General features: G+C 41.9%; 2 protein-coding genes, 1 long non-coding RNA gene and 1 other non-coding gene across 9 annotated transcripts; 1 reads left to right on the top strand and 3 right to left on the bottom strand.

The window, feature by feature from the left end:
• Positions 1 to 1,048: 1,048 nt before the first annotated feature.
• On the bottom strand, positions 1,049 to 4,062 carry LOC115171167 (uncharacterized). The gene is made up of 2 exons (XR_003871145.1): positions 3,755 to 4,062; positions 1,049 to 1,374 (listed from the first exon to the last, which is right to left on the bottom strand). It is a non-coding gene; the product is annotated as an uncharacterized LOC115171167 (long non-coding RNA).
• A 19,200-nt stretch (positions 4,063 to 23,262) lies between these two features.
• On the bottom strand, positions 23,263 to 23,334 carry trnat-cgu (transfer RNA threonine (anticodon CGU)). Its single transcript has one exon. It is a non-coding gene; the product is annotated as a tRNA-Thr (tRNA).
• Positions 23,335 to 27,456: 4,122 nt separating this feature from the next.
• LOC115171165 (axin-1) lies at positions 27,457 to 68,589 on the top strand. Of its 6 annotated transcripts, XM_029727723.1 has the most exons (13): positions 27,457 to 27,573; positions 27,750 to 27,978; positions 38,002 to 38,199; positions 49,186 to 50,160; positions 55,875 to 56,021; positions 57,473 to 57,569; positions 61,412 to 61,549; positions 63,890 to 64,446; positions 64,579 to 64,737; positions 64,895 to 65,146; positions 65,569 to 65,676; positions 67,256 to 67,405; positions 67,662 to 68,589. In XM_029727723.1, exons 4-13 carry the CDS (start codon positions 49,265 to 49,267, stop codon positions 67,780 to 67,782), a joined length of 2,625 nt encoding a protein of 874 aa, XP_029583583.1. In that variant the 5' UTR covers positions 27,457 to 27,573; positions 27,750 to 27,978; positions 38,002 to 38,199; positions 49,186 to 49,264; the 3' UTR covers positions 67,783 to 68,589. The 6 variants fall into 6 exon arrangements, with proteins under 6 accessions (XP_029583583.1, XP_029583584.1, XP_029583585.1 ...); XM_029727724.1 differs by lacking the exons at positions 27,457 to 27,573; positions 27,750 to 27,978 and adding an exon at positions 29,565 to 29,584; XM_029727725.1 differs by lacking the exons at positions 27,457 to 27,573; positions 27,750 to 27,978; positions 38,002 to 38,199 and adding an exon at positions 45,838 to 46,038 and having other exon boundaries at positions 64,582 to 64,737.
• A 22,177-nt stretch (positions 68,590 to 90,766) lies between these two features.
• LOC115170612 (galanin receptor type 2-like) lies at positions 90,767 to 103,360 on the bottom strand. Its single transcript, XM_029726869.1, has 3 exons — positions 103,235 to 103,360; positions 93,366 to 93,760; positions 90,767 to 91,611 (listed from the first exon to the last, which is right to left on the bottom strand). Exons 2-3 carry the CDS (start codon positions 93,737 to 93,739, stop codon positions 90,858 to 90,860), a joined length of 1,128 nt encoding a protein of 375 aa, XP_029582729.1. The 5' UTR covers positions 93,740 to 93,760; positions 103,235 to 103,360; the 3' UTR covers positions 90,767 to 90,857.
• Between the last annotated feature and the right edge of the window lie 11,229 nt (positions 103,361 to 114,589).

The following is a 114,589-nucleotide window of genomic DNA, read 5'->3' as shown; positions in this document are numbered from 1 at the left end:
TGAGATTTCAGCTGATGTACGAAGGGCTATATAAATAAATTTGATTTGATTTTGATTTTAAAGCATCCTGAGGTTTTCACCTGTTTTATGTTTTCAACTTAATGTTTACTTTGCTGGAGCTCAGTATCCGTAAAGTATAATGTACAGCACGTGACCAACAGATGGCAATGTTGAATGTTTACTGCAAAGCTAAGATGCATGTTCATTTTACAGTTTACAGCAAAGATGCAAACACGTTCATACACTATTAGTAGCATACTGTATACTTACATCTAGCCTAATGAATTTCTATCTAAGGCAGACCTGGGTGCAAATACTATTTAGGGTATTTCAATTACTTAAAAAAACACTTTATATATTTTTTTGAAAATACAAGTAGTTGAATATTGCAATGTACTTGGAAATACACTTTATTTAATGTATTTGAAAATGCTTAAATACACAGACAAGTATATTTTCAAATACAAATATTAAAATACTCCTTGCATTTGTCCCCAGGTCCTTTTGGTCCTAGGGGTATTTGAAATAACTGAGGAGGGCTATTTATATAATTATTCAAAAATACTTTCAAATACTTAAAATTAAAGTAGGTGATTTGGCAAAATCATTTGAAAATACTCAAATACACAGAAATATGCATGTATTGAACCCAGGTCTGCTCCGAGGTAGATCAATGTGTTGTCTACGTTTGTGGCAGGTGACATATGACCAGCATAGGGTATGTCAAATTTGAGGCAACTGAAGTCTGTTTTATACTTTATTTGGGCATGTTTTGTCCTGCGACGCTGCATCAGAAATGAATTCCTAACTTCAAATGATTGAGCTGTTTGGAATGTTTTGGTATTTCTGTTTTTGGGCATGGCTCTTTGAAATTATTAACGACAACAATAGCCTTAAAGAGGTACAATTCATTAGAAACCCAAACTCCTGTAATAAGCTGGATATTTTACATCATTACATTTTACATTTTTGTCATTTAGCAGACGCTCTTATCCAGAGCGACTTACAGTAGTGAATGCATACATTTCATACATTTTCATTTCAAGCATTTTTTTTTTTTGTTTGTTTTTTTGGTACTTTTTTTTGGATATATCATACAGATGCTATGACTAGTAGTCTGTATAGAAGTCCTGCTTTAGTCTAATCTACAGCGGTATGTGTTCGTATTCTGGGAATGTTGGGCATTCTCCTTCGGCAGTGCAGAAGTAGCTCCACAGATGCTCATGAAAGGAATCTGGCTCCCCCTCTGGGCACAGGAAACACAGGCTGCTTGAAGAAGACCCTCCTCCTTCAATACAGTCATTGGTATGATGCTTTTTCCCATGTCACTCCCACATGGCTCAACAGTGAGTTCCTTGGCCTCAGTTTCCAGACCTGAGTTTGAGGACATAAGGTTAGGAAGTAAATATGTTTGTGTGTTAATGGTATGGTGGTGGAGGATGTTCCCCCAGCTGAATGGTTTCCTTGTTTCGTAATCTGCTGTAGGTAGTGTCAGCGAGTACTCAGCACCAGTAGGTGGTGTCATACACATAGTTAACTAGACCTGAGACTAGTTGGAGAAGGGACATGACAACACAGATGTTTATTGTGTCTGAATCATATTTCAATTCAATTGATAAGAAATAAATAGTTGTACTTTAGTTTGGCTGAACATTGTGTCTACTGTTGTACCTCATGTATGCACAAGGACCCAAAATGAATTCAAATAGTTTTCCAATAAGTGTGAGCAGTAGGGTCAAGAGATAATTATTATGTCTGACTCCTATTTTGAACCCAAACTATATTGCACATAAATTCCTTCCCACTTATATGACCCGATGATGATCGCTGTTGCTATTTACTGTATGACACTACTGACCAGTAAGCTCAGAAGTACAACAGTCTTCGTCATGTGAACTAATGTAAACAACCATATTAGTGTAATCTGATTACTTCAGTAAGTGCATCCACTTTTCACAGAGCACAGTGAAGTAGCTAAGCCTGCGTGTCCCATTTTCTAGCTCACACTGGATACTCCCAATACGGAAAAAAAAGAACATCTAAAATATATTTTTCAGCTACATTTTGTGTATGAAATATTTGAAATTGGCCCCCCAAAATATTTCATAACTTTTAAATACATTCCAACATATAATACGGAATGTATAAATATAATGTATATATAAACATTTGCATCACAATATATGTTAAATGCATCAGAAAATTATTTAATGTATTTCAAAATACATTCTGAAATACATTAAAGAGTGTATTTATTGATTAACTTTTTTTAATGTATTTGAAAATGTTTTGTAAAATATATTCCAACATGCATTTAAATGTATTTGTAAGAAATACATTCTTAAATTAAAATGTATAGCAAATATTTAAAAAATTGCCAAATCATATTGTAACGAAATGGTGAGTGTCTTAACAATGAAACTTTAATAGGCTCTTTAGTATCACATGCACTTTTGTCAGTGTCACTAAGACTGTAGAAGTTGCACTGTACAAGCGTAACTTTTCTTCTTCGGTGTTATGGCGGTCAGCAAACAAATTTTATAGGTGCATGCCGCCACCAACTGTATCAGCTCTAAATAAGCCTACTATTCTGTAGTATAAAATCATTACACATTGTGAAAAAATTGCCCTGTCAACTAACCCTACACCCATTAAAACCTCATCACTATTCCACTACTTTGGCTCTATCTGATCCTACACCAAGCCAACAGCCTAGAAGGACAGGACACTATCATTCAAAACACCTTGTAACTCTTTTGCAGTAAAATCTTGTACACCTAAGTACTTCTCTGCAGCCACAACATCTATCTTCTGTGATTTCCATTTCATTCCTACGGTACAGGTGACAACCATGGCCACGAACGCCAAGAAAACAACCTTACTAAAGCACGTTATTCCTATCACTCTCTATTGACCTCTGCCTACTCACAGGGATCCTCTTAGGATCCCTCTTCCTGGACCCATCTTCATCTACTACCCTCTTCATTTCTTCAGCATATGACACCTTCTGCACTACTCTGATCCTGGCAACCTAAACCTGCCTTTCTCTCACCTGACATATCTGAGACAAAGCAATGTGTACCCCAACCATGGGTACCCCTACAGTTTACACACAACTTTTTACCACGACACTAAACATTCCTCCTGCACACTTCTCACATCTAGGAATCTCCCTCATACTCACAGCTGCCACATGACCATAACTTGACTTTATCTGGTAAAAATTCTGCATCAAAACTCAGTAGTACAGAAAGTGTCTCTCTGTTTCACCACACTCTCCACCAGGTCTGCATCGCACGAAACGGAGGGTGTCACAGACACCGGGAATCTTCAACTTCAGTTGGCCCTCCTCAACACTTAACGCCACTCCAGTTATCACTCCTTTAAACAGCGCCCTGCACCGGAGAGGAAAGCAAGTCACAGTTCTTGTCCTTCTGGATGGCAGAAATGCAAAAAAATCAACATAATTCCACTTCGAGTCACTTTCACCGACCCAACATTCTCCAACCTCTTCTCCACTCAACCTGACAACACATATGGATCAGCCAGAAGGCAAGGACACATTCTCTCCAAAACTCTCACTTCCACTAAGCAAAACAATGATTTATCCTCATTGGACGAGGCTCGATCTCGGCGGTCTTCTCGACACCTGCCACCGCAGTTAATTCATCCTCAGTCTCGTCATGTTCAATTTCCTTCTCCAGCACTCTATATTTACTCTTAATATGTTTCACTTTATTCCTTTTTTTCCTACCTGCCTCAATGTGTTCCCCTGACTCCATCCGCAAGTCAACCATTCAGGTGTACCCACCATCTTGCGACTCCCCAGCAGCTTAACCTTTACAGAACAACTTAACACATTAACTGGCATTACAAACCGTCTCATGGGAGACTACACTTCCAAAAAGCCAAGCCTCCAAGTCTTTTAATAGGCTGCTGCCAATTATTGTACTTGACACATACCAAAAGCATACCAAAAGCACTAAGAAACATTTAAATGACTACATAAATGACTACACACGATACATTATCGGTCATGTAGTGACCGTGTGTGACAAATAAACAAACAAACTTAACGAGAGCATTGCAACCAACATCCAACTTAACGTGTACTGGGTAGCTTTTGCATTCAATTGGACCTCCCTGTTGCACACAACAAGCTTCCATTCCCCCTGTCATGGCGGATTTAACTAGTAATTACCAATGATTTATAGATACACTAGATGACTAAATGGGGCCACCGTGTCTCCATCTTGGCAATCCCTCACCGTTGTAAAAAATATTGCAGAGTGCATTGCAACCAACTTTAACTTTAAAACAGTTACAGAGTTTAATGGCTGTGATAGGAGAAAATGGAGGATGGATCAACATTATTGTAGTTACTCCACAATAATAACCTATTTGAAAGAGTGAAAAGAAGGAAGCCTGTACAAAAACAAAAAATATCCCAAAACATGCATCCTGTCTGCAACAAGGCACTAAGGTAATACTGGAAAACTAACTTTTTGTCCCAAATACAGTGTTCTCGTTTGGGCAAATCCAATACAACACATTGCTGAGGACCACTCTCCATATTTTCAAGCATAGTGGTGACTGCATCATGTTATGGGTATGCTTGTAATTGTTAAGGGCTGAGTAATTTTTCAGGATAAAAAAATTAACTGAATGGAGCTAAGCACTGGCAAAATCCTAGAGGAAAACCTGCTTCAGTCTGCTTTCCACCAGACACTGGGAGATGAATTTAGCAATGCTCAACAACCAATTTGACAGAGTGTGAAGTATTTAGAAAACAATAATGGGCAAATGTTGCACAATCCTGGTGTGGAAAGCTCTTAGAGACTTACCCAGTAAGACTCACAGCTGTATTCACTACCAACGGTGATTCTAAAATGTGTTGTCTCAGGAGGTTGAATACTTATCTAATCAAGATATATTAATATTTTATTTTTCATTTAAAAAAATTATGTTAGAGTATTTTGTGTAGATCAGACACAAAATGCCAATTAAAGACATTTTTATCCCACTTTGTTACACAACAAAATGTGGAAAAAGTCAAGGGGTGTGAATACTTTTTTAAGGCACTGTATACACTAGGTGACTGATAGAGGGAGCTGTGTTGAAGCCAACGTGTCTCGATTTTGCAACTCCCCCACCACTGTAGAAAATATTTTAGAAACTATAGAAATGCATGTGTTAATGTCTACATTCAGGTTTGCCGCATTTATTATATTACAGACAGCTTGATGCATAGTTTTACAGTGTACTATGTGAGCTAAACATACAAATAAAAAATAAAAATATATAAAAACATTTTCCTTAAAGTATAATTTACAGATGACTAATGTTACTGTCCCCATGACAACATAGAAAATACTTAAATACATGTTATTTTGTCCAAAATACTGTAGAATTACATTAATTAATATGGAGGACTGCTCCGACAAGCCAATATGGCCGACTGGTGGCTTCAAAGCCTCTCAATGGCCAATACATAGCATCAACAATCCAGGGTTTATATACATCATTGGTAACTACCAGTTGAAGGGCTGTTCAAGTGGATTTTTCCCAGATGTGGTAAATTCCCACTTCCCACTTGGCTACGAACGCACCATAACACTGCTAACCATCCACTGCAGAGCTGTATAATATAACTCATTGGAAGCACAAGACATAGATCTACATTTTGACATATTGTGGAGCATTGTAAAATGTATTTTTTTTTGTTTAAATCATTAAAAACTAAAACAAAAACTATACAAAAACAACTCTATTTTTTAAATTATTTAATTAAGCTGAAGAGAGGCACTTACTATGTATTTTTTGGTGGGAGATAGGAAAATATGTTTTTTTATGAAGTTGAACATGTGCTCTTTATGAAAGAATGTTAAGAATGTTTTTTTTACTCACCATCACAATTTAAATGATATCACTGCCAACGTTTGATTGGTGGCCCCAAAAAATTATCTCCATTGATCATTATGTAAAGAGTAATTTAAGAAGCCGAATTAGGAACCACTTTGGCATATTGTCAGGCATTACATGCATTTGAGCAAATATGCAAATCAAAATGTATCTATATGCATTAGAAATACGTACATTTCACATGACATTAAATATATTAAAATGTATTTGTTTCCCGGTATGGGTCATCATGTAAAGCCCCTTGCAGCCTGCAGACAGTGTGGCCAGTGGTGAGTTGGCCTGAAATGGGAGTGGATGCTTCTGCACAGTGGCCAGATAGAGCTGAGGACTGGGAGAAACAAGTATCTAGGGCATGACCCAAACAACACTCACTCAATTGTGTCCAGCCCTTCACTGGGTAATGAGCGATGAAGTTATGGAAGTCATATGCTGTGGTAGTCACATGGCAAGGCAGGAGGAGAGAGGGTGCTTTTAATTCCTCATTTTCATGTTGGCCTGATAACTTCCTTTTAGAAGCTCCTCACTTTCATTTGACTAAGAGGACATAATGTGGTGCGTCCTTTACATAATTAACTACTCTATCCTTTTTCTTTGCAACCCAAATGTTGAGTTTACTCTACTCCTACAATTTCTCCATTACATTACACAATATGTATTTTCATATTACATACAATATGTCAAATAACATTATTAGCTATAAGATCTCTCTTACCTATAATTCAAGGTGGCACTGGTTCGTAAGACATTTTAACAAGACAGGAGCAAGTATGAGGAACCACAGTAGTTAAAAATCTACTTGATTTTCTGAGAGAGGGCTGCTGCTGTGTGGGCCTCCTGTTTTTCCATTTCCCACCTCACAGGCCATGCCAAGAAAAGAGCCTCTGACTGCCAAGGAGTTCATTTCTTGGAGCGAAGCAGCCCTTTGTGGGATATGTGGTGTTGCATCACAACACCTATTGTCACATGACCGAAGACAGGCTGAACTGGAAAACATTTCTCATGTGCTTCAATGTTTTGAATATTACTGCTAAAGCAGAGTTTGGCAGGCTCTGCTGTTTCTCAGTATAGTGAACACAAGGTTACACCATCTTGAAAAGCTGTTTACATATGACATTTTTCAAATTGGCTAATATATATGATACTCTAATGTTCCCTATACCCATCATGAGGTTGCTAAAATCTAGCCTGTGGATGAAAGTTTACAACATATGTGCACAGGTCAAGAGAAAAAGGTTAGTAATCAAGGTGACAGACAGTGACACATTGCACTCTCTTGCCTGCATCTAGGTGATCTAGGGTGTAATCATTAGTCCAACAGTTGCGAACAAGAGTTTCTATTGGACACATTCAGGTATGTTTATCCCTGTTTGGTTCCGTTTGCTTCAGTTTAAGAAACATTTTTCGACATAATGAATACACCCCTGATCACACGCAAACACAGTTCACTTTCATAGCAGCCACATACAAACAGCATGATCACAAAAAGTCATTCTCTCATCTATGCGCTCTCCTCTCACCCTTTCCCTTCGCTGGACTTCAGTGCACAACAAATCAGCTGTCTGTGACCAGGCAAAAAAAACTTTCCAAGCCAAACTTTCATATCATAACCGCTGACCATTACACACACCCTACATCTTTAGCTGGTAAAAGAAAATTATAAAAACGAAGCTTACCTTGATTTGGAAGAGTTCCAGTGTTGGATAGCCAGCTAGCTCACATAGCATTTATCTCTGTCAATGTACCCAGTGGAAGATGGGAACTCGATATCCTCAGGCTACACCATGGTGCTGCCCTACAGAGTGCTGTTGAGGCTACTGTAGACCTTCATTGCAAAACAGTGTGTTTTAATCAATTATTTGGTTACATGAATATATTTAGTATAGTTTTATCTAAAAACAACAACTTTTTTAGTGTTTCACTACTTTTATTTTTAAGGATGGTCCTCCCCTTCCTCCTTTGAGGAGACTCCACTGATGTAGACATGATGAGGAGCAGCTGTGATCATTAATGCTACCATCACCCAACAAACCTACCACTCAGGTCCACTCAGCCTGCTGAGTCACCATGTTGACCATCATTCACCTGCCAACTTACAGGCCTATAATCAACCGATGACTGGAGTGTGTATAATCTGATAATGAAGTTAGAGGGATCTGTCTCCTCTCTTTCATGACTTGGAGAGGAAGGACTTTTATCTTCACTTTGGTGAGAAAAGACAAAGGGGAATGTGTGATAATTCACAAGGAAAGTGTCCCGACTTGCAGCAGAAGAAGGTGAAAATGCTTTGCAGCAACTGAGGGTTTTGCTATGTGCAGTGAAACATGTCTCAACCTGTCTTGTGGGATATAACTTTAGCTAAATAGGAGAGAAATGTAAGTTCTTTTGATTAATTGAGGTTGGGTTAGAAGAGTATTTCTCATTAAAATACAGAGGGATGGAGCCATGCAATTCTGCTCAGTATAACCTGTATATGGATACAGGGGCGTCATGCACCCATTATTTTAGAGGGTTCACAAAGTATGTGATGATGGGGGGGTTGGGGAATTGGGACCCTATCTAGCTGGCTAGCTAAAGCAGAGCTATAGCTAGTATTACAGAAAAACAACAAAACATTTTTGTTTTATGTATTCATCAAGAAGGAATCAATAGGCTACATAGCTTGATCAAATTAATTTACAAACATACCTCCTGCAAGTCCTGCTCATCACCAGCAGCTAAAATCGAATCAAACGCTGTGTGTCAATCAACACTCTCTCTCCTCCTTCACTGGCGATACTGTCTGCACGCACTAGAGTATCGAGCATCCTGCCTAGCATATCTTTGCTCATGCTGCACCTTGGAAGGAACCACTTACTAGGTACTCTTTGCCTGGTCCAGTCCAGTCAGTTTGCAAAATACAGCTGACAGGTCTTTTTAGAAATAATTAATGAATAATAATAAAATGTTTAGTAATTATTTGAACAAAAACAGGACAAATATGAGGTGCCCTTGTGGCCCCTATGGCCATGACACCTCTATGTGGAAATAGCATCCTTTTATTATGTGTTCACCATGAGAATGCATTTTGGCTCTATTTTATTGCACTTTTAACAAGAGACATTATAGACGCAAACATAGATGGCCCAAACAGATTCTGCCAAACAAGAGGCCATACAACAAAGTTGTGTGTCTCAACATTTTCTCTGTTCTGTCCCCGTCCTCTACTCGTCTCATAATAGATATTCATTCATTTGGTTTGGCTGCAAAAGGCCTGCATGTGCTTCTGGTTAGAGGCTGTGCTGCACTGCATTAATCAGCAGAGGAGGCGTGGTTCAGCTCAGCCTGACCTATCTCCCCATCCCTCTTCCTTGACCCCATGACTTATGAAAATTAGGAGTATGGTTCTGTGTGGACTAGCAATGATCTTCTCTCAGTTAGGCAATACTAAAACAAAGAATGCAGACTACTAGGTCACCACGCAATTATCCCATAACAGAAAAAGAGGGAGCGAGAGAAAAAAAAACATTTGGCCATGGATCATGAAATGTCCCACTGGGCACAGATGTCAATTCAAATCAAATCCAATCAAATTGTATTGGTCACATACACATATTCAGCAGATGTTATTGTGGGTGTAGTAAAATGCTTGTGTTTCTAGCTCCAACAGTGCAGTAATATCCAACAATTCACAATAATACACACAAATCTAAATTAAAAGAATGGAGTTAAGAAATGTATAAATATTAGGACAAGCAATGTCGGAGTGGCATTGACTAAAATACAGTGGAATAGAATACAGTATATACATATGAGATGAGTAAAGCAGTATGTAAACATTATTAAAGTGACTAGTGTTCCATTATTAAAGTGGCCAGTTATTCCATGTCTATGTATATAGGGTAAAAGCCTCTAAGGTGCAGGGTTCAGTAACCGGGTGGTAGCCAGCTAGTGATGGCTATTTAACAGTCTGATGGCCTTGAGATAGAAGCTTTTTTAGTCTCTCGGTCCCAGCTTTGATGCACCTGTACTGACCTTGCCTTCTGGATGGTAGCGGGGTGAACAGGCCATGGCTCGGGTGTCCTTGATGATCGGGTGTCCATGCTCAGCCCCCTCCTGTACTCCTTGTTCACCCACGACTGCGTGGCGATGCACGCCTCCAACTCAATCATCAAGTTTGCAGATGACACAACAGTAGTGGGCTTGATTACCAACAACGACGAGAAAGCCTACAGGGAGGAGGTGAGGGCACTCGGAGTGTGGTGTCAGGAAAACAATCTCTCATTCAACATCAACAAAACAAAGGAGATGATCGCGGACTTCAGGAAACAGCAGAGGGAGCACCCTCCTATCCACATCAAAGGGACAGCAGTGGAGAAGGTAGAAAGTTCCTTGGCGTACACGTCACAGACAAACTGAAATGGTCCACCCACACAGACATCTCAAGGCCATCAGACTGCTAAACAGCAATCACTAACTCAAAGAGGCTGCTGCCTACATTAAGACCCAATCACTGGCCACTTTAATAAATGGGTCACTAGTCACTTTAAACAACGCACCTTTAAATAATGTCACTTCATTTTTTTTTTACATATCTTACATTACTCATATATTATGTATATACTGTATTTTATACCATCTATTGCACTTTGCCTATGCCGCTCATCCATATATTTTTATGTACATATTCTCATTCACCCCTTTAGATTTGTGTGTATTATGTAGTTGTTGGGGAATTGTTAGATTACTTGTTAGATATTACTGCACTGTCGGAACTAGAAGCACAAGCATTTCGCTACACTCGCATTAACATCTGCTAACCATGTGTATGTGACCAATAAAACTTGATTTGATTTGATTTGATACTTTTGGCCTTCCTGTGACATCGGGTGCTGTAGGTGTCCTGGAGGGCAGGCAGTGTGCCCCCGGTGATGCGTTGGGCAGACCACACCCCCCTCTAGAGAGCCCTGCGGTTGCGGGCAGTGCAGTTGCCGTACCAGGCGGAGATACAGCCTGACAGGATGCTCTCAACTGTGCATCTGTAAAGGTTTGTGAGGGTCTTAGGGGCCATGCCAAATTTCTTCCGCCTCCTGAGGTTGAAGAGACGCTGTTGCGCCTTCTTCACCACACTGTCTGTGTGGGTGGACCATTTCAGATCGTCGGTGATGTGTACACAGAGGAATTTGAAGCTTTCAATTCAACGTCTATTCCACGTTGATTCAAAGTAATTTCATTGAAATGATGTGGAAACAACGTTGATTCAACCAGTGTGTGCAAAGTGGAGTAGGTCTTGCATGATATTCTATGTAAGTTGTGCCAGTCAACATTTTAAATCCTATTTGAGCTTTTCAACTGGGAGGATAAAACGCACTCCATTTGGTTTTATATTCAACTGACAGTAACATTTCCCTTAGACAAATGGCCTCTCAAAGGTAAGAAACATGATCAGTTGCAATGATGGACTGAACAAAGGGAGTCTTTCATACTATTTGTCATCATTTGATGTAAGAAAAAAGTAAAATAAAGCATGTCTGTCATGTGAAAATGGAGCATGTCTGTCATGTAAATAGTCCTCATTTTTTCAGAACCCTGTCAATACAGCATCCTTGAAACACTGTCAAGGGGTTTGTTGACATTCTGCCAGAGGGCCGAAGCATAGAGACATATTACCTGCCTCTTTTCCACAATGTTCCGACTACGGTGGACTCATAATAGCTGGCAGCGCAGCTTGTCATTGACCCACAACAACATGGCTACATCCCAAAGTCATAACCCAACCAGCCAAAATATCTCTGAGTGATTTCTTAACCACTGAATCAACAGGAGGATCTTATTTTGCCTCTGTGTTTTTACCTGCCTATTTAAAGACAATAACAACACTACCTGCATTTATTTTCTGGCATCTTTGCCTAATGTAGATATATCTTTAGGTACCGTACATGTCCATTGTGGTTGTTAATTAAGCTGTTACTCCTGGGTCTGCATGCTAGAGACCTCTGGGCCAGAATGCAGTAACCAGGGCCTGCTACTGATTCATTTGGGGGCTTCTCTCCAAGGCCTGGCAGTCATATGAGGAAGCTGAGCTCTACTGCACAGAGCTGGTCTCCAGAGATGCCTGTCAAGGATTCTGGATTTAACAAGAATCATAGATTCAGTTGATGTAAATCCTACTTATTGTTCAGTGAGGAAAATGTGCTATGCTGTGAATTGGAACTTTTAAAACGCCCCCCCCCACAGTTTTGTTTGGGAATTGTACATGCACCTAGATTTTCAGTAACCGTGTCCAATTGTGTGGTTTGTCCATGCACTTGAGTGTGGTTAAAAACCGTGCTTAGCAGCATGACAGTGAAATAAAGCAGTGCACATCCCCATATGTCTAGCAATTGGTCCGCTTTTGATGACCCTCCTGAGTGTTCACATAGGTCACAGGACAACGTTCAAGTACGGTTTATAGATGTGATTACTACAATGAACGTTGTCCAAATATGCTCAATGCTAAACACATTTTGCCTTCACAAAGAAGTCTCAGAAAACGAGACATGTGCGATGAGTCATATGATCCGCACCCCCTAAAGGCATATTCAGTGGTGTAAAGTACTTAAGTAAAGTTGTTTTTTGGGGTATCTGTACTTTACTTTACTATTTATATTTTTGAACACTTTAACTTTTACTTCACTACATTTCAGAAGAAAATTATGTACTTCTTACTCCATACATTTTCCCTGACACCCAGAAGTACTCGTTACATTTTGAACGCTTAGCAGGACAGAAAATGGCCCAATTCACACACTTATCAAGAGAACATCCCTGGTCATCTCTACTGCCTCTGATCTGGCGGACTCACTAAACACAAATATAAATGTAAATGATGTCTGAGAGTTGGAGTGTGACCCTGGCTATACATAAGTAAATAAAAATAACCATGAAAATTGTGCTGTCTAGTTTGCTTAATCTAAGTAATTTTCTATTTTTCATACTTTTACTTTTGATACTTAAGTGTATTTGAAAACCAAATACTTTTAGACTTTTACTCAAGTAGTATTTTACTGGGTGACTTTCACTTTTACTTGACTCATGTTATATTAACATATCTTTACTTTTACTCAAGTATAAGAATTGAGTACTTTTTCCAACACTGGGCATATAATAATTTCTCGTGATTCAAATGGGACCTCGGCACGGTAGTTACACAAATGTATATTGTTACGAACCCAATAACTAGCCTATTAATATTGTTTCACTTGCTTTGTCTAGGGGTTCTAGGCCTAGTTACATGGTCTGTTACCTGAATCAATGTGTGCATTTATGTGAGAAATCAGCGTTTGATGACAGTGTTGGATGCACATATGCACAGAAGACAGCTACTTACCGAGTTAAGGGCCAGCTCCATCTTGACATATTGGATGGCCTTATATGAATTTTGAGAGTGACAACTTGGTAATATTTGGCTGGACAACTTTCTATTTTCATTATTACATTGTCATACCAAGAGAGCACAGCCTACAATCATTAGTCTTACTGTGTTAATCATGTTTGGTGTCTGATTCGAGCATAAGAATCAAGAGAATAATCTAAATTCCTTCCCATTTAGCTTCAAATGCATCATGATGTCCTCTGTTCGCCGGTTCTACTGAAGCTCTAAATATAACTGCTGAGGCAGAAAGGGTAAAAGTATCCCCCTCGCTGTGTGAGGGTGGCTTGTCATGTGGGATTTTTCAATATACTTTACCCAGCAGAGTTCTCCTGCAAGGTCTCTGTGTGTGTCCCTCTCTGTCTAAGTAGTCCTGCTTCAAAATGGAACTTCAACAGTATGTGCAGCTCATCGTGAATGACAAAGGAATCTGACATCAGCAACAGTAGAGCAATCAATATGGCCATATCTACAATAGGATTAGATGTGGGTGGGAGTCTTGGCTGTAAGGGTTTCATACCGTGCCTATTGCTTCACACGTCTTGATGTTTTGGACAAGGAAATATATTTTTTTCCTGACTAACATTGTTATAAAGCATTCCCGAATGGAACAATTCCAAACTTTTTTATCATCAGAATGTGTAACACTTACATTGTAACAAGTGTTGTTATGACATTGTTCTTACGCTGTATTTAGGGTCAGGATTACTATAATTACAGTAATTACAATACTTGTTGTATTACTTACAAGTAAGATCAGCATCTGATATATGCTGAAGGACTGAAACTAAATGTGTCATCCCATCTTGTGGTCCTGTTCAAGTATTATGTGCATTGACAAGAAAAGGCACATTTCATCTTGCTATGCCACCTGGTATTTTGTTTAAAAGCTGTGTGTGTGTGTGTTTGTGTGTGTGCGTGTGTGTGCGTGCTCTTGGCCTGCTAACTCTCACACCCTCAGATTGTTGTATCTGGCAGGCTGTCAGTGTGGAGAAATGCGAGCAGAGATTATTAAACAGTAAACTGGGGCTGTGTGCCCTTCTCTCTCTGCTCTGCCTTGTCTGAAGACCACTAAATAACACTAGGAGGACTTATGTGCATGAGCATAGTGAAAGAATACATGCCACCATCTTCTATTCACTCATACATACAAATCCATTCATCCTATAATGAATAGAGGGAAGGTTCTTGAAGACACGCATACACTGAGTGTACAAAACATTAAGAACACCCTTTGAATGGCACACATATAGTCATGGCCAAAAGTTTTGAGAATGACACAAATATTAATTTTCACAAAGTCTGCTGCCTCAATGTCTTTAGATATTTTTGTCAGATGTTACTATGGAATACTGAAGTATAATTACAAGCATTTCATAAGTGTCAAAGGCTTTTATTGACAATTACATGAAGTTGATGCAAAGAGTCAATATTTGAGCCCACTCCCTTGGCTGAGAAGCAACCCCACACATGAATGGTCTCAGGATGCTTTACTGTTGGCATGACACAGGACTGATGGTAGCGCTCACCTTGTCTTCTCTGGACAAGCTTTTTTCCAAATGCCCCAAACAATTGGAAAGGGGATTCATCAGAGAAAATGACTTTACCCCAGTCCTCAGCAGTCCAATCCCTGTACCTTTGCCAGAATATCAGTCTGTCCCTGATGTTTTTCCTGGAGAGAAGTGGCTTCTTTGCTGCCCTTCTTGACACCAGGCCACCCTCCAAAGGTCTTCGCCTCACTGTGCGTGCAGATGCACTCACACCTGCCTGCTGCCATTCCTGAGCAAGCTCTGTACTGGTGGTGCCTCGATCCCGCAGAGGAATCAACTTTAGGAGACATTCCTGGCGCTTGCTGGACTTTCTTGGGTGGCCTGAAGCCTTCTCCACAACAATTGAACAGCTCTCCTTGAAGTTCTTGATGATCTGATAAATGGTTGATTTAGGTGCAATCTTACTGGCAGCAATATCCTTGCCTGTGAAGCCCTTTTTGTGCAAAGCAATGATGACGGCACGTGTTTCCTTGCAGGTAACCATGGTTGACAGAGGAAGAACAATGATTCCAAGCACCACCCTCCTTTTGAAGCTTCCAGTCTGTTATTCGAACTCAATCAGCATGACAGAGTGATCTCCAGCCTTGTCCTCGTCAACACTCACACCTGTGTTAACGAGAGAATCACTGACATGATGTCAGCTGGTCCTTTTGTGGCAGGGCTGAAATGCAGTGGAAAAGTTTTTGGGTGGGATTCAGTTCATTTGCATGGCAAAGAGGGACTTTGCAATTAATTACAATTCATCTGATCACTCTTCATAACATTCTGGAGTATATGCAAATTGCCATCATACAAACTGAGGCAGCAGACTTTGTGAAAATTTATATTTGTGTCGTTCTCAAAACTTTTGGCCACGACTGTACACAACCACGTCTCAATTGTCTCAAGGCTTAAAAATCTTCAGTCTTTAACCTGTCTTCTCCCCTTCATCTACACTGATTGACGTGGATTTAACAAGTGACATTAATAAGGGATCATAGCTTTCACTTGGATTCACCTGGTCAGTCTATGTCATGGAAAGAGCCAGTGTTCCTAATGTTTTATATACTCAGTGTAGAGTACTCTACGTTGATGTAGAAGAAGCCTCTAGAGAGGAAGGTTGTACAATTAGAAACACAACAGTCTAAGGACTGGCAAGGACCAGGATATATTGGTCACATCTGGAATCTTAACGGTGGTTGTGACAATCCAAACCATTTTGTAGGTCATTGTGAATGTACATTGCTAATTCAGAAGAAAATTAGGTTCTCCAGTGCATTCCTCTCCTCTGACGTCAGTTTGTCATAGCAAGAGGCTTTTGGGGATTCATTTTTACAAAGTTTAATAGTTTATCACAGAATATAATCAACATAGTTTTGGTTTATGCACAGCAATGCATCAGAAAACATTCTACATCGTTAGGATTTGAGGGATCATTTGATAGAGATTACTCAAAGTATTACATCCATTGGAAAAAAGTCAAACAAGCTTATGCTATTATCTCATTATATTGAACATCAAATGTCTCAGATGAATATCTTGCAGTCCCTTTTAAAGATATCTCAACTATGACAGTCATTCACTTCATCATCTACTTCCTGAGGCACCAGGCACCACATGATGCAGAAATTATACCAACAATCAGAGTTTCTATTATCATTATTAATCAGCCTATTAATAGTTTATCTGTTGTTTTCTCGTCTTGTCAATCACAGTTGAATATTTTAAATACTCATATTGCAATATTCACATTTCAATATTATTACCATAGGCATTCGCTGTGATGTTTTATTTTAAATGAATAAAGGCACAGATCCTTTCTGTCATGTCATTTATAATGGAACGTTCCGTTGAAGGTATAGGGTGTCAATAATGACTTCCCCAGCTGTAACCTCACGATAAGCAAAGACAAACCTGTCTGTAAAGCCAGCAAATGCTGTGATTCAACACAGTCTGACCATATTCTTCACACACTGCGCCTTCACAGCAAGGGAAGGTGTTTACGACTTCACAGTCACATCTCACAATGCAAATTATTACAGTTTTGATTCCATATGTCCATGGCTAGGATATGTTTACAATGATATAGATGTGTTTATTTACTGATATTTTTAGAGTTTATTTAGATGGGCTTAGTTATAGAAGGTTCTCCACTGATATTCTACTATGAATGCAAATACAACAATGAAATCCCAAATACTTTTGTTTCATGACCCATTCTGTCAAAATCATTCTGATTCCGTCATCAGTTACAAGGTAAAGGTGAAGAGAGCTAAATATCCATTCTGCTCACTCACAGTATATCCCACATAGAAGGAAGTGCTCTCATGATAGCAGTAGCTACAGGCTTGTGGACATACAGAGAGCATGATGGGTATGAATGACCATTGACCACCTGTTTTATGTCTTCGCCCGCTTGCTGTGCAGCATATTTCATGAAGATGAGCAGAATTGCAAATGGCCTACTGAAAGTGTTCCTTTTAATCAAAATTCCATTGGTCTTTAAAAAAAATATATATTTCACCTTTATTTAACCAGGTAGGCCAGTTGAGAACAAGTTCTCATTTACAACTGCAACCTGGCCAAGATAAAGCAAAGCAGTGTGACAAAAACAACAACACAGAGTTACACATAAACAAACGTACAGTCAATAACACAATAGAAAAATCTATGTACAGTGTGTGCAAATGTGGAAGAGTAGGGAGGTAAGGCAATAAATAGGCCATAGAGGCGAAATAATTACAATTTAGCATTAACACTGGAGTGATAGATGTGCAGATGATGATGTGCAAGTAAAGATACTGGGGTGCAAAAGAGCAAGAGGATAAATAACAATATGGGGACGAGGTAGTTGGGTGTGCTATTTACAGATTGCCTGTGTACAGGTACAGTGATCGATAAGCTGCTCTGACAGCTGATGCTTAAAGTTAGAGAGGGAGATATAAGACTCCAGCTTCAGTGATTTTTTCTATTTTTTTTCAGTCATTGGCAGCAGAGAACTGGAAGGAAAGGCGGCCAAAGTAAGTGTTGGCTTTGGGGATGACGAGTGAAATATACCTACTGGAGCACGTGCTACGGGTGGGTGTTGCTATGGTGACCAGTGAGCTGAGATAAGGCGGGGCTTTACTTAGCAATTCATCTGTTCTCCCTCATCTAATTTACAAAACATTTTGGTAATAGAACTAAACCATCGGTTTGGTATTTCAATTAGTTGATCATGAATCCACAGCTGCTGTGTCTGCACTACACTGGACAAAATTATTCAGGGGCTTAGTAAATATTATCCCCAAAAATATATGATTTTCACATACAAATTTCAGGTTTTACTTCAATATTTGTAATACCTTACTTCATTTGTATGTGTTCAAAAAGCATGACATGTCAAAAGCATGACATGTCAATTTAATATAAAGTGTATAATTTACTACATTTTCATAATATTTACTTTCAGCTTAATAATAATATTTTTTCGCAACAACTTGCCATGTGGCCTCGTTTTTAGAGGATTGTGGGTAATTCTAAATTGTTTGACTTTATGATACTTTTACACAACTTTATATGCATGTTTCTGTATCAGTATTAAGCAGCTTGTTGTGCTATGAGGTATAATGGATCATGATGAACTGATATGAAAACCATCAGGCAAATTGACGTCCAATGATGAGACCACCCATTCCCACCATTCAACAAGGTTACACAACCCTTAATGCTAGAGACACATGCAGCATCTTACAATCCCTGCAGTTCTACCTCCACTGACTGCTAGTGGAATGCGCACTGTGTTCAGCAATGGGTTAAAATGGCAAATAATCAAAGACATAAAAAAAATATTTGACATGATCACTGAAAGTAACTGATCAAAAAGATGAAGTAGATCTAACTGTTTTGGAATTGTATATTATACATAGTAATATCTCATGTTGGAAATACTCAAAAAGCTGATGCAAGTAGTTCATTTTTAAAAAGTAGAATTAGCACAATATTTAGTAATTCAGTGATCCCAGTCATCTGGAATTTAACAGGAAAGTGATACACACACAGGGTCTGTGAGCAGACCTTTGTGCCAAACAACTTAATTGTGCACTCAAGGCCATCTGTGAGAAGCACAAATTGTAGGCATGACATTATGTGAACTCCCTACCAAAGGGATTGTTCAAGCCAAGGAGATACATTGGTAATGTTAACACAAACAAATATTGAGCAGTGGCTTGTGTTTGTGTCACATGCTCTGAGCACTGAACGAGTGTGTTCTGCCTTTGCCTCAGGACTAGGATGGAACAATCTGGGCTTTGAAAGAAGACATGGCTCCTTTCTTTAAAGGGAAATGCTAAGAAGTCAAAACTCCCCTGCGTTAATATTTTGAGGAATTTGAACGCCTCCTTACATGTTGTAATTGATGCAAACCTCTCACAATTGATATAAAGCCAATAACCATACTGAATTATGATTTATGCAATGCAATCCTTATTTATTCATCATTAGAAGTGAGATAACAATCTACAAAATTATAATTTTTCTCCTACCTACAGTACATGTAATACTATTTATAAACATTACACTGTGGACCTAATTGCATATATGACAAATAAACAAAATACAGGTATAACCTTTTCTTTATCCTTAGGCATGAAATTAACAATTTGACAGAGATGTACACTCCCGTTCAAAAGTTTGGGGCCACTCAGAAATGTCCTTGTTTTTGAAAGAAAAGCACATTTTTTGTCCATTAAAATAACATCAAATTGATCAGAAATACAGTGTAGACATTGTCAATGTTGTAAATGACTATTGTAGCTGGAAACGGCTGCTTTTTAATAGAATATCTACATAGACGAACAGAGGCCCATTATCAGCAACGATCACTCCTGTGTTCCAATGGCACGTTGTGTTAGCTAATCTAAGTTGATCATTTTAAAAGGCTAATTGATCATTAGAAAACCTTTTTGCAATTATGTTAGCACAGCTGAAAACTGTTGTTCTGATTAAAGAAGCAATAAAACTGGCTTTATTTAGACTAGTTGAGCATCTGGAGCATCAGCGTTTGTGGGTTCGATTACAGGCTGAAAATGGCCAGAAACAAAGAACTTTCTTCTGAAACTCGTCAGTCTATTCTTGTTCTGAGAAATGAAGTCTATTCCATGCGAAAAATTGCCAAGAAACTGAAGATCTTGTACAACGCGATGTACTACTTCCTTCACAGAACAGCACAAACAGGCTCTAAGCAGAATAGAAAGAGGAGTAGGAGGCCCCGGTGCACAACTGAGCAAGGGGACAAGTACATTAGAGTGTCTAGTTTGAGAAACAGACGCCTCACAAGTCCTCAACTGGCAGCTTCATTAAATAGTACCCGCAAAACACCAGTCTCAATGTCAACAGTGAAGAGGCGACTCCGGGATGCTGGCCTTCTAGGCAGAGTTTCTCTGTCCAGTGTCTGTGTTCTTTTACCCATCTTAATATTTAATTTTTATTGGCCAGTCTGAGATATGGCTTTTTCTTTGCAACTCTGTGGTCTACGTTAGTTCATGTTTCAACAATAATTTGTTACATAGGGCAATTGGTTTTGCAGCAAGGAGCACATACAACGTAGAAACATAAAAAACACATATGAATCACAAAGATACTGAATGTAAAGGAAGTACATACAATGCTAGTGCATTAGTCATGGGTTGGCAGCCATCAATATAAATATATCAATATTAATGTTCAACATTAGCACCAGCAATAGTACAAAGTAAGGCCTACATAGAAGGTAAGTACATTATCAAAAACATCAATTCAACATCATCATCATCAAAAATATGGTGACCTAAAACTAAACATAAAAAATGATGATTACATTATCATCATCATCAACATAATCATCAGCACCATCATCATCAGCCCATGTAATGGGTTCCAAGACAATAAAGCTAGTTAGGACATTAATCCAAGGGTACTGTGGAATGTATAGAGGGAAAAGAGTTGGGTTAGTTTAATCTGATATATATTTTAGTTTAATCTGATATGTAGTTTAGTTTAATCTGATATATATTTTAGTTTAATCTGATATGTAGTTTAGTTTAATCTGATATATATTTTAGTTTAATCTGATATGTAGTTTAGTTTAATCTGATATATATTTTAGTTTAATCGCATATGAATTTTTGTTTAATCTGATATGTATTTTCTACACCCCCATAAACACAATGATAGGAGATCAGTGCAAGAGCAATAAGGATTTTTAGGGGCATTATGATGGTGAAACTGAAACACAAGTGCCCCCAAAAGCCCCTCATTCTCCCTGCGGCGTTACATTTCAACTTCACTGGGCACCACCGCCTGCCACTATTTTTACTATTTATTCTGTCCCAACATAATCACAATATCATACAAACAAACATAAAGTTGGGCTAATTGGTTTTAAGATGAGAGGGTGAGTCCCAGAAGCGGGACTTTGCGGGCCAGTTGGATTCTGATCAAACTCATCTCGCCCCCAAGATCCCGTGACTGAGATCACACTAAGGCCACCTGACATTCTCATACACATTACAATTACTTATGGATACAATATTACATCATCCTCAGCTTTTGTCCTCAACTCATTTTCAAAGAGTGCAGTTTGTGTGTAGGCTATTTCATAACTGGCATTGGGTTATGGTCTAGGTAGGGGTTTTGTCTGGCTATAAAACAGATGACACACTTCCACTCACTGTTATTGAGAATGTGTCCATGTCAGCCTGCTATAATAATTAGTTAATCTAGCTACATCCTACATGATCTACAATAAGGCTGATTTCATATGAACAATGGCTTTACAGTAGCCTGCTTATTTTATACAAATGATGTGATTACTGATTATGCAATCCTCATGATTTGAATCACTGTGCAATCCTTGAACATGTCCTTTCATAAACTACACACTTGATTAGCATCAAGCTGACATTTCCTGTACAATAAATGGATTATGACGTGCACGTTAATATCATATTGCTGCAATATACCCCTCTGTATAGAATGTAAAACAACATGTTTTGATATACAGCTCTTGTGTGCATTTCGTGAATTCACTGGGCGTTAGTTGAGTCCCAGACAGTGTCTGGTGGTCCATAGAGAGTTCAGGTACTCCCAGACACAATCTGTCTGCTACTCTGAGACCACCCCTTGAAAAGAACAGCCCATTTAATACGACAACTAATCATGCAAACCTAATATCAAAACAAATAGCATTATCTAAACATTCACAGACAAGTTTAGCGTTCATTGTGCTATTCAAAAGGATCAATAACAAAGTCCTATAATTATTAGATAATCGGAGTGACAGCAATAAGAATTCCCCTCACACCTGCTGGCCCTCCCAGCCCTGGTAGACAGACGACATGACAGCCGCTCCGACCTCTCAAGCAAAACATCTTCCGTGTGTCATGGATATAACATCGCTTTAAACTTACCATGATAATATCAGACCAGTCAGCAGGATAGGAAGGAACGACTGTCTGATTTTATCTGTTGTTGTTTCTTTAAGTATCCGTGCTCCTAGTGGTGAGCTCAGCAGTGTCTGGCGGACTTGACTCAAAGCATTAAATAAAATCTCGATACCAGCGCCTCAAACATTGCTTCATGGTCACGCCACGAGGTAAGAGAGGCCGTGAAGGGGGTGATGCAGTCTCAAAAACAGACAACGGCAATATGGCATTTATCCAAATATATTTGTTCTTGTTGTTAATTATAGGCTGTTGGAATTCAGAAAAACATTCTAGGGGGGGGGGGGGTCGTATCAGAGTCAGAGATGGCGTTGTCCTGCGTTGTTTTCTGCAGCAATTGTGGGGGAAAGTTTGGCATATGCTAGGCCTAGTGTAAATGGAATTATGAGTTTTATTTTCCTAAAAGTATTATACAAATATTGAAATTGGGAAATGCATTCCTCGAAATCTATGGAGAGTCACACTGTTTTGTGCGTTTATGGTGCCCAGAACGGGGCTCCGCGCGCGCCAAAAGATTTTCACAATAAGGCTAATGATGAAAGGGTTTGAATATGCAGATGAAATGGGATGTAACAAAAACAAAACATTGGGTTGTTTTAATGTAAAATTCTTACAAAAGTCCCCATGTCTCTTTTAAAATTTGAATTTATTGCGCAATTTAGCACACTAATTTAGGCAGTTGCTGCCTATATGTCACGTTTCACTCTAGCTAAAATGTTATGTAAACATTGTAAAGGAAAGATTGTATGGACGCATTAAAAACATTAGTGTTTGCTGCCCCCTATTGATGGTAAAGTAGTCCCACACAATGTTTCAAACGTCATGTTTGCAGTCGAAGTGAAAATCAACACAAATTTGACTGTTGTTGTGGCTAATCACGCTGTCCATTATAAATTCTTTTTCGAGTATGGTAATGGTACATAGATTTTTGATTTAGCAGAAATGCTATTGATAATCTCCTAAAAGGCACGGACGGGGTTCGAACCCGCGATCTTCGGTTTACGAGACCGACGCCTTACCACTTGGCCACCGCGCCTGCGCTGGTTAGCGCATGAAAGGGTTTTCCATATCTCATGTAGACGAAGTAGTATATGTTACACAGCGATCTCGTGGCCGTCCTATGCAGTTCAATTCCCCTGAAAATGTTTCATTTAGAAATCATTTTTTCATGGTTTATGCCGTGTGCATGTATTTTTTTGTATGTTCTACACTCAAACTATTTAAATTGGAAATAGGTAATGTTTTGTTTAAGACAAGTAACACAATTTCAGTTGAAAGGGAGTAGCTAGTAGGGCCCCTACCAATGCATGTCAAATATAATGTATTTTAGCATAGGCCTATTTAAATTAACTGTAACTTTGGAAGTGACATTTGGTGTGAGTAAAAATAAAGAACGAGGAAAATAAAATGATTTACATGAACCACAAGGGGAGGCTATTACACTGCAATGTCTTTCAATACTTCACAAGGCTAGCTAGTACACACACGCTCATACACACACAAGCACGCACGCACGCACACAATTTATGCAATAAACAGTTCAATTAAAAATTATTATTCAAACAGCTTTTTACATTTAAATTACCCTTCAAAAATGTGATATTCAATCAGGTTTTCATTGTTGCAGACATGGGACACATTTGTCACAACATTTTAAGAATGACCCAGCAAGTAATGTAAAATTAATGTAATTGCGATTGGCCAAACATTTATATATTTTTTAGGTGCAGTGAAATATGTTGTTTTACAAGTTCAGCCATAGTATTACGGCACCCTTGAATGCCTTGTTCAAGGGCACATTGACAGATGTTTCACCTCGTCGGCTGAGGTATTCAAACCAGCGACTTTCCGGGTTGCTGGCCCAACGTTAACACGTCTGTAATTTTCATCCATCCAAACCGTGTTCAAAATACTTATTGAGGCCTAAACAGGAATGCAGAAACGACAAGACGCCTAAGCATAAATGCAATATAATCTGTAAAAAAAATGTTTTGTTAAACGGCAGTGTGTGTTCTGTGCTGTTGCTGATGTGTTCTTAGAAGCACAGATGGTTTGGTCAGCTGAGTTCCACCAGTTGTTTTACTGGGTCCTTTAATCTTCTCTGTCGGTGGGTTCTTTGACAGTGGGAGTGGGCTTCAGTCCTACAGCCTGGAGGGAGGAATAAACAAACACCTTTGGGAGAGAGAGAGAGAGAGAGAGAGAGAGAGAGAGCAAAGAGAGAGAGAGCGAAAGGAGACAGACTGCTAGTGATGGGGAGAGGAGAGAGGAGAAGGAGAGTCATGAGACAGGAAATGTAAGCTTGAGATGTATCCTTATTTTCAGACTGTTAATTGCAGAACACTGGGAACAGACAGACTAACATTCAAATTGAATTGCCTTTTCTAGGGGGGAAATGTTACATTGTTGCTGAGGGTATATCGTTATAGAAATACAAATCTGTATTTTAGAATACTGCAGATATATTTATGTGTTATTTCTGAGTCTCCTGGGAAAATGCACCCCAGAAAAGGAAATGAGTTCAACTGCTCTACGGTATTGATATGGATAGTCAGTACATTTGTGTTGCCTCTACATTTAGTGATATAATATGCATGAGGCTGGTGGAGCTCTCACTATCTTCTTCTTCCCCAAAACCTCAGAGAGAAATGCTTGCCTTAGGGCTTTCATTTGATCAGATATCCTAGGGGTTGTTTCAAAGGCTTTCCAAAATGAATAAGACTCATTACCATTGGGAATGAGTCAGTGTTGAAAACCAACAGATGTTGTGGATGAAACCTTGACCTGCTTATCCCTAATCATCAGTACCTAGAGAGGAACAAAAGCTTGCTCTGTTTTATGTTCAACTATTCTTGAGGTTTTCTGGTGCTAACAATGTCTTTATTACACTAGTGTTACCTTTTATGCTTAGTAAGTATAGCAAGCAACTATACTGTGCCATATTTAAAACAAAAAATGAAATCTAAAAGCACACAATGAAAAAGACGAGTTGTGTTTAGTTTGTCTTTGCTTGCTACATCACGGCACAGGCATGGCCAATATAAATATAACTTCCACCACAGCTAATGAAGTCCCAAATAGTTGTAATTGTTTCGGAAGCAACATAAGCAGAGTGATTTGAGAAGGACAATGGAAATGCAATATGTCATGATGCAGTGTTCAGGACACAAATGGTTTGAATGAGCTCTGCTCCTACCATAGTGTCTATGATATGCAGAATGTGTCAGTCAAGATTAGTTGTGGAGGGTGTCTATTGTTTGTTTCCGTGCTCATTGTTTTGTTTGTGACTGAATTGTAGGTTGAGATTAAAAGTGACTGCAGCTGCTGGCTGCTACTTTGTCCCCTGCTGATCATCGGTGGAATTTCATTGTGCGCGGTTTATCTCAGGGTTCCATGTTCTGTAGTCTGGGGATGCTGATAGGTGCAGGGCTGCCCAGTTAGTGAAATGAGGTGAAAACAACACCAATAGTAGGAGATTATTTCTTGGTTCACAGGAATTGTGAAATCCATAAATACATGGTATACAGTGAAGCGGGAAAGTTATGGAATTTGTGGATTACAATAATCATCAACCACAACCCAAAGCATTTCTATGAGGCCTAAATGATGATCCTTGAGCGACCACACACATTTTTGTACTGGTCCCCTATGGGAATCAAACCCACGACCCTGGCGTTACAAGTGCCATGCACTACCAACTGAGCCACACAGGACCCTCAGTCAACGTCTATTCCACGTTGGTTCAACGTAATTTCATTGAAATGACACAGAAACAACATTGATTCAACCAGTGTGTGCCCAGTGGCTAGAATCAACAAACACAGCAACACACAAGTTAGGTTATTCTTACTTTTCTGCTCTGCCAGGCCCGTATTATAAATGCCAAGCACATACACCTGCCTATAACATCCAGAATATATCACACTCTCCAGTAGCCAGATTTCAAGGTTCTGTCCAGAGCTCAGTTGGTACAGAAAATGAGGCTCTGGCCTTGGACATCCTGATCCACACAGGAGGACATTCATCCTTCTAGCAGTCATTACCAGCCATATCCATTGTCCATTGCACTTCTGTTGATAGGATTTTGTTCAGTGACTTTAACTAGGCTTTACTGCCCATTATGGATGAAGAACAAAGGCCGCAGAACATCTAGGCTTTATAGTAAAGAACAGGTATCTGAGGCATGGAAAATGTAGGGGAACATTTGAAATGAGACTGAAACAATGATGCCTGCTCCCGTGTTTGAATATTTATGACAAGAAATTGTATCCCTGAAACTAAAATAGTATGGAGTTTGTAATGTCATACAGCATTGATTTTGTGCTCAGAACAGGTCCATAAATCTGTAAACAGAATCGTAAATCAATTCAGTTGTAAACCCTGAGAGATATTTCTTAGCCTGAAATTACATCATTATGAGGCATTTTTATTCATGTGATGAAACACCAAGCAACTCATTTTCTCCCTCTGAGAATAAGACAACTATTTAATGTAGCTATCTTTTTAATAATGCATTGCTCCTTGTTATAGACACACTGGCCAAACTGCTCTTTGATAAGCAGGGCTTGTTTTTCCATTCATGAGGGGAAATATGGGAGTGAGTGTGTCCATGAAAACACAGTTGGTTTCAAATGAGAAATCCACCACTATGGAATATTACCTGATAGACGCACAGAGTACAATTAAAACACTTGTGTGGCCAGAAGTCTTAGCACTTATAGTTTATTTTGTCCAAACTGAGGTCTTTGAGTGTTTGTCTCTGTGGTCATACAATGTAGATGTCTTCATTTGTGTACATGGCGTGGTAATGTTTGCTTTGTATTTTTGTAGTAGTGGATCTGTTTGACGAGTCTCTCTGATGTAGTGAGGACGTCATAGTCAGAGAATGTGCAGAGAATGCTGGGAGGTGGCAATACGAACAAAATTAAACACAATATAGAGAGGACAATATGTTCTTAACACACCCATGCACACACAGATTATTTTGTAAAATGTACATCTACAGTACTATAATAGTCACTTCCACCAAATGAAAGATTTGTAGATTGTACTTCAGCTCTAGATTTTGTTTCTTCTCTAATCCATCTGTTCAGGTAAAAATACAAAAAATGTCAGGCAAAACTTTCAATCAAATCTCCTCTCCGTGAATATTTCCTCTCTGTAGGTCTACGTTCCGCTGGGGGAGTGTTAGAGAGAATCTGCAGGATAAGAAACAAATAAGACAAAATAAATCCTTGTGTCCATGACAACTTACAACTCATCTTCGATGAAGAGCGAGGTAAATAAAATCTTTCTCCCCAAGCCAGGATTTGACTGCTCCAACATCTCACCCCTCCCGAACATTAATCCTGGCTCTCCTTGATACCACTGGCCAGCTGTTTGTCCTGTGGTGCTCTCTTCTTTTTAAGAGTTACATGTCTTTGAGTTTTGTAGCTTCTCTTGTTTCTATTACAGATGCTGGCCAATGTGCCCAAAGGAGCGAAAAGAGAACCACTGAAATCAAGCGAAAATCTGAAAGTAAAATTTGTTTTAGTGTGGCGCAATCAAGGCAAATGCAAGTGGCAGGCGACACCATGGATGTTCGTTGGGGTAGTGTGAATGGAAAATCGGTCATTGTGGGAAGGGTTTGTTGAATCTGACCCTGGCTGCTACAAGACAAGCAAGTGTGAAATTCATATGAAAGGTAAGCAGCTGATAACGCTATACAACAAAGGCAATATCATCTCTCGCCCTTTTCCCCAATGTTCTTTTCACTACTCTCATCTGCTTATACCTCTTCTCAGTGGCTGTTGTGGGTTTTGTGGCATTTCGTAATCTTCACTATCCATTAAACACATGCTAGCTTTGATCTAAAAATAACCAAACTTCAGGTTTTATAACAAAGCACAGCTATTTCCACCACTCTCCATGGCTAGAGAGTTTATTTTTTAATCAGACTGGATTAAACCAGACTGGATTGCGGAAGAGGACTCCGTTCAGCTTTGTTTGTTCAAAGCCACTTTCATTTTTGTAATTGTCACCCCTAAGTCTCATCACAAACTGTGATCATATCTGCTAATAGTAAGTGGGCTATTTCTAATGTTTACCCAGCAATTAGGAGAAAAATCACTCATGCCTGCGGGGTCTGTTGCTATAGTTACAATAGGATTCTGCAGACTATCATCTGGTCCTCGCATCCTCCAATGGGGTTGCAGTGAAGAAGCTGCAACATAAAGTAAAGATGCACATCTTTCAGCAATCCACTAGTAAGAAACAGAAACAGGTTCATGAGTATAAGAAAGTAGTCTAGAGTGGCAAGCAGGCGACTGCGCCCAGTCATGGCGGACCAGAGAAATCAGAACCGACGACACACTCATCAGGAGAGCCAGGTGAGAGCATCGACCATTTTGAGACTTCACTGGTTATTGTACGAAAAAAGTACTTTACGGAACAAAAAAAACTGTGACAGTAAACAAGATTATCCTTAAAATCGAGTCTCCGACCATAAAAAGGGAAAAGAGTCATGTGAGTGGGGTGTCAGAATGGATGAAGAGCATTGTCGGGATGAAAGCAAAAAGAATGTAGTCAAAGGCCTCTCAGAATTGTTTTGGTTTCAAATGGCGCGATCATAGAACTCCAGCTGAGCCCTTGTTTACTTACGATGTGTTTTTTGCGATTTTCGTACATCGGAAGAACGGAAGAACAACAAAGTCGGATTGGTTGGATTAAGCGTTTGTGTCTCTAATACCTTAGTTATCCGTAGAATTTGTGACTGAGACTGTACGGGTGACAACAAATTGGCCTAGATCAATCAAAGTCCTCTAAATCTCATTACTCGGAACATCTGACAGAAAGATGCATTCAATAGACCCTATTGAGGAGCTTTGAATTCGGCCTTCCACACATCAAAGGCCTCAGTGCTGAGATTAATTTTTGTTTGGAATTGCTGTTTTTGGGAGAAAAACTAGAAATGTGGTCAGTGAATGTGCGGCGAGGTAAAGGAGAGCGGCCAAAGCTGCTTGTTTTGAGCTGCCCCCCTACCGGGCGGCACATGAGCCTGTCGATATGGCGGTTTGATGTCAGTCAGAAAAGAAGAACCCCCACAACAATCGCAGAGGGGGCCGGGACGGAGAGACAAGAACAGAGTAAGAGAGGGGAGAAAGGAAAGAACCATCGACAGATGAACTCAGTTGTGATTAAAGATGGCGGCTCTGCATACCGCAGACTGCGTAGCGCAGGACGTGATCCATAGCAAGACAATCGGAGCAGTCTGCATTTCAGCAGAACAAAAACAAGCATCGCGTAACAAGGTAAATTCAAATGGAGGTGGTAGTTATGCTGTCTGCACAGCTTTGAACCTTTGAGAGCGATGGCTGAATTTGCATTGTTTATCGCTCCATTTCTTTGTTATTTCGAAACAGTTTCCGTTTTTTCTTTCCAGATGATCTTGTTACTGTCACGGGCCTCCTTGTTTGCCAAGGCAGAGCACATCAATTGTTTTGACTGCTTGAAGTGCATCCCAAGCCCAAAATACTGGGCATAATGACAAGCTTTCATGCCTAATTTCATGTGCATTTGTCCAACCCAACAGATCTTCTATGATCAGAGGACTTTCGCCATTGGTTGCATGGCCACCGCTGCATGTCACTTCAGGGTTCCATTCCATAACAAACAAAAAGCAGCCTGAATATGTAGTTATATTATATGCATGTTTCGAAGAGTAGAAACTATAAGTAGTAATATAAACTCAAGACGGCAAATCGTTTAATCCTCTGTGCCTAATCCACTCTTGGGTTTGTTAGTCACGATATATTCAGCAATGACAAAGAACATCAGCAGGACTCCAGAATACATTTTCTGACCGTCTTTCGGGTATTGCTCTTTTAAGACGTTCAAGCACTAAAAAGAGCAGCATATCAATACACCAAAGAGACACTCTTTCTTTTAAGTCCCTTCTATTCAAGTAACTTAATTATTCTTGACCAAAGCTTGACCAAAGCTTGCACTGTGGTTCAAAGTATCCGCAGCTGAAAAATACCCTCAGCCGCTGAAAACATTTGTCCCGTGTTTAATTTCATTGAGTCTTGTTCATAGTTTTTTAATGAGAACCTTGAGACAAATACATCTTTTTTATTGCTTTTGTTCTTATGCAAACGTAATTTTTTGTGAGTGACTTGAAAACTACTGGTTTTGAAACATGATACCGCCTTGTGTGTACAAAGAAATAGAGTATTCGTTTTAATGTATAGATGGGCTGTTGTCAAGTGAAGAGGCCTCACCAGAGATAAGCCTATTTCAAGCAAGGCCTACAAGAGAGTGAAAATCCACATTGGCAGCTGGAACAAAAGGCAAATGAAAAGAAGAACTGGGGATGTATTAAGTTGTTAAGATTATTCTATGAAAGAAGCTTGTATCATTCAATTAGATGATTGCAGATTTTTTGTTGTTGATTGCAATAATTTTTTATCCTGTCACGAAGGAGAGGAAACACAAAACATTCTGACGAATGTGCTTTTTAATTCTTCGTCATTGGTTTTCATTGTCTGTATTTTAACCTCAAAACTCCATTATTTATCTTGGTTTATCCTAATTCAGTCCAATGATAATGCAAACAAATTAATAACATCAAGTAACAAATGTGAAATTAAGGATTTATTCATGTTTATTAAGAAAAATTACGGTGTATGCATTGTATGTATGCTTCGTCCATCCATCTCTGCATCTTAAAACTGTTCGTAGTGAAGCTAGAAGGGTGGCAATTACTATATTTACAGTAGTATTGAGTCAATGCCTATTTCGAAAGATCTCTCTATAGCCAACAGTGGTTCTCCAGAGCAGTGTGAAAGGAAGTCAAAGGAACATCTGCAGGTCTCATTCGGTTCCCTCTCAATCTCAGTCGGCCGTTATGGCTGTCATTGCCTGTTTATTGAAAGCTTGAGCTGCATATTATTCAGTCACAGCCACTGAAATAGTTGGAACAGATCTTGAGCATTTTGAATGGGTACATGAATTAGTGACATACAGCTGAGAGATCGGAATGTCTTTTGTCTTCGTTCCTGCTGATGAGGATGTAGGAGTGATTGTCCAGCATGTCCTCAAAGGAAGTTAGAAACTCTGAAATAAAAAGCAATGAATCAAGTAAGTAGGCGTAAGTGTAAAGTACATATGCACAGTATCCTAAACTGGGTCGTAAATGCCATACACAAATAGGACTTTATGTGTCTGGACTTTTGGCAAAGTGGTATATAGCATGTTGGGTTGGCAAGCATCATGTAACTACAGTTCCCATTCTCAATACTATCCACATTTCTACAGCAATGAATAATGTGTCACATACTGAAGTCGTTTAGAGAAATAACTCTGCAGTCAGTAAATTATCCCAAAAAGGAGTGAAATTGCAAAAGAAAGGCATGCCCGTTGTTGCTTCATTACATTTCATGAGCTGTTATTCTGGGATGTGACCTTTAACATAGTCACTTTCAAACTTGTACATTGGTCGTTTTTTCCCTCTCACCAATGAGACTTTACTGTCTTTAAGCAAACACAGCTCTCAGATGTGCAAATGAGATAAAATGGGCAGGCCTGTGGGAGAGCCCTGAGATTTATTTTGGATTTACAGGAAATGTGTCTGGAAAATGAGAAGCTAAGCAATCTTAAGGAGAGGAGGAGGAGGAGGAGATGAAATTGAAATACCACTTGCTATGCAGAAAGCTCATTTCATGTCATCACAGTCTAAGACAGTGCATGAATCCCCTGCGTGGCATGGCCCAGGCTCCATTCTTGTGTGATATAACTCACTAGAGGGATCCCTGTAGAAGCATCTTCATCTGCTGTAGGTGAGCAGATGGCTGGGTCACAGACAATGGAGAACATGAAAGACACCTAGAGGCCTGGTTTAGGTTACCTTATCATCTTCGGCAGCTGTGAATTGCAGCACAGGAAATCAAGTGCGCAATAGCCTATAGGTGGCAAATGTTTAAGCTGCTGTTAATTCAGATATGAACATTTTGACTTCTGGTCTATGAGACACAAATAAAGATGGAGTATTCCGTTGCGTGTACCTGTTCATTCTATCCACTTGTAACACAATGGATCTCAGTTCAGTGAATATCTGACTATGGGCTCAATTCAATCAAGCTCACATTGCAGTAGCATAAACATGCTTTTCCACACTTGGTAGTCCCCCCCCCCACACACACGCAGGTAAATGTTTACCATTTTCAAAACAAGACTTGTAGTCTTTGGTGGAGAAAAAAACAACAATACAATCCTATGTCAGGTCTGATTGAATCCCAAGTTTTACTTGGATTTTACCACTTTACCGCTAAAAGGCCTCATGTTAAATTATAACTCAATTCATAACACGTACTTTGTTGACGGTAAAGCAGTAGGATGATTAATTGTCCATGAATATTCTCTTGCAATAAAGCAGTATGATATTTTGCATGCACAGCAACTTTGTAAACCTTGCACTTTGCACACCGCATGCATACAATATGTGGATAGTGTACCAACAGATAATACATATTACTTGAACCGTTACAATGAATTGAAGGAATCATCCATGGGTATAATATAAACATTGCATTATTGTACCCAAGGGTTTGTCTCCTGATAATTCAGAGAGGAAGACAAATTAAAGCATAGCTGAAACCAAGATATATTCCTCTGTATTGCATCACTTTGTATGGTTTCACGTGTACAGAAAAATCATCAACATTTGAGACATAGTTTAACAAAGGCATTCAAAAGGAAATCCTTCTTATGTACAGTACAGTGGGGGAAAAAAGTATTTGATCCCCTGCTGATTTTGTATGTTTTCCCACTGATAAAGAAAGGATCAGTCTATAATTTTAATGGTAGGTTTATTTGAACAGTGAGAGACAGAATAACAACAAAAATATCCAGAAAAACGCATGTCAAAAATGTTATAAATTGATTTGCATTTTAATGAGGGAAATAAGTATTTGACCCCCTCTCAATCAGAAAGATTTCTGGCTCCCAGGTGTCTTTTATACAGTTAAGGAGCTGAGAATAGGAGCACACTCTTAAAGGGAGTGCTCCTAACCGCAGCTTGTTACCTGTAAAAAAGACACATATCCACAGAAGCAATCAATCAATCAGATTCCAAACTCTCCACCATGGCCAAGACCAAAGAACTCTCCAAGGATGTCAGGGACAAGATTGTAGACCTACACAAGGCTGAAATGGGCTACAAGACCATCGCCAAGCAGCTTAGTGCGAAGGTGACAACATTTGGTGCGATTATTTGCAAATGGAAGAAACAAAAGAACTGTCAATATCTCTCGGCCTGGGGCTCCATGCAAGATCTCACCTCGTGGGGTTGCAATGATCATGAGAACGGTGAGGAATCAGCCTAGAACTACACGGGGGATCTTGTCAATGATCTCAAGGCAGCTGGGACCATTGTCACCAAGAAAACAATTGGTAACACACTACGCCGTAAGGGACTGAAATCCTGCAGCGCCTGCAAGGTCCCCCTGCTCAAGAATACATATACATGCCCGTCTGAAGTTTGCCAGTGAACATCTGAATGATTCAGAGGACAACTGGTGAAAGTGTTGTGGTCAGATGAGACCAAAATGGAGCTCTTTGGCATCAACTCAACTCGCCGTGTTTGGAGGAGGAGGAATGCTGCCTATGACCCCAAGAACACCATCTCCACCGTCAAACATGGAGGTGGAAACATTATGCTTTGGGGGTGTTTTTCTGCTAAGGGGACAGGACAACTTCACCGCATCATTTGACGGGCCATGTACTGTCAAATCTTGGGTGAGAACCTCCTTCCCTCAGCCAGGGCATTGAAAATGAGTCGTGGATGGGTATTCCAGCATGACAATGACCCAAAACACACGGCCAAGGCAACAAAGGAGTAGCTCAAGAAGAAGCACATTAAGGTCCTGGAGTGGACTAGCCAGTCTCCAGACCTTAATCCCATAGAAAATCTGTGGAGGGAGCTGAAGGTTCGAGTTGCCAAATGTCAGCCTCGAAACCTTAATGACTTAGAGAAGATCTGCAAAGAGGAGTGGGACAAAATCCCTCCTGAGATGTGTGCAATCCTGGTGGCCAACTACAAGAAACGTCTTACCTCTGTGATTGCCAACAAGGGTTTTGCCACCAAGTACTAAGTCATGTTTTGCAGAGGGGTCAAATACTTATTTCCCTCATTAAAATGGAAATCATTTTATAACATTTTTGACATGCGTTTTTCTGGATTTTTTTGTTGTTATTCTGTCTATCACTGTTCATATAAATCTACCATTAAAATTATAGACTGATCATTTCTTTGTAAGTGGGCAAACGTACAAAATCAGCAGGGGATCAAATACTTTTTTCCCCCCACTGTATATGTCCCTGTTTTAGCAACTAACTACCACCATGATGTAATGATGTCAGGTTAATGTGTAACGTAGAGGGTATGATAGGGTTGGGATTACCACCCTGAACATTGTATCTGATGTCCTGACCTCATTACTCATGCTATTTTCTAGCTCTGCAACATGCAATGATACGATATTTGACCATTTAACTGTTTGTTGATCTCAAAGTGATTATATTACAAGCACCAAAAGGCTAAATTTTTCCAATTATACTTATGAGAATAATGTGTAATATTGTTATGTGAAGTTATGTGAATACTTAGAAAGGAAGCGACCTCATTAGTTACAAGTGGAGACAGTTGGATGGCATGGTGTCAGTAAGAAAGCGAGAGCAAGTGCTTGGTTAATGAATGTGTTTTATTTGGTTAGATAATAATACGCTGCAGTGGATGACATCATTGTACACTATGGGATCTATTTTAACAAACTAACCTCTAACATAAATCTAAGCACACTCAAGTTGTGGGTGTGTCCGAAATATTTTAGCTATTTTGACAGCGGGAATTATGGGCGCAAGTTGTAGGTGTTACGAGGGCTTGAACCCTCACTGGCCAATGGAAAAATGCTCAGAAGTTTTTTGTGGTTGCTTTAAATTGTGTATTTACGGTGTTTGGTGTTCTGTTGTCATAAACTCTGGCGGGAGAAAATGGATGTTCGTCCTATCTGTGAAAGATAGGGCTACTAGTTTATTAAATAGCATAGAGTATAAATAACATAGGGTAGTAACACTATAATAGTCCTAGTTATAACAAATGTTCATGTGCCTTTTAAAAAAGGTCATGTCCTTCAACATGGGAATGTTGCATTCAAATTTCGGTAGCCTTTAGCCCAAATTGCATTGCATATCCGAACAATAGACATTGCCTACCAAATATTATAATAAGATTAGCCTATCTTCACAGTGATATGGCCTGTATGGTGACTTTGCCATGTGAATAATTTTACAGGTAAACAAACAAACAAACAGTCAAATATTAGTCTCCCTATAGGCAGAGGGGTGGGTTGCCTCCCACAATGTATCCACCTAGGGTCGAGGTTACCAGACTATGCAAATATGAATACAATAGCTGATGCAGCACCACGGACAACAATCAGAATTCCTGCGATTTGACATCAGCAGAGAGCAGTGGAAGATTCATTTTTCAACTAAATGATAAACGAGAAACAAGCAGACTTAACTACTTGATGTTTCTAAATAGGCTTCCTACACATAACAACTTGATGTTTCTAAATAGGCTTCCTACACATAACAACTTGATGTTTCTAAATAGGCTTCCTACACATAACTACTTGATGTTTCTAAATAGGCTTACTGACATCTTTCATTCAATGAGCATCGCATGTGTCTAAAGTTTTTTTAAGGGAGCTGGACATAAATATTATCCAAAAACTGCTCCCAAAAGCGACATTTTAATATAACATTGGTGATATGCTATTCTATTGATTAGGATACTGAGTGCCCCCGCAGGCTAAATCCATGCCATAGACAGCTGCCCTACTGCTAAGACCAGCTTTTGGTCTGTCTTTAATATCCACACAGCGCTGCCTGAAATTGGCACTTTAGTGCACGTTTTTAAGGACACGCCTCAAATATTTCCACCCCTCCCACCTCAGCGTAAGCGAGCTGATATAAGACAGGTCAATTTCCGACCCTGGCGCAATGGTTTGAAAAGAGCAGAGTGTCTGCTTTAAGAGGTTGAAATTGCACAATATTGTGTATTTGAGAATTGTGCTGGGTTAACGGCAGCCGAAAATAGAGCCCTACACCTTTACGAGGCTGTCATCGTGACATGTGCTGTGTCACATACCATTCTGTTCCTTAGCTGGGTTTATGGTCAGGGATGCCCTTGAAAGCTAGTTAATATCACTTGAGACAGATAGACTGTGACATGGTGTCATGATTTTAAAGGTCAAGGAGAGACCGTTAAACTCCCTAAGTATATGGTAATGGTGGTACGTAAAAATCTCTTGCCATCCCAAACTTCATGTGTACCCCATATTTATTTTTGTTACTGCACTGTGCTTTCCCTTGCATATCAACTGTATATTCCAACCAATCCTTGTAAGGCAGGTGACAAGATTTGCCATACCTGCAAAGCAAATGTGATTTCATATAACACAATGGTTTGTTGGACCTTCACTGTACCTTTGCTGCTGAGGAATTGGCATTGGTCAGAAAAGTTAGACTGATGCCGGTTACACTTGTGATTACACACTCAGTGGAGTTTTCCTTATTCAAACTTGTTCTGAGGGCAGCTCTGCCTTGAGGGCAGGACAGAAGACAGCCCTTACTGTCAATAACACACCCACCCTTCACTAGCTTGTCAGCTGCCTTGTAGGGGGGGCAGGTACTAGCAGCCTGCACCTGTCATGTCATTTGTCAATCAGTCCCAAGGCCAATCAACAGGTAGCTGATTGGCATCTACAGCTGCCAGTCGCAATCCCTACACATCATAGTAGAGGAAAACTGCCGAACACAGCTGTCAAATGATTCTAATAGTTTGCTCTATGGGGGGAACATGATGTCCATACGTTATGTGCAGACACCGATATAATGTAAAATGGACGTGCCACAAGCCAAATAAAATTCATGTAAGGGTTAACGATTATTTGAAGGCAGCTTCAATGGCTTTATATAATACTTTATGCAAGACTGACCAGAATTGCAAAGGTAGTTCCTCAATCTGTGTAAATCGTATCCATTTGCTTAGCATTACGCCCAAACTTCTCAGTTTTTTCTCTTGCTGGTCAGCTGGTGTTGAGCTGAATTGGTATTCCCTGAACTCCCGGAGGCCTGGGGTTTGTTCGCCGTGGGGGGCCCAGCGATCAAATCCAGGGCCCAGGAAGGCCAGGGAGAGGGCTGTGTGTGCAGCTGCTGATGGCATCTGATGGGAGATCTGCTCTGCCGTTTCCACTCAATTGGGGAACACTGCTACAGACCTTGTGCTATTATTCACCAGGTTATGGTAATGTTGAAATAGCCCCTTATCTGGATGACAGTGCTACATAGCTGAGAAATATTGAAATAAACACAGTCTTGAGTTAAAAAGGGGTACAGCAGTACGTCTCCTTCAAGGTGCTGTTTCTGGCAGGTTTTAGATAATATTTTGAGATGCTGGTTTATTCTCAAAATAATGGCATAAATTCATTTGATGTTTATGCATTTCTTCAATTTCTATTTGAGTGAGGTGTCAAAACTTTGAAAAATAAAAGCACAAGTAAAATGTTCATTAGCATTTCACATCCTCAGAGCATTGTTGTCAAATTGAAAATATTTTATATTTGGTGATAATGCAACCAAATGTTTTCTTGTTTCTCTGTTTCAGAACCGAATGGATAAAAAATACATCCTGGTATGGCAAGATTCTCCATGGGCAGGCACCTTCATTTTGCTAGTATTGAGAGAGATGTTGTCTTTACTGGCACCTGATTTATCCAATGAGATTGCAATGGGAGCCTCAGCAAATGGGTGTCAAATTGGAGGAGAGAAATCCATTAAACAATGGAGTAACACTTTACTAAAGGTAAGGCATGTTGCTTTACATATATTTCAGAACTTGTGGCATTTTTCAATATCGAGCCTATTCATTATGTTACAGTGAGGGAAAAAAGTATTTGATCCCCTGCTGATTTTGTACGTTTGCCCACTGACAAAGAAATGATCAGTCATTTCCTAATGGTAGGTTTATTTGAACAGTGAGAGACAGAATAACAACAAAAAAATCCTAAAAAACGCATGTCAAAAATGTTATAAAATGATTTGCATTTTAATGAGGGAAATAAGTATTTGACCCCTCTGCAAAACATGACTTAGTACTTGCTGGCAAAACCCTTGTTGGCAATCACAGAGGTCAGACGTTTCTTGTAGTTGGCCACCAGGTTTGCACACATCTCAGGAGGGACTTTGTCCCACTCCTCTTTGCAGATCTTCTCCAAGTCATTAAGGTTTCGAGGCTGACGTTTGGCAACTCGAACCTTCAGCTCCCTCCACAGATTTTCTATGGGATTAAGGTCTGGAGACTGGCTAGACCACTCCAGGACCTTAATGTGCTTCTTCTTGAGCCACTCCTTTGTTGCCTTGGCCGTGTGTTTTGGGTCATTGTCATGCTGGAATACCCATCCACGACCCATTTTCAATGCCCTGGCTGAGGGAAGGAGGTTCTCACCCAAGATGTGACGGTACATGGACCTGTCCATCGTCCCTTTGATGCGGTGAAGTTGTCCTGTCCCCTAAGCAGAAAAACACCCCCAAAGCATAATGTTTCCACCTCCATGTTTGACGGTGGGGATGGTGTTCTTGGGGTCACAGGCAGCATTCCTCCTCCTCCAAACACGGCGAGTTGAGTTGATGCCAAAGAGCTCCATTTTGGTCTCATCTGACCACAACACAGTTGTCCTCTGAATCATTCAGATGTTCATTGGCAAACTTCAGACGGGCATGTATATGTGCTTTCTTGAGCAGGAGGACCTTGCGGGCGCTGCAGGATTTCAGTCCTTCACGGCGTAGTGTGTTACCAATTGTTTTCTTGGTGACTATGAGACCTTAAGATCATTGACAAGATCCTCCCGTGTAGTTCTGGGCTGATTCCTCACCGTTCTCATGATCATTGCAACTCCACGAGGTGAGATCTTGCATGGAGCCCCAGGCCGAGGGTGATTGATAGTTCTTAGGTGTTTCTTCCATTTGCAAATAATCGCACCAACTGTTGTCACCTTCTCACCAAGCTGCTTGGCGATGGTCTTGTAGCCCATTCCAGCCTTGTGTAGGTCTACAATCTTGTCCCTGACATCCTTGGAGAGCTCTTTGGTCTTGGCCATGGTGGAGAGTTTGGAAACTGATCGATTGATTGCTTCTGTGGACAGGTGTCTTTTATACAGGTAACAAGCTGAGATTAGGAGCACTCCCTTTAAGAGTGTGCTCCTAATCTCAGCTCGTTACCTGTATAAAAGAAACCTGGGAGCCAGAAACAATTCCCTCATTAAAATGCAAATCAATTTATAACATTTTGTTGACATTAGTTTTTCTGGATTTTTTTGTTGTTATTCTGTCTCTCACTGTTCAAATAAACCTACCATTAAAATTATAGACTGATCATTTCTTTGTCAGTGGGCAAACGTACAAAATCAGCAGGGGATCAAATGCTTTTTTCCCTCACTGTATGTCTTCAGTCACATGGGCCTGCAGCCTAAGACTTGAGCTCTTATTTATAATGAGACAAAGATGTCAGGCAGATACAGTATGTCTGTGAGCAGTGCTGCATGTCCTCCTCTCTTCATCATCATCATATAGAATAGCCCATGGTTAGGTGTGGTCTTTCAAATGGTTTTCTTCACCGAGAAAATAGAGCATTCTATTACTAGCACACCACTCTGCTGCTGTTTCTGTATCTCTTCTGAACATATTTCTTGGAAATGTTATACACACACCTCACACTGCTTGTTGTGCAGTCATATGTAGACACTCCAGATAATACATTCTTATACCATGGCAATGTTTGATGTTTGTACTTGTTTCTGATTGGCTTGAAGGGCATTCTAGTGTGTGCATTATCTCCCTATGGTGAAATTTGAATGCATAATCGAAAGCTAGGACTGACGGTTTGGTTAGCTAAACTAGGAAGACTGTTTGGTTACCATCTAGTAGACATGCTAGAAACTTCAGTGGATGTTAAACACATTTCTAGCAGCAAATTAACACGTCTAGCGGCAAATGTATTAAATTACAGCCATGGTATAAAAGGGACAATCAACTTGTTGCTCTCTGTGTTCTCTGGAAAATAATGCAACTCCGTGGAAGGTCAGTTCCACTCCGCCAGTGTGTCGTTCATTAGTTTCCATAGAATGCATAGCCTCTTATCCCTTACATAATGAGTACATGTACATGTGTCATAGAGGAGGTGTGATTAGTGCAGGGGCACTGCACTCCAAGTCACTCTGTTGACAGACAATTCCTCTAGTCAGCCATTCTGTGTCATATGAGACCTATGGCATGCTGTGTGCCCTTGTGGCTACAACGGTTGAATAATAGTGCATTTGAATGCAACTGCAAGGGCTTCATCAGGAAATCTTCACAGAGGCAATTCTCTATAGGAGGAGAGAGAAAGTTCTGACTTAAAGAAATGTATGTCACTGTAGTTTACAACTTGTCCTCATTGTTTATGGCTGATTGCAGCATGATGGAAATGACATTTGCATGAAAAATCACAACTTTAATGTCTCACAGAAGGGACAAACAAAATATAAATGAAACGTTTAATGTGTGTGTCTATAGTACCCCTCGGGGTGAGTGTACATTCCCTAAAAGTGGACTTCTAAATATTGGCATGTTGGAGAAATAAAGATAATAAGAAATGGACATACTTTTTGGGGAGACTGATGCTGCGCATCCCGAGTGGCACAGCGGTCTAAGACACTGCATCGCAGTGCTAGCTGTGTCACTACAGATCCTGGCTCGATCCCAGGCTGTGTCGCAGCCGGCCGCAACACAGAGACTTATGAGGTGGCGCACAATTGGCCCAGCATTGTCCGGGTTAGGCCGGCCGGACAATATGCACATGAAACAATATTCAAGACAAACAAATTGTTGATACACTCTTCTCATTTTTCTATCTAAAAAAACAGCACTGCATTGTATGAGAAATCAGAATATATTTTCCAAGAGAATCTTATCTAGAACACATCATTTTCAAGATATCAACAATTACTTCAGTGCAAGTCTGAAGAATACTTCTCAGAGCAAGCAGTCAAAATGTGGTGAATTCACAAGCTTCTGAAGCTAAGATATGATACATAAATATCCATCACATCCACAAACATTATGGATGTTAAGGATATCATTGCGCTGAAAAAGGATACTCATAATGAAATGTAAGAAATCAATTATAGACCATATGAAACCTTGTTGAAAGTTGGCTTTACAGAGAAAGTTTCAAGATGATCCAACGTAAGGTGCATATTTTACAAAAACTTGTCCTGGACGGATGTTACATTGCCTGTCCCAGTCACCCCACTATCTTTATAAGATAGTAGAAAATGAAACAAAACTTTGGTCTGTATTGCTTCATTAACATCTTCATAACTAACACTGGAGGACAGCTGTGAGTGGAAAAACAAGCTCTGTGAGCCCTTTCTGAAAAACCTTTTTTGAGACTTGGAAGCCTACTCTGTAATGGTCCAAATTTCCTACATAAACTGGTCAAATAAAGCTTGAACTCCAAAATATAGAATAATTATCAACGTGGTTTCATTTGGAAATGACTAACTTTATTTGTACATGCTCAGGTTGACCTTCCCACGGAATCACCCTTATCTTATTTGTATTGCACATATTGAAGCACACCATGGTGGCATAAAATCTGCACTTCAAAGACGACAAAAGAATATAACAAGAACTGACCCTTCATACGACTTATTTCTCAGAGAGTCTTTCGTATTTGTCCATCTTACATTAAAAAACAAGAAAAAATGTATTGACCTGATAAGAGTCAAAGAAAAAAAGGACGAGGTCACTGAATTCTCAGAAGAAGATGGCTCCAGGCCAATCATATAAAGTAGATAATTTACAGTACATGACACACACGTTACTGTTGTTACATTTTTTGCCATTGGAGGTGAAAGAGTTTATTAACAAAAAAAGATAACTTGAGAAATACCAGCAAATAGCCTGAGCAAGGTCAAAACACATTTGTATTTTGTAAGTGCACACAAAAACTCAGACCAATGAGACATTTTTTTTCAAAATAATTATTTTTGGTTTACAAATGTGTCATTCATTAAATAGAAATTACAGTTGAAGTCAGAAATGTACATACACCATAGCCAAATACATTTCAACTCAGTTTCACAGTTCCTGACATTTAATCTGAGTAAAAATTCCCCGTCTTAGGTGAGTTAGGATCACCACTTTAAGAATGTGAAATGTCAGAATAATAGTAGAGAGAATTATTTATTTCAGCTTTTATTTCTTTCATCACATTCCCAGTGGGTCAGAAGTTTACATACCCTCAATTAGTATTTGGTAGCATTGCCTTTAAATTGTTTACCTTGGGTCAAACGTTTCGGGTAGCCTTCCACAAGCTTCCCAGAATAAGTTGGGTGAATTTTGGCCCATTCCTCCTGACAGAGCTGGTGTAACTGAGTCAGGTTTGTAGGCCTCCTTGCTCATACACGCTTTTTCAGTTCTGCCCACACATTTTCTATAGGATTGAGGTCAGGGCTTTGTGATGCCCACTCCAATACTTTGACTTTGTTGTCCTTAAGCCATTTCGCAAGTATGCTTGGGGTCATTGTCCATTTGGAAGACCCATTTGTGACCAAGCTCTAACTTCCTGACTGATGTCTTGAGATGTTGCTTCAATATATCCACATAATTTCCCTCCCTCATGATGCCATCTATTTTGTGAAGTGCACCAGTCCCTCCTGCAGCAAAGCTCCCCCACAACATGATGCTGCCACCCCTGTGCTTCACGGTTTGGATGGTGTTCTTCGGCTTGCAAGCCTCCCCCTTTTTCCTCCAAACACAAGGATGGTCATTATGGCCAAACAGTTCTATTTTTGTTTCATCAGAGGACATTTCTCCGAAAAGTATGATCTTTGTCCTCATGTGCAGTTGCAAACCGTAGTCTGGCTTTTTTATGGCGGTTTTGGAGCAGTGGCTTCTTCCTTGCTGAGCGGCCTTTCAGGTTATGTTGCTATAGGACTCGTTTTATTGTGGATATAGATACTTTTGTATCCGTTTCCTCCAGCATCTTCACAAGGTCCTTTGCTGTTGTTCTGGGATTGATTTGCACTTTTCACACTAAAGTATGTTCATCTCTAGGAGACAGAATGCGTCTTCTTCCTGAGCGGTATGACGGCTGCGTGGTCCCATGGTGTTTATACTTGCGTACTATTGTTTGTACAGATGAACGTGGTACCTTCAGGCATTTGGAAATTGCTCCCAAGGATGAACCAGACTTGTGGAGGTATACCATTTTTTCTGAGGTCTTGGCTGATTTCTTTTGATTTTCCCATGACGCCAAGCAAAGAGGCACTGAGTTTGAAGGTAGACCTTGAAATACCTCCACAGGTACACCTGCAATTGACTCAAATGATGTCAATTAGCCTATCAGAAGCTTCTAAAGCCATGACATCATTTTCTGGAATTTCCAAGTTGTTTAAAGGCACAGTCAACTTAGTGTATGTAAACTTCTGACCCACTGGAATTGTGATACAGTGAGTTATAAGTGAAATAATCTGTCTGTAAACAATTGTTGGAAAAATTACTTGTGTCATGCACAAAGTAGATGTCCTAACCGACTTTCAAAAACTATAGTTTGTTAACAAGAAAATTGTGGAGTGGTTGAAAAACGAGTTTTAATGACTCCAACCTAAGTGTATGTAAACTTCCGACTTAAACTGTACATTTCCCTCCACGTGGGCCAGCCCACTACCAATTACACTTCTAGCCAATGAGCTCTAGCCCCTCGCATTTGAGTGACAGCTAGAAAGAGGCCTGTCCAGCATTATCCAACAAGATTGCAGTGCAGGCCCAAAGGCTCAGTGGACACAGGAGAGAGAGAGAGAGAGAGAGCGAGAGCAATTACTTGGTACACATATCTGCACATATGTGGCGTAGTACGCAATTTTCGGGGACCACTTTTGGCTCGTGAGTGATACTTTCAGAACTACTGGCTAAAAAGTATACAAAAGTGCACGGATAATCTCTTTAATAAAATGTGTCTTGAAGCACATACAGTCATATCTAACCTCAACCAGGTTACAACAACACTGGGTGTAACTAAGTATACCTCAAGATGTTGTTTACTCTGATCATTTTACACAACACCAGGACCTCCAATTCTAGAAGGGCTGCACATATGCCAGATTTGTGTCGGCTCATTCAGTTCAGGGGTAAATCCCCCCTAAAATATAATGTAGTTGAAAAATATTTACAGTCACTCTCTGTACTTTTTGAATTATCTAATCTAATCAAACCATCAAGACCAGTAATGGCTTTCTGCATTCCAATGGCCTTTGATCTCAGTACAATAAAGGTTTGAGATTTCAGACCTGATTGTTTGCAGGTGTGTTCAGCTAGTTTGCAGGTCTAGATCAACACACGGCATGTGAATACACAGTCAAAACCCATATTGCCCTTGCAAATACACATTCCAGTAAAAATAAATGTTAATTCTTACTCCCTTGTGTATTTCTTAAAGGGGGCTAAAGATTCGAATAGCAAGTTGAAAGGCACCTGCATGAACTTTTGTCTAAGCATTTCTCTCCTTTGGTCAGGTGGAGGAATACAATCACAGGCATACCTTTGATCTTTATCTCTTTACAAGCTGTGAGAAGGGAGCTAGAAGAGTTAAAGAGTAACATCATACCACCCTGCATTTCTCTTTGGTAAACTCCTGCAGAGCTGATAGAATTAAATGATAAGATACAATAATTAATTGGCTGTTGTAATGTAGTGGACATATGGTGATAATAAACCTCTCTCTGGCTCTCTTCCTGTGTGACATTCAAGGTAGATAAGCTGCACTCCATGTTCATATTCCCTGTGTGTTGATATTGATGTTTCACGGACATTTTCAAAGTGAACTAACTACAGTACAGTGGCAGCAGGCAAACACAATAACTCCATTCTTCATTATTCTGTGCCAGCCGTATACATAAAAGAACAGGGGGAAAGGACAACCACATTAAATTATTACTTGCCTTTTTGAATCTATATTCTCAAAACAGTTCCTTGGCAACAGTTCTTGTGAAAATATTGTAAATAGCGTTCGTAAAGAGACAGGTGGTCCACGGTCTCTGATTGCCACATCATCTGCTTTTACACGCGACATTGTTCCTCTCCTTACAAAATGTTATGTTTATCTCTGTAAGAATATCGCTTATACATTTTTTCCCTGATATGAGCGTTTTCATTTCACCCTTTTCTGCCAAAGGATTTCCAAATAACGGTATAGATTTAACGTTATCATTCTAGGCTTTAGATTTGTTTAGATGGTTTGATCAGGTTGCCTTTATTATCATCAATACATGTGATAAAATATATTGTCGCCTGGGTAGAGAAAGCCTAGCTACAATATAGAATATTTGAAGAGAACGCACATCATCCCTCTCCCCCCAGTTCAGGCCCCCCCATTCCATTTCTTCTACACCGCGGCAGTATGTTTTTTGAACGCTGGTGGCGCTGTACATCTTCTGAACCACCACACAGACAGGAGTGAGAGACAGCCATGGAGAGGTGGAGAACGGACTGTTTTCTTTGTTATTTTTAAACTCTTGCTATTCGCATCTATGACACGATTCACAGTGAGCTGTACAAGCAAACATTCCCGATGCACTCGAAAACGGCAAGTAGGTTTTCACAGGTGAAGTATAGAGCACTTTTTTTTTCAGCTCATGGTTTGGGATTGCGGTAGCCGGAGATGATATGTGCCATCGCTTTGCTGTGTGTGTGTGTGTGTGCGCGCGCTAGTCAATTCCGAGATCGAGTGTTCTATCTCTGCTGCGTCTTTTATCGATTCTGAAAAATGGTGGGGTGTTGGTCGTGAACAACTCTGAACATTCATTACCTAAGATACTTACATTTTAGTAGGCAAATAGTGTTGCAAAGTTGTGTACTAGTCGGTCGGCTGCGGAAGGGCCTGGCTGTGTGTACGGAGTTTGTTTCTGCCTCCCCTCCCCCATCCGTTTCTGCTGCTGTGCTGCTCATACTCAGAGGCCAAGACATGAATGCAATGAATGTGGGGCTCACTTCAAAGCATTAGGGATGGTAGGGAATGGGTGTAGTAATACAGTTATAGTAGCGACCGATTACACTCTTTGGAAATGTATGTGCATATTACGAAACTGAAGACCGCAACACAGTATTTGTGAATGTGCGCATGATAATACTTGCACGATCTACGTGTTCACAGTTGGAATCATATCACAGCCTGTTCTTGATAATGTGTTCTTGCTATTTTGGTAAATGTGCTACTACGTAGGCTACATTGTGGTTTAATAGAATTCCAGCATCAATATTGTTACTTTTTTTTGTTCCAGTATAACGTCAGCTTCCTACATGTTACGTTGTTGCTGCAAGGCTATGTTGCTAAGGCAATTGATTCCAACAGTGTTGTTTTGGTATTGTACACAGTGAAAGTTGTGAATTCATTGTAGGATTCGTTTTTCATTCTCACCTAAGCTTTTCCCCCTGATGTTTAAATTGAGCCGTTTAATTAAAGCAGTAAAGAGGGGAACTTAAATGTATGGTTTGATATTGACAAGACAAATTGTATATAATGTTGATGATTGTACAAATCATTCTGAGTAGTTGGCTGAACTAATGCCCAGTGGTCAAAGCAGTTGTCATTAGCTAACGTCCAAGATCAAGTTCTTATTTACAGTGAGACCTCTCAGGTAGCAGGCGCAGCACTTATAACACACACGTAGGTTAAACAATATCATAGATACAACAGTCAAAAGTACACACAATGCCCAGCCAGTAAACCAGTCAGTAACATATTGAGTAATGTGCAGCATTTAATTAAGAGGTAGTGGGAAAACGCATGCAGTTATCAGTTAAAATCTCTGACAGTTTGTTTTTAAATGTACCAGTTGGCTCAAAAGAGCATAGTTTATGTTTTTTTGAAGAGTGGTCCAGTCTCTAGCAGCAGGTAGTTGAAAAGCATTTTCACCAAAGATACTGAGTATCTTGGGGATTGCCAGGTTTATGTAATTGCTGGATCTCTGGTTGGTGTTGGTGGTGCGGAGTCTTAGTAGTGAGCTGAGATAAAGGGAGGCCTTGCCGAGGAGGGATTTGTATATGAATGTGAGCCAGTGGGTTTTATGTCATACATGTAGGGATGGCCAGTTAATGGATGACTATAAGTCACAGTGATGGGTTTGGAATGGGGCACTAGTGACAAAGCTTATGGCAGAGTGGTAAAGTTCATCCAGTTTATTGAGGGTGGACTTTGGGGCCATATTGTAGATTACATCACCGTAATCCAGGATGGGAGTATTGTCATTTGGACCATGGTGTGTTTAGCACTGTGTGTGAATTAAGATTTGTTCTGGTAGAGAAAGCCTATTCTGGACTTTACCTTTGCTTGAAGATTATTGATGTGTGTGTGGAATGATAGTGCCAGATACCCAGGTATTTGTATGAGCTGACATTCTAGGTCAGTTGGTGTCTAGATAGATGAGGACATTCTAAAGATATTGAGAATCTTGAAATGTGAAATTTTAAAGAGAAGTACTACTCCTGCTACTAGAATTGAGCGTATCACATTTTTGTGTAGGTTCATCATCACCGTCAACGTGAAAAGGAGAGATTGAGGATAGTTAGCGTTTCATTGCACTGTGATGTGTAAAAGACCCTGTCTGTCCACTCTATAGTTCCCGGATAGCCACAGGGGAGGGCCGCTTCCTCCAGGTCTCAGCAGGGACTGAAAATATTTGACTCAAGGTCGTCCTCTGATATGATCAGTCGGAGTGCCTGCCTGGCTGCGTTCACCACACACAGCAGCCACGGTCACAGCCATGGCAGATTGGGCTCTGCCTGCATCCCACAGTTCCTCTTTTAACCTCCAGAAGGCTCTGCCCTTGTCGCGCTATTTCATGCTCAGGGTCGGCTCCTGTAGTACACTGCTCACATCTGTCTGTCATCGGTGGCCTCAAGTGGAGTTTTTGTTCTCTCTATCCTTTACATGACACATGTCAAACATGCAAGTTTATTTTCAATAGTGAAGAGGGGTCGATGTGCACGTCTGTCTCTACTTACAGGGGGGGGGAAAACAAAATTAGAACCTGACAGTATTAAAGAATGGAAGGAAGTGGTACCCTACTACTCGGTGTCCATAACCCTTTTTCGTTCAGTTATTTTCAGCCAATCATTCCAAGTCAGAAATACATTCAATAGGATTGTCACGAAGCAGTTAGGCTTTCTATATCTGAAATAGTGTTCTTTATTTTCGCTACCTCTGTATTTTATAGAATAGATTTCATTCACACAAACATATAGCCTAGCCGCAGTTCAGAAACACAACAATAAAAATATGTTCTAGAATCTTCTGATGTTAAGGTATTGCTGTGGGGAGTCACTAATGGAACGTGCTAATCTGTGTGAACAAATGACACGCATATCCCTTTTTTTTCGTGAGCATCGATTTCTTCTATGCCCTTTGCTTTAGGGGATATTGAATTTTATTTCTTAGTAGTCAAAATATTTTTTCAACCTTTAAATGGGTGCTATCGATGTGAGCAATGAAATAATTTATTGCATCTCTGTTTTGGCAGGATTTCCTTTTGAAACATTAGACTTGTGTGAATTCTAAGCTTAGACATAGATATGCAGCCTGCTTTTATTTTCTCAGTATTGAATGGATTTCCAATTTGTCTCAAACGTTTGTTCTTTTTTACTAAGTTGTCAAAATGAGATAATAAACGTCAGAGTCATTGCCTGTGAATACGTTTACATTTTATGTGTTTAAAGTTTCCACTCATTATATATTTTTGTATTTTTCTTACAGGAGAAATTCTTTCACGGTGGCATAAGTAGAGGGGTGGATCTGATAGTTGTGCACTGTGGGCTGTACTGGGACGGGGTGTATGGACGCTGTGAACATGAGCGTGGGCGACAAGGTGGGGGGTTACCTGGTGGATCTGGGGGGCAGCTTCACTGAGGATGCCCCCAGACCCCCGGTCCCTGGGGAGGAGGGAGAGCTGGTGTCCAGTGATGGACGACCCTACAGCCACGGTTTCTATTCCTTCAAGAGCCTCAAGAACGAGGCCTCCACGGCCACGCCCAGACGACCTGACCTGGACCTGGGCTATGAGCCGGAGGGCAGTGCCTCCCCCACGCCGCCCTACCTTAAGTGGGCAGAGTCCCTGCACTCCCTCCTGGATGACCAGGATGGTATCCACCTGTTCAGGACGTTCCTCAAGCAGGAGGAATGTGCCGACATGTTGGACTTCTGGTTCGCCTGCACTGGCTTCCGTAAGCTCGAGGCCAACGAGGGCCAGGGCGAGGAGAAGAAGCTGAAACTGGCGAAAGCCATTTATAAAAAGTACATCCTGGACAACAATGGAATAGTCTCGAGACAGATCAAACCAGCCACCAAGAGCTTCATCAAGGACTGTGTGATGAGGCTGCACATTGACCCGGCCATGTTTGACCAGGCTCAGACTGAGATTCAGACTATGATGGAGGAGAACACCTACCCGCTGTTCCTCAAGTCCGATATCTATTTGGAATACACCAGGACTGGGGGGGAGAGCCCTAAGCTCTACAGCGACCAGAGCTCTGTCTCTGGGGGTGGGAAGGTTTTACCAGGGTATTTGCCCACGCTGAACGAGGACGAGGAGTGGAGATGTGACCACGAGCTGGAGGAGCAGCAGGAGAGTGATCCCACTCCCAGCAACCGGCTCACTCAGAAGCTGCTTCAGGAGACGGCTTCCCAACGCGTCACCAGCACCAAGAGATTCCAGGACAGTCACGAGTACAGGTAAATCCTCCCTCTCTCTCTCTCTCTCTCTCTCCAGTCTCTATAACTATCTAGCTTCTCTGTACAAGTGCTGAATTACAAATTAACTTGTCCTCCTCCCTCTGTGCGAGTGCTGCCTGAAGTCGGAGATGAAAAGTGGCTCTGAGTTTAGCACCGCGGACAGCTCAAGATGAGAGGAATGCAGTGTAGGCAGAGGCCTTTAACTACCTGTGATGGCGAGGCAGTGGCAGGGGTCGAAGGGAGAGCATTTGCTGGTTGTTAGAAGGTGGAGGCAGACGCTCTTTGTGTTCCCCACGCAGGTGTCCTGTGAATGGCAGGCTTTTCTAGTGGACGAAAGGTTCTCTCAGAGAAAAGCTCAGCATGATTTCTCTTTTGACTGTGGAAAATGGAGAAGTCTGGTTTAACTGCAGCAGAAAGTCAAAGGAAGTATTCCCTGTCTAAGGAAATGAACCTGGCACAAAAAAAAGGAAGCAATCCCCATATTTCTCTTCTGGATGACTAAAATAGGATTGTAAAAGTACAGTCTTGTTTATCTGTCTTCCATTCTTTAATTAATAGTAATATGATGCTTATGTTATATTTGACAGACATCTTTGTGTCACAGCCTTGTCATTTCATTTGCGCAGAATGGGATTGTGCGATGTGACTGACTACTTAAAACTCTAATCCTTGTCCTGTTGGAACAGAAACAGCGCATCTGGGCTTTTTAGCCCACTATGCAAAGGATTAGGCCTACAAATGTTCCTGCCAAAGTCTGTGAATTAAACATCAATCTTTTTTAAAAGACATATTCACACATCTCTGAATTTGTTCCATATTTGTCACTAAGCAAAGCTGCTATCATCACCAGTTGTGAGAAGAATATGTGAAGGGATTTTCGGCTTTATTTAGCCTTGCTCTGAAATATGTAAGAACACAGCATTTTTACTTTTCAGATGTGCTTAAGGATACTGTATTCACTGTTGGCATTGTCTGGTGCAGCGATTGAAGATTGCAGAATTCTATCCCTAGAAGTTGACCCACTTTTCTATCAACAGTCTTAGACAAACCTTGACATGTGCAGAAGATGCAGTAGCACCTGAGTGTGCAGAGGATGTGTTGAAGAGTTGTGGTTGCAGGGCTGAAGGACTAGAAATCGGTCTTTTCAATTAGCCTGACTAAATGGTAACGTTTCCAAGTCTTTGTTTCAGTTTAGGACTAGTGTTGTGATTTTGAAAATAGGTCTACTCAGAAATAGCACATTGTTTAGGCTAAGGAATATTGTTTTGTCTGACTTTAGTCTATTTGGATGCTCCGAACTGCGTTTTTAGTATAGTTACAGTGTATAGGCATGTATGTTGCCTTTTCTCATTTACAACTGGCCTTTAAATGTGACAGAATGAAAGACTAGGATATTTGAAAACCACAGACACTCCCCACTCCACCCTACTTCTGATTGTGTATTCTATGGCCCCTGGATATGATTGGCTTTAATTAGTGAGAGCAGTGCATTTTTAAGGTTGTTTTCAAATGACTATTTCATTAGGTCTAGTATTTGGCGGAAATTACAAAAAGATTACCCTCCATTTTTAAATAGCCTTTTAGCATCGCCCTTCGGGTTTTTGTGCAACTAAATGTTGCACCAGTCAGATGTCTCTTAATGTGTGAAGACCAGAATCCAGGGAATTAAAAGGGAGCAGCTCTGTAGTGAAGATGAATATGGAGAATTTTTTTTTTCTTTCTCTTAGTTGTGTAGCAATGCACCAAAAAATGTTGCGCGATATTTTTACGTTGTTCTCAGACAAGCAGGTGATGGCCTTCGCCAGTCACTGTTCTTGTAGAGCCCAAGCTCTCTGAATATGTTTAGATGCTATGATGAGCATGAATACACATTTTATATCAAACTGTTCATTCTGAAAGACTCATTCAATTCACGCCTGACTCAGGTTCCCTGTGGAGAATTTCTCCTGGTGCTCCTCCTCTCTTCAGGTCTCCCTCGGAAAGTAGCTTAGATGATTTATCTCAATGACAATTTCTGGTTTGAACAGGTTAGATACATAGCCTCCATTTTTATATAACCCTATCATCTTCAGAGTAATTGTAGAGAGAATGTAATGAGTAACTAACCTCCTAGCAGGTCTGATTCCTTCACCTGTGTTTCTGTGTAACCAGAGTGGTGATCCAGGGGTGGCTGCACTCCAATGTAAAGGGGAGTGACAAAGGACCAGTAATTATTCTCTAGGTGCAAAGAAATGTCAAAGTCGTTGGAACAACAAAAGGCCCTTACATCTAATGCGTTGGCATTGAGCTTCTATCACTGTGCATCAGGAGGACAAGTTAATTTAGTATTTCAGGACATGGCTATTCAAAGGTATGGATGATGTTTTGATGGGCTTTCTGAGAGGTATGAGTAACGTTTTGGCAAGTGCTGCTGTTGAACTCGGGTATTTCCTCATCTTTGTCGAAAGCCATCTGGCCTACTCGTCGGTCGTAAGAAACGTGATGAAATGTCATCCGTTTACAGCTGTGCACCCACACTGTCATAGCTAAACAGCAGAAAAAATCAACCATGATGAAACCAGTGTTGGTTTGAAAGCATCTCCTCCGGCTCCCTCTCTTTGCTCTCTCTCTGTGATTCTGTGAACATTGACATCATGGCTGCTGCTTCAATCATTAGGAGATTCTAGATCATGGGCTTGAGTGCTGCCTGGGAATAATCATCAGAGGCTGCAGTAATCCGAGAGCTGCTTCCATCCGTGATCTATCCCTTTCCTCCTCTCAGGCTGAACCAGGCTGAGCTTAGCGGCTCATAAACAGATGCCTCACTACCAGTCAGTAGGATGGATGGCCATAGTTCAGGTTCTGGTAGGAGGCTGCCATTTTCCCTGTGGTGCCCTGAAGAGAGAACATAGCCAGGTTGTAGAATTGGAAGCCCTGGTTTCTAGGAGGCAGCAGGGGAAGCAGGCTTCCAGGTCAAGGGGAAACCCTGGTAGAAAGGAGGCTTCCTGCTTGGCGCTCGCTCCCCTGCCGTGCACACTCCTTAAAACAGACTGTGGCCTCCTGCAGCTGCCCCTTTCAGTTGCATTTCCTCTCGCAACACTCTTTCCTTTAAATGAATCCCACTCATTTGAAACCTTGGCCATAGAACGTGGTCGTTATCCACAACCACGTTGCACCTCAGCCACAAAATTTACATTTCTATGAATTGGCGGCTCGTATTGGTTGGACTTGTTTTTGTTTGATAAATGTAGCATGAGGGATGCCATCATGGTTTGTGTTTTGTTCCTCAAAGCAGTTTTTTAGAGCATCCGGAGCAAAGATGGGTTCTCCTCAGAGCCTCTGTTTTGAGAAGTGAATCGATTTTTACTGCTCAACTTTTTTTAAACTTTTTTTTTGTTATTGAGAGGCATTTTTTACTTCAACGGAAACTCACTTTTATTGCAAAATTGCTGACTGTTCCAAATGAAGTACTTATCTGAGCTCTTTCCCTTGTTTTCTTAGTTGTTCACGTTATGACATTTCATGTTTTGTTAGATTTGGCTTGTAAGCTAAAAGCAAATGTCATGCATGTTCGCCATGGGTAATTCAGTAGACTTCCCTTGAAGGGCAGATTATGTAATGGCTTACTGCTCACAGTGTTTATGGACGGAAAATGCTAAAAGGCCATAAGCATCATTTCATGACTAAAGTGCTTTAATATTAAACTGTAATCTCTTTTACAGTGATAAAAGCTGAAAGGACTTATGGTTGACGGACAGGACAGGGCTCTCTCTGTTCAGAAAGCATGACTGGACACATGTTCTTTAAGAAGATTAGACCTGTATTTGTGTCCATGTTATGTTGAATAGGAAGTGAGGCATGTTTCTGTGTTGTTTTTTCTCGGGGGAAATTTGACTCTGGGATTGTCGAGGACTTTATTGCTCTTTGCCGAATAGCTGTCCTCCACCCTGATATGGTCCTGGTGGAATGTGATGGCAGTGCCACTAGCCCAGGTCCTGTCATTTATAGCCAATACCCACGTTTCCATCCATAGATTTTATGTGAGTAAAGTCATACAGTATAAAAAATAAAACAGCTGTGATGGAAACAGGAAGTTTCAGTACAATTTTATAAATGCTGACAGATAAGTTGTTCATTTGACATGGTGTGATCTTTTTGTTTTGGTAAAATGTTATTATGCGAGAAATGGTGGTGGAAATGCCTTTATGCGCAAATATTGATAGCCATTATATCGAAGTAAACTTGGAGTCACTCGATCACATGGTGTGTGGTCCTCCCACTACGACTCAGGAAACCATGCAGTTTATTAGGCTACAGATGAAATAAGTTATGAACTTCACAGGGGGGTGAAAGTGCACAGTGATGAGTTTGATGCTCCTTTCCAATAAATGTTGAGGGTCTTATTCTGGTGACATGATGATCGATGCTTGACCGCCGTTTTACAAATTAAAACAAATATTCTCGCTCTTATCTGTGATGATATCATCATGTAGACTAACCTACCGCAGAGCCTACCCGAACTGTATCTGCTGTTGGCTAAAGCACACCTGCCAAGACCAGACTAGTCACATTTTGCTATTTAACGCAAAAAGTTTTTGTGGCAAACTATTGGTAGAGTTGAAAATGCGACGGAAACACGTTAAACATTCACATTTTATTCGGTAAGCGAAAAATAACTTTTTGTGTGCACTACGACGACATGCACTGATTTTTATCTGCGACAATTCAGTTTGGTGGAAACGCCACTAGTGGGAAAATGCACGTATTTACTTTGTGGATTTAGGAATATTCGCATGAAAATCTCTCACCAATTGGATGGAAATCTAGTTTATATCGTCCTTTTATTAGATAGATTGGCAGTCTAGTTATGACACAATAAATGCTATCTTTTGTCACGTCTGCCATTGCTTTTCAAAGAGAACCAATTGTCATTTCTAGACATATTAGAATCTCATCCCTTTACTTACATAATGTAGAACTAAAAGACATTCTTCAACCACTCTCCATTCTTCTCTTAATCCAAAAGGATTTACCACTTCGCAATAGATTTTATTTTTCTTCGTTTGGGCAGAATATGGGCTGACTAATGATAACCAGCCAGAAGTAGCCTGGGTTTGGTTTGGTCTCTAGTAAGACTGAGCGCTTCAGAGTTCCCAGGGAGGGAGCACGTACTGAACACTTTAGGGATCTTCTTCAGTTTAAAGATGAAGAGAACAGAGGCCTACCCAGATCTATAATTCATGTGAAGGGAGAAGTTTGAGGAGTGTGTTGAGGGAGGTTGAGTCAATGATGGAGGCTGTGGTGATGCGATGCCTCCAATAAGAATTAAATCCGCGTCTCTACTGTACCAACCATTAGAAACCCTCTGAAGGATCTCATTATAACAATGTGGGTGGTTTTGTGTGAAAGGCATGTAATTACTACAGAGATACTACAGTTGTCTTATTTGGAAATGTTTCTTTGTTTTATATCTAAATGACATTTACGTTGGCACTCAGTTCTTATCAGCTCTTATCCAGAATAACTAACAACATCCTTCCCTTTTAATGCTATGATAATACAGTGCAATAATCTTTGTAAAATGTACTTGCATGTGTCTCCTGTGAAGCTGAATGTATTGTTGAATGGTGCCAGTACACTCTGACATGAATTGATTGTGTTATATCATGTGCTATGTATTGTTCATGACTTTGCCTTAATGCTCTCTCTCTCTCTGAATGTTGCGTTTCTTCCAGACATGTGCCGTGGCGGGAGCCTGTCAACCCGTACTATGTCAACACGGGCTACGCCATGGCCCCTGCCACCAGCGCCAACGACAGCGAGCAGCAGAGCATGTCCAGTGCCAGCGACGTAGACACACTCTCCCTGACAGACAGCAGTGTGTACGTACTCGCACCGCCTCCGCATCACCTCCCACTCACACGCATGCACACGCACAATCGGTCAAACTGTAATAGTACATACCACAAGTATGGGCAGAATGCCTCGAGAATGAAGTTTAGCTTCCCTGTTCCTTGCTGTTCAGCATGAGGACCTTCACAAACAATTTCATGACATGTGAGTGTGTGGGCATAGAAAACAATAGTTGGAGTGTTATTTTCAATTTCATCCATGCCCAGTATATCTGAGCTCTACCTGGGTCGTATTCATTATGGCACACGGTAGCAAAACGTTTTGCCACAGAAAACAGAAACAAGTTTCTCATTGAACAAGTTCAGGTAGTCCCTCTTTTTTTTGAGTATGTTTTCTTCCGTTTTGGTGCCGAATGAATAGGACCCTAGTCTGACTGTAGCAGCACCTGCTGCACGCAGACTGGTGCCATTTCCCCCTGTCTGTCTGTCACTGGGAGCAGCAACACATCTCTCTCTGCTCCTCTCCTCAGAGAACAGCCATCTGTTCATTACCCGCACGAATGAAAGCTGCTAAATGTCATTACTTATGCTAATTATAGAGCTATAAACTGGGAGCTACGACAGGCGCACAGTTTGTCATTTGAAGGCATTGACTTGTTACCCTTTAAATCAAGTTTCCCGGAATTCTGAGGAAATGGTGGAGAATTGACGGTAAAGGTTGAGTAGATTTTGACAGGCTCTCATAATTGTGTAAAAGGAGTCGGTACATATTGAATAAAAATAAAATGTTATAGCCTACGTCTAATATGACATACCCACATTGCTTGACAACGGTTTGTTTCAAGATGGGTAAATGTATAAGCAGTGCCTTTGGAGGATCCCATGTTGGACACAAGCTGTTATTTAGCGCAGCAATCCTCTTTCTTCCGCCTTAGCGGGAAGCAGCACGTTTCCTTTAGAGTAAATCGAGCTAGGATGTGTTGGCAGAGGGAAGCCAGAGAAGAGAGAAGACAGGAACGGTGCTGTAAGTTCAGAGATGGCACAGGGGAACGCATGTTTAAAGAAACATCAAAGGCTGCTCAGCAGGACAAAAACGCGTGTCTGAAGCAGGATAGATTAGAGGCCATTATCAGCTGTTTGTTCCACAGCTCCTGGCGCAGACGAGTCAAACCCAGCAGGACCACTGAGACTTGGGATAAAACAATTCATAGTGTTGGTGTCAGCGACCGCACCACTCTCTGCTTGTTCACCACTGTGTAGGGCTACAGAGGAAACCCTCAGGGTTTAGATACTCTGGTATTTACCGAAACCTAAATCCAGAAATCTCAACCCGCTCAATTTACCATGAACTCCCAAAATGTTGTCCTTCTCTTAGGATGATTGAGCTACTGTTTAGAAATGGAAATGCAGCTTCAAAAGTAACCTATGAGTTTTCTCGTTTTGGATTTGTCTGTAAAATTGTCCTTTTGTTTTTGTTCCAGAGATGGGGTTCCACCATACAAATATCGCAAACAGCATCGACGAGAGATGCACGAAAGTGCCAAAGCAAATGGGCGTGTGCCACTACCTCATATTCCTGTAAGTTAACCTTGGTTTAGCTGCACACACACACACACACACCCCTACACAAACAAGTATGCACACATACCTGCAAGAGCCCCACTCACTCATCAGACTGCTTACATGGCTGTAATCTGGTATTCTAGAAACATCAGCCTTTCTCAAATGTTCCCATCTCTCCACTTTCCTGCATTCGTAAGATGCCTGACTGCATCTCTCTCTGGGCCCGTGTAGGGTGTGTGAATAGCTCATATTGAGGCTTGTGCTTTCTAAACTGTGCCTGGTGCTCTCCTCAGCCCTCAGCTGTCTGTCTGTGTTGAAGCCCGTCAGACAGCAGTGTTTCTCCTCTGTGGCAGTCCCACCTCCCTGCATGCCTCTGCAGCTCCCTACAGGAGAACTCCCATCCTAATTGGGCCTCGGAGTCAAGAGTCCTGCTGAACAAGACTCTCTCCCTCACATTAGGATGTATGTTTTTGTGTAGAATATTTATTTTTTCATTGACTTCTGTTGTTCAGTACATAGAATACAAAATAATAAAGAAACGAGCTATGCATTGCAGAATAATGGAAACGCTGGCTGCCTTGTCCTTGATAGTTCCGTTTTTGTCTAATGGATTAGTCCCAGACACATACTGCAGTGGTAATGGAGAGACGTACAGTGCATTTGGAAAGTATTCAGACCCCTTGATTTTCCCCCCCCCCACATTTTGTTACGTTACAGGCATATTCTAAAATGGGTTAAATAAAAAATAATCCTCATCAATCTACTTAATAATGACATTTTTACAAATGTATTAAAATTCAAAAACAGATACTTTATTTACATAAATATTCAGACCCTTTGCTATGGGACTCGAAATTGAGCTCAGATGCATCCTGTTTCCATTGATCATCCTTGAGATGTTTCTACAACTTGATTGGAGTCCACCTGTAGTAAATTCAATTGATTGGATATGATTTGGAAAGGCGCACACCTGTCTATATAAGGTCCCACAGTTGACAGTGCATGTCGGGGCAAAAACCAAGCCATGAGGTTGAAGGAATTGTCTGTAGAGCTCCGAGACAGGATTGTGTCGTGGCACAAATCTGGGAAAGGGTACCAAAAAATGGCGGCAGCATTGAAGGTCTCCAAGAACAAAGTGGCTTCCATCATTCTTAAATGGAAGAGGTTTGGAACCACCAAGACTCTTCCGAGAGCTGGCAACCTGGCCAAACTGAGCAATTCGGGGAGAAGGGACTTGGTCAGGGAGGTGACCAAGAACCCGATGGCCACTCTGATAGAGCTCTAGAGTTCCTCTGTGGAGATGGGAGAACCTTCCAGAAGGACAACCATCTCTGCAGCACTCCACCAATCAGGCCTTTATGTTAGAGTGGCCAGACGGAAGCCACTCCTCAGTAAAAGGCATATGACAGCCTACTTGGAGTTTGCCAAAAGGCACCTAAAGGACACTCAGACCATGAGAAACAAGATTCTTTGGTCTGATGAAAACAAGATTAAACTCTTTGGCCTGAACGCCAAGTGTCACGTCTGGAGAAAACCTGGCACCATCCCTACGGTGAAGCATGGTGGTGGCAGCATCATGCTGTGGGGACGTTTTTCAGCGGCTAGGACTGGGAGACTAGTCAGGATCGAGGGAAAGATGAACGGAGCAAAGTACAGAGAGATCTTTGATGAAAACCTGCTCAGGACCTCAGACTTGGGCGAAAGTTCACCTTCCAACAGGACAACGACCCTAAGCACACAGCCTAGACAACGCAGGAGTGGCTTTGGGACAAGTCTCTGAATGTCCTTAAGTGACCAAGCCAGAGCCCGACTTGAACCCGATCGAGCATCTGGAGAGACCTGAAAATAGATGTGCAGCGACGCTCCCCATTCACCCTGATAGAGCTTGAGAGGATCTGCAGAGAAGAATGGGAGAAACTCCCCAAATACAGGTGTACCAAGCTTGTAGCGTCATTCATACCCAAGAAGACTCGAGGCTGTAATCACTGCCAAAGGTGCTTCAACAAAGTACTGAGTAAAGGGTCTGAATACTTATGTAAATGTCATATTTTTTAATTATTTTTATCAATAAAAAAAACAAATCTAAACCTGTTTTTGCTTTGTCATTATGGGGTATTGTGAGTAGATTGATGAGGAAAATTAAAAAAACATTTATTACATTTTAGAATAACCCTGTAACGTAACAAAATGTGGAGAAAGTCAAGGGGTCTGAATACTTTCTGAATGCACTGCATACACTGAGTATTCAAAACATTAGGAACACCTGCTCTTTCCATGACATAGAATGACCAGGTGAATCCAGGTGAAAGCTATCAACCCTTGTTGATCTCATTGTTAAACCCACTTCAATCAGTGTAGATGAAGGTGACGATAGGTTATGTGGATTGTGTATGTGTGCCATTTCAGAGGGTGACTGGACAAGACATTGCCTTTGAACAGGGTACGGTAGTAGGTGCCAGGCGCACCGGTTTGTGTCAAGAACTGCAACCCTGCTGGGTTTTTAATGCTCAACAGTTTCCTTTGTGTATCAAGAATGGTCAACCACCCAAAGGACATCCAGCCAACTTGACACCACTGTGGGAAGTATTGGGGTCAACATGGGCCAGCATCCCTGTGGATCTCTTTGGCACCTTCTAGTCCATGCCCTGATGAATTGAGGCTGTTCTGAGGGCAAAAGGGGGTGCAACTCAATATTAGGACGGTGTTCCTAATGTTTGGTACGCTCCATGTGCAATCTTCACTAATAGAGGGTAATAGCCAAAGTAGTGAAGTAATTTCTACAGCCAGGTCTTCTAACGGCCATAAAGCTACTCTGGGTTGTTTGTCTGTAAAGCTTTGTCTGTGTTGGGTGAAATGAATATGAATCCAACTGAAACCGAATTCAAAGAGAAAATAGCAGTCAGAGCTGGAGAAATCTCCGGCTTTGTAATCAGCATGTGGACATATCCTGTGTGCTTTGGTGGGGCCCTGAGTAAAACGGCCCTCTACAATATGTAGGCTATCCCCAGAATGTACTTTAATCTCTCTTTGCTAGATTACTACAACAATGCACCTTACAGGCTTGACTTGTGTTGGGAATACCAGCTAAGAGCTGCATATTCCCAGCATCTCCCTTTGATAAAAATGTACTTCACTCTGCTGCCTGTAATGAAACATGCAACGATAGGGATTATTTTGAACGGACAATCACCTTTTAGAAATGAAGTCTGGTCTGTGGCGTACCAGTGAGTTTTCACTGTGTTTTTCCAGACGTGGCCTGTAGCTCAGACGCTGTTAACCTTTATTTAACTAGGCAAGTGGGGCACGGTGTCACGCTGCGACGGGTCGATCTGGAGATTGATTTCGGTGTTTTTTTAATGGCTATTATAAAGTCACTGACCAACAAAGTTGTTTATGGCTGATATTTGACTACCTATCTTATACATTTTCTCTAACTTTGGAAGTACCCTATGTTGAAACTTTATTGTTGAGATGAATGCCTGCGGCTTACAGCATACATTCTGCAGAGCAGCCTATATCAGACTGTTCAAAGCCTTAAACCATGTCAAATCAGACCTTGTAGGTACTACATTAGCTACTAAGCAATAATCTTCTTGACTTTGGTTTGAGGTTATTGTTTTGGCACCTTCATTTCCATTACAGGTCCCCTGTTAGCTTTTCCCTGATAAACTGTAGACGTGTTTGATACGTTTTTCCTCCTCCTGTATCATTTTCTCCCTTTTTGTTCTATCAACCGAAGTGAACAGCATAGTAACCACAGGTTTTACTTTTCAGGAGAAAATGGCAACATTGATATCAGCGAACGACTACTGGTACAATTTGAAATGAACTGGAAATGGTGTGTTTCCCTCTGTTAGCGAACAAACCGGATACCAAAGGACATTCACGTGGAGCCGGAGAAGTTTGCGGCGGATCTGATCAGCCGGCTGGAGGGAGTGCAGAGGGAGAGGGAGGCCCAGGAGAAACTGGAGGAGCGGCTGAAGAGAGTCAGATTGGTATGTTGTTGTCCACAGAAGTACCACCATGCTGTCTGTATGATCCCTCTCCCTGGTGGGGCGCTGTACTACTCTATATGCCCCATCATCCTCTTAACAACCTCTTACCATGGCTGTCTATCAGAAGGTACACTGTAATATCTCCGTTGTTTGAAAGGACTGGGTTGATTCATTAAAAGGAAACAGACATCATTCCATTATGAATCATTTATAAAAGTGTAGCTCTGGCCTATCAGGGATCCATCCCACTGTATCTTGGATCCCTTTGTCTCTGGCATCAGATGGAACACCTGCAGACAGCCTGAGCCACTTGTGAGCCTGGCGCACTGTAATGACTTTGTTTGAAGTCAGTTGGAGCGTGAAGAAATGCCTGCGCTCACCGCAAATGGAATCTCTTTCGGTACACAGAGCCAGGTCTTAAGTCTCAAGGCAGATATTTTATGTCGTTTGGCCCCTCCGTAAGAGGAACCGTCATGGAACAGTAGGTTTCTCTTTATTAAGAGCTGGTGGCAGACGGAGGAGTGACAAATAATCACTCTATTAACTGATATTCCTACCCCAAATTCCTCTCCTCTGCTCCCTTACCTGCTTTCCATCCACAGACTTACACCCTGATTTCACTGAATGTGGCCTCAATCCAGTGTTGATTGATGGAGAGGTCACATCCGGTCTAGGCAAACTCCCTCAGTAGTGAAAGGAACGGGTCAATATAGCAGGATAGCCTGTGGTATTATGGTGCTGTTGACTGATTAAACCATGTGTCGTCTTCATCCCTCCTCTAAATAATACAGAACCTTTAGGATCAATGCATTGGTGCCACTGAGAGATCAATAACTTAATAGGTGTTTTTCGCTTTACTTTTCAACGCTCTGAATATTGGCCCACCTAATGTATAATTTACATGTTCAGTAGCAGCAGTACGTTCCACTTCCCTGAGGTGAGAGTGAGTGAGAGAGACTCGCTACATCACATTCATTAGTAGATGCCTTTTAGCAGGATGGGCTCAGCAGGTCTGGATCTGGCCTCATTTTGGCACGAACAGGGTAACTGAGAGTGCAGAGCAATGGCCTGCACAGCTGCTCTGAGCCAGAGACTGAGAGCCAGGCCAATATCTTCATGCGCCAGTCAGACCCTCATCAAAAAGTCCTTAGCTCCCGCCCAGGATTCCTCTACCTGGAGTGAGCATCAAAGCCTCCACCACATAAATTGCCCACTGTTATTTGCCAATGATTCCCATGTTGAAATGCCATCAAAGGTGTGTGGGAAGGGTGAGAGGAGCCAATGGGGGCTGATGTGTTTTAGTTAGGGGAGTGGAAGACCGGGTCAACACATCCTTAGCTATTCAGTTAGTTGCAGAGACGGAGACAGATCTGGTCAAATAAGGGCACAATGGTATGCACTGCTGCTACATGTCATACAGTTAGTTACTATGGCTGTACGTGCCATACTGTTAGTTGCTATGGCTGTACGTGCCATACTGTTAGTTGCTATGGCTGTACGTGCCATACTGTTAGTTGCTATGGCTGTACGTGCCATACTGTTAGTTGCTATGGCTGTACGTGCCATACTGTTAGTTGCTATGGCTGCACGTGCCATACTGTTAGTTGCTATGGCTGCACGTGCCATACTGTTAGTTGCTATGGCTGCACGTGCCATACTGTTAGTTGCTATGGCTGCACGTGCCATACTGTTAGTTGCTATGGCTGTACGTGCCATACTGTTAGTTGCTATGGCTGTACGTGCCATACAGTTAGTTGCTATGGCTGTACGTGCCATACTGTTAGTTGCTATGGCTGTACGTGCCATACTGTTAGTTGCTATGGCTGTACGTGCCATACAGTTAGTTGCTATGGCTGTACGTGCCTTTGCCTAGAAACTAGAACATAGCAGTGTTGTAGCTTGAAATATATAGAGCTATTTAATTGTAGTAAAAATGAAGGGTCTATGGAGAGCTAAGATTATGCTGGCAGACGTAATGTAGAGTGAAATAGCTTTGCACCACAGAGGAAGAACATTCCCTCTGCAGCAGAGCCGTGATAATGCCACGGCACGTGTTAACACATGGTCTTGTGGAAGTGTGCCATCTGCTGGTGTGACTGATTGGAACAAATAGCCTTTTCAAATGACTTTAGCAGTTGTTCTTTCGCAATGTGGTGAGCTGGGGCTCCATTTATATTCTTGGGAAATGACTAGACACTGAAGCTCATACATGTGGGTAGGATATATTTGTGTATTATATACTGATGTAACCTCTAATATGTCAACTTGTGGTATTGCTGTTGAGTTGGGTAGTAATCATTTTCAGTATATTTAATGATCATTTATTTTTCTTTCTGGAAGGAGGAAGAGGGTGAGGATGCAGACATCTCCACATCCACCTCGTTCTCCAGTCACAGACTGCCCCCTGGTGCCCACCCACAGCACTACAACAACCCCCGCTACTCTGACATGGGCTACAACGGCCTGGCGCTGCATCCTGACGCCCACGAGGAGAACCCCGAGAGCATCCTGGACGACCACGTCCTGCGAGTCATGAAGACCCCCGGCTGCCAGTCCCCGGGCACCGGCCGCCACTCTCCCAAGTCCCGCTCACCCGACGGCTTCCCTGCAGGTGGCAAGGTGCCCGGACCTGGGATGCCACCGCCCACAGGCCCGGGCAAACACCCAGCTCGGCTGGGGCCCAAAGGGGAGGCTGCCAGCCACCAATACCACCACAAACATGTGCACCACATCCACCACCCGGCCGGAGGGAAGCCCAAAGAGCAGGTGGAGGCTGACGCAGCCATGAGGGTCAATGGTAACTTCCACTGGGGGACGGAGCAGCACAACTATGGGTCCAAGTCTCGCAACTATGCTGACGGCACGGGCCCCAGCCCGATGGATCCTATGGGCTACAGGTACGCACAGAAACACACAGCCTCTTCATGTCTCTTTGAATTATGTTTTTAGTTCTTCCATGTCTCCGTTTTTTTTTTTTTTTAAACACTTGCCATTAACGTTGTTGTCCTTTTATCATACAATATCCATAGTAGCAAAGGTAGCACGCTATCGAAGCGGCCGTTTAAGAAGGCTGAGGAGGTGCGGACCTTTGAGGTGGCCGTGCCTCCAGAGGACGTGGAGAGGAACCAGAAGATCCTCCAGTGGATGATGGAGGGAGAGGCGGTCCGCAACAAGAAGAGCCCCTACGGGTGAGTTCCTGCTTTATGGGTGACCGCCAGCTGTCTTTCCCACGTAGGGAATCGGTAACGTACAACCACAGAGATGCCACTCAATTGAATTAACTCTGATCTGTATTGTGGTGGTATGTGTATATTTGGGTCAAACAATGACAAGGATGTCTCCCAGGAGCACCACAGGGTCCAAGAAGACCCCGTCGAGCCACGAGGTGTCGCGGCCCAGCTCTGTGGAGCGTCCCGGGGCAGTGCATCCCTGGGTCAGCGCCCAGCTGCGGAACAGTGTGCAGCCCTCACACCCCTTCATCCAGGACCCCACCATGCCCCCCAACCCGGCCCCCAACCCCCTCACCCAGCTGGAGGAGGCTAGGAGGAGACTGGAGGAGGAGAAGAAGAAGACGGGGACCTTACAGACCAAACAGAGGTGAGTCGGCGTTACCTGGGGAAGAAGGGAGAGGTCTCTGTCACAGCCTGGTTCTTCATGTCATGTCTAGCCATCCGTTGTAGTGATTGTGGCAGCCATGTGACTGAATCACCAAACTCATCCTTTTGGTAATACAGAAAAAAATAGTAACGTTGTTATCGAAAAGTAATGTTTGTGCTGAAACAGCAAATGTTGGGGTGAGCTGAAGCATGACAGGGTCTCAGACTTCTAAAGAATTAAATATTTTTTTTTTCTTCACTTTTCTCATTGATCAAACCCCCTTTTGAGTAGCATGATGCACTGACCAACCTTGTTTTAAATTTTCATTGCACATCTGTGCATGATCACTGGTGTGTTTATCCTGGTTGGTGTGGCCCTGTGGCTGGTCCCTGTCTAACTCCCAGGGTTGTTGGGTCCTTCAGGTATGTGATGGAAGTGATCCAGCGGGGGCGCGCTGCCGCCAGGCCCGCCCTGTTCCCACCGCTCAACGTGGTGCCTGCCGTCTCTGACACGGAGCTCTCCGAGTCCGAGTACGTCCAATCTGGTTTACCCCAGTAGCCCTTAACACCCACCCCATTGGTCACAGCAGCATCCAAACCCCCATCCCATTGATCATAGCAGCACCCCACCTCACCACCTCCTCCCATGTCTTTCACCAGCAGCATCCAGACCCGACTACTCTGTATCTGCACAGCCAAACAGAGGCCTGTCTGTATGACTAGACTCCATAGACATTAATTGAGGCATATGTTTGATTACTGGCATTAATACTTGTATCCCCATAATCTAGTTGTAGTTTCCTGTACAATAACATCTGTGTGTAGTTTAGTTTTTTGTCAATTATAAATTCATATTTGATCTGATTATTTGCTTATGTATGGGTGGGGATTAGAATAATCAGTCTCACCTCTTCAGCCATTTCTTAGTCAGACAGTAATCCATAGCTGCGGGGTCAGGGCTAAGACGGTGGATGGCAGTGAGAATGATCATACCTCTAGCTTCACACTGGTAAGCAGAGTGGATGAGAGGGATTAGAATGATATTAAGTGGAGAGAGATGGGGAAGATGGAACTGGAGGACAGGGAGGGAGGTAGCAGGAGGCAGCAGCTAGGGAGAGGTGTAATGTAAGCTGCGTGGGGCGAGAACGCAGAGCTTTGATGTTCTCTGTGTGAAGCTGCAGTCTGTTTGATGTCCCGTGGCTTCTTCCTCCGATGGACAGTTTAGTGATGTAGGGGGACAGGATAGCTGCAGTAAGGAGCAGATGAAAGCCTGGCTCTCCTGGCATAGCCCCTGGGCCTCTACCACCCCATCCTATCACTGGGCCTCCACCACCTCACCCCACACCATCAAACCCAACAACAGGCCCGGGGCATGCAGTTGGAACACTTCTTACTGTAGTAGCCTGCTCCCTGCTGGTAGCATTTGGGCATAACATGTCTTCATCACAGTCCCATTTAAACGCTGAGCATTTTCTTGCTGGAACAACATTACCTCCAAGAACTCTGATTGATAAATGAATACTTTCCCTGGACAAGGTCCTTAGGGCGATATTACCTGTACCAGGAGTGCTCAGTTTGATAGCATTTTAGAGGAAATCAATGCTGTAAAGTCACACATTGTGGAAAAGATTAATTGACATGGAGGTGGAGAGGAAGGAGACGTTCACAAAGTCGGCCTGCGACGGAGCTCTTGATGGATGAGCTGTTCATTTGAGAGAGACGGAGAGAAAGTGTTTGATTAGAGGGAGGATTGGCAAATTCTTTGAATTTGTTTGTCAAACATATTTTGCATTTATTGGTTGTCTCCTTTTTGGCAGACCTCTGGAACCCCGACCCCCTGGTTGATTATGCTTCACCACCTAAACAGTCTGCATTGCAACTCTGGTGGCGGTCACAGCCAAAACATTTATAAGTTGTAAAGAGGGAGTATGAGTGACTTGAAATCTTGTTTTCTTACATCAGATTCTGATTGAGAGGAAATTATACCTCGATGTCAGAATCCCCCCCCCCCCCCACTCTTCTGCTGAGGTCTTTGAAACATCTCATTCGAAAGACGAAAGGAAGCCTTGACTTGACACATTTAATGAACCTCTTGCTTGTTTGTTTGCAGACATAAAGTGACGAAGAAGCCCGCGTGTGAGAACATTACGGTGGCCTACTACTTCTGTGGGGAGCCCATCCCGTACAGGACGTCGGTCAAAGGTCGCATGGTCATGCTGGGCCAGTTCAAAGAGCTACTGACTAAGAAGGGAAGCTACAGGTGAGGTCACTACTCTACCTGGTGAGGCACAGGAAACTAGATTTACAGGATGATGTTATGTAACATTTTAGCCTATTAATCTCTGAAGTCCTTGAAATTGATATCACGTTTTTGTTGTGTTTATGGTAATGTGGAAAATGATGAACCACATTCCAAAGTCCATTTTTCGTCTTATGTAAATTTGGTGCATAATAAATAAAGCTTTTTCAATGCACTTGAACTAACAACCAACTGTTCTCTATCCAACCGAATCTAGGTATTTCTTCAAGAAGGTAAGCAATGACTTTGGGGTGGTGTTCGAAGAGGTACGCGAAGATGATGCCATCCTGCCCATCTTTGAGGAGAAGGTCATTGGAAAAGTGGAAAAGATTGATTGACATGGAGGTGGAGAGGAAGGAGACGTTCACAAAGTCAGCCTGCGACGGAGCTATCGATGGATGAGCTGTTCACTTGAGAGAGACGGAGAGAAAGTGTTTGATTAGAGGGAGGATTGGCAGTGGAGAAAAGGTACGGAGTAAGTCGCTACAGGAGGGAATGGATTAGAGGAGGAGAGAACGAGGAGAGTGCATAGTGGTCACTGTGGGAGACCCTCATGACTCCAAGGCTTTCATATCTACTCAGTGCCACTGCATTGTGCAGACAGAGTAGGAGAGCATTGGACTAAAACAAGCCGACATTTTCCCCTTCAGTGTCTTTCTGAGTGTAATGTAATGTAGCATTGTACAATTTGACTAGAAGAAAAATGCTATGAATCTGCTTACTAAAGCAGCATATTATTTTTGATATGACGTATCAGAAGGTATCCTTTCTAATGTAACCAAGCGTGTCATTTTTATGTGCTGGTACCAGATGTGTACAGATTGTCTGTTTAAACATAACGATAAAGTTTTATATTATCTATTTAAATATTTGAAAAAGCGGTTGTTTTAATCCTATTAAAGCAGTGGCGCTGTTCCAATTCGACGAGATCCAAGTGTTTTGACAGGGCTGTTTTTCAAGTGTTGTAGGAACTATTATACAGCCCCATGTTCTACCTAGTGCTTTTTACAGGAACACTCAACCTTGCCAGTCCTCTAAAGTTAAGTGGCATTGAGTTGTCATGCTGCACTTATCATTGTATTATGCATTAGTGTCAATGGAGCAAAATGAAAAAGGAATGCCTTCTTGAGGTTGCCCTTAACTGATTCTGCCTTCATGTTTTGTGTTTTTCAATTAGGAAGGGACTCCCCAGCAGTAGCTCGATCTGTGTACAATGTACTGTACTCTGAGGTCTGTTAACTTTCCCCATAGTGTACGTGTGTATGCACATTAAATACGTTATTATACCCATACCTGCAGACATCTGCCAACTTAAATTGATCCCAGCTATGCTCGGTAAGATTTTGCTACAGTTAATTGCTACAATTCTTAATTGTAGCAGATCAGCGCAGAAAATAGCATCTTTTGATCAGAGATAATCACAACCAGTTGTGTACATGCTACTGACAGTTCAGATCCAGATTCTATTTACAGTCTAGAGCTTTTGTAGGCATTTAAGACCAGAGTCCATAGTAGAAGTCTCCTGAAGGTTCATCCACGGGTGTCTGTGTAGAGAAAGGGTCTGTGTGCGGAAGTTTGTCACAAATTAACTACCGCGTTCAATAGAGCGTTGATCATCTAATGTGTGTTCACATGCATTCAGAAAGGCTCCTGACCCCATGGTTTCACTCTGGACAATGAAAGGACATAGTATATGTTTACCTAGTTAATATATCACAAATACAGCTGAATAATGACTTGTAGCCTTTCATAGCTCTATAGAGCTACATTTGGTGCCTGGCAGAAATTGTCTCTAGAAATAACTTTAGTATGAAATGATCTACTTTTTTGATAGGTCACAATACACCAAAGAGAACAGTAGAAGTTGATATGTTTGTCATCCCCTTTTCTCGTCTTTATTTACCCTCATTCACATGGGTACTCTTTGATTATTCTCCAAATCCCTGTGTTGAAGTGAAATTCTCTTGTACAATGTTCTAGGGCAGGGCTCTCCGACCCTGTTCCTGGAGAGCTACCCTCCATGTAGGTTTCCGCTCCAACCCTGCCCCTGGAAAGCTACCCTCCATGTAGGTTTCCGCTCCAACCCTGCCCCTGGAAAGCTACCCTCCATGTAGGTTTCCGCTCCGACCCTGTTCCTGGAGAGCTACCCTCCATGTAGGTTTCCGCTCCGACCCTGTTCCTGGAGAGCTACCCTCCATGTAGGTTTCCGCTCCGACCCTGTTCCTGGAGAGCTACCCTCCATGTAGGTTTCCGCTCCGACCCTGTTCCTGGAGAGCTACCCTCCATGTAGGTTTCCGCTCCAACCCTGTTCCTGGAGAGCTACCCTCCATGTAGGTTTCCGCTCCGACCCTGTTCCTGGAGAGCTACCCTCCATGTAGGTTTCCGCTCCAACCCTGTTCCTGGAGAGCTACCCTCCATGTAGGTTTCCGCTCCGACCCTGTTCCTGGAGAGCTACCCTCCATGTTGGTTTCCGCTCCAACCCTGTTCCTGGAGAGCTACCCTCCATGTAGGTTTCCGCTCCAACCCCAGCTGTAACTAACCTGATTCAGCTCATCAATCAGCTAATTACTACAATCAGGTGCGCTAGATGAGGGTTGGAGGGAACCTGCAGGACGGTAGCTGTCCAGGAACAGGGTTGGAGAGCCCTGTTCTAGGGCGTTGTGCCGGGGTCAGTGCAAGGTGGAATGTGCTAACCGTTGTGATTAGGATGGTAAGGACCTTTTTCATCAGAGTGCTGTATTGCTGGGTGTTGTTCTGTATCAACACCACATATAAGAGGATGATCTCCTTTTCTGAGATGCTGTTTTTGTATTTATTTAGATGGATATTTTTAAAGAATCTGTATGAAGTTAACATATGTAGTGGACAACCCTCTATTGCGCCTGTTTAAAGATTTGAATAACCGTATTTTATGTTTTTATAACGAGAGGTATTTACTCCATGATCTTTGACAATATTGGTACTCAGCCATCATCTGTCACACTACAATGTAGAATTTGGCTCTCTGTTATAATTATCATTAGATTATTAGATGTTCACTGTCTGTATGTATTACCAATGGAAGGCAGTGATTCTTACTGTGAAAGCCCCAAAGTGAACTTCCCCCGCTTATGGTCAACGAAATGTACATAACAACCATCACAGAGTGCCTTTTATTGCCATCCTCTCATGTCATCCGCTATGTGATTCTCAAGTATTACCAGGGCCTTGCTTTATATTTTTATTTAGCGTCTTACAAACAATGTTCTGTTGAAGTGTTTCCTATGTCACATCTCACTTTGGATAAAACTTTTCTATGTAAATATGTAAAAAATTGTACATGTCATCAACCAGCAATTCACTTAGGAGATATTCAATACCCTGGACCTGTTTCTTTGTGCTGAGTTGTGCGGTTATCATTTAAAGGTACTTGGAACAATAAATACATGTAATAAACCTGAACATCTGCATTACTTGTAGTCATTAAAATGTCTTAACTGTTTATTACTGATTTTAAACTATCGACTAACAACACTTTATGAAATACTTAATGTCCTATTAAAGGATACTTTACTTTAATGTGTCACCCACAAAGTAGATTTAGCAATAAATGAAAAATCTGCAGTGTTTTACTGGCACAGCTTCAGCTGAAGATGGCAGTCTTGATCCGCTGACATTGTGAGCATTGCTTGAAGTGGGCTGGTTCTCACCCGTACAGGTACCTGCACCTCAAGTGTTCTACTGCTTAACTACTGGGAACCTCTTATAGAATATTGGCTCTAGAATATGACGCCTAAATATCCCAAATTAGTACTGTAACCTATTGCAGTCCATGTCAAGCGGAGTGAGAGAAACATTTCCGAGTGTAAGGGGTAGATTCTCAAACGTGGCTGAGATGACAGCAGTTACAGACAAATTCTTTGATAATGGTTCTGGTGGTGAACTTTGGAGAGTGTAGGTGTTGTCTGAACAACGGTTCAGGCTTCCAGATTGAGGTGATTCATTAGAACATTGCTACAGAATCAAATCTTGAGAATCAGAATCAAACTCTTGATTGACTCTTGTGGATTGTATTAGAACAGCTTTGCTTTTTGTTCATGAGTTTGAATCAAGTTTGTATTTCTAGTCTAATTACAAAGGAAGATGTTGCAGTTCACTCTTGTCAGTTAAAAATCCTTAATAGTCTATTGACACACATCAATCTGCTGATTCCGCATGTGTCTGCCTTCCGCATCTGCGGTGGAAGGTAGCCGAGCTACAGCGGTATTTGTCAGAACATGAGACATCCCGAAAATCGTTCTTCTCACGGAAACTTCTGTAGCATCCGCACGGTTCGGCCTAGAAACTATGACCCCCACGAGTGTCACAGGACTAGTCCGAAGGTAACCTATACAAATGAATGGAAGTAGATTTGTGCCACAAACATGGGGTTAATTATGTGAGAAGAACAAAAATCCAGAGCTTTCTTATATCTCCTAGATATAGGACAGACACTTCAAAGCCTTATTCCTTGTGATTGATTTTTTTTCTCTCTTTTTTGCCATTTATGATTGTGTCATTCAATGCATTTGCATGGGCTGTAGTATATATCTTTTTTGGGGATACCTAAAGGGGTCCTAAAATTCCAAATCAAATAGCTAAATGATCCATGATATGACCATCTTAAAACAATTGCATATGTTAGCTTTGTGCCCCAACGACGTTTAGAGGTTAACCTGGCCCATTACTGGCTACATCAGAAATAGCTGCAAATACAGACACAAGTCAGACGTGAGTGGTTACATTTAATGAATGATAGACTTGATTGATTCACTTTGATGTAGACTTACGAAGGGATAATGTTGTGATGAGTCAGATTCAAGTATTTGTAAGATGGTTTATATGTGAATAAATGTTATTAAGATAAGATGGTTTGCGGAAATACTGGACATTTGTATAAAGCGGAAGCAACGTTACATTTAAAACAAGTGTTCTCAGAAATGACAAGGTTTCTAATATCAAAACTGATAAGTACATTTGCAGGACGTTCTCCATTAACGTTCAATGGCACTCTCTTCAAGTCTCTGCCATGTGGGTGATTATGCATCAAGCAATCTCCATATAAAGAGCTCTGTATATATCTGCACATTAGCTACTGTTACTGCTCAGAAATGTCTTCCTTTGTCTTCCAATCCCTAGTTTGAGGCCTGTCCTAGTCCCAGACAAGTGTTAAAAACACTGCTGCTAGCACACTGTTGGTTAATTGTGTTCTCGCTCACTTCTTTCCAATCCAATAGCAGTACCATGAGGCCCCTGTTGTTTCAACCCAACAGGGCCCCAGCTCATATTGACTTGTAATTAATTCTGGAACACAATGTTGGGCTCCGTTTAGAAAAGCAAGCAGCTTAATTGAAAAAGTAAGATCATTAGAGTGTTTTCCAGCAGTGCCTAAAACTAGCCAGACCAAATCAAAAGAAATAGGCCTTCATTAGTGGGTGCCACAGCTCCAAGATATATACACTGCTCAAAAAAATAAAGGGAACACTTAAACAACACAATGTAACTCCAAGTCAATCACACTTCTGTGAAATCAAACTGTCCACTTAGGAAGCAACACTGATTGACAATACATTTCACATGCTGTTGTGCAAATGGAATAGACAACAGGTGGAAATTATAGGCAATTAGCAAGACACCCCCAATAAAGGAGTGGTTCTGCAGGTGGGGACCATAGACCACTTCTCAGTTCCTATGCTTCCTGGCTGATGTTTTGGTCACTTTTGAAGGCTGGCGGTGCTTTCACTCTAGTGGTAGCATGAGATGGAGTCTACAACCCACACAAGTGGCTCAGGTAGTGCAGCTCATCCAGGATGGCACATCAATGCGAGCTGTGGCAAGAAGGTTTGCTGTGTCTGTCAGCGTAGTGTCCAGAGCATGGAGGCGCTACCAGGAGACAGGCCAGTACATCAGGAGACGTGGAGGAGGCCGTAGGAGGGCAACAACCCAGCAGCAGGACAGCTACCTCCGCCTTTGTGCAAGGAGGAGCAGGAGAAGCACTGCCAGAGCCCTGCAAAATGACCTCCAGCAGGCCACAAATGTGCATGGTATGAGGGCCCGACGTCCACAGGTGGGGGTTGTGCTTTACAGCCCAACACCGTGCAGGACCTTTGGCATTTGCCAGAGAACACCAAGATTGGCAAATTCGCCACTGGCGCCCTGTGCCCTTCACAGATGAAAGCAGGTTCACACTGAGCATGTGACAGACGTGACAGAGTCTGGAGAACGTGGAGAACGTTCTGCTGCCTGCCACATCCTCCAGCATGACCGGTTATTTAATAAGATTATTTCATTCATTCAGATCTAGGATGTGTTGTTTAAGTGTTCCCTTTATTTTTTTGAGCAGTATATAAATATAATATACAGTTGAAGTCGGAAGTTTACATACACCTTAGCCAAACACATTTAAACTCAGTATTTCACAATTCCTGACATTTAATCCGAGGAAAAATTCCCTGTTTTAGGTCAGTTAGGATCACCACTTTATTTTAAGAATGTGAAATGTCAGAATAATAGTAGCGAGAATGATTTAATTCAGCTTTTATTTATTTCATCACATTCCCAGTTGGTCAGAAGTTTACATGCACTCAATTAGTATTTGGTAGCATTGCCTTTAAATTGTTTAACTTGGGTCAAATGTTTCGGGTAGCCTTCCACAAGCTTCCCACAATAAGTTGGGTGAATTTTGGCCCATTCCTCCTGACAGAGCTGGTGTAACTGAGTCAGGTTGCTCGCACACCCTTTTTCAGTTCGGCCCACAAATTTTCTATAGGATTGAGGTCAGGGCTTTGTGATGGCCACTCCAATACCTTGACTTTGTTGTCCTTAAGCCATTTTGCCACAACTTTTAAAGTATGCTTGGGGTCAATGTCCATTTGGGAGACCCATTTGTGACCAAGTTTCACTTCCTGACTGATGTCTTGAGATGTTGCTTCAATATATCCACATCATTTTCCTTCCTCGTGATGCCATCTATTTTGTGAAGTGCACTAGTCCCTCCTGCAGCAAAGCACCCCCACAACATGATGCTGCCACCCCCCGTGCTTCACAGTTGGGATGGTGTTCTTTGGCTTGCAAGGCTCCCCCTTTTTCCTCCAAACATAACGATGGTCATTATGGCCAAACAGTCCTATTTTTGTTTCATCAGACCAGAGGACATTTCTCCAAAAAGTACCATCTTTGTCCCCATGTGCAGTAGCAAATCGTAGTCTGGCTTTTTTTGTGGCGGTTTTTGAGCAGTGGCTTCTTCCTTGCTGAGCGGCCTTTCAGGTTATGTCTCTATAGGACTTGTTTTACTGTGGATATAGATACATTTTTACCTGTTTCCTCCAGCATCTTCACAATATCCTTTGCTGTTGTTCTGAGATTGATTTGCACTTTTCGCACCAAAGTACGTTCATCTCTAGGAGAAAGAACGCGTCTCCTTCCTGAGCGGTGTGACGGCTGCTTGGTCCCATGTTGTTTATACTTGCGTACTATTGTTTGTACAGATGAACGTGGTACCTTCAGGCGTTTGGAAATTGCTCCCAAGGATGAGCCAGACTTGTGGAGGTCTACAATTTTATTCTGAGGTCTTGGCTGATTTCTTTTGATTTTCCCATGATGTCAAGCAAAGATCAAATCAAATCAAATGTATTTGTCACATACACATGGTTAGCAGGTGTTAATGCAAGTGTAGCGAAATGCTTGTGCATCTAGTTCCGACCATGCAGTAATATCTAACAAGTAATATAACCTAACAATTTCACAACAACTACTTTATACACACAAGTGTAAAGGAATGAATACGAATATGTACATAAAAATATATAAATGAGTGATGGCCGAACGGCATAGGCAAGATGCAGTAGATGGTATAGAGTACACAATGTAGGGTATGAGAACATTATATAAAGTGGCATTGTTTAAAGTGGCTAGTGATACATTTAATTACATCAGATGGCAAGATGCAGTAGATGGTATAGCATACAGTATATACATAAGAGATGAGTAATGTAGGGTAAATAAACATTATATAATATAAAGTGGCTAGTGATAAATTGATTACATACATTTTTCCATTATTAAAGTGGGTGGAGTTGAGTCAGTATGTTGGCAGCAGCCACTCAATGTTAGTGATGGCTGTTTAACAGTCTGATGGCCTTGAGATAGAAGCTGTTTTTCAGTCTCTCGTTCCCCGCTTTGATGCACCTGTACTGACCTCGCCTTCTGGATGATAGCGGGGTGAACAGGCAGTGGCTCGGGTGGTTGTTGTCCTTGATGATCTTTTTGGCCTTCCTGTGACATCGGGTGGTGTAGGTGTCCTGGAGGGCAGGTAGTTTGCACCCGGTGATGCGTTGTGCAGACCTCACTACCCTCTGGAGAGCCTTCTGGTTATGGGCGGAGCAGCTGCCGTACCAGGCGGTGATACAGCCCGACAGGATGCTCTCGATTGTGCATCTGTAAAAGTTTGTGAGTGTTTTTGGTGACAAGCCGAATTTCTTCAGCCTCCTGAGGTTGAAGAGGCGCTGCTGCGCCTTCTTCACCAGGCTGTCTGTGTGGGTGGACCATTTCAGTTTGTCCGTGATGTGTACGTCGAGGAACTTAAAACTCTCCACCCTCTCCACTACTGTCCCATCAATGTAGATAGGGGGCTGCTCCCTCTGCTGTTTCCTGAAGTCCACGATCATCTCCTTTGTTTTGTTGACATTGAGTGTGAGGTTATTTTCCTGACACCACACTCCGAGGGCCCTCACCTCCTCCCTGTAGGCCGTCTCGTCGTTGTTGGTAATCAAGTCTACCACTGTAGTGTCGTCTGCAAACTTGATGATTGAGTTGGAGGCGTGCATGGCCACGCAGTTATGGGTGAACAGGGAGTACAGGAGAGGGCTGAGAACGCACCCTTGTGGGGACCCAGTGTTGAGGATCAGCAGAGTGGAGATGTTGTTACCTACCCTCACCACCTGGGGGCGACCCGTCAGGAAGTCCAGGACCCAGTTGCGCAGGGCGGGGTCGAGACCCTGGGAGTGATTGAAAAACGAGTTTTAATGGCTCCAACCTAAGTGTATGTAAACTTCCGACTTCAACTATATATATCCAAGTTGTTTCGCAAAAACCTTGCACTTCACAGCCTTTTGCAATGAATATCAATTCGAGGTTGTCTGTAATGATCAGACAGGTGCTTTTCTTCTCACTTCTGATGGAGACTCTGTGATCTTTCCAAACCTGTTTGATCTCTCTTCACACCATCTCAGTGGATTACTCACTTTGTATGATGGTGTTATGTCCTTTCCCAGCATCCTCGGTTCTTTAACATGGACTAGTGTAAGTCTACTGCGTTTTGTCAGACCATGGTGTTCTTCATTGTTTTGACACATGCACACAAGCAGCAGGATGCACCTGCTTAAAGCATGAGCATGCACTGACATGCACTTACTGTACCTAAAGAAAGGCCACACTGAAGCGTTGGCTAGGCTGGTGGCTTCATATACAGCTATATCAGTACGTCATTGTACACATTGTACATGCTATGCTTAGTATGGAGACCTGGACTGGACTGTACATCAAAGGTCAGAAATTAATGTCAGCCTGTCAGGTCACTATTGTTCAATGTTCCAGGCTAGTGGAAGGTAAATGCCAGTCCAAACTCCTTTCAGGCATAACCTTCCATACAATACCACACTGCCTCACGTACTTTACAGGGTCATAGACCTATAAATGGAACATATCCTTTGTATGTAACACCCAAGTAGGCAATGTTCTGACGGAGAAACCAGTAATGACTGGGGGCAGTGTGTGAGAAACAGAGAGAGAGAGGGAGGGGAGGGAGGGAAGGATAATTAATGTATTTTTATTGCATGCAGTCCTTGTATTGCTGACTAATTTATGCATGTTTTAGATTGCAGCACAGCTGTCAATAAATCCCACTGAACCTGAGAGTCTGAAATCCCCATGATAACCAAATCTAAAAACTCATATTTTATTTAATCACAATACATCCTTTAAAAGTAAACGTCAATATGGCCTCCATCAAGATACCATGGTGAAGATATGCTCTCATTTAATCACTTATTGCTTGTCGTTAGACTGTGTCAGGACTCCCATTCTGCATTCACACCGTTATACAGTCGCTGTTGTTGTGTGTGGGGGTGTATCCAGTGTTGAGAATCACTGGCGTCTAAAGCACACATAAAAAGCAGCTGTGCACTTTACTCCCACCCAACAGAACAGTATGCCTAATTAGACTCAGTGTATTCATCATGCATGGCTGAGAGGAATGCACACACAGCAGCACATACAGGATGTCCCTTGTGTAGAAAATGCACAATTGCAGTACTTGTTGTTTATGACATATTCTGCTTCATGTTTATGGGCAGCTAAATAGAACCATGCAAATTATGTAGGTAGGATAATCATCATATAGGTGTCAATACAACTGTCAACTGTGTACGAACTGTGTTTAATGTACCATGGATATGACAAAAGAAAAATGGGTAAAGTAATGGAGAAATGTCAGTCAGGTTCTGTGCTGGTGTGAAAAACAGCATTGATGAAACCACAGTGTAAACAGGCAGACCGTGAACCCACTTCTATGTGGTCAAACCAGTCAATAACACAATGGATGTGTCAAACTAATTGCAACATGCATCTTTTCTAACTACGCCATAGTAACGACAGGTTCAGTAGAGCTATTTTCTGCAGTATATTTTCCCACTGCATGGGGTTGTGTTAATTGTTGTGATAACGTCTTAATGTGACTCAGCTCAGCCTCTTCATTTCCTACCCATTTCCGAGACTTGTAACATGAATTGTTGTATTTGTATTTATTAAGGATCCCCATTAATACTCTTCCTGCAACATTAAGGCAGTTACATACAATTAAAAATATTACATGACACTACATGCCATAACACTTTTCACAACACATTAAGTGTGTGCCCTCAGGCCACTACTACCAGATATCTACAACACAAAATCCATGTGTACGTGTGTGTAGGGTGCATGTGTTAGCATGTGTATGTGTATGCGTGTGTCTGTGTGTGTATCTTCACAGGCCCTGCTGTTCTATAAGGTGTATTTTTATCTTCATTTTTTTATTTATCTGACTCTACTGCATCAGTTACCTGATGTGGAAAAGAGTTTCATGTGACCATTGCTCTATGTAGTACTGTGCACCTCCCATAGTCTGTTCTGGACTTAGGAATTGTGAAGAGACCTCTGGTGGCACATCTTGTGGGGTATACATGGGTGTCTGAGCTGTGTGCTAGTAGTTTAAACAGACATCTCGGTGCATTCAGCATGTCAATACGTTTTACAAAAACAAGTAGTAATGAAGTCAATCTATCCTCCACTTTGAGCCATGAGCGATTGAAATGCATATTATTAATGTTAGCTCTCCGTGTACATTTAAGGGCCAGCCTTGCTGCCCTGTTCTGGGCCAATTGTAATTTTTGTGGCACCTGACCACACGACTGGACAGTAGTCCAGGTGCAACAAAACTAGGGCCTGTAGGACCTGCCTTGTTGAAAATTAATCCTAAATCAAATAGTATGAACATGTTAAGATTTTATTGTATATTCATTCGACCAGCTGCATTTAATAAGTGTTTTGAGGTGTGCGTATGACAACTGCTTGTTTTCATGACTTGCTCTCAAGTCATTTTCAGAACACTCTCAGTTCAGGATACTCTGTTCAAAGTGCAGCAATCCAGCATATCACACATTTCTCATGGCTTGAGAAATGTCAAATCAATTAAAAACACCACTGGTGTCCTGGATACATCATGAAAAGGCTTTAATAAAGAAAGACATTTGTGGAAGGTCTGTGACAGGGTTTCCCAACCCTGGTCCTCGAGTACAAGCAACAGTACACAGTTTCGTTGTAGCCCTTGGAAACACTGGTCTATGAAATCAGGTCCCTCGTAATATCGGGGTTCGGATCGAGGTTGAGTCAGATATTCTCAGGGATCCATCGATTCTTGGAGAGGTCCTGTAAAACATTTAGAATTGTGTTATAAACCAACATATCACATCAAAAGGGCTTTAGTCACTGGATGTCATTAGTGATGGAAATGATGGCTGTGACTGATATTTCACCTCCACTATGTTTTTCATACAGTGATGGCCATCACTTTGTTTCTGACTCTTTGGTTTTCTGATCACTCCTGCAGTCATAGCTGCTGCTGTATCAGTCTGAGCTGCTGCAGGCTATTGAAGCGATACAGAATCAAGACTACTCTTTTGCTTTCATCCAGACTACACCATCTAAACCACAGGTGTGTTTGAGTGCTCTTCAAGTGTTGTGAGTGCTAAGAATTTTGCCCTCTTCGTTCCACATTATCTTTCCCACTGATGTTGCCATATATGGATGTTTAGGGGTAATGTTTCTAATCTGACGATTATCTAATCTCATCCTGCCTCTTACACCTTTTTCTTTGTTTCATTTTTTGCTGTTCTCTTTTTGTACACATGGTATCCCTTTTCAATCTAATCATCTTCCTAAACCACTGTAGAACATTGATCAAGCTGTTATCTCTCTCCTCTCTCTCTCTCTCCCTCTCTCTCTTTCTCTTTCTCTCTCTCTCTTGCTCTCTTTCTCTCTCTCTCTCACTCTCTCTCACTCTCTCACTCTGCCTCTCTCTCTTCAATCCCTCAGCACTTGAGCAACAGTATTCCAATGCTCTCCATACTTCATTTCACCTCACCACACTTCTCTGCTTCAGAATATTGAACTTTAAGAGCTATCTTCTTTTACCCCATCTATCTCCTCTCGTTTTCATTTCTTCTTGGCCTTGGGATATTCCCGTGTGGCAGACAGAATGGCTTCAACATTTTTACTCTCAAAGCTCTGGATTTCAGTCTTGCTCCTTAATGTGTAGCCAGTGGTTCTATAGATATAGAGATGCTTTGTGTTCTTATATCATAGTCTGTCTTGAATATACAGTACTTGTCATGGATCCCTCCGGAACTTTCATCACGCACACCTGTCCCCTATTCCCACTGATTAGTATTTGTATACTGTATATGTGCCCTTTGGTTTCCATGGTCTTGTCGATTATTGTTACAATGTCCGTTGGTTCGTGTGAGTACCTGTGCTGTGTGTTTTGGCTTTCATGCCATTGTGGAGTGCGCAGATGATTTCGGGTATCGTCCCTTGTGTTAATCATCATGCGCGTGTGTTATTTATTTGAGGTACTCTTCGCTCTTTTGTTTGGGTTTCAACCTTGTGTTTTTGTTACATGTTTGTTTTTTGACCAAACAATGCTCTAGAAATCATGGAGGTCAATTATACTACTCAGCCTTTATATGCTGTATACTGCATGTGGCCTTCATATGTAAATAACGGCGTTATGGTAAAGCATACTAATGCATACTTTTCAGATTTTATTTTGTGTGGATCCCCATTGAGTCCTTTCCTCGCGTTCATCAGAAATGAATAGAGATGGCTTCCAGCCTGTTATCTGCAGAATGCATTCATTCATTTTGCGTGCGTTCGTGCGTGCGTGCGTGTGTGTGTGTGTATTTTCCTCACCATGCTGCTGCCTGAAGTTTGATTTTCACAGTGCTAGAGTTCCAGACAGAAAGCAATCAAGGGCTTTGGGATGTCACAGCCATGTCTAGGCGAAAAATGTATAGTAAAAAATGTAAAGTGGAGAATTGGGAAAAGTGAACATTATCCAAAGTCCTGCTTGTCTAACACATTGATACTTCAGCCGTAAACTGCATTCATCTGGGTTTCTTCGCAAATGTTGACGTTTACGTCTACATAAAACGTACCATCTGCTCAAAATTCTAATCTGTGGCTAGATTCTTATCAGCCTATGTGTTGTCCTCAGTATACAGTAATCCTACACTGTTATCTTGCTCAGCGGTGAAAGGGAAAGACCACATGCAGCATACAAAATGCATAATCATTGATTTGTGGACCTGTACGCAACTCGTACTCCCTGTGAAGGCTTCAGCCATAGAAAATAGAGAATATACTGCTACTGACGCAACTCTTTTCAATTCTCTTTAAACAAGAATACGTTCCAATGCTCATCAAAACAGCGATGGCAGGATCATGCCGAGAAGAATCCAAAGCCTTGTACAGCATCAGAAACCAAACTTTCCTACCCTTGACCCAGCATATTTTCCTCCAAGTTATCGGGTCTGTCAAGATATTGTATTCTGATCCATCAGACTTTATTTCCCATAGTTGGTTGCCATGGTGCTGTGAGGGAAGCCTAGGCAGAGAGCTCTGTCAATATTGTACCTACTGCTGTTATTTTTAAGTGATTTTTGAAGAATGTTTTAAAAAAAAACATTTTGGGGGGGTTTGATAACCTTGAGCTATAATATCTGGTGGTAACCCATGGATTTGCAGGATTGACAATGGCAAGTCTGTTTACTTAGCTATAGCTAGCTAGCTAACATTAGCTGGCTAATCTAAATTTCAATGATGCACCAGCTGTTTGTTTCCACCTGCCCAGGTTTCTGGAAGGATGTGGACTGTGAGGGGATGGCAGAGGATCGCCTTGTAGGAGACTGTTGCTGATTACTGCTGACGTGTGGTGGTCTCTAAGGCACTTATAGCTGACGAAGCATCACCCAGGTGCGTGCTACACTTTTCCGTGGTGAATCTGTTCTGACCGCGGAGGAGGAGTAGCTGTGAACTTCAGAGACAAAGGTGCCTGATGAATAGCTCCGGGCCTGCCTGTCTGAATAATCTTACTCCCTAGCTGGACCATCGACGCCACCTCGACTCAAGCTTCTCCTGTACAGAACTGCATCCTCATCCAGCTGTGGAAGACCATCTCCCTTGAATTGCCAGCTCAATTACATATTTTTTTTGTGCGTGTGACTGAGAATCTGTGCGAAAAGTGCTATTATTATAATAAAAATCCTATTCAATTACTAGAGGCGCTATGTTATAAACCCTCAAAGTTCCAGAATGGTATGAAAACGGCAGCCATTGAGGTAAGGCATAAATCCAAACCAGTCTATTTGGAATGAATTGCAGTAGAGGCATAGGTGATGCATTTCCTTCTTTTACTGATGCAGGGAAATATAAGTAAGGCATGTGCAGGGGTGTCATTTCAGCTAAACCTAGGGTATGGCAAAGTGCAGGGGGTGGGGTTTATAAAGTTCAAGCACATTTCCTGCATTTCTACACAATTCAAAACTCTAAAATGCATTTTGGAGAACAGCAAAAACAACCAAAATTTACTCCAGCTATTATCACCTTGGCTACTGTAACTTCATTCACCTCAGTCGATAGGAGACTTAACATTCTACAAACACGTCATACAGCAATTCTCTGCTATACGCACTAGCTCAGCACTGGGATCAAAAACTCTAGTTTAGTTTCATGTCAAGTCAAACAGTAGTTATCTAGCCATCTAGAGACATCTTCCAGATCTGCACTGTTTTGAGACAAAAGTTGTGCTGTTCACTCACTGCAGAGCTGTGTCAATGCGCTGTCCATAGGCCTAAAGCCAGCTAGCCGGCCAAACAACCTTCCCATCCTGCTCTGAGTTATCCACATGGTGCAAAAAACCAGCCCGCTATTACTGCTAAATGGCATTTGCCTTTTAATCAGGATTAGAATAATTTAAGTAGCCTATTTTAAATTGTTGGTGCTGAGCTAGCGTAAGGTGACTGCCATACTCTGCGATACCCAATTGACACCCTGGGCATGAGATGTATCAGAAATTGTGTAACAGAATTATTGTCAAGCTAAAATATTGTCATATCTCACTATAAGTAGAGTTTACACCAGTTTTATACACATTTTTGGTATAAATAGCCTCTAAAATGTACAGTTGAAGTCGAAAGTTTACAAACACCTTAGCCAAATACATTTAAACTCAGTTTGTCACAATTCCTGACATTTAATCCTAGTAAAAATTCCTTGTCTTAGGTCAGTTAGGATCACCACTTTATTTTAAGAATGTGAAATGTCAGAATAATAATAGAGTGATTTTATTTCCTTCATCACATTCCCAGTGGGTCAGAAGTTTACATACACTCAATTAGTATTTGGTAGCATTGACTTTAAATTGTTTAACTTGGGTCAAACGTTTCGGGTAGCCTTCCACAAGCTTGCCACAATAAGTTGGGTGAATTTTGGCCCATTCCTCCTGACAGAGCTGGTGTAACTGAGTCAGGTTTGACGGACTCCTTGCTCGCATGAGCTTTTTCAGTTCTGCCCACAAATGTTCTATGGGATTGAGGTTAAGGCTTTGTGATGGCCACTCCAATGGGGTCAATATCCATTTGGAAGACCCATTTGTGTCCAAGCTTTAACTTCCTGACTGATGTCTTGAGATGTTGCTCCAATATATCCACATCATTTTCCACCCTCATGATGCTATTTATTTTGTGAAGTGCACTAGTCCCCCCTGCAGCAAAGCACCCCCACAACATGATGCTGCCACCCCCATGCTTCACGGTTGGGATGGTGTTCTTCAGCTTGCAAGCATCCCCCTTTTTCCTCCAAACATAATGATGGTCATTATGGCCAAACAGTTCTATTTATGTTTCATCAGACCAGAGGACATTTCTCCAAAAAGTACGATCTTTGTCCCCATGCGCAGTAGCAAACCATAGTCTGGATTTTTTATGCCGGTTTTTGAGCAGTGGCTTCTTCCTCGCTGAGCGGCCTTTCAGGTTATGTTGATATAGGACTCGTTTTACTGTGGCTATAGATACTTTGTACCTATTTCCTCCAGCATCTTCACAAGGTCCTTTGCTGTTGTTCTGAGATTGATTTGCACTTTTCGCACCAAAGTATGTTCATCTCTAGGAGACAGAATGCGTCTCATTCCTGAGCGGTATGACGGCTGCGTACTATTGTTTGTACAGATGAACGTGGTACCTGCAGGTGTTTGGAAATTGCTCCCAAGGATGAACCAGACTTGTGGATGTATAAAAAAAAATTCTGAGGTCTTGGCTGATTTCTTTTGATTTTCCCATGATGTCAAGCAAAGAGGCACTGAGTTTGAAGGTAGGCCTTGAAATACATTCACAGGTACACCTCCAATTGACTCAAATGATGTCAATTAGCCTATCAGAAGCTTCTAAAGCCATGCCATCATTTTCTGGAATTTTCCAAGCTGTTTAAAGGCACAGTCAATTTAGTGTATATAAACTTCAGACCCACTGGAATTGTGATACTGTGAATTATAAGTGAAATAATCTGTTTGTGAACAATTGTTGCACAAATTACTTGTGTCATGCACAAAGTAAATGTTCAAAACTATAGTAGGTTCCAAAACTATAGTTTGTTAACAAGACATTTGTGGAGTGGTTGAAAAATTAGTTTTAATGACTTCAACCTAACTGTATGTAAACTTCCGACTTCAACTGTATGTGAACAGACCATAAATGTCTCAATGTTTGTTTTTTTGGAAAGCTGTGTGTTATACTATGATACAATATTGATACTTGTTGCATTTACAAGTTTTCTAAGTCCTATCAACTAATTTCAGCAGTGGATTGACTCCATTGTTTGTGTGGAATGTTGGCATATTGGCAGTTCATTTGAATTTTTGGGGGAATCGTTCCACTTAAACTGTCTGGCTAGCTAGCAAACAAACATACTGTGGCGGTAATCTTCAAATGAATTGTTTTATGTAGTATCTTATTACAGCACTGTTTGACCAATGGCTTAACAACTCCCTTACCAAAATGGCTGACCTTTTATATCATCATAAGAAGGTTCATGACCATTCTAGTATTCTAATTCCTAATTCTATGCTATTTCCTCACAGTCCTTATATAAACCTGTGCTTTGTCAATCTCAAAGCATATCTCCAACTCCCCGGCATTACCCTCTCTTGACCCAACAATTGATTTCCCTTTAATAGCTGATCTGTCCATGCCAGCCTTGCCTATTAGTGTCTTCAATATTCTAGATATTTGAAAGTCAAGAGGGACTCATACAGCACCACTATCAGCAAGTAGGAGTTAAGTATACTATATTTCCTTTAAGGGTCCGTAGGCACAGTTGGCAGCATTATAAGCCTAAGCACATTCTTCAAGCTCCCTCCTTCAGCCAGCCATGTAGTTCTTGTTGGATTGTTGTTGGATGTTTCCACAGCCCTTGTTTGATTTCACATATTGGATTGAGCAAGCACTCTTGAAACCTTTAATTTGTGAATGTATCCTACATTTATATGCCTGGTGCCTTTCTAATTAGGCCTACATCTTTTGCAGTAGGAGAAGGCTTCTTTTGCAGGGAGTGAGGAGGATAATAAATGGAATCCGTGGGTGAGAATTACATCCCCTATGTAGACACCAGCCCTGAGCTGGAATTACTAATGAACAGATACAACCAGAGTGGAAATAGTAGGCCTTATGTTGGAAACTGTTGGAATACCTGCTCATATAACCATCACGGGCAGGACGCACGGTGGTCGTAGATATAATTACAGTGTCCTATTTCAAAAAACAACTTGCAAACCTCTAATAATTTTATATCAATGAGACAGACACATGTAGTAGTTACAGAAAATCAAATGTATAAAATGACCAAGTGAAGACCGCTATAAACGATCATATACCAGATAGGATATATCAAAAGCAGTGAGGGAGCTTGCTAACTGCATGCTGAGTGTTGGAAATGATTAAGTTCCTTATTTTAGAGAATTCAAGTGTGTGTGTCTGTGCAAGCGTGTGTGTATTCTGTTCTGCCTGACTTTCTTAGATCCATATCAAGCAAAAATACTTTAAAAAGAACAGTCTATATGATGCTAAGAAGTAATTGGGGTGAGTTTTTTCAAATGTCGTCTATTTATGTTCCAAATTGTTCTTCGAGTTAATTCTACCCTGAGTCATAGCAACCGGAGGCTGAAGTCTCATAGATCACGTTTACTGCTGCTTGACACCCACGGATTTGGGGAATGGAGGGGTTTAAACAGCATCAAGGCCAGGACTAAAGCACTCCACTCCTCTAGACTTTCAGCTCTGCTAAGATCATCTTCACAGGAAGTGTCTACACTGCAGATGGGTTCTGAGGGAAATGGAGGTTATGGTTTGTCCACTCACCTCTATGACTTTTCCTTGGATCATCAGTAATTACAACACATTACTACGTATTTAACGTCTTCTTTCAAGAGTTAATCATGGCACATTCAATGCCATCTCATCTAACAGCATATTCCCTATATACACTTACGGTATGTTTGTAATCCACCCAGTTGGCCCACACTTTATCACCCAAGCTTAATAAAAGTCCGTAATGCTCATGAGAGAGGAGAGACTGTTACATAACAACAGATTCAATTCAGTACAAGCCTGAAACCGTACAAATGAAACCATTAATCACTAACCACTGAATTGTTCTTCAAGAAAAAAGTGTCTGAGGCTTAAAGCAATAAGGGTAGCCTGATATAAAAAAGTCTATCAGTCCACGGAAGTGCTGCAATAACGGTCTTGAGGAGTTAGTAACTCTCTGTGGTGAGAGACAATTAAGTATTTTTCAATTAAAAAGACAATTAGATGGAGTATTGACCTGCTGGAAGAGAATGTTCCAGCTCTACTGCTACTAGACAATAAAACAGTTCATAAAATTATAGCACAGACATTTTAGCCAGTTTGTCGGAAACACATTTCATTTGTTTGTCACTCATTTTTCATTATCCTTCCTGCTTCTAATTTGGTAATATTGAAGGATAATGGACATTGTAGGCTACCAATGGAGTTCTCTTTGAAGATAACTCATTGCAGTTGTATCATCTGCCCACAGATTGAAGTGGTACAATGTCAAACAGTAAGGCACTTGATTCTTGATTCAGCTGGTGAGTGGACATGGATTTGAATCTCTGTCTTTTGTCAATATAAAAATTCAGGACGTTGTGTCCGAGCTGCGTCATTCTGGGATGGAGGAAGTCTTCCGCACAATAGAGTTATCCTAACAATGAACGAGTCAGAGAACACATCTCAGGGACGAATCCGTAGAGACAAACCACTCTCTATTTAACTTCAAATCTTGTACCACCACTTCACACTTGACAGATGTTACAGTCAATTACTGTGTGCCAAAATAAAAGCTTTCATCCCAGCCTTAATTGCTTGCTTTGGGTTTTGGGTGTGACATGCTACATTTCAAACTGAAATGCCTTACAGCGTGATTACATTAAGGAATGCACTCCCACCATGATGATGATACACCGATGAGTCATAATCATGCTGTGTTTATGCATAACGTTGCTTTCATTTAGCACACATTGGACAGAGTCATTCTGTAATGTCTATGCATGATAATTACACTTGGCTTTTTTCTTTACAAGTTTTATTATTTAATCAGGAGCTCCTTCAAAGTGAAGCAGAGGCAACTCCTGTATGCAAATGTTGCCTGCTCCCAGGTCAAATTCCAGAGATGCAAGGATCTCTGGGGGCTCCCTCTTTCTCCCCTTTCTCGCTCACTCACTCTCTCTTGCTGCTTTCATTGATATTCTATTACAGTATGAGTTACTTCCTAGAGGAAAAGGAACAATCTGCCAAGAACAGGTAGGCCTAAATCAGTGGAGGCTGCTGAGGGGAGGACGGCTCATAATAATGGCTAGAGTGGAGTCAATGGAATGGTATCAGATGTGGTTTCCATGTGGTTGATATCATTCCATTGACTCCATTCCAGCCTTTACTATGAGCCATCCTCCCCTCAGCAGCCTCCACTGGCTTTAATGGAGAAAATAATCCTCTTTCGTGTGTACGCACAGCACTGTGTGCTCTATCTTCAAACAGTTTCATATTTATTCCATGTACAAACGTGGTCAGATGCGTTCAAGGATGTAACGCTACAAGGTGTGAAACAGATGAGGGTAAGCGCTCTGAGGACAAGGGAGGCTGCAGGCTTATTGATTGGTTGCCACGACAATTCAGAAACGAGTACCGAGTCTTACAGAGCGTCATTGAAAAATCCTCAAAAAATCACAAGACAAACAATGTCTTTCTATAATCATATCAGTGCAAACAGAGAGCCTGTAGTTCAATAATTATATTTACTGTCTGTACTCATTGTAATGCCAGTGAATGAAACATGGGAAATTATTGCCTGCCATCGAAAGAATAGGATCAATGGAGAAGGTGGATGTATCGAACCACCATTTGGAGAGACAATTATGAAATGTGTAGGATGGTGAGCCTGACTAGAAGGGTCTTACAAAATGCTTCATAAGAATTGGGTGAGACTGAACCTGTGACTGTTAGTATGATAGTCATTTTATTAGACATACAGTATACCTGAAGTAGGATTTAGCTAATTGAAGCTCCTCACGTCTTGCATTGTAAATTAGTTCTACTCTTTGCATGTTAATAGTTTCTTCTATTGAGATCGGATTAGCTCATATTTTCCAACCTTCAGAATACATGAACTGACCAGTTTAGAGCATTATTGTCCTACTACCTTTTCCTAATGAAGGTTCTCAAAACAAACACACAAAGCATTTCTAATGTGAAGTGTGTCACATGTGTTTCCTCCTATTATTAATGGGTGAACAAGAAAAGGATACATACTCCATCCTGGCTTTTAGATATGTAATGCGCATGTTGCCAAACCTAGCATAGCAAAGAACACAAGGAGCTATAAGGATGTGACTGTTAGAACTCCTTATTGCTTTTCTAAAAGTCTCAATTCTGTAGTTATGAATATTGATGTAGGGACTGAAATCCCATATAGGGATAAAAGCAATTCCCATGAAAGCAATTGCTATTCCCCCAGGCGGAATTTGCTTTTAATTAGTCATACTTAGAGTTAGAGACGTTGAAAATCTACAGTATATGGGCTAAGATATCCATGAGGTGGTGAGCTATTTGTTTCATGGGAAAAATTGTTAGTAAGCTGAACCAATTGAGCTTTTAAAGCATGGTCTGTTAGAGCTTGAATGTTTAGAACACACAATATTTGTTAATCTTAGTTTAAACGAATTGCTTATGAATAGCTACTTTACATGAGGCTTGTTCACATGAAGCTAGGATTAGGGTTAGATATGTTACCAATAATAGCATTAAATATTGCAACATAAAACATTTTATTTGATAATTGATATTTACATCCACTTCTAAAATGTTTAGCCAATATTTAACCAAATACATGATCTCATCCAATACACATAAACAAGTTAGAGAAGAGCATAAAGTACAGACACAAAGGCAAAAACAAATAATACAGAAAGCACATTGCATTTTGACAAAATTGCCGGGTATAAAGGAGAGTTCTAAATATCAAATATATACTTTTCTATTCTGGCCTTTTGCAGGAAAATCAGTCCTGCTGGTGGAAAATTGCATTTCTTGGAATTTCTAAATGAGAGGAGGGTAAGAACATGAGAGGCAGGGTAGTTTAACACAGCAGTGAGGTAGTATACAAGCTTTTAAGGAGACTCGACTAGAAAAGGGGAAACTAGGAAAGTGAAGAAAGGTAACAGAGAAACGAGAACGTTGACTTCATAGAGTTTAACAGACAGTAGATAATACAAGTGAATAGAGGTCATAAAGGATAATATAGTTAGCAGCAAGGCATTTACAACAGCAACACAACTCTTAAGTGACTGAGTGCAGTAAACATCAGAGAGAAACATGCGAAAAATACAAATATGTGCAAAGCAAAAAGATAACACCACCAGCCTAATACATTTGAACCCATAGAGATCCTATTCATAGGTTGCACCTACATCACTTGGTCGCGTCATGCCATTGTTATGAGCATTCTCAAGCCGCCCTCTGCCATAGTGGTGCCCAAAAGTTGTGATAAACCCAGTCATTCTGAACGGAGGGTAATGACTGCTTCGCATAATTACAATGATGTTGCTAAAGTAGGCAAATATTTAGTAGGAAACAACTTTGCCATCATTATCATTTCATAAAATGTACTTTAGACAGAGGGTAATCTTGTCATTAGCTAGCAAAGTTTGTCAAAAATAGCTAGCAATGCTAAACTTAGCTAGCTAAAATCTGGTGATCTCCACTCAATCTTAGCTTGCTAGCTAACGTTATTCTGCAAGTCCATCTGATGACATCAAAATGATGACAAAAGGTTTTCCTACTAATTATTTGCCTCATTTTGAAATGTAAATGTAATTGTATTTCCAAGCCATTGTAATGCACTTGATATCTTCCTCAGCGCTCATTGATAACGCACAGAGTAGAATGCTCAGTCGGCATCAGTTCTAAAACAAATATTCAAACCAATATTGTGATGAAACATAGGTGCAACCCATAAATTAAATGACTAGTATTCTAATTTATAATTCTATTTTTGAACCATTCTCATGTTTATTTTTTTAAGAATCATGCTCTCTTTACCCTCTCATCAAATTCCCATTTGTCACCATCTCAAAAACCGAGATACTGTCATCATTGAGCTTCCCTTTGAGGTTGGAATACAAAGTCTTTGTGATAAGGCAATCTGCACAGTTCTTTTCCATAGGCCTCATCATTCAAGGCTGTTTCTGGAAATGGCTTATAGTTGCTTCCCTCGGCTCGGCGATGGGCCGGCTACTCATCTCACAGTCATTTTGCCGTACATTGTCCTCATTCATTTGTGACACTTCTGTGGACCCCGCCTGGAACCCAGGCACAGTGTTGGCTACATGTACCACATGCACTTTGTTCCTGCCGTTCTTACTGAGAATGCAGCTGAACACCTTCTTGAAGCCTTTGCGAAAGTGCTTGGACACCAAGGCGTACACAATGGGGTTGAGGCAGGAGTTGGCGTAGGCCATGCAGTGAGAGAGGATCCTGAATGCGTATGTGGTCTGGTTGAAGGGGAAGTCTCCATACAGATAGCATAGGATCACCACATGATAGGGCAGCCAGCATATGCAGAAGAGCACTGTGACGATGATGATCATTTTGGTGACTTTGCGCTTAGCCCTCTTGGACTCTGACATCCCGTCCAGAGGGTCCACAGCAGTCCACAGGTACTTGATGGTTCTGGTGTAGGACAGGCTCACGATGAGCACAGGGATCACATAACCAAACACAAAGGTGCACGTGTCCAGCACCTTGCGGTTGTACTCCTCCCAACCTGGAACACAAACGTTACTGTTGGCGTAATCTATGAGGTCGTAGTAGCTCAAATACGGTCCTGCGAAGATCAATGATAGTCCCCAGATGACTACCATGGCAACCACAGCATTACAGGGCGTTCTCAACTCTCTAGAGCGAAGAGGGTAGCGAATGGCCAGATACCTAGACCAAACAGAAAGACTTAGTTACATATTCCATTAAAACATAATGCCATGAATCAATATACACTGAGTGTACAAAACATTAAGTAACACCTTCCTAATATTGAGTTTTACCCCACCCACCCTTTTGCCCTCAGAATAACCTCAATTCGTCGGGACATGGACTCGACAAGGTTTCGAAAGCGTTCCAAAGGGATGCTGGCCCGTGTTGACTCCAATCCTCCCCACAGTTGTGTCAAGTTGGCTGGATGTCCTTTGGGTGATGGACCATTCTAGATACACACGGGAAACTGTTGCGCATGAAAAACTCAGCAGCATTGCGGTTCTTGACGCAAACCGGTGCACCTGGCACATACTACCATACCCCATTCGAAGGCACTTAAATATTTTGTCTTGCCCATTCACCCTCTGAATGGCACACATACACAATACACGTCTCAATTGTCTCTAGGCTTAAAAATCCTTCTTTAACCTGTCTCCTCCCTTACATCTACACTGATTGAAGTGGCATTAACAGGTGACATCAATAAGGGATCATAGCTTTCACCTGGATTCACCTGGTCAGTCTCATGGAAAGAGCAGGTGTTCCTAATGTTTTGTACACTCATTGTATAGTGTTTGTTTTATATGTGTAATTGCAAGTCAACTGGGATTTCATTATACTCCACCTTCTAAATGGAATTAATTGTTTTTACTGTTGTGTTGCTTGCACAAAGACATACAAATATTATGAGCGCTTACTTCTGGGGTTTAATAGAAAAGCGGCACATTGGTGCTGCAAATGGAACTCATGAAAGGGCAATCAGTGTGTGTGTATATTGTTCATCCCAACCTGGCAGTGAAATAATTACTGCTGGGTATTCTAGGTCTCAGCTGTAGCCTGAGTGGATGCTCATTTTTCACATAGAGGACATCTATCAAATGAATGTCCCCCTCCAAAAGGTAAACAACACCAGGGTTTCTGCTCCCTTATTTAATATAGGGGGAAAAAAGACCAGCTATTTTCACTGGGCTGAGCATAGCGAGGGCCCTGCAGAATAAAAGGCATCCACTTATGCAGGAAAGAAGAATATGTCAATTTCATGTAGGGATAACACATTAGTGGTCTTTTATTGTACTCAATCACAGATTCAGCCTCAATTTCAGGTCAAGACCTACTCTTTCATTTCCACATTTTAATACAGATAAAATGCCCTTCCCTTGATCACATGAATACTGGGTTTCAATTAACATGACCAACAGGGTTGCCAAAAAAGAAATGCCTGATTAACATTCTTCCTATGCTCTGTGAAAATGTCAAGGCTGTTTTGTAATAATGACCAATGGATGACTACAGTATATGTTACTGCCGTGTGCTTTGCTAAATGAGCGTCCAGCCTCTTCTGTAGAGAGAGCATTGGGCACTTGTATAGAGAGGAAGTGTGCTGGGCTTTAATGAGGTGAGGGAAATAGTGACCTTGGCAATAGAACTCTGTACTTTAATTGGCATCGACCTTTAGAGATGCTGCACAGGTTATGTCTCTGTGCTTTCGGTTAGAACTCAGCCGAATAAAAATTACAAAATATTTCACAAATTAAGTCTATTCCTATCAGCTCCTCGTTATGAGCCATAAAGAAGCACTTAACCCAAAATTAGAATAAAGATGTTCTTATGGAATTTGTATACATGTAGAAACGTTTGTATGGAGTGTTTCAATGTTTTGACATTTTAACGTAAAATGAGACATTAGCGAACAAGAGCTACAGCATACATACCTGTCGACCGAGACGGCGGCAAGCGTGAAGCTGCTGGCGTACATGGTGAGGTTGATGAAGAAGTGGACCACCTTGCACATGAAGGAGCCGAACACCCAGCCCTCCAGGGAGTAGATGGTGGCTTGGAAAGGCACGCAGAAGATGATGAAGAAGAAGTCGGCCACACTGAGGTTGAGGATGAACAGGTTGGTGGTGTTGTATCCCACCTGGCCGCTGCGGAGGAGGACGGCCAGGACCAGACTGTTCCCAATGGTCCCCAGCAGGAATATGAGCGAGAACACCACGGGCACGATCACACTGGTGGGATTCAGCTGGTAGCTGTCCGATGTGTTCCAGTGCCCTGCTGTTTTGCTGAAGTCTTCCAGATCTGACATTTTGGGAGTACTTTAGAAGTTCTGGAAGAGAATGAGAGAAGTACATGATGTGCTTAATGCTGCTGAATTATGACTGCAATGGGGCTACAGGGACTTTAGGGAGCACAAGACGGATCATTGTTGAACGTATGGATTCACAAATGTTTTAAAACCAATTCATTCAAATGTTCAAACCACGAGGATAGGGAGGAAAGTTCGTTAAATATTTCTGGTTCTCATGACACTACAATTTCTATTATGTCTCATGTCCTGAATCCCTACATTGCGCAAATTTGAGCAACTATTTCCTTTTGGATGTTTTATTTTACAAGAATGGTGGATTGTGTTCCAACTGTGAGGATAAAAATGTACTCCTAATAGGTTTAATCATAAGTCACCCTAGTAATGCGTTACTCTGAACCCTGACCTCTCTTTTGAAGAACATATCAAGACTGTTTCAAGGACAGCTTTTTTCCATCTACGTAACATTGCAAAAATCAGAAACTTTCTGTCCAAAAATTACGCAGAAAAATTTATCCATGCTTTTGTTACTTCTAGGCTGGACTACTGCAATGCTCTACTTTCCGGCTACCCGGATAAAGCACTAAACAAACTTCAGTTAGTGCTAAATACGGCTGCTAGAATCCTGACTAGAACCAAAAAATGTGATCATATTACTCCAGTGCTAGCCTCCCTACACTGGCTTCCTGTTAAGGCAAGGGCTGATTTCAAGGTTTTACTGCTAACCTACAAAGCATTACATGGGCTTGCTCCTACCTATCCTTCCGATTTGGTCCTGCCGTACATACCTACACGTACGCTACGGTCACAAGACGCAGGCATCCTAATTGTCCCTAGAATTTCTAAGCAAACGGCTGGAGGTAGGGCTTTCTCCTATAGAGCTCCATTTTTATGGAATGGTCTGCCTACCCATGTGAGAGACGCAGACTCAGTCTCAACCTTTAAGTCTTTACTGAAGACTTATCTCTTCAGTAGGTCCTATGATTAAGTATAGTCTGTCCCAGGAGTGTGAAGGTGAACGGAAAGGCTGGAGCAACGAACCGCCCTTGCTGTCTCTGCCTTGCCGGTTCCCCTCTCTCCACTGGGATTCTCTGCCTCTAACCCTATTACAGGGGCTAGGTCACTGGCTTACTGGTGTTCTTCCATGCCGTCCATGGGAGGGGTGCGTCACTTGAGTGGGCTGAGTCACTGACGTGGTCTTCCTGTCTGGGTTGGCGCCCCCCCTTGGGTTGTGCCATGGTGGAGATCTTTGTGGGCTATACTCGGCCTTGTCTTAGGACGGTAAGTTGGTGGTTGTAGACATCCCTCTAGTGGTGTGGGGGCTGTGCTTTGGCAAAGTGGGTGGGGTTATATCCTGCCTGTTTGGCCCTGTCCGGGGGTATCATCGGATGGGGCCACAGTGTCTCCTGACCCCTCCTGTCTCAGCCTCCAGTATTTATGCTGCAGTAGTTTATGTGTCGGGGGGCTAGGGTCAGTCTGTTACATCTAGAGTATTTCTCTTGTCTTATCCGGTGTCCTGTGTGAATTTAAATATGCTCTCTCTAATTCTCTCTTTCTCTCTTTCTTTCTCTCGGAGGACCTGAGCCCTAGGACCATGCCTCAGGACTACCTGGCATGATGACTCCTTGCTGTCCCCAGTCCACCTGGCCATGCTGCTGCTCCAGTTTCAACTGTTCTGCCTGCGGCTACGGAACCCTGACCTGTTCACCGGACGTGCTTGTTGCACCCTCGACAACTACTATGATTATTATTATTTGACCATGCTGGTCATTTATGAACATTTTAACATCTTGAACATGTTCTGTTATAATATCCACCCGGCACAGCCAGAAGAGGACTGGCCACCCCTCATAGCCTGGTTCCTCTCTAGGTTTCTTCCTAGGTTTTTGGCCTTTCTAGGGAGTTTTTCCTAGGGAGTTTTTCCTAGCCACCGTGCTTCTTTCACATGCATTGCTTGCTGTTTGGGGTTTTAGGCTGGGTTTCTGTACAGCACTTTGAGATTTCAGCTGATGTACGAAGGGCTATATAAATAAATTTGATTTGATTTGATTTGATTTAATGCTCTAATCACAGTGACGTTGCAGAAATTAGTGATGGTTCCACAGCAATTGAGAGATAAAATTGTTCTGAAATCAAAGGCTGGTGTTCAGAAAAGCCAACAGATTATGCTTTCATGGTATTTTCAAATGAATCATGCACAATAGTTTGATGCTCGTTTCACTGGGACTGATGAAAGAATTGTGAGACCAAAGCCGAACCGATAGAATTCCTTCCAATATACAACACTACCCATAGCAAGTATGATAGCTAATCTAATGCTTCACTAGATATGGGAAAGGGAATCTATCGGTCAACACAGAACACAGCATGCAGTACACAGTGTGAGAAACCCTCCAGCTCTATTGTCATCAGGGTCTTGTGCTAACAGGCGATTGAATGGGAAAAGGTGAAATGCTTTTTCTTCCACGTCAACAATCACCAGAGCTGCGGAGAAGAAAACAAAAGACAACCATGTATTTTCATAACAGGGATCCGGTGCATGCTCAGACTACCCAAGGGATCTGTCTACTCCACTTGTGTCTTTTCTGTAGCCTTCCCACCCAAAGTGACCTGGTTAGCATCTTGCATGGCATGAAGATGCACACATCCATTTGCTGCTAAGCCATACCAGCAGCAAGGTCTAGTAAAAATTGAGTAGGGAGAGATGTTGGTTTCTGATAGACAGGTCTCAATAAATCATGTGCATATAAATAAGTAAATCAAGGTATCTTTGGGAGAGCATTCTTCAAAATCTGCAGGGATGTCATTGTTTTACTTAGAGTTTCCCAAACTCGGTCCTGGGGACCCCAAGGGGTGCACGTTTAGTTTTTTGCCCTAGCACTACACAGCTGATATAATCAAGTCATCATTAAGCTTTGATTATTTGAATCAGCTGTATAGTGCTAGGGCAAAAAAAAAACGAGTTTGGGAAACAAGTTTTACATACTGATGAAATCAGCATATCAGATCACATCTGATTACAGTAGGCCTGCCAGCACAATGGCTTTGGAGTGTGCCTCAATAACGTTTCAATGATGCCCACATTTTAATGGAAATGGTTGAAATGACATGACACACATACACAATCACTAATATTATTTAAATGCTGTGTTACGGATACAGGTATCCTGTGTATGTATCCTGTGTGTGTATTTCTTCTCTCTCCTTCTCCCCTCCTCACAGGTGGCAATCATCATTCCCCAATCAGTCATCAATCTGAAGACACACCTCCTCCTGTTTCCATTAACCAATCACATCCCCTTTCTCTTGGTTTAAAAACTCCCTCAGCTGTTTTCTCAAGAGCTCAATCTGTCTGTCATTCAATCTCTCTGTGTCCCCATTTCTCTCTCTCTCTCTCTCTCTCTCTCTCTCTCTCTCTCTCTCTCTCTCTCTCTCTCTCTCTCTCTCTCTCTCTCTCTCTCTCTCTCTCTCTCTCTCTCTCTCTCTCTCTCTCTCGTTTTTGCACCTACATGTCACTTTGTCCGTTATCCTGTGAGTATTGTTGTGGTACATGACTGTTTGTTTGTTGGTGGGAAAAGGGGGTAACAAGACAAGTTGCCCATGGGCATACATTACCCGTAGGAATACTTTGTCTAAGTACCCTAGTTAGAACTGGGCGTACCACCCACTGTATTTTATTGGTTAGTTAGCTAGCGGTTATTGAAGCAGGTAGACTTACTTAGGGGTTTTTGGATATTTGTTTCTTTTCTTGGGTCCAGCTCAGCCCCTTTTCCCGCCCCCCTTTACCGTGTGTTTAACAATAAACCATTAGTGTTTGACAGATTTAAGTTGTCTGTGGTTATTTGTTCTCACTGTTACTTTTTCACTGTTATAATTTGCATGAGTTATGTTACGGGTCTCGTTTCCATCCCCCCCTAGACTGCAGGGCAAAGGGATTCGTAGCATGCAGATTCAGATGAAACCATGACAGATGATGCAGAAATGGATTTGTTACTAGGAGAGTGATTACATTGTACTGTATGAAAGCTTCAGGTAGGCCTATACAGTAGAGGCTTGTTTGAATCTACAGTTCTGCAGTCGTTATCTTATTTGTGAACTAAACTATAAATAAAAATACATACTGTACTTCCTAACACCATGCAGATATTAAATCAGTCTATACATGAGGACCATGCATACTGACATCATTGGACCATTCTCACTCTATTTTTCCTGTTCAATGTTCATGTTGGACCAACGATGAGTGTTGGTAAATTGGCACTTGCTGTAAGTGCCACTCTGGACAAAGTATGGCTCATCCTCCAAAATACAGCAGAAGCTGCTTGTGCAATCCACCATTTCACCCACTGTAATTCATATTTTTTTCTCTGAGATATACTATATCACTATCGGGATCTATCATAAAAGGAGTAAAACATTGATGGTGTTGTAGATTTTGCAGTTATTGGGTATGGTTCAGTTAAGCTAGTTTTCTCTACCTCCACTGAGGTCCAAAACCTACTTGTTATTAGAGATTTGTTATCAGTTATACCATTACAATAAATCTGTTGGCTTGGATGGTACTTGTCTAGCATAAATTTGACAGCTCTTAAAAAACACACATTTCTCAAAGCAGAGCTGTACTGCCATTGTCACGGTTGTCGTAAGGAGAAGCGGACCAAAGTGCAGCGTGTGTGTCGTTCCACATTTTATTTACACTGTGAAACTATGCAATACATAAATAAACTGAATGACAAAAACAACAAACCGTGACGCAGAGGTGAAACATACACTGACTCAAAGATAATCTCCCACAAACCCAGGTGGAAAAAACCCCTACTTAAGTATGATCTCCAATTAGAGACAACGAGGACCAGCTGCCTCTAATTGGAGATCATCCCAAACAAAACACCAACATAGAAATACAAAACTAGAAACTGAACATAGAAATAGAAAACATAGAGAGCGAAAAACCCTGTCACGCCCTGACCTTCTCTACCATAGAAAATAACATCTTTCTATGGTCAGGACGTGACAGTACACCCCCCCCCCCCCAAGGTGCGGACTCTGACCGCACATAAACAGGGCAGGGTGGGTAACTATTGTCTATGGCGGCTCTGGTGCAGTACACATAACCTTCCCATCCCGCGGATCCTCCCACAGAGGAGGCGGCTCCGGATCGGGGCATAACCCCCGCTCCGCCCACTGATCCCTCTGCTTCTGTGCCACCGGACCGCGGATCATCGCCGCCGCCGGAGACTCTGGGCCGCAGGCCGCCGCCGGAGACTCTGGGCCACAGGAGGGGCCGGACTGCGGAACGTCACTGGAGGGTCCGGACTGGGGAACGTCTCAGGAGGTTCCGGACTGTGGGCCGTCTCAGGAGGTTCCGGACTGTGGGCCGTCTCAGGAGGTTCCGGACTGTGGGCCGTCTCAGGAGGTTCCGGACTGTGGGCCGTCTCAGGAGGTTCCGGACTGTAAAACGTCGCCGGAAGCTCTGGACTGGGAACTGTCGCCGGAAGCTCTGGACTGGGAACTGTCGCCGGAAGCTCTGGACTGGGAACTGTCGCCGGAAGCTCTGGACTGGGAACTGTCGCCGGAAGCTCTGGACTGGGAACTGTCGCCGGAAGCTCTGGACTTGGAACTGTCGCCGGAAGCTCTGGACTGGGAACTGTCGCCGGAAGCTCTGGACTGGGAACTGTCGCCGGAAGCTCTGGACTGGGAATGCGCACTGGAGGCCTGATGCGTGGGGCTGGCACAGGTGGCGCCAGACTAGTAACACGCACCTCAGGGCGAGTGCGGGGAGTAGGAACAGGACACCCCGGACTGGGCAGGCGCTCTGGAAGCCTGATGCGTGGGGCTGGCACAGGTGGCGCCAGACTAGTAACACGCACCTCAGGGCGAGTGCGGGGAGCAGGAACAGGACACCCCGGACTGGGCAGGTGCACTGGAGGCCTGATGAGTGGGGGTGGCACAGGTGGCACCAGACTGGTAACACGCACCTCAGGGCAAGTGCGAGGAGCAGGCACAGAGCGTACCAGGCTGAATAGACTCCCTAGAGGCCGGGTACGTGGGGCAGGCACAGGATATACTGGGCCGTGGAGGCGCACTGGAGATCGAGCGTAGAGCTGGCACAACCCGTTTTGGTTGGATGCTCAACCTAGCTCGACAAATGCAGGGCGCAGGCACAGATCGCACCGGCCTGTGAATGCGCACTGGCGACACAGTGCACATTACCGCATAACAGGGTGCTTGCTTCGTCACTCGCTCCCCACGGTAAGCACAGGGAGTTGGCTTAGGTCTCCAACCTGACTCTGCCAATCTCCCCGTGTGCCCCCCCCAAAAAAAAATTGGGGGGCTGCCTCTCGCACTTGCCTCGTGGTTGGTTTAGTGCCTCGTAGTGTCGCCGCTCTGCTCTCGCTGCCTCAATTTCCTCTTTAGGACGGCGATACTCCCCAGCCTGCCTCCAGGGTCCTTTCCCGTCCAATATCTCCTCCCAAGTCCATTTGTCCTTAGACCACGCTGCTTGTTCCTTTGGTGGTGGGAGATTCTGTCACGGTTGTCGTAAAGAGAAGCAGACCAAAGTGCAGCGTGTGTGTCGTTCCACATTTTATTTACACTGTGAAACTATGCAATACATAAATAAACTGAATGACAAAAACAACAAACCGTGATGCAGAGGTGAAACATACACTGACTCAAAGATAATCTCCCACAAACCCAGGTGGAAAAAAAAAACCCTACTTAAGTATGATCTCCAATTAGAGACAACGAGGACCAGCTGCCTCTAATTGGAAATCATCCCAAACAAAACCCAAACATAGAAATACAAAACTAGAAACTGAACATAGAAATAGAAAACATAGAGAGAGAAAAACCCTGTCATGCCCTGACCGACTCTACCATAGAAAATAACATCTTTCTATGGTCAAGACGTGACAGCCATATACTTCCACCTCCTAGATCTCTATCAGCCTACACCAGACCCATCACTCCTCATAACCAAACTGGACTTGATCCAGCACAGGACTGACTGATCTCTACCGTACCATGAACATGACAAGTCAGATGTCAAAACAACAGCTGCTGTAACCAACTTTAAATTGCCATGACAGAGAGTATTGTTTCGGCCAACTAATTGGCTAGGGATCCTATTAGGTTTGTGACATGACTGCTAAGTTGGTTGCCAAGCTAACATCTGCTGTCATGATTGCGTATGATTGATCTGATATGACATTATTGTTATTACAGTTTTACGTATTTGTGACAGAGGATTCAAGTCACACTTTAAAATAACAACAACTGTAAAGGCTTTATAGCACATTCATATCGTCTTAAAACAAACTACTTAGATTCTTCCCAAATCATTCATAAGTCATACTGCGTTAAGGGTGATATTAAAGTACATCTGGTGATTTGTCAGTGTGCAGCATCCTGCCTTTCCCACCTTTTAAATTGCATGCCATTGGCTTGATCTCTGGGTTAATATAGGGATCATGAAAGCTTTAAAAGTAATATTTTGTCAAATCACTGTCAAATTATTATTACATCAGCTGAAAGTCAGGTATTTGACGTAGCCTATCGGTTAGCACATTGGGCCAGTAACCGAAAGGTTGCTGGTTGGAATACCTGAGCCGACAAGGTGAAAAATCTGTCGATGTGCCCTAATTTGCTCCAGGGGCGCTGTACTACTATGGTTGACTCTTCTTACATATTTCTCCTATAGGCCTTAGAGCAGTACCATAGCATACAGTAAACCCCTTTTAAATTGTCTCATTCACTGAATGGTTTCTGGTTCATAGGAATGGGAAACAGTCTCTCTCAAAAACACTGTCTTTCTACCTCCTATTAAATCTCTTACAGACTCCATATTAAATCTAATCAGAATATCTGGGAGATGACAATTACAGTAGCAAACACAGACTCAACCTGGGAACACAAACACAAAGAAGCAAACATAGTGGAATGAGCACATCCAAACACGTCACAAACATACCTAAAATCTTCAATAATCAAATACCAAAAAAATAAATAAATTTACATCACATTCTACTTTGCTGTTGCTGTGGTACCACAACAACACGTACAGTATTGTGCCTTTTTAATGTAAATTAGGCTTTTGGAGAACAGGATTAAATTGAATATATCCAATAATAAAAGCATAGATTTTCCTAACACAACGTCCCATTTGTAATCAGTAGGCTACCTTCGCCCGCCGTTCCTCACATATTGCCAATATGGGACCTTGAATAATAATGAAAAAGCAAACTGTCAACATACCTCTGTGGCTAATGGACGATTACCAAAAGAGGAAGGGCGGTTATGTGAAATACACTTTTTTTTTAATAAACTCTGAGGCATCCTCAGTGGAGTTGTATGAGACAATAAGTAAGTAGTTCTGATATTTAGATCAATGCTCTCTAGCCTACCACTTTAGCTTTACCGCTACTGTCTATAGTCCATTTCCAAGAGGTGTCTCATCACTCCTGTTGTCAAGAGTCAGAGCCGATTCTCCTCACCCTCAGCAAGCTGAACTCTCAGGGGGAAACAATCTTGACATACATTTGAGTTTTGCAGTGGGATGTCTGTTGAGTAGCAGGAGCTGGCTGACAGGAAGAGCAGCATGACAGCCAGCCTGAGAGGCAGGCAGAGAGGACGAGCTAGAAGAGCTATCGAGCTATCGAGCTAATCCCTTAGCTTGTGTGAACCAACAGTTGGAGAGGATGCAGAATTTGCCTCTCGTCTTGAGTCATAATGATGGTTTTGTTTGGAATTACAGCAGTGAGGGAAAATAAGAGGAGGGAAAATGACAGGATATAAAAAATAAACATAACATTTTCTGCTTTTCCTTGTCACGGATGGGCTATTGCAGCAGACGACCACACCGGATTCCACTCAGCTAAAAACAAGAAGAAGCAGCTCCAGTGGACATGTGATCACCAAGACTGGACAATTGAGGAGTGGAAATACGTCGCTTGGAACATGGCAGCGAGTCCAGTTTACTTGAGTGACTTGCTCAGTCCCCAGAGTTCAACCCAATAGACCATCTTTGGGATGAGATGGAAAAGGCTGTTCGCAGCATGAATGTACCACTGGCCAATCTGCAGCAACTGTGTGATTCCCCAAAGAATTCAGGCTGTTCTGGAGGCAAAGGGGGTCCGACCCGGTACCAGATGGGTGTACCTAATAAACTGTCCGGTGAGTGTAGATCAGTGGAATAAATATGTTTATAATGAACAAATGTAATTAAACAAAATGAACGTGAAGACACAAACAACATGTAACCAAACTTCTGAAGCACATTCTCATTGCAACAGTAAGAGTAGTTCATTTCCATCTAGCATCACACATTCCAGTGGTCGGCTGTTATGCACCTCCTCACAACATAATATGGTACATGGTAAATGCATGTGAAACCTTTAGAAGAATTGCTTTATAAATATTTGAAGGTGTTTGTGTATGAATGTAGACACATCATGCAAATTAGAAGTAGATGTATTTAGGGTGATCTTCACTTACCAGGATTACTGGCAAACGATATATCCGTTGTTCAAATGTCCTGTTTATGTTTGTTGTGTTCTGCTACCCTCAACAGAAAAACAATGATGCTCATGCTAATATCTGCTCCATAGCCTGAGCGCTCTCTCTCCTCCCTCTCCTCCGTTGCACATTGATATTCTGCCTGGATCTCTCTCTCTCTCCCTCTCTTCCTCTCCCTCCCTCTCTCTCTCTCTGTCTCTCTCTCTCTCTCTCTCTCTCTCTCTCTCTCTCTCTCTCACCCTTTCCCCCTCTCACAAAAGCTCCTCCTCCACATTTAATTGAATGTTCACACTTCACTGCAGAAGAGGTGCATTGTGTTTTACACACTACCGTCCGTACTGGAGCAAGGCATAACAACCACTATTTATTATCAGCTGGTGGGATAAAGGAATAACCTCAAGCAATATTGTCAATCAGTCAAACCCCTGCTGGACCCAGACTACGGCACTACGGCTGGAACTCATCAGCTATTAATTGTGGTGCAAAGTTTTCCATAAATGCATCATTATGGCAACTTTGACTGGTAGCTTATTGGGAACAGTAGCTCAATACAGCTCTCTTGGATTGTTCTTACTAATGTGTTGGGAGTGCTTGTCTTTAGGGGCTTTGAACTTGTGAACTCAGAAAAGGGTGATATATGAATTGTTTGGTTGTGAGATCAAGTTGCAACGTTAGGAAATATGGCTATGCTTTATGCTTTTCTAAACTAAACCCTTTTGGATGACCAGATACAGCAGCTTGATAAAGCAGTCCCTAATGAAACAGGGTCTCTAATCCACATATATTACATTTCAATGATTTGTTAAAATACATTTATGTGTGTGCTTTCGTCAATGCATGTATGCGTGTCTGTCTGCCCTGTGAGTGTTTACATCTAGGGTGACATGATATTGATATTCAGTAATCCGTACGGGCTTTCTTAATCTAAATAACCCATTACATTAGCCTTAGATGTATAAATCTGTTTGTAGAGTTCAGTCTCCAATCTTCCTTACATTTTGCTCTGTTTTTACTTCCAACAAGATTTTGAAAACATAATTAATTACTCACACCTTGTAGCCTACGAGAAACACACACAACCAGCTCAATATCACAGAGTTGGCTTGGTGTGTCTTAATATGCATTACAAAAATAGTATTATAGTTTTTTTGTAATAATGACAACAGCACATCTAAGTGGGCAATTATTCAGCTGAACAGGAATTAAAGCTTGACCTCCCAAAGCAGCCTCTTAACCAGTTGAGGAGGCTTAATGCTCTTGCATACAAATACTGTGAATTATGCATATTTGAGCATACCCTGTGCTCAAGAGTTGCTTTAAAGGTCCAATGCAGCCATTTACAGTATATCTCAATATGAAAAAAATTCTGGGTAACCATTAAGTACCTTACTGTGTTTTCAATTAAAATTGTCAAAAAGAAACAAATATAGCTTCTTAGCAAAGGTTAGCAAACAGCAATTTCTCAAGCAATACTTTTGATAGGACAGTCTGGGAGTGGTCTGACTGGGGAGGGGAAAACTGAAAACGAGTTGTTATTGGCAAAGAGGTTTGGATCTCTCTTTCTTATTGGTCTATTAATAATTTACTGCCTGGTGATTACACCAGGCACTCAAGCTCCATCCCACCAAAACAGGCTGAAATTTCAGGCTGTCTTTTAAAACAGCTCTTACACTAAAAGGGTATTATAATTTTCACAATTTCACAGTCTTATTCCAACCTCATAGTGTGGAATTATGTATATAACACAGGGAAATCACGTTTTTGACTGCAATGGCCCTTTAAAGACATTTTGTTCCAGCTGGTATGTCCTTGGTATTTACTAGGGAATGGTGTGGTCAAAATGCATACTCCTTCTGGTGCTTCCTTCAAGTAATTCATTGGTAATTAGCTGGGATTATAATTAACTGACACAAAGAAACAAATGTATTGTAATTACTAAGCAATAACATTTTAGCAAATTATAATTTTAAAATAAAGTCTACCATTATGATTTTTTATGATACATTTTTGTATTTTATTCTGCACGGTTAGGGAATACAATGCGTACGGAGGCAGTAACCAGACAATTTCAGGGAGATTACAGTGAGGAGATAGATGAGGAAAGCCAAACCTCAGAGGAAAACTCACATGAGGCTCACAGTATTGACCTTTTATTACCTTAGCACCACTTTATGCCTGGTCTGAGCGCTCCGGAGCCTTCTGTCCTCAGTTACAATACACCATAATGTATTACCAGAGCCTTCTGTCCTCAGTTACAATACACCATAATGTATTACCAGAGCCGTGCACAGACCTTTCAGGGGGCAGGTGCTCAAAATGAAAAAAAGCCACCCAAGAGGCATCCCTCCTCCTCTTCCCCTCCTCCCTTTGCTCGATTTTTTGGTTGTTGATATTCATAGTTCATATCTCGAAATTCATAACATACTAACTGCCTCTGTGGCCAAAAATGTTAAAAAATGATTTGCATAGGCCTATTTATTACTACAACACACACTCACTAATTGACACACACAACACACACTCACTTCTTACAATCACAAATTGTAAGAAGGTGACAGGTAGCCTAGCAGTAGTTGGCAGGTAGCCTAGCGGTAGCTGGCAGGTAGCCTAGCAGTAGTTGGCAGGTAGCCTAGCGGTAGCTAGCAGGTAGCCTAGCAGTAGTTGGCAGGTAGCCTAGCAGTAGTTGGCAGGTAGCCTAGCTGTAGTTGGGAGGTAGCCTAGCTGTAGTTGGGAGGTAGCCCAGCAGTAGTTGGCAGGTAGCCCAGCAGTTAAGCGAGTTGGGCCAGTAATCGAAAGGTTGATGGTTCAAACTCCTGAGCAGATTAGGTGAAAAATCTGTCGACGTGCTCCAGCTCTGGATAAGAGTGTGTACGTAAATGCGAGCTAGTTACAGTGCATCCTAAAGACATGATTGACATTGGGAAAAGAGGGTGGGCTATCAGCTGATTGTTGATGTAAATCTGCTAGTTAGCTAGCTCAACAATTTACTACTGAGCTGCATGGAATTGTTTTAAGGAGGTCATACAAGGATAATTTTGCTATTTGATTTTGAATTTTAAGACCCCCTTGAAGTATCCCCAAAAAAACTATTATTTCATTAAACATTTCATTTAACCTTACAGTAAGCTATATGGAATTGTTTTAAGAAGGTCATATTAAGGATTATTTTTCTATTTGATTTAGAATTTTAAGACCCTTGAAGTATAGAGTTTTTTGGGGGGTTTAAAACATTTTATTTGGCCTTACTGCTATTAACCCATACAAGCACACTGAAAAACAGATTCACTACATGGAACAACAGATAGTCCCCTAAAATATCAAAAGGAAGTTTGATCTTGAAGTGCCTGTCCTATACCTGAGAGATATAAGAATAATCAGGAAACATTTGTTAAATTTTTTTACACGTATTTAATCCCTTATTTTTCGCATTCGGAAAGTATTCAGACAGCTTGACTTTTTCCACATTTTGTTATGTTACAGCCTTATTCTAAAATGTATTACATTGTTTATTTTCCTCATCAACCTACACACAGTACCCCATAATGACAAAGCAAAAACAGGTTTTTAGACATTTTTGCAAATGTATTAAAAATCTAAAACTGAAATATTACATTTACATAAGTATTCAGACTCTTTACTCAGTACTTTGTTGAAGCACCTTTGGCAGCGATTACAGCCTCAAGTCTTTTTGGGTTGGATGCTACAAGCTTGGCACACCTGTATTTAGAGTTTCTCCCATTCCTCTCTGCAGATCCTCTCAAGCTCTCTCAGGTTGGATGGGAAGTGTCGCTGCACAGATATTTTCAGGTCTCTCCAGAGATGTTCGATCGGGTTCAAGTCCGGCTCTGGCTGGGCCACTCAAGGACATTCAGAGACTTGTCCCGAAGCCACTCCTGCGTTGTCTTGGCTGTGTGCTTAGGGTTGTTGTCCTGTTGGAAGGTGAACCTTCACCCTAGTCTGAGGTCCTGAGCGCTCTGGAGCAGGTTTTCATCAAGGATCTCTCTGTACTTTGTTCCGTTCATCTATGCCTCGATCCTGACTAGTCTCCCAGTCCCTGCCGCTGAAAAACATCCCCACAGCGTTACGCTGCCACCCCCATGCTTCCCCGTAGGGATGATGCCACGTTTCCTCCAGACATGACGCTTGGCATTCAGGCCAAAAAGTTTCATCAGACCAGAGAATCTTGTTTCTCATGGTCTGAGAGTCTTTAGGTGCCTTTTGGCAAACTCCAAGTGGGCTGTCGTGCCTTTTACTGAGGAGTGGCTTCCGTCTGGCTACTCTACCATAAGGCCTGATTGGTGGAGTGGTTTAGAGATGGTTGTCCTTCTGGAAGGTTCTCCCATCTCCACAGAGGAACTCTGGAGTTCTGTCAGAACTCCTCCCTGACCAAGGCCTTTCTCCCCCGATTGCTCAGTTTGGCCGGGCGGCCAGCTCTTGGAAGAGTCTTGGTGGTTCCAAACTTCTCCCATTTTAGATACCCTTCCCCAGATCTGTTCCTCGACATAATCCTGTCTCCGTGCTCTACGGACAATTCCTTTGACCTCATGGCTTGGTTTTTGCTCTGACATGCACTGTCAACTGTGGGAGCTTAAATAGACACATGTGTACCATTCCAAATCATGTCCAATCAATTTAATTTACCACAGATGGACTCCAATCAAGTTGTTGAAACATCTCAAGGATGATCAATGGAAACAGGATGCACCTGAGCTCAATTTCGAGTCTCATAGCAAAGGGTCTGAATACTTACGTAAATAAGGTATTTCAGTTTTTGTTTTAATAAATTTGCAAAAATGTCTAAAAAACTGTTTTCACTTTCTCATTATGGGGTATTGTGTGTAGATTTCTGAGGAATTTTTATTTATTTAATCCATTTTATAATAAGGCTCCAACTTAACAAAATGTGGAAAAGCGGTCTGAATACTCAAAGGGTCTGAATACTTTCCGAAGGCACTGCATGTACTTCCATTCCTTTTTTCAAATGGTATTGGGGACCTTCAGAGGAGTCTTGTGAGGCCTTTGGGTGTCCTAGAGGAAAACAACCGATGTGTACGTATTTGTGAGAGTTTCACCTTTCCAGAATAGTTTGTAGGCCAAACAGTTCTGACACTACAGACGATTTTGTGAGAAGACAGATTTTCGGGATGTCTCGTGGTCTGACAAACACCGCTCTATCTCTGTCACCTTTCACCGCAGATGCGGAAGTGCGACATTGTCAGATGTGGTGGATTGAGGCGCATCCAATGCAACATATCTGACATCTCTAGCTTAAACTGATAGATGTTTAAGCTAATTCGATTTCCACAGTGGGGCGTGGACATCGACTCTAGGAGGTTCATACTGAATTTCAATAGCAATGGCATAAGTGGTACTTCTTGAGATTTCAGAGAGTATTGTTGTTATGCATTGTTACAATATTCAGAAAGAAACGTCATACGGTACAATTCAACATATGACTCAAGGTTGCCTAGGGAAGCTTTTGTTGGCTGCAAAGAGCTTTTCAATGAAAAGTCAATGTGCTGTGGGCAGCTTTGCAATACAGTGCATCATGATGTATTTAGTGAATGGTAAGATGGGTGTCTGTGGGTGGGGAAAGAAGACGCTAAAGTATTATCAAAGTGCCCATGGCTTATGAAGTTTTGCGGCAAGGTACAGTAAATCAGCATTCTGAAATGCCTCCTGGGTTATTTCATGGGCAGGTTCCCATAGCAACCAAAGAAGGCTCATTTTCACAGGATACTGATCAGATCGTTAGCACTTTATGCTTCATACTGGATTTATCTGACACTTCAGATTGATTTGGCACCAAGAGCACAGCAATCAGTGAGATGTTTTTCTAACGTTCATGTGCTGTGTAATCGAATTAACATGAAGTACCCACTCATTGTCAAAAGCACTGAGATACAGCATATAGGGGATTTATTCCAACCTTCTATTTCTTCCCTAAACTTTCAACCTCCCATAGGTTCTCATGTCATATAATACTCACTCTAATGACGGGGTAAAGAGGAGCCAATCTTTCAGAGTAGGTAGAGGTACTGTATGTACTGTAAATCCTTAATCAGCTCATTTTATTCCAGTACTGTATGGTTGGAATCTGCAGATCTGTGCCGGCTTGTATGCAGTAATATCAAACAGGAAAATAATCACAATACATTTTTGGATTTGGCCAGTGGTTGACATGATACTTCTAACTATTTTAGTTTCAGTCAACATCAACACACTAACACTAAAATGGATAAGAATAATTAGATAGGGATAAACATTCTCTGTCGATTAGCCAGTTGAGGTACATTACAACTAATGAGACTCAGCCTTCCATACCCATAACACCATTAAAGCTTTCATCTCATTTGCAGAGATGTCAGATGATTCTGTTTACAGAGACATTTTTTAAAAGCAGGCTGAAAAGGATCCTCATCACAGTCATTGTATAACCCATAGAAAGGTATATTTTGGCTCATGATTGGGGCTATTTTCCAGAACACCGTGGTGATTAGAGGGAGTTCCTCTCTCCCATCATGATGAAAGCCCAGGAAGTTGAAGTAGTAGCTGCTTTGATTAGGACAGGCCAGTTAGAGGAATACCTGCTCCAATCTACAACAGAACGTGTGACGAAAACGCAGAGGCTGATTACCTCTTTCCACATCAGTGTATACTGTGCAGTACCTTGGCAAGCACCCAGAAACCTGCTGCATATGAGTTCTCAATTGACTGGGTAAATAAAGGTTGAATAAAATAAACAAATGGTCACAATCTCTGTCTTCAAATGTTGTACAGTAGAATTGTGAGACAGATAATCGTCTCATGAGGATTCTATCCTGATGTAGTTCTCATTGCGTTTCTTCCCATTTGGAATGTAGCTGAACCTGTGTCCTCTGAGGTCAACAGCAGTGTCAGCTCAGATCATGTGATTTCATTTAGGAGCTAACCTCACACTCTCACCCAGGAATTGTAAGTGTTAGAAGAAGATATGTGACCACTGAAGCATGGAAAGAGAAACACAACATTTGACACTATTTGGTTACATTGAAGATGTTAGATTGGTTACATGAAAATTGAGTCACAGGAATCCTCTGACACCACTGAACATATTATCCTAAATCATTCTGGTAGAGTCTGTAGGCTGTATCACAACCGGCCGTGATTGGGAGTCCCGTAGGGCGGTGCACAATTGGCCCAGCGTCGTCCGGGTTTGGCCGGTATAGGCCGTCATTGTAAATATTAATTTGTTCTTAACTGACTTGCCTAGTTAATCAGTTCTCTCCAGAATTGCAACAACCACTCTGGTAAGAGTGCTGTAAATGGGAAGTGGCACTAGGATGAGATAGCATAGGCAGCATCTGAAATGACACCCTGTCTCTTAAATTGTCTTATGGGAATAGGGTGCAGTTTCAGATTTACCCTCTAAACTTTTAATATACACTCCAATTACTATGTTCACCTTCGATTTCATTGTTTTTATGTAGTTTTTATAGTTAAAAAGTAATTGAAAATAGTTGATATGCCAATATTGTTCTACATTTTGTTAGCTTAAATATTTTCCCTCAAAGCTGCAATACATTGCAGATATTACAACAACAAAGACATTACTTCAAACAATAAGCACAGCTTTTTTCCCCTCAGACATCATTGCTCATCATTGCACCAGAGATAGAAAAGCAGAGTATATAGTAAAATTGTGTTTGTTACCATGATGCTGGATGCTCAATTCCTCCAAACAAAAACAATAACAAATTCCCCTGGGGCAACCAGTGGTGCTGTTTCGCCTATTGCGGATCTCAGATTTAAATCAGGAATAGTCCCAATTGGATCAGTCATGTTTATTCCCTAGATCGGGAATATAGGGATCAGTCCCAGCTTCTAGTAAATACACAAATCACATCCTGTCTTTCTCCTAGTTGTCATGGAAACACAAGTATCTGAATTCAGACAGTGTTGTCTGTTGGGTGTTAGAGTTGACTAATTGCTCTGACCTAATACAAAATTCTATAATATGTCCTTGATGACTCTCCAGCAGACATACAGTAAATCGTCAACCAGTTCTTCTACCCAGATACAACAGTTTGCATAGCTTCAGAGACTGATTCGATTTTTGGTGTGAAAAATCATCTAAGATAAATAAATGCTGCTTAAACTGACTGACTTTGTTGGGGATCTTTTTATTATGCTACTTAGATTGAGGCATGGGTGCATCAATAGACTCTTAAGGACTAATCAAATTGATTGTGTCAGTGATTGCGTCAATGATTGCACACTCTACCTAGTGCAGACGACTAAATGGAATATATATTATAATATTATATATTTTGAATATGCTAGCCGATATTACAAATACAATGGCAAAGCATACTGTGGTATTCTGTGTGCTGTAAATTGCATATCACTGATTGCATGTTCTTCCTAAACTGCAAATGAATAGCCAATGCTACAATCACAATGGCAAAGGAGACAGTGATATTCTGTGAGCTGTAATGAAGGTGCACTTTTGTCTGATTTCTCTGACATAGATGCTCAAATGTTTTTGGCTAGGCTAATGAGAGCGGGCCTTGAGCCTCACAATATACAGTCACAGCTCAATTTATTTATCAGCTTCATTGTCACTTTGCAGTGGTGTGTCCATAGCCCCAGGAAGTATTTTCGGAGTGAGGGTGCTACGTTTTTTTTTTACCAATGTCTATATCGGTCCGCTACTTCAGGACTAGTAAAGGCCCAGTGCACTACTTTCGATGTGGATGTTTTGTGTCTTTGCCCATAACTCTGCTCCTTTTGATGGAAACGTTTGAGGACAGGGTTTTGTTCTTTCTGGATTCCATTAGAATGACAATCGCCGAGAAAGGGACAGGGCAACAACTCTTACAATTCCAACTATTGAATCTTGCAAGATGCTGTTCGTAATTGTACAACTACCTTTTTTGCCAAAGTAGAGATGCTGAAAGAAAGTGGAGATGCGCACACATACGTCAATATCGGCCAGCTAATACTAGTAAAGGCTCGAAAAATTGGCATATAGTATGTCATCTTGTAACCACTTTAGTGGGTATCAACATAGTGTACCTTTAGAGCTCTGGGAGTTATTAAGGAATCGCTTCACGCAAAAGACAGTGGAGATAATTGGCTATAACATATTGATGTCACTGAGATGCCATCTGCAGCACTACCTGATGTTGGCTTTGATTAATAACCAAGAAGGAGAGCTATTACCTTAAGAAAGCTGGAATTACAGGGTTTACTCTTACAGGGTATACACTTACAGGGTGTACTCTTACAGGGTGTATTCTTACAGGGTATACACTTACAGGGTGTACTCTGGAGGCTTGGTTGTTCTTTGACAGACGAGTTGACGCTCTATTTATTTCAAGCTGTTGCTACTTCACTGCTTCTACTGGCTTCTGCAGCCAATAAGAACATCCAGGGCCTGCAGCACTACCAATGCTTTTTCTAACAGTCCAAAATGAAACCTTTTGCTCTGACACCTCTTGGCAGTCTGTCTTTAGACTAAGAGAAACAAATTGCAGGAAATAATATTGATTCACTTAATTATTCAGACTGTTTTCGTCCAATACTAGAATGCTCCAGCACATACTGGGAATAAGAGCTCAGTGTGGGGTTCTCCCTGTGTTTTGCTATGTGTGACTGTGACACATTGTGATGAAACACTAGCACGCCAGCCAGTTCAATCGTGATACAAATCAGTATTCGACGCCCATCTATATCTGTGGACGTCGGGAGATGATGTGGAAACCGACCACCAGGGGCAGTGAGTGCTGTTACTTTCAAGAAAGTTTTGGTTTTGCTAGGGAGTAAACATCTGCCTCTTGTGAAAAATGTTTGAAATCAGTGATAGAAAGTTGTTTTTGAGTTGTTTTTTAAGCCTATCCCAAACCTTAACCATTCAGAGTTCATGCCGAACCTTAAGAATTTGGAGTTAATGCCTGAACTTAATCCTAACCTTAAGAATTTGTAGTTAATGCCTGAACTTAATCCTAACATTCTCCACCGGATCGGTTCAGCCATGGATCAAATGATGGAGAGGATGGACCGATGGGAGAGGAGTGGCCTCCCTACCTCATCCCCAGCTCCTCTTCCCCCTCCACCTACTACCCCTCCTCCGGCATCCGGATCCGGGGCCCTACGCCTGGCTCTCCCCAGGGAGTACGATGGAGTGGCGGCTGGATGCCAGGGGTTCCTGCTACAGCTGGAGTTGTACCTGGCTACCGTTCGTCCGACTCCCTCGGGAGAGGAGAGCGTGAGCGTCCTCGTCTCCTGCTTAACGGGTCGTGCCCTGGAGTGGGCCAACGCAGTGTGGCATGGCCCAGACTCGGCGAGGGATCACTACCCCGAGTTCACCCGCCGTTTCCGGGCCGTGTTCGACCACCTACCAGAAGGCCGGGCGGCGGGTGAATGGCTGTTCCACCTGTGGCAGGAGATGAGGAGCACACAGGGCTTTGCTCTGGAGTTCCGGACCTTGGCTGCTGGGGCGGGGTGGAACGACAGGGCCCTGATGGACCACTATCGTTGTAGCCTCCGGGAGGACGTCCGCCGGGAGCTAGCCTGTCGGAACACTACACTCTCCCTAGACGAACTCATTGACATGTCCATTCGTCTCGACAACCTGCTGGCTGCCCGCGGGCGTCCAGAACGGGCCCTGTTTGTTCCACCTCCAGGCCCTCCAGCTCCCATCCCCATGGAGTTAGGGGGGGCCGCATCGAGGGGGACCGGAAGAGGAGGCTCCTCCTGTACCCGGTGTGGTCGGAGAGGACACACTGTCGACCAGTGCTGGAGGAGCTCCTCTGGGAATCGGGATGGCAGGCAGAGCACTCCTCGTTCACCCCAGGCGAGTAAGCACCAGCCTCACCCAGAGCTCCCTGTTGGCCATATGTTTGTGCTAATAACTTTTCCTGAGTTTTCTCCCTCTTTTCAGCATAAGGCGCTAGTCGATTCAGGCGCAGCTGGAAACTTTATGGATCGTGGGCTCGCATTAAGGCTAGGGATTCCCTTGGTGTTGTTGGACCAACCTTTCCCCGTGCACTCCTTAGATAGCCGACCATTAGGGTCAGGGCTGGTCAGGGAGGCCACGGTTCCACTGGACATGGTAACGCAGGGGGATCATGGGGAACGGATTAGTCTCTTCCTCATTGATTTGCCTGAGTTTCCAGTGGTGCTGGAGATTCCCTGGCTGGCCAATCACAATCCTGATATTTCATGGAGACAGGGGGCTCTCAGAGGGTGGTCAGAGGAGTGTTCAGGCAGGTGTAAAGGAGTTTCCATCGGTGCGACGACGGTGGAGAGTCCAGACCAGTGTGTAGGGCTGTTTAAAGTCCTGAGGAGGAT

This window comes from Salmo trutta, chromosome 32 (genome assembly GCF_901001165.1).
Source record: "Salmo trutta chromosome 32, fSalTru1.1, whole genome shotgun sequence".
Taxonomy (NCBI): domain Eukaryota; kingdom Metazoa; phylum Chordata; class Actinopteri; order Salmoniformes; family Salmonidae; genus Salmo; species Salmo trutta.
The sequence above is the reverse complement of the archived record's forward strand: the minus strand, read 5'-3'. Positions and strand labels throughout refer to the sequence as shown.

What these genes read in the sequence shown, in the direction of transcription:
- LOC115170612 (XM_029726869.1), bottom strand. Translation starts at nt 93,739, where the DNA reads ATGTCAGATCTGGAAGACTTCAGCAAAACAGCAGGGCACTGGAACACA. An exon ending in GCCGCCGTCTCGGTCGACAG is followed by an intron (nt 91,612 to 93,365) that starts GTATGTATGCTG and finishes TGTTTGGTCTAG; the next exon opens with GTATCTGGCCATTCGCTACC.
- LOC115171165 (XM_029727723.1), top strand. Translation starts at nt 49,265, where the DNA reads ATGGACGCTGTGAACATGAGCGTGGGCGACAAGGTGGGGGGTTACCTG. An exon ending in GGCTGAAGAGAGTCAGATTG is followed by an intron (nt 61,550 to 63,889) that starts GTATGTTGTTGT and finishes TCTTTCTGGAAG; the next exon opens with GAGGAAGAGGGTGAGGATGC. An exon ending in AACAAGAAGAGCCCCTACGG is followed by an intron (nt 64,738 to 64,894) that starts GTGAGTTCCTGC and finishes GATGTCTCCCAG; the next exon opens with GAGCACCACAGGGTCCAAGA.